The sequence below is a fragment of the Bombus pascuorum genome, chromosome 3 (genome assembly GCF_905332965.1).
Source record: "Bombus pascuorum chromosome 3, iyBomPasc1.1, whole genome shotgun sequence".
Classification (NCBI taxonomy): Eukaryota; Metazoa; Arthropoda; class Insecta; order Hymenoptera; family Apidae; genus Bombus; species Bombus pascuorum.
Window position 1 is genome coordinate 16,209,851 of NC_083490.1, and position 144,179 is coordinate 16,354,029.

The following is a 144,179-nucleotide window of genomic DNA, read 5'->3' on the forward strand; positions in this document are numbered from 1 at the left end:
CTCGTGTCCAGTCCTTGTGTTAAACCGTATTGTGAGAAGCTTGCCTGTCGTGGTGTTGACTCTTGGAATTTTCCTTGGTCTTCCGTTGTTTTGTCGTAAGTTTCCATTTCTGTGTTGTGTGTCTCGAGATTGTGGACTGCTGGTGGTCTCGGGTGTTGGCTGGGTGTTTGAAAATTTTTACACTGATTGGAGACATGTCCGATTTGGCTGCATTTGAAGCACTTCAGTTGAGTTCTTTGGGTAAGTGGCGTTCGCTCAGCTTGCTGGAAGTTTCTTGGCATTGGTTTAGGTATTCCTTGGAATCGGGCTTTAGCTCTCCCAATTGGTTGATATATTGTTCTTCCTAATCTTTTGTTGCGTTCGATCTCCCCTATGACTAACTCCGCCTCGAAAGCTGCATCTTGCGCTTCTTGAAGATTCTTTGGCCTTGTAGCTGATGTGCGTATCTCTATTTCGGGTTTTAAATTCAGCACGAAAATTTTGGTCGCTCGTTCGGTTTCAAGATCTATGGCGACTGCTCGGCGCACTGGATCGCGAATTTCATGTTGGAGCGCGTATATCAGTTCGTTGAGGTTGTGTCGAAACCTCTTCACATAATTGTGTACCGATTCGGTTTGTCGCGTACGTTGCAACTTATCACGAGCTCCATTGGAAGTAATACTTACAGATACAAATTTTCTGAGGCTTTCAAATAGGTCCTCGTAGTTCTCGATTTCAGAGTGACGGATACTACGTTCCGCTTCTCCGATGATTCTTTGCGTCAAAATTAGTCGTAGTAATGTGCGTTTTTCTCTACATTCGGCTCGAGCTTCCCTTACCCGTCTAATGAACCCTTCTACTCCTATATCATCTTGTCCATTGAGTATGGGGATAAAGTCTAAGCAGGTTTTTGCATCGTACATGGGGTTGTTACATCTTACTGATTCTTCTTCACTGTCCGTATCGTCCGCTTCGTTAGGTTTTACAGGTGGTTGCTTTCTCTGAATATTGCTGGTGTTAGACTCATCCATCGTAACAAGGGAGCCTAACTCGGTAGTACCGTCACGTCCTAAACTTAATTTAGTGATATGTTTTCCTAATAGTTCTATCTCCGCTGCACGTTTTTTGTTTTCGGTATCGGCTATTCGTTGCGCCTCTTCTATTCGTCGCACAAGAAGTTCGAATCGCTCGAGTGTGGCGCGGGTTGAATTGTCCATAACTTCGGTTGCAGAGGCAGTATTAACGGTTTCGATTTTATCTTTTCTCGGCGCGGACATGATTCTATTTAAGTTTACTGAGTCCGAACTATTGTTGCTATTTGAGCTCGAAACGCTCGAAACGCTTGAGAAACTTGATTTTCTCGTACGGTAGTGTACAAATGAATCCAGATTTTCGGCTTACCGTAGTAGCTATGGCCGTTGAGGAGTCTCTGGGATGTTTTCCTCTCTGGTTGGTTCCAGATTCCGAATCTTATTCGTAGGTTTGCTCTGCGCTGACCGTAGTCCTCTCGTCTAGTTTCACCGTAGTGGAACGTTGAAAGTTGCTGCAGGGCGTCGTAGTAGCAAAGATTCGCAGTGGTCCGCTGATCCTTCAATCTTCAATGATGCGCGTACGCCGAAATCGTAATTTCGTTTTCACTGAAGCGAATGGATCCTGGCAGGATCGCCAAATTGTCACGTAAAATAAAGGAGAAGTAATTAAAAAAAGGAACTTTTATTTATTTGCGATACACTTCCGAGCTCTGGGCGTGATTATTCAAGACTGACTTAGATAATTTTAGGATGAGTATTTAAATTCTTTTGTTCATGGGAGTGGGAAAAGGCTTCGGTCATATATTTCTGAGAACGTATAGAGTGGGAGTGGGAAAAGGCTTCGGTCATATATTTCTGAGAACGTATAGAGTGACCGGATGTCATCCGTTGCTTACTTATGCTAAGGCGCTTGGAATTTCGTTATCTTATCGCTTTGTTTAGTCGAATTTTGTCTGTGGTATTTCGTACGTGACATATACTATTACGTTATAACGTATAAAGTTAGATACTAATAAGTACTAACGTATAACGTTATATACTATCACGTTAAAACGTAAAAGGTTATATAGTATTACCTTATAACGCATAACGTTATGTAGTATTACCTTATAACGTATAAAATTAGATACTAATAGGTACTAACGTATAACGCTGTATACTATTACGTAATAACGTATAACGATATATACTATTTCGTACTAATGTATAACGTTATATACTATTACGTGATAACGTAAAACGTTATATACCATCACGTACGAACGTATAACGTTATGTACTATTACGTACTAACGTATAACGTTATATACTATTACGTACGAACGTATAACTTTATATACTATTACTTACTAATATATAACGTTATATACTATTACGTACTAATGTATAACGTTATATACTATTACGTGATAACGTAAAACGTTATGTAGAAGTACTTTATAACACATAACGTTATATAGTATTACCTCATGACGTATAACGTTATATACTATTACGTTATATCGAATAACGTTATGAAGTATTACCTTACAACGTATACAGTTATATACTATTACGTTATAACGTATAAAGTTATATACTAATAGGTACTAACGTATAAAGTTATATACTATTACGTACTAACGTATAACGTTATATTATAATACGTACTAACGTATAACGTTATATGCTATTACGTTATAACGTCTAAAGTTATATACTATTACGTACTGTCGTGTAACATTATATACTAATACGTTCTAATGTATAACGTTATGTACTATTACGTACTAACGTATGACGTTATATACTGTTACGTAATAACGTATAACGTTATATACTATTACGTACTGTCGTATAACGTTATATACCATTGCGTACTAACGTATAACGTTATATACCATTACGTACGAACGTATAACGCTATATACTATTACGTACTAACGTATAACGTTGTATGCTATTACGTACTAACGTATAACGATATATACTATTACGTTATAACGCATAACGTTATGTAGTATTACCATTCGACGTGTGACGTTATATACTATTACGTTATAACGTAAAACGTTATGTAGTATTACCTTAAAACGCATAACGTTATGTAGTATTACCTTCTGACGTATAACGTTATATACTATAACGTTATAACGTATAAAGTAATATACTAATAGGTACTAACGTATAACGTTATATACTATTACGTACTAATGTATAACGTTATATATTATTAATTTATAACGTAAAACTTTATGTAGTAGTACTTTATAACGTATAACGTTATATAGTTCTACCTTATGACGTATAACGTTATGTAGTATTACCTTATGAAGTATAACGTTATATACTATTACGTTATATCGAATAACGTTATGTAGTATTACCTTCTGACGTATAACGTTATATACTATTACGTTATAACGCATAACGTTATGTAGTATTACCATTCGACGTATGACGTTATATACTATTACGTTATAACGTAAAACGTTATGTAGTATTACCTTAGAACGTACACCGTTATTTAATATTACGTCATAACGTATAAAGTTAGATACTATTACGTTATATCGTATAACGTTATGTAGTATTACCTTATAACGTATACAGTTATATACTATTACGTTATAACGTAAAACGTTATGTAGTATTACCTTATAACGTACACCGTTATATACTATTACGTTATAACGTATAAAGTTGGATAGTAATAGGTTCTAACGTATAACACTGTATACTATTGCGTAATAACGTATAACGTTATATATTATTACGTACTAACGTATAATGCTATATACTATTACGTTATAACGTAAAAGGCTATGTAGTATTACCTTATAACGCATAACGTTATGTAGTATTACCTTCTGACGTATAACGTTATATACTATTACGTTATAACGTAAAACGTTATGTAGTATTACCGCATAACGTATAACGTTATATACTATTACGGAATAACGTATAAAGTTATATTCTAGTAGGTACTAACGTGTAACGTTATGTAGTATTACCTTCTGACGTATAACGTTATATAGTACTTCGTTATAACGTAAAACGTTATGTAGTATTACCGTATAACGTATAACGCTATATACTATTACGTACTAACGTATAACGTTATATACTATTACTTACGAACGTATAACGTTATATACTATTACGTACTAATGTATAACGTTATATACTATTACGTTATAACGTAAAACGTTATGTAGTAGTACTTTATAACGTATAACGTTATATAGTTTTACCTTATGACGTATACAGTTATATACTATTACGTTATAACGTATAAGTTATATACTAATATGTACTAACGTATAACGTTATATACGAATACGTACTAACGTATAACGTTATATGCTATTACGTACTAATGTATAACGTTATATACTACTACGTACGAACGTATAACTTTATATACTATTACGTACTAATATATAACGTTATATACTATTACGTACTAATGTATAACGTTATATACTATTACTTACGAACGTATAACGTTATATACTATTACGTACTAACTTATAACGTTATATACTATTACGTTATAACGTAAAAGGCTATGTAGTATTACCTTATAACGCATAACGTTATGTAGTATTACCTTCGGACGTATAACGTTATATACTATTACGTACTAACATATAACGTTATATACTATTACTTACGAATGTATAACGTTATATACTATTACGTACTAATGTATAACGTTATATACTATTACGTACGAACGTATAACGTTATAAAGTATTACGTACTAATGTATAACGTTATATACTATTACGTTATAACGTAAAACGTTATATAGTAGTACTTTATAACGTATAACGTTATATAGTTTTACCTTATGACATATACAGTTATATACTATTACGTTATAACGTATAAGTTATATACTAATATGTACTAACGTATAACGTTATATACGAATACGTACTAACGTATAACGTTATATGCTATTACGTACTAATGTATAACGTTATATACTACTACGTACGAACGTATAACTTTATATACTATTACGTACTAATATATAACGTTATATACTATTACGTACTAATGTATAACGTTATATACTATTACTTACGAACGTATAACGTTATATACTATTACGTACTAACTTATAACGTTATATACTATTACGTTATAACGTAAAAGGCTATGTAGTATTACCTTATAACGCATAACGTTATGTAGTATTACCTTCGGACGTATAACGTTATATACTATTACGTACTAACATATAACGTTATATACTATTACTTACGAACGTATAACGTTATATACTATTACGTACTAACATATAACGTTATATACTATTACTTACGAACGTATAACGCTATATACTATTACGTACTAATGTATAACGTTATATACTATTACGTACGAACGTATAACGTTATAAACTATTACGTACTAATGTATAACGTTATATACTATTACGTTATAACGTAAAACGTTATGTAGTAGTACTTTATAACGTATAACGTTATATAGTTTTACCTTATGACGTATACAGTTATATACTATTACGTTATAACGTATAAGTTATATACTAATATGTACTAACGTATAACGTTATATACGAATACGTACTAACGTATAACGTTATATGCTATTACGTACTAATGTATAACGTTATATACTACTACGTACGAACGTATAACTTTATATACTATTACGAACTAATATATAACGTTATATACTACTACGTACTAACGTATAACGTTATATTATAATACGTACTAACGTATAACGTTATATGCTATTACGTTATAACGTCTAAAGTTATATACTATTACGTACTGTCGTGTAACATTATATACTAATACGTTCTAATGTATAACGTTATGTACTATTACGTACTAACGTATGACGTTATATACTGTTACGTAATAACGTATAACGTTATATACTATTACGTACTGTCGTATAACGTTATATACCATTGCGTACTAACGTATAACGTTATATACCATTACGTACGAACGTATAACGCTATATACTATTACGTACTAACGTATAACGTTGTATGCTATTACGTACTAACGTATAACGATATATACTATTACGTTATAACGCATAACGTTATGTAGTATTACCATTCGACGTGTGACGTTATATACTATTACGTTATAACGTAAAACGTTATGTAGTATTACCTTAAAACGCATAACGTTATGTAGTATTACCTTCTGACGTATAACGTTATATACTATAACGTTATAACGTATAAAGTAATATACTAATAGGTACTAACGTATAACGTTATATACTATTACGTACTAATGTATAACGTTATATATTATTAATTTATAACGTAAAACTTTATGTAGTAGTACTTTATAACGTATAACGTTATATAGTTCTACCTTATGACGTATAACGTTATGTAGTATTACCTTATGAAGTATAACGTTATATACTATTACGTTATATCGAATAACGTTATGTAGTATTACCTTCTGACGTATAACGTTATATACTATTACGTTATAACGCATAACGTTATGTAGTATTACCATTCGACGTATGACGTTATATACTATTACGTTATAACGTAAAACGTTATGTAGTATTACCTTAGAACGTACACCGTTATTTAATATTACGTCATAACGTATAAAGTTAGATACTATTACGTTATATCATATAACGTTATGTAGTATTACCTTATAACGTATACAGTTATATACTATTACGTTATAACGTAAAACGTTATGTAGTATTACCTTATAACGTACACCGTTATATACTATTACGTTATAACGTATAAAGTTGGATAGTAATAGGTTCTAACGTATAACACTGTATACTATTGCGTAATAACGTATAACGTTATATATTATTACGTACTAACGTATAATGCTATATACTATTACGTTATAACGTAAAAGGCTATGTAGTATTACCTTATAACGCATAACGTTATGTAGTATTACCTTCTGACGTATAACGTTATATACTATTACGTTATAACGTAAAACGTTATGTAGTATTACCGCATAACGTATAACGTTATATACTATTACGGAATAACGTATAAAGTTATATTCTAGTAGGTACTAACGTGTAACGTTATGTAGTATTACCTTCTGACGTATAACGTTATATAGTACTTCGTTATAACGTAAAACGTTATGTAGTATTACCGTATAACGTATAACGCTATATACTATTACGTACTAACGTATAACGTTATATACTATTACTTACGAACGTATAACGTTATATACTATTACGTACTAATGTATAACGTTATATACTATTACGTTATAACGTAAAACGTTATGTAGTAGTACTTTATAACGTATAACGTTATATAGTTTTACCTTATGACGTATACAGTTATATACTATTACGTTATAACGTATAAGTTATATACTAATATGTACTAACGTATAACGTTATATACGAATACGTACTAACGTATAACGTTATATGCTATTACGTACTAATGTATAACGTTATATACTACTACGTACGAACGTATAACTTTATATACTATTACGTACTAATATATAACGTTATATACTATTACGTACTAATGTATAACGTTATATACTATTACTTACGCACGTATAACGTTATATACTATTACGTACTAACTTATAACGTTATATACTATTACGTTATAACGTAAAAGGCTATGTAGTATTACCTTATAACGCATAACGTTATGTAGTATTACCTTCGGACGTATAACGTTATATACTATTACGTACTAACATATAACGTTATATACTATTACTTACGAATGTATAACGTTATATACTATTACGTACTAATGTATAACGTTATATACTATTACGTACGAACGTATAACGTTATAAAGTATTACGTACTAATGTATAACGTTATATACTATTACGTTATAACGTAAAACGTTATATAGTAGTACTTTATAACGTATAACGTTATATAGTTTTACCTTATGACATATACAGTTATATACTATTACGTTATAACGTATAAGTTATATACTAATATGTACTAACGTATAACGTTATATACGAATACGTACTAACGTATAACGTTATATGCTATTACGTACTAATGTATAACGTTATATACTACTACGTACGAACGTATAACTTTATATACTATTACGTACTAATATATAACGTTATATACTATTACGTACTAATGTATAACGTTATATACTATTACTTACGAACGTATAACGTTATATACTATTACGTACTAACTTATAACGTTATATACTATTACGTTATAACGTAAAAGGCTATGTAGTATTACCTTATAACGCATAACGTTATGTAGTATTACCTTCGGACGTATAACGTTATATACTATTACGTACTAACATATAACGTTATATACTATTACTTACGAACGTATAACGTTATATACTATTACGTACTAACATATAACGTTATATACTATTACTTACGAACGTATAACGCTATATACTATTACGTACTAATGTATAACGTTATATACTATTACGTACGAACGTATAACGTTATAAACTATTACGTACTAATGTATAACGTTATATACTATTACGTTATAACGTAAAACGTTATGTAGTAGTACTTTATAACGTATAACGTTATATAGTTTTACCTTATGACGTATACAGTTATATACTATTACGTTATAACGTATAAGTTATATACTAATATGTACTAACGTATAACGTTATATACGAATACGTACTAACGTATAACGTTATATGCTATTACGTACTAATGTATAACGTTATATACTACTACGTACGAACGTATAACTTTATATACTATTACGAACTAATATATAACGTTATATACTACTACGTACTAATGTATAACGTTATATACTATTACTTACGAACGTATAACGTTATATACTATTACGTTATAACGTCTAAAGTTATATACTATTACGTACTGTCGTGTAACATTATATACTAATACGTTCTAATGTATAACGTTATGTACTATTACGTACTAACGTATGACGTTATATACTGTTACGTAATAACGTATAACGTTATATACTATTACGTACTGTCGTATAACGTTATATACCATTGCGTACTAACGTATAACGTTATATACCATTACGTACGAACGTATAACGCTATATACTATTACGTACTAACGTATAACGTTATATACTATTACGTACGAACGTATAACTTTATATACTATTACGTACTAATATATAACGTTATATACCATTGCGTACTAACGTATAACGTTATATACCATTACGTACGAACGTATAACGCTATATACTATTACGTACTAACGTATAACGTTGTATGCTATTACGTACTAACGTATAACGTTATATACTATTACGTTATAACGCATAACGTTATGTAGTATTACCATTCGACGTATGACGTTATATACTATTACGTTATAACGTAAAACGTTATGTAGTATTACCTTAAAACGCATAACGTTATGTAGTATTACCTTCTGACGTATAACGTTATATACTATTACGTTATAACGTATAAAGTAATATACTAATAGGTACTAACGTATAACGTTATATACTAATACGTACTAACGTATAACCTTATATGCTATTACGTACTAACATATAACGTTATATACTATTACTTACGAACGTATAACGTTATATACTATTACGTTATAACGTATAAAGTAATATACTAATAGGTACTAACGTATAACGTTATATACTAATACGTACTAACGTATAACGTTATATGCTATTACGTACTAACATATAACGTTATATACTATTACTTACGAACGTATAACGTTATATACTATTACGTACTAATGTACAGTAGCGGACAAAAGTTTAAGACGATGATTTGTAAACCGGATTACAAACATCTTATACGCATATTGTTCTTCTATTCGGTTTGTCTCTTTGGAATAACGTAGCTGTATGTTTGACCTTCGTAACCTCAGACAGTCAGTTGTTAAATACAAACAATGTAGGAGTTACAACAGTTAGTTACCGCCTAGCACTTGGAAACAGTGGACATTAGTTTAAGACGATCTGTGTAAAACGTGAGTACGAGTACAGTTTTTGAACATTTTGATTCTGGAATGTCAAAATCATTGTTTAGTGTACCTTTTATTGCTTAAAATTCATTTAGGTAGGAACAGACTATGGGTAAATCAAAGAATTTACTTGAAAACGAAAGGGAACAAATCGTAAGGCTGCGAAAGCAAAGTAAAACCTTCACCGAAATAGCAAATATAGTGAACAGGTCAGAAACAGCTTGTAAACAAGCTTGGTATAAATTTTTAAAGACAGGCATGTATTGCGATCAACCGAAAAACGGAAGACCACGGAAAACAACACCGAAAATGGATCGCCGGATTCATCGATTGAGCGAAAAGGATCGTTTTCGTAGTGCAAATAATATTGCTGCGGAGATAAACTATGAAAACGATACACAAATTAGTGCTAGAACTGTTAGGAGAAGATTAGAAGACTTTAACTTAAGAGGACGAAAACCCCAAAAGAAACCACTGCTGAGTTCTAGGAATCGAAAAAGACGACTTGCATTTGCTAAAGCTCATAAGCATTGGACAAGTGAAGATTGGCAAAAGGTATTGTTTTCTGACGAATCGAAATTCAATCGCGTCTGTTCTGACGGGATACGGTACGTTAGACGTCGAATTGGCGAAAGTTTGAAAACACAGTGCGTTTTAAAAACTCTTAAACATGGTGGTGGCAACGTTATGGTGTGGGCGTGTTTTTCTCGAAGCGGCCCTGGTCCGATATGTCGTATCAATGGAATTATGGACCGTTTTCAATACAAGGACATACTCAAGAACACAATGTTACCTTTTGCACGCAACAATATGAGTGATGATTTTATTTTTCAAAATGATAATGATCCGAAGCACACGGCTCGGGTTGTGAAACAGTTTTTTCAAGAAGAAAATATCACCGTGCTGCCGTGGCCGTCGCAATCACCAGACATTAACCCAATCGAGAATTTGTGAAGCATCATAGAAAAGACAGTACAAGGTTATAAACCGAAAAATTTAAATGAACTTTACTCTACGATTGAAACAGCCTGGAATAATATTACGGTAGATTAATATAAAAAATTAATAGATTCTATGCCAAGAAGATGTACCGAAGGGATAAGAAATAACGGATATTGAACAAAATATTGAATTTAAACAAAAATTGTGTATATTTTTTAACCAAAAATTAATATTTTTTGTATAGTCTTAAACTTTTGACCGACGAAATATTATACAGATTTCGTTCCTTTTTTATAACTTAGCTATTGAGCAAAATATCAAAATGAAATTTTTTTTCTAAGTGTACAAACAAATGTACAATTAGTTAATACCAAAAGTAGAACACCGTATTTATATTTTTTATGGAAAGTAAATCAATTATTTATTTCTTCCATTTCGTCTTAAACTTTTGTCCGCTACTGTATAACGTTATATACTATTACGTACGAACATATAACGTTATATACTATTACGTACTAATGTATAACGTTATATACTATTACGTTATAACGTATAACGTTATGTAGTAGTACTTTATAACGTATAACGTTATATAATTTTACCTTATGACGTATTATGTTAAGTAGTATTACCATTCGACGTATAACGTTATATACTATTACGTTATAACGTAAAACGTTATGTAGTATTACCTTAGAACGTACACCGTTATTTAATATTACGTTATAACGTATAAAGTTAGATACTATTACGTTATATCATATAACGTTATGTAGTATTACCTTATAACGTATACAGTTATATACTATTACGTTATAACGTAAAACGTTATGTAGTATTACCTTATAACGTACACCGTTATATACTATTACGTTATAACGTATAAAGTTAGATGCTATTGCGTTATATCGTATAACGTTATGTAGTATTACCTTATAACGTACACCGTTATATACTATTACGTTATAACGTATAAAGTTGGATAGTAATAGGTTCTAACGTATAACACTGTATACTATTGCGTAATAACGTATAACGTTATATATTATTACGTACTAACGTATAATGCTATATACTATTACGTTATAACGTAAAAGGCTATGTAGTATTACCTTATAACGCATAACGTTATGTAGTATTACCTTCTGACGTATAACGTTATATACTATTACGTTATAACGTAAAACGTTATGTAGTATTACCGCATAACGTATAACGTTATATACTATTACGGTATAACGTATAAAGTTATATACTAGTAGGTACTAACGTGTAACGTTATGTAGTATTACCTTCTGACGTATAACGTTATATAGTATTTCGTTATAACGTAAAACGTTATGTAGTATTACCGTATAACGTATAACGCTATATACTATTACGTACTAACGTATAACGTTATATACTATTACTTACGAACGTATAACGTTATATACTATTACGTACTAATGTATAACGTTATATACTATTACGTACGAACGTATAACGTTATGTAGTAGTACTTTATAACGTATAACGTTATATAGTTTTACCTGCTGACGTATAACGTTATATACTATTACGTTATATCGAATAACGTTATGTAGTATTACCGTATAACGTATAACGCTATATACTATTACGTACTAACGTATAACGTTATATACTATTACTTACGAACGTATAACGTTATATACTATTACGTACTAATGTATAACGTTATATACTATTACGTACGAACGTATAACGTTATAAAGTATTACGTACTAATGTATAACGTTATATACTATTACGTTATAACGTAAAACGTTATGTAGTAGTACTTTATAACGTATAACGTTATATAGTTTTACCTTATGACGTATACAGTTATATACTATTACGTTATAACGTATAAGTTATATACTAGTAGGTACTAACGTGTAACGTTATGTAGTATTACCTTCTGACGTATAACGTTATATAGTATTTCGTTATAACGTAAAACGTTATGTAGTATTACCGTATAACGTATAACGCTATATACTATTACGTACTAACGTATAACGTTATATACTATTACTTACGAACGTATAACGTTATATACTATTACGTACTAATGTATAACGTTATATACTATTACGTTATAACGTAAAACGTTATGTAGTAGTACTTTATAACGTATAACGTTATATAGTTTTACCTTATGACGTATACAGTTATATACTATTACGTTATAACGTATAAGTTATATACTAATATGTACTAACGTATAACGTTATATACGAATACGTACTAACGTATAACGTTATATGCTATTACGTACTAATGTATAACGTTATATACTACTACGTACGAACGTATAACTTTATATACTATTACGTACTAATATATAACGTTATATACTATTACGTACTAATGTATAACGTTATATACTATTACTTACGCACGTATAACGTTATATACTATTACGTACTAACTTATAACGTTATATACTATTACGTTATAACGTAAAAGGCTATGTAGTATTACCTTATAACGCATAACGTTATGTAGTATTACCTTCGGACGTATAACGTTATATACTATTACGTACTAACATATAACGTTATATACTATTACTTACGAACGTATAACGTTATATACTATTACGTACTAAGATATATCGTTATATACTATTACTTACGAATGTATAACGTTATATACTATTACGTACTAATGTATAACGTTATATACTATTACGTACGAACGTATAACGTTATAAAGTATTACGTACTAATGTATAACGTTATATACTATTACGTTATAACGTAAAACGTTATATAGTAGTACTTTATAACGTATAACGTTATATAGTTTTACCTTATGACGTATACAGTTATATACTATTACGTTATAACGTATAAGTTATATACTAATATGTACTAACGTATAACGTTATATACGAATACGTACTAACGTATAACGTTATATGCTATTACGTACTAATGTATAACGTTATATACTACTACGTACGAACGTATAACTTTATATACTATTACGTACTAATATATAACGTTATATACTATTACGTACTAATGTATAACGTTATATACTATTACTTACGCACGTATAACGTTATATACTATTACGTACTAACTTATAACGTTATATACTATTACGTTATAACGTAAAAGGCTATGTAGTATTACCTTATAACGCATAACGTTATGTAGTATTACCTTCGGACGTATAACGTTATATACTATTACGTACTAACATATAACGTTATATACTATTACTTACGAACGTATAACGTTATATACTATTACGTACTAACATATAACGTTATATACTATTACTTACGAATGTATAACGCTATATACTATTACGTACTAATGTATAACGTTATATACTATTATGTACGAACGTATAACGTTATAAACTATTACGTACTAATGTATAACGTTATATACTATTACGTTATAACGTAAAACGTTATGTAGTAGTACTTTATAACGTATAACGTTATATAGTTTTACCTTATGACGTATACAGTTATATACTATTACGTTATAACGTATAAGTTATATACTTATATGTACTAACGTATAACGTTATATACTATTACGTACTAACATATAACGTTATATACTATTACTTACGAACGTATAACGTTGTATACTATTACGTACTAACGTATAACGTTGTATGCTATTACGTACTAACGTATAACGTTATATACTGTGACGTACTAACGTATAACTTTATATACGAATACGTACTAACGTATAACGTTATATGCTATTACGTGCTAATGTATATCGTTATATACTACTACGTACGAACGTATAACGTTATATACTATCACGTTATAACGTAAAACGCTATGTAGTATTACCTTATAACGCACAACGTTATGTAGTATTACCTTTCGAGGTATAACGTTATATACTATTACGTTATAACGTAAAACGTTATGTAGTATTACCTTATATCGTACACCGTTATATACTATTACGTTATAACGTATACAGTTAGATACTATTACGTTATATCGTATAACGTTATGTAGTATTACCTTATAACGTATACAGTTATGTACTATCACGTTATAACGTAATAGGTACTAACGTATAACGCTGTATACTATTACGTAATAACGTATAACGTTATATACTATTACGTACTAACTTATAACGTTATATACTATTACGTTATAACGTAAAAGGCTATGTAGTATTACCTTATAACGCATAACGTTATGTAGTATTACCTTCGGACGTATAACGTTATATACTATTACGTACGAACGTATAACGTTATAAACTATTACGTACTAATGTATAACGTTATATACTATTACGTTATAACGTAAAACGTTATGTAGTAGTACTTTATAACGTATAAGGTTATATAGTTTTACCTTATGACGTATACAGTTATATACTATTACGTTATAACGTATAAGTTATATACTTATATGTACTTACGTATAACGTTATATACTATTACGTACTAACTTATAACGTTATATAATATTACGTTATAACGTAAAAGGCTATGTAGTATTACCTTATAACGCATAACGTTATGTAGTATTACCTTCGGACGTATAACTTTATATACTATTACGTACAAACATATAACGTTATATACTATTACTTACGAACGTATAACGTTATATACTATTACGTACTAACATATAACGTTATATACTATTACTTACGAATGTATAACGTTATATACTATTACGTACTAATGTATAACGTTATATACTATTACTTACGAATGTATAACGTTATATACTATTACGTACTAATGTATAACGTTATATACTATTACGTACGAACGTATAACGTTATAAACTATTACGTACTAATGTATAACGTTATATACTATTACGTTATAACGTAAAACGTTATGTAGTAGTACTTTATAACGTATAACGTTATATAGTTTTACCTTATGACGTATTATGTTAAGTAGTTTTACCTTTTGACGTATAACGTTATATACTATTACGTTATAACGTATAAGTTATATACTATTACGTACTAACGTAAAACGTTATATACTAATACGTTATAACGTAAAAGGCTATGTAGTATTACCTTATAACGCATAACGTTATGTAGTATTACCTTCGGACGTATAAAGTTATATACTATTACGTACTAATGTATAACTTTATATACTATTACGTACGAACGTATAACGTTATATACTATTACGTTATAACGTAAACCGTTATGTAGTATTACCGTATAACGTATAACGCTATATACTATTTCGTACTAACGTATAACGTTGTGTGCTATGACGTACTAACGTATAACGATATATACTATTACGTACTAACGTATAACGTTATATACTACTACGTACGAACGTTTAACTTTATATACTATTACGTATTAATATATACCGTTATATACTATTACGTTATAACGTATAACGTTATGTAGTATTACCTTATAACGTATACAGTTATATACTATTACGTTGTAACGTATAAGTTATATACTAATAGGTACTAACGTATAACGATGTATACTATTACGTAATAACGTATAACGTTATATACTATTACGTACTAACGTATAACGCTATGTAGTGTTACCTTATAACGCATAACGTTATGTAGTATTACCTTCTGACGTATAACTTTGTATACTATTACGTTATATCGAATAACGTTATGTAGTATTACCTTATAACGTATATAGTTATATACTATTACGTTATAACGTATAAAGTTATATACTAATAGGTACTAACGTGTAACGTTCTGTAGTATTACCTTCTGACGTATAACGTTATATACTATTACGTAATGTCGTGTAACGTTATATACTATTACGTACTGTCGTGTAACGTTATATACTATTACGTACTAATGTTTAACGTTATATTATAGTACGTAGTAACATATAACGTTACATACTATTACGTACTAATTTATAACGTTATATACTATTACGTTATATCGTATAACGTTATGTAGTATCACGTTATGACGTATAACGTTATCTATATTACCTTCTGACTTATAACGTTATATACTATTACGTTATAAAGTATAACGTTATATACTATTACGTACTGTAGTGTAACGTTATATACTATTACGTACTAACGTATAACGTTATATACTAGTACGTAGTAACATATAACGTTATATACTATTACGCACGATCTTATAACGTTATATACTATTACGTCCTAATATATAACGTTATATACTATTACGTTATAACGTGAAACGTTATGTAGTATTACCGTATATCGTATAACGTTATATACTATTACGTTATAACGTATAACGTTATATACTATTACGTTATAACGTATAACGTTATGTAGTATAACCTTATAACGTATACCGTTATATACTACTACGTTATAACGTATTAAGTTATATACTACGAGCTACTAACGTATAACGTTATGTAGTAGTACTTTATAACGTATAACATTATATACTATTACGTTAATACGTATAACGTTATGTAGTATTCCCTTATAACGTATACCTTTATATACTACTACGTTATAACGTATTAAGTTATATACTACGAGCTACTAACGTATAACGTTATGTAGTATCACCTTATGACGTATAACGTTATGTATATTACCTTATAACGTACACCGTTATATACTATTACGTTATAACGTATAAAGTTAGATACTAATAGGTACTAACGTATAACGTTATATACTATTACGTAATAACGTATAACGTTATGTAGTATTACCGTATAACGTATAACGCTATATACTATTACGTAATAACGTATAACGTTGTATGCTATTACGTACTAACGTATAACGTTATATACTATTACGTCCTAACGTATAACGTTATATACTATTACGTACTAACGTATAACGTTATATACCATTACTTACTAACTTATAACGTTACATACTATTACGTAATAACGTATAACGTTATATACTATTACGTACTAACGTAAAACGTTATATACTATTACGTTATAACGTAAAACGCTATGTAGTGTTACCCTATAACGCATAACGATATGTAGTATTACCTTCTGACGTATAACGTTATATACTATTACGTACTGTCGTGTAACGTTATATACTATTACGTACTAATGTATAACGTTATATACCATTACGTACGAACGTATAACGTTATGTACTATTACGTACTAACGTATAACGTTATGTAGTATTACCTCAAAACGTATAACGTTATGTAGTATCCACTTCTGACGTATAACGTTATAAACTATTACGTTATAACGTAAAACGTTATGTAGTATTACCTTAAATCGTATAACGTTATGTAGTATCACCTTATGACGTATAACGTTATGTAGTATTACCTTCTAACGTATAACGTTATATACTATTACATACTGTCGTGTAAGGTTATATACTGTTAAGTAATAACGTATAACATTATATAGCATTACCTTATGACGTATAACATTATGTAGTATTACCTTCTGACGTATAACGTTATATACTACTACGTACTGTCGTGTAACGTTATATACAGTAGCGGACAAAAGTTTAAGACGATGATTTGTAAACCGGATTACAAACATCTTATACGCATATTGTTCTTCTATTCGGTTTGTCTCTTTGGAATAACGTAGCTGTATGTTTGACCTTCGTAACCTCAGACAGTCAGTTGTTAAATACAAACAATGTAGGAGTTACAACAGTTAGTTACCGCCTAGCACTTGGAAACAGTGGACATTAGTTTAAGACGATCTGTGTAAAACGTGAGTACGAGTACAGTTTTTGAACATTTTGATTCTGGAATGTCAAAATCATTGTTTAGTGTACCTTTTATTGCTTAAAATTCATTTAGGTAGGAACAGACTATGGGTAAATCAAAGAATTTACTTGAAAACGAAAGGGAACAAATCGTAAGGCTGCGAAAGCAAAGTAAAACCTTCACCGAAATAGCAAATATAGTGAACAGGTCAGAAACAGCTTGTAAACAAGCTTGGTATAAATTTTTAAAGACAGGCATGTATTGCGATCAACCGAAAAACGGAAGACCACGGAAAACAACACCGAAAATGGATCGCCGGATTCATCGATTGAGCGAAAAGGATCGTTTTCGTAGTGCAAATAATATTGCTGCGGAGATAAACTATGAAAACGATACACAAATTAGTGCTAGAACTGTTAGGAGAAGATTAGAAGACTTTAACTTAAGAGGACGAAAACCCCAAAAGAAACCACTGCTGAGTTCTAGGAATCGAAAAAGACGACTTGCATTTGCTAAAGCTCATAAGCATTGGACAAGTGAAGATTGGCAAAAGGTATTGTTTTCTGACGAATCGAAATTCAATCGCGTCTGTTCTGACGGGATACGGTACGTTAGACGTCGAATTGGCGAAAGTTTGAAAACACAGTGCGTTTTAAAAACTCTTAAACATGGTGGTGGCAACGTTATGGTGTGGGCGTGTTTTTCTCGAAGCGGCCCTGGTCCGATATGTCGTATCAATGGAATTATGGACCGTTTTCAATACAAGGACATACTCAAGAACACAATGTTACCTTTTGCACGCAACAATATGAGTGATGATTTTATTTTTCAAAATGATAATGATCCGAAGCACACGGCTCGGGTTGTGAAACAGTTTTTTCAAGAAGAAAATATCACCGTGCTGCCGTGGCCGTCGCAATCACCAGACATTAACCCAATCGAGAATTTGTGAAGCATCATAAAAAAGACAGTACAAGGTTATAAACCGAAAAATTTAAATGAACTTTACTCTACGATTGAAACAGCCTGGAATAATATTACGGTAGATTAATATAAAAAATTAATAGATTCTATGCCAAGAAGATGTACCGAAGGGATAAGAAATAACGGATATTGAACAAAATATTGAATTTAAACAAAAATTGTGTATATTTTTTAACCAAAAATTAATATTTTTTGTATAGTCTTAAACTTTTGACCGACGAAATATTATACAGATTTCGTTCCTTTTTTATAACTTAGCTATTGAGCAAAATATCAAAATGAAATTTTTTTTCTAAGTGTACAAACAAATGTACAATTAGTTAATACCAAAAGTAGAACACCGTATTTATATTTTTTATGGAAAGTAAATCAATTATTTATTTCTTCCATTTCGTCTTAAACTTTTGTCCGCTACTGTACTATTACGTACTGTCGGGTAACGTGATATACTATTACGTACTAATGTATAACGTTATATACTAGTACGTAGTAACATATAACGTTATATACTATTACGCACGAACGTATAACGTTATTTACTATTACGTACTAATGTATAACGTTATATACCATTACGTACGAACATATAACGTTATAGACTATTACGTCCTAATATATACCGCAATATACTATTACGTTACAACGTAGAACGTTATGTAGTATTACTTTATAACGCATAACGTTATGTAGTATTACCTTCTGACGTATGACGTTATATACTAATACGTTCTAATGTATAACGTTATGTACTATTACGTACTAACGTGTAACGTTATACACTGTTACGTAATAACGTATAACGTTATATACCATTACGTACTAATGTATAACGTTATATACTATTACGTTATAACGTAATACGTTATGTAGTATCACGTTATGACGTATAACGTTATCTATATTACCCTCTGACTTATAACGTTATATACTATTACGTTATAAAGTATAACGTTATATACTATTACGTACTGTCGTGTAACGTTATATACTATTACGTACTAATGTATAACGTTATATGCTAGTACGTAGTAACATATAACGTTATATACTATTACGCACGAACGTATAACGTTATATACTATTACGTCCTAATATATAACGTTATATACTATTACGCTATAACGTGAAACGTTATGTAGTATTACCGTATAACGTATAACGTTATATACTATTACGTTATAACGTAAAACGTTATGTAGTATTACCGTATAACGTATAACGCTATATACTATTACGTAATAACGTATAACGTTGCATGCTATTACGTACTAACGTATAACGTTATATACTATTACGTCCTAACGTATAACGTTATATACTATTACGTACTAACGTATAACGTTATATACCATTACTTACAAACTTATAACGTTACATACTATTACGTAATAACGTATAACGTTATATACTATTACGTACTAACTTATAACGTTATATACTATTACGTTATAACGTAAAAGGCTATGTAGTATTACCTTATAACGCATAACGTTATGTAGTATTACCTTCGGACGTATAACGTTATATACTATTACGTACTAACATATAACGTTATATACTATTACTTACGAACGTATAACGTTATATACTATTACGTACTAACATATAACGTTATATACTATTACTTACGAATGTATAACGTTATATACTATTACGTACTAATGTATAACGTTATATACTATTACGTACGAACGTAAAACGTTATAAACTATTACGTACTAATGTATAACGTTATATACTATTACGTTATAACGTAAAACGTTATGTAGTAGTACTTTATAACGTATAACGTTATATAGTTTTACCTTATGACGTATACAGTTATATACTATTACGTTATAACGTATAAGTTATATACTAATATGTACTAACGTATAACGTTATATACTATTACGTACTAACTTATAACGTTATATACTATTACGTTATAACGTAAAAGGCTATGTAGTATTACCTTATAACGCATAACGTTATGTAGTATTACCTTCGGACGTATATCGTTATATACTATTACGTACTATAATATAACGTTATATACTATTACGTACTAACATATAACGTTATATACTATTACTTACGAACGTATAACGTTATATACTATTACGGACTAATGTATAACTGTATATACTATTACGTGCGAACGTATAACGTTATATACTATTACGTACAAATGTATAACGTTATATACTATTACGTTATAACGTGAAACGTTATGTAGTAGTACTTTATAACGTATAACGTTATATAGTTTTACCTTATGACGTATTATGTTAAGTAGTATTACCTTTTGACGTATAACGTTATATACTATTACGTTATAACGTATAAGTTATATACTATTACGTACTAACGTATAACGTTATATACTATTACGTTATAACGTAAAAGGCTATGTAGTATTACCTTATAACGCATAACGTTATGTAGTATTACCTTCGGACGTATAAAGTTATATACTATTACGTACTAATGTATAACTTTATATACTATTACGTACGAACGTATAACGTTATATACTATTACGTTATAACGTATAACGTTATATAGTTTTACCTTATGACGTATACAGTTATATACTATTACGTTATAACGTATAAGTTATATACTAATAGGTACTAACGTATAACGCTGTATACTATTACGTAATAACGTATAACGTTATATACTATTACGTACTAACGTATAACGCTATGTAGTGTTACCTTATAACGCATAACGTTATGTAGTATTACCTTCTGACGTATAACGTTATATACTATTACGTAATGTCGTGTAACGTTATATACTATTACGTACTGTCGTGTAACGTTATATACTATTACGTACTAATGTATAACGTTATATTATAGTACGTAGTAACATATAACGTTATATACTATTACGTACTAATGTATAACGTTATATACACCCTTGGACAAAAAGATAGCACATGTGTGCTATCATTAATTTCTCATAGATAGAGTCCGAATTTCCCAAGTTTGACGAATGGCATATAAACAGTACCTTGTAGTAATAAGGTATATGAGCTTGAAACTGTATCTTCGCTATTCCTCTTGTATTTATCAACAATGATTGTGAAATCCGGTCGGCGAAATGATAGCACACCAAGCATTTTGTTTCCATTCCTTAGTATTTCTGTGTATTCTGAGTGGTGTAGACGTAGTGAAAAGTAGAAGAATTTCATTAGAAACCTTACAAATTTCGATTCAAACAATGGGACGTGGAAAACAGCTAAATAGTGAAGAGATTCAAACAGTTTTGAAATTAAAGAAAGAAAACTTTACTATTTCTAAAATTGCAAAAGTTCTCAGTAGAAGTCGGAAAGTCATTTATAATTTACTGAAAGATGTAAATAATTATGGAACAAAAAAAAGCAGTGGGAGACCTTCCGCGATTAGTACTCGTGAAAAACGTGCAATTTTACGTGCCGCGTCAAATTCGCTTCTCACGTCACGTGAAATTGCAGAAAAAGTTGGCGTAAAAACTAATCCTCGGAATGTCAGACGTGTACTACAACAATCCGCGCACATAAAGCGGATGAAATTAAAACGAAGACCAGCTCTAAAGCAGATTCACAAGGAGCATCGATTATATTTTGCAAAAGAACATATACGGTGGAACAAGAAGTGGAGGAAAGTTATATTTACAGATAAAAAAAGATTTAATTTAGATGGCCCAGATGGATTCAATTTTTACTATCATGATGTAAGAAAAAAAAAATTGTCACAAATACGGCGTCAAATGGGTGGAGGTAGCATTATGCTTTGGGCAGGTATTGGGTATAACGGAAAGACTGATTTAATATCAATTCGCAGCAAGATGAATGCTATAACCTATCGTAATTTGATACAAAATCAAATTGCAAAGTACGCAACACATATTGCGAGACAAGATTTTATTTTTCAGCAAGATAATGCTGCAGTTCACACCGCTAAGGTTGTGAAAGAATATTTTTCAACAGAAAATATTGCAGTTTTGGACTGGCCTGCATGCTCCCCCGATTTAAACATAATCGAAAACTGTTGGAGTAAATTAAGCAATGCCGTTTATAGAGAAAATAGGCAATTTGAAAGTATTAATCAGTTAAAAAAGTGCCTTGAAGAGGAATGGAGAAATATATCGCTGGATTATATTAGAAAACTATATCGTTCTTTGCCGAAACGAATGCTGGAGGTGGTGGAGAATAAGGGAGGATCCACACATTATTAAATTTTAAAAGGTTTTTTATTTTTGTACAATTTAGTAGATAATAAACACTACAACTTTTGAAAGTGTGCTATCATTTCGCCGACCGGATTTCACAATCATTGTTGATAAATACAAGAGGAATAGCGAAGATACAGTTTCAAGCTCATATACCTTATTACTACAAGGTACTGTTTATATGCCATTCGTCAAACTTGGGAAATTCGGACTCTATCTATGAGAAATTAATGATAGCACACATGTGCTATCTTTTTGTCCAAGGGTGTACTATTACGTTATAACGTAAAACGTTATGTAGTATCACGTTATGACGTATAACGTTATCTATATTACCTTCTGACTTATAACGTTATATACTATTACGTTATAAAGTATAACGTTATATACTATTACGTACTGTAGTGTAACGTTATATACTATTACGTACTAATGTACAACGTTATATACTAGTACGTAGTAACATATAACGTTATTTACTATTACGCACGATCTTATAACGTTATATACTATTACGTCCTAATATATAACGTTATATACTATTACGTTATAACGTGAAACGTTATGTAGTATTACCGTATAACGTATAACGTTATATACTATTACGTTATAACGTAAAACGTTATGTAGTATTACCGTATAACGTATAACGCTATATACTATTACGTAATAACGTGTAACGTTGTATGCTATTACGTACTAACGTATAACGTTATATACTATTACGTCCTAACGTATAACGTTATATACTATTACGTACTAACGTATAACGTTATATACCATTACTTACAAACTTATAACGTTACATACTATTACGTAATAACGTATAACGTTATATACTATTACGTACTAACGTAAAACGTTATATACTATTACGTTATAACGTAAAACGCTATGTAGTGCTACCCTATAACGCATAACGATATGTAGTATTACCTTCTGACGTATAACGTTATATACTATTACGTACTAATGTATAACGTTATATACTAGTACGTAGTAACATATATCGTTATATACTATTACGCACGATCTTATAACGTTATATACTATTACGTCCTAATATATAACGTTATATACTATTACGTTATAACGTGAAACGTTATGTAGTAGTACTTTATAACGTATAACGTTATATACCATTACGTACGAACATATAACGTTATAGACTATTACGTCCTAATATATACCGTAATATACTATTACGTTATAACGTAGAACGTTATGTAGTATTACTTTATAACGCATAACGTTATGTAGTATTACCTTCTGACGTATGACGTTATATACTAATACGTTCTAATGTATAACGTTATGTACTATTCCGTACTAACGTATAACGTTATACACTGTTACATAATAACGTATAACGTTATATACCATTACGTACTAATGTATAACGTTATATACTATTACGTTATAACGTAATACGTTATGTAGTATCACGTTATGACGTATAACGTTATTTATATTACCGTGTGACTTATAACGTTATATACTATTACGTTATAAAGTATAACGTTATATACTATTACGTACTGTCGTTTAACGTTATATACTATTACGTACTAACGTAAAACGTTATATACTATTACGTTATAACGTAAACCGCTATGTAGTGTTACCCTATAACGCATAACGATATGTAGTATTACCTTCTGACGTATAACGTTATATACTATTACGTACTAATGTATAACGTTATATACCATTACGTACGAACGTATAACGTTATGTACTATTACGTACTAACGTATAACGTTATGTAGTATTACCTCAAAACGTATAACGTTATGTAGTATCCCCTTCTGACGTATAACGTTATATACTATTACGTTATAACGTAAAACGTTATGTAGTATTACCTTAAATCGTATAACGTTATGTAGTATCACCTTATGACGTATAACGTTATGTAGTATTACCTTCTAACGTATAACGTTATATACTATTACATGCTGTCGTGTAAGGTTATATACTGTTAAGTAATAATGTATAACATTAGATAGCATTACCTTATGACGTATAACATTATGTAGTATTACCTTCTGACGTATAACGTTATATACTATTACGTTATAACGTATAACGTTATGTAGAATTACCTTATAACGTACACCGCTATATACTATTACGTTATAACGTAAAAAGTTAGATACCAATAGGTACTAACTTATAACGTTATATACCATTACTTACGAACGTATAACGTTATATACTATTACGTACTAATGTATATCGTTATATACTATTACGTACGAACATATATCGTTATATACCATTTCGTACTAATATATGACGTTATATACTATTACGTTATAACGTAAAACGTTACGTAGTATTACCTTATAACGCATAACGTCATGTAGTATTACCTTCTGACGTATAACGTTATATACTATTACATTATAACGTAAAACGTTATATACTATTACGTTATAACGTAAAACGTTATGTAGTATTACTTTATAACGCATAACGTTATGTAGTATCACGTTATGACGTAAAACGTTATGTAGTATTACCTTATAACGCATAACGTTATGTAGTATTACCTTCTGACGTATAACGTTATATACTATTACGTTATAACGTAAAACGTTACGTAGTATTACCTTATAACGCATAACGTCATGTAGTATTACCTTCTGACGTATAACGTTATATACTATTACGTTATAACGTATAACGTTATATACTATTACGTAGTGTCGTATAACGTTATATACTGTTAAGGAATAACGTATAAAGTTAGATAATAATAGGTACTAACGTATAACGTTATATACTATCACGTTATAACGTAAAACGTTATGTAGTATTACCTTATAACGCATAACGTTATGTAGTATTACCTTCTGACGTATAACGTTATATACTATTACGTTATAACGTAAAACGTTACGTAGTATTACCTTATAACGCATAACGTCATGTAGTATTACCTTCTGACGTATAACGTTATATACTATTACGTTATAACGTATAACGTTATATACTATTACGTAGTGTCGTATAACGTTATATACTGTTAAGGAATAACGTATAAAGTTAGATAATAATAGGTACTAACGTATAACGTTATATACTATCACGTTATAACGTAAAACGTTATGTAGTATTACCTTATAACGCATAACGTTATGTAGTATTACCTTCCGACGTATAACGTTATATACTATTACGTTATAACGTAAAACGTTATGTAGTATTACCTTATAACGCATAACGTTATGTAGTATTACCTTCTGACGTATAACGTTATATACTATTACGTTACAACGTATAACGTTATGTAGAATTACCTTATAACGTACACCGTTATAAACTATTACGTTATAACGTATAAAGTTAGATACTAATGGGTACTAACGTATAACGCTGTATACTATTGCGTTGTAACGTAAAACGTTATGTAGTATTACCGTATAACGTATAACGTCATATACTATTACGTTATAACGTATAACGTTATATACTATTACGTACTAACTTATAACATTATACACTATTACGTACTAATGTATAACGTTATATACTATTACCATATACCGTAAAACGTTATGTAGTAGTACTTTATAACGTATAACGTTATATAGTTTTACTTTATGACGTATTATGTTAAGTAGTATTACCTTTCGACGTATAACGTTATATACTATTACGTTATAACGTATAAAGTTAGATACTAATAAGTACTAACGTATAACGTTATATACTATCACGTTAAAACGTAAAAGGTTATATAGTATTACCTTATAACGCATAACGTTATGCAGTATTACCTTCCGACGTATAACGTTATATACTATTACGTTATATCGAATAACGTTATGAAGTATTACCTTACAACGTATACAGTTATATACTATTACGTTATAACGTATAAAGTTATATACTAATAGGTACTAACGTATAAAGTTATATACTATTACGTACTAACGTGTAACGTTATATTATAATACGTACTAACGTATAACGTTATATGCTATTACGTTATAACGTCTAAAGTTATATACTATTACGTACTGTCGTGTAACGTTAAATACTAATACGTTCTAATGTATAACGTTATGCACTATTACGTACTAACGTATGACGTTATATACTGTTGCGTAATAACGTATAACGTTATATACTATTACGTACTTTCGTATAACGTTATATAACATTACGTACTAACGTATAACGTTATATACCATTACGTACGAACGTATAACGTTATGTACTATTACGTACTAACGTATAACGTTATATACTATTACGTTATAACGTAAAACGTTATGTAGTATTACAATCTGACGTATAACGTTATATACTATTACGTTATAACGTATAACGTTATGTAGTATTACCGTATAACGTACACCGTTATATACTATTACCTTATAACGTATAAAGTTAGATACTAATAGGTACTAACGTATAACGCTGTATACTATTACGTAATAACGTATAACGATATATACTATTACGTGATAACGTGAAACGTTATGTAGAAGTACTTTATAACGCATAACGTTATATAGTATTACCTCATGACGTATAACGTTATATACTATTCCGTTATATCGAATAACGTTATGAAGTATTACCTTACAACGTATACAGTTATATACTATTACGTTATAACGTATAAAGTTATATACTAATAGGTACTAACGTATAAAGTTATATACTATTACGTACTAACGTATAACGTTATATTATAATACGTACTAACGTATAACGTTATATGCTATTACGTTATAACGTCTAAAGTGATATACTATTACGTACTGTCGTATAACGTTACATACCATTGCGTACGAACATATAACGTTATAGACTATTACGTCCTAATATATACCGTAATATACTATACGTTATAACGTAAAACGTTATGTAGTATTACTTTATAACGCATAACGTTATATAGTATTACCTCATGACGTATAACGTTATATACTATTCCGTTATATCGAATAACGTTATGAAGTATTACCTTACAACGTATACAGTTATATACTATTACGTTATAACGTATAAAGTTATATACTAATAGGTACTAACGTATAAAGTTATATACTATTACGTACTAACGTATAACGTTATATTATAATACGTACTAACGTATAACGTTATATGCTATTACGTTATAACGTCTAAAGTTATATACTATTACGTACTGTCGTGTAACGTTATATACTATTACGTACTAATGTATAACGTTATATACTAGTACGTAGTAACATATAACGTTATATACTATTACGCACGAACGTATAACGTTATTGACTATTACGTACTAATGTATAACGTTATATACCATTACGTACGAACATATAACGTTATAGACTATTACGTCCTAATATATACCGTAATATACTATACGTTATAACGTAAAACGTTATGTAGTATTACTTTATATCGCATAACGTTATGTAGTATCACGTTATGACGTATAACGTTATATACTATTACGTTATAACGTATAACGTTATGTAGTATTACCGTATAACGTACACCGTTATATACTATTACCTTATAACGTATAAAGTTAGATACTAATAGGTACTAACGTATAACGCTGTATACTATTACGTACTGTCGTGTAACGTTATATACTATTACGTACTAATGTATAACGTTATATACCATTACGTACGAACATATAACGTTATAGACTATTACGTCCTAATATATACCGTAATATACTATACGTTATAAGGTAAAACGTTATGTAGTATTACTTTATAACGCATAACGTTATGCAGTATCACGTTATGACGTATAACGTTATATACTATTACGTCATAACGTATAACGTTATATACTATTACGTACTGTCGTATAACGTTATATACTGTTAAGGAATAACGTATAACGATATATAATCTTACGTACTAACTTATAACGTTATATACTATTACGTACTAATGTATATCGTTATATACTATTACGTACGAACATATAACGTTATATACCATTACGTACTAATTATATGACGTTATATACTATTACGTTATAACGTAAAATGTTATGTAGTATTACCTTATAACGCATAACGTTATGTAGTATTACCTTCTGACGTATAACGTTATATACTATTACGTTGTAATGTATAACGTTATGTAGTATTACCTTCTAACGTACACCGTTATATACTATTACGTTATAACGTATAAAGTTAGATAATAATAGGTACTAACGTATAACGTTATATACTATCACGTTATAAAGTAAAACGTTATGTAGTATTACCTTATAACGCATAACGTTATGTAGTATTACCTTCTGACGTATAACGTTATATACTATTACGTTATAACGTATAACTTTATGTAGAATTACCTTATAACGTACACCGTTATATACTATTACGTTATAACGTAAAACGTTATGTAGTATTACCTTATAACGCATAACGTTATGTAGTATTACCTTCTGACGTATAACGTTATATACTATTACGTTATAACGTATAACTTTATGTAGAATTACCTTATAACGTACACCGTTATATACTATTACGTTATAACGTAAAAAGTTAGATACCAATAGGTACTAACGTATAACGTTATATACTATCACGTTATAACGTAAAACGTTATGTAGTATTACCTTATAACGCATAACGTTATGTAGTATTACCTTCTGACGTATAACGTTATATACTATTACGTTATAACGTATAACGTTATGTAGAATTACCTTATAACGTACACCGTTATAAACTATTACGTTATAACGTATAAAGTTAGATACTAATGGGTACTAACGTATAACGCTGTATACTATTGCGTTGTAACGTAAAACGTTATGTAGTATTACCGTATAACGTATAACGTCATATACTGTTACGTTATAACGTATAACGTTATATACTATCACGTTAAAACGTAAAAGGTTATATAGTATTACCTTATAACGCATATCGTTATGTAGTATTACCTTCCGACGTATAACGTTATATACTATTACGTTATAACGTAAAACGTTATGTAGTATTACCTTATAACGCATAACGTTATGTAGTATTACCTTTCGACGTATAACGTTATATGCTATTACGTTATAACGTATAACGTTATGTAGTATTACCTTATAACGTACACCGTTATATACTATTACCTTATAAGGTTTAAAATTAGATACTAATAGGTACTAACGTATAACGCTGTATACTATTACGTAATAACGTATAACGATATATACTATTTCGTACTAACGTATAACGTTATATACTATTACGTTATAACGTAAAACGTTGTGTAGTATTACCTTATAACGCATAACGTTATGTAGTATTACCTTCTGACGTATAACGTTATATACTATTACGTTATAACGTATAACGTTATGTAGTATTACCTTATAACGTACACCGTTATATACTATTACCTTATAACGTATAAAGTTATATACTAATAGGTACTAACGTATAACGCTGTATACTATTACGTAATAACGTATAACGATATATACTGTTACGTACTAACGTATAACGTTATATACTATTACGTTATAACGTAAAACGTTGTGTAGTATTACCTTATAACGTATACCGTTATATACTACTACGTTATAACGTATAAAGTTATATACTACTAGGTACTAACGTATAACGATATGTAGTAGTAGTTTATAACGTATAACGTTATATACTATTACGTACTAATGTATAACGTTATATGCTAGTACGTAGTAACATATAACGTTATATACTATTACGCACGAACGTATAACGTTATATACTATTACGTCCTAATATATAACGTTATATACTATTACGCTATAACGTGAAACGTTATGTAGTATTACCGTATAACGTATAACGTTATATACTATTACGTTATAACGTATAACGTTATATACTATTACGTTATAACGTGAAACGTTATGTAGTATTACCGTATAACGTATAACGCTATATACTATTACGTACTAACGTATAACGTTGTATGCTATTACGTACTAACGTATAACGTTATATACTATTACGTACTAACGTATAACGTTATATACTATTACGTACTAACGTATAACGTTATATACCATTACTTACTAACTTAAAACGTTACATACTATTACGTAATAACGTATAACGTTATATACTATTACGTACTAACGTAAAACGTTATATACTATTACGTTATAACGTAAAACGCTATGTAGTGTTACCTTATAACGCATAACGATATGTAGTATTACCTTCTGACGTATAACGTTATATACTATTACGTACTGTCGTGTAACGTTATATACTATTACGTACTAATGTATAACGTTATATACCATTACGTATGAACGTATAACGTTATGTACTATTACGTACTAACGTATAACGTTATATACCATTACTTACTAACTTATAACGTTACATACTATTACGTAATAACGTATAACGTTATATACTATTACGTACTGTCGTGTAACGTTATATACTATTACGTACTGTCGTGTAACGTTATATACTATTACGTACTAATGTATAACGTTATATACTAGTACGTAGTAACATATAACGTTATATACTATTACGCACGAACGTATAACGTTATTTACTATTACGTACTAATGTATAACGTTATATACCATTACGTACGAACATATAACGTTATAGACTATTACGTCCTAATATATACCGTAATATACTATTACGTTATAACGTAAAACGTTATGTAGTATTACCGTATAACGTATAACGCTATATACTATTACGTACTAACGTATAACGTTGAATGCTATTACGTACTAACGTATAACGTTATATACTATTACGTACTAACGTATAACGTTATATACTGTTACGTAATAACGTATAACGTTATATACCATTGCGTACTAACTTATAACGTTACATACTATTACGTAATAACGTATAACGTTATATACTATTACGTACTAACGTAAAACGTTATATACTATTACGTTATAACGCATAACGATATGTAGTATTACCTTCTGACGTATAACGTTATATACTATTACGTACTGTCGTGTAACGTTATATACTATTACGTACTGATGTATAACGTTATATACCATTACGTACGAACGTATAACGTTATGTACTATTACGTACTAACGTATAACGTTATGTAGTACTACCTCAAAACGTATAACGTTATGTAGTATCCTCTTCTGACGTATAACGTTATATACTATTACGTTATAACGTAAAACGTTGAATGCTATTACGTACTAACGTATAACGTTATATACTATTACGTACTAACGTATAACGCTATATACTATTACGTACTAACGTATAACGTTGAATGCTATTACGTACTAACGTATAACGTTATATACTATTACGTACTAACGTATAACGTTATATACTATTACGTAATAACGTATAACGTTATATACCATTGCGTACTAACTTATAAGGCTATATACTATTACGTACTAACGTATAACGTTGAATGCTATTACGTACTAACGTATAACGTTATATACTATTACGTACTAACGTATAACGTTATGTACTATTACGTACTAACGTATAACGTTATGTAGTATTACCTCAAAACGTATAACGTTATGTAGTATTACCTTCTAACGTATAACGTTATATACTATTACATACTGTCGTGTAAGGTTATATACTGTTAAGTAAGAACGTATAACATTAGATAGCATTACCTTATGCCGTATAACATTATGTAGTATTACCTTTTGACGTATAACGTTATATACTTGTCGGGTTGACGTTAGGGGCGTATAATGAATCTTCACCTGTGTTGTTCATGGTTGTCGCACAGATATTTATTACACAAGTATGGCTGATACAAGATTGACAAACGGACGCGGTAGCTGGACGCTAATGACAATGGCCCTAAGTTCGATATAACGAATCCACGATCAACGGGATGACGAATTTACTTTGCTTCAAAGTCTAAGTCGTACTCAACTTACTACTCGTGATACTAGGAACGCTTGATGGACTCTTAGCTAATCAGATTGCCAGAAAAGAATGACTTTCCGTCGCGACGACGCTGCAGAGGGAAACTATGATGGGGTGTGCCTAAGGGCACGAGATCATCGGATTCGTCAAAGAAAGCCTCCACTCGGAGGGTGAGGGAAATAGGCGCTGCTGTTAATTGGTCAATTTCTATGTTGGCGGTTAGAAAAGGATGCTAGCCGCCCTAGAGAGAGAGTTCCTAGCAGGCAACGTCGTACGTGACCAAATCAGGCTTTCCCGTAACTTCCCGCAATAGGTGACAGATTTACAGGCTGATGGAACAAATACTGTTTGTCAATCTGAAGGACTTTAGTTAACTAAGTCCTAAGATTTGTAACGGTTCCTCAGGTTATCTGAACATAAACTGTAAACGATGCATCGGCATCTGGCGATCATCTGGCCCGAAGAATGGGGTCTGTCTTCGCGAGCTGCGGGGCTGTTGGAATGTCTTATTGTCAAGTGTCTGTACTGCCAATTCTTTAAAGGAAAGCTATGTTACTTTATATCTCTGTTAAGTGGAACGTTCATCCCGTGACCGTGGCTACGCTCGGCGACCGGTTGTCGCCTCGAGCCTAAACTCATTGTCTCAAGTTTCGAATGACTGTGTATGGATTATTTCGTAGATGCTATAGTATTGAGGCTTTTCCAAATAATTCCAACGGGGGGGCCCAGTGTCCTTTCATCTCCGACATATATATATATTGTTGACGTACATAAATTCTACATTTGGGGAAGAACGAATTCAAGTATTATCCTGTGCTGTCGGGTTAATATAGATGACGGGGCAGTAAAAAAATAAAGAAGGCTACAGTCTTGGAAAAAATAAACAAGGCCGTTCAGAGCCAGTTCAAGCACCTAAACAGCATGGTCGTAGACAGCAACCTGTTTCTGGACATGAAGCTTCAGGTCATAAATGGAATCCTGAAGAGGAAGTAATAATGTGTGTGGAAGTCGTGAAATGAGTAAGGAATCCAAATTCCAATACGCCTACGTTGGAAGAAATGCAGGACTGGTTACACCAGGGACCTGAAAAGTTGATCATAGATGATGAAATTGATTTCCGTTGTGAAGATAGAGTGCAAAATATTATCAATGCAAAAACAGTACTCGGTCATTTGAATAACGTTGAAGTGCGTCGAGTAAGGACACGTTGTAATTCTTATGAATACAATTCGTGGTGCATTATTCTTAAGTCGTGCTGCTGTTAAAATGGCGAATATATATAGGGCATGTAACTTTATGTTTATTAAACCAGAAGGTTTGGGGGAGAATGAGCTGCTATAGTTCGCAGATGTTTGTGCTGGACCAGGTGGTTTTAGTGAATATGTTCTATGGCGAAAGAAATGACGTGCTAAAGGATTTGGTCTTATTTTAAAGAATGAAAATGATTTCAAATTAGCAGATTTTAATGCGGGTCCTTGTGAAACATTTCATCCATAATATGGACTAAAAGAAAATGGTGATGTTTTTGACCCAGATAATCAAGAGGCATTTACGAATCTTATAAAGCAGCATACCCATGGCAAAGGAGTACATTTTATGATGTCTGATGGGGGATTTTCTGTAGAAGGACAAGATAATGTACAAGAAATTCTTTCAAAACAACTGTATCTTTGTCAATGTGTAATAGCATTGATGATTGTAAGAGGGTGGTCATTTTGTGACAAAATGCACAAACACCCTTTAGTGCTGGTTTAGTTTATTTAATGTATCGCTGCTTTGAAGAAGTTTGTATTTTTAAACCAAACTCCTCTGGACCAGCAAGTTCAGAACGTTACTTAATTTGTTAGACGAAACGAAGTGGGACACAAGATGTTGTGGAATATCTGAAGCATGTTAATCGTCTGCTTTTAAAAGGTGGTGGAAATGACAACGTTTTACAATTAGTATCATATAATGAATTAAAAAGCGAGAAACAATTTGTTCAATATCTACGTGCTTCTAACAAAGATTTGAGCAGAAAACAGATAACAGGCTGCATTTTGCGAGGATGATACTCTTGTTGAGACAAAACAAGCTGATATGCGCAAACAATGTCAGGAGTATTGGAAACTTCCTGATGAAACTAGAACAACCCCAAGACACATGAAACCAAAAGATAAATAGAATACTCTTTTGAAAGACACTACATTCCTTACTATTAGTCAAGCACAATTGATGGAATTTAACATTCAAAATGCATTATTGTTCACCAAATGACTGGTTTTGTATTCCATGTGGTACAAAGCCAAGGCCCCATGATGACAAGAATAACGCTACATTTTATATGGGCATGGGAAAGAATAACGTATATAGATATATAAAGGATTCTTGGGTTCGAGACGATGACATTGGCATAGAATTACCACCAAATACACATGTATACGCAGAAGTTGTATATGGTATGACTAAGGAGTTTATACATCAGCAAAAAGTACCTGCATTGCATATTATAGATGCATCCTACTTAGGAGGAGGAGGTGACAATAGTACAAAATATTCGAGGAGCAGGTAAGCAAGCGAATCTTATTGAATTCACTAATAAACGTATAGATTTCCAGAAATGAAATGTCTTTTGAAGGGGTACTTTTATGTAATACTAACGTGTGACTTTTTTTTAAAGGAACGAGGATACGAAGTTGTTCTGCGAAGCTTTGTGAAAACCAGAAGGAAACAATTGTACTCGAATGCGTGCCAAAGAATTATTTCCAGTTGGTTCATATATATGTTAGAACTTGCGAGCAACACAGCGTAAAATGAAAAATAATTGCGATGCCTTAGTATAAGAAATTCCAGAAAAGGCTCTAGATGTTAATGGTTATAACAAGGACAAATTATATTTCATACCACATAGTGTAATATTTCTAAGAAGCACGGTAAATCCTTGGAATCGGTATGCCAGTAAACCTCATTCAATTACGTATGTATTTAATTGCAAAATAAACGGGAAGATGTTCCACCTTCATAGTCCATGTTCAGCAGAAGCAAGTTTCATTGCATCTTTTAAAAGTCGCCTTATTTTTCGTTGGCCAAATGATCCCTCACTTACTATAAACAGATCTGCAAAATTTATTGAAGACAATTGTCCTGTGCACAATGCACGCTTAAAATATTAAAACTACAGAATGTACATATATTGATACGTGACTTGAGCCGCATAGAAGTCAAACAGATTAATTCCGTTCGGTTTACTGTTGTTTCAAATATGAAATACTTATGATATATTTTAGTATTTAGTATTATGTTTCTATATAAGTACAGGTAATATCGGAAGATGGAATTAATATGTTTGTCTTCCGAGTGGCACAATTGCAATACTATTTGGTATAAAATATACATTTGCAAATGATATGCGGTATTGTACGAATATTGAAATTAATGATGACATTAAACTATACTATATGATTGTATAATTTATATTATGATTACATGCTAAATATTTCGTCGATAGAATTTGTCTTTAGTTAGTATGATTAGATTCCTATTTGTGGCAGTTGCTCCCATAATGGAATCAGTTTCAGTACTTAAGGCTACAATCCATTACCTCCTAAAGTCAATATTTGATTCGGGGCTTCTTTAATGAAATATATATCCCTTGTGCTGAAGTACGGGTACTTGTGAACTATTCAAAATATACAATGAATCGAAGTACTGTGGGAAAGTAATTTATAGTTCTAGTGGGTTTGGTAACGTTATGACATATTTCAATAACGTTCACGCCATCACAAAATCGAGTATGACGCTCCGTCAGTCTATAAGCATGCGTGGAGATGCAGGACGACGAGGATAGCCTCCCGCGACGTAGCGCCGGACACGGACGGTATCTCCGGACGGGTATGAGCGGAGACGATGCGGATAATTGCCCCCAGGCTACCACACCTATTTCACGGTGTCAGTGGGAGGGAGCCTCTCCTCGGATAAAGCGCATGGTGAGGCTGGCACTGCTTCTGAAGGGCGGCACGACCGACGATCTCGTCGTCCTCGTATCAACCGACGCTCTTATGGAATGAAGTGGGCAAGCTCTTTGAAAGAAACTTTGCCGCCCGTCCTGAGACCCACTTGTCAGAGCGAGTGCACCGTTAACACGAAAGACGGTACGGCTTTCTCACGAAGGCGGCCAAGACCCTTTCTAGACCACAGATAGAGTGTAACGCGGTACACGACTGAGCGTCAATGTGAGTTACATTGTCGATATTACTGAAGAAAACTGCCGCGGCTGAAACAAATTGCCGTCTCAATGGCACCATTTTATTTCAAGCTTTGCGCTACAGTTCTGAATCATTTTCGTAGGACAAGGCAGTTTCATGTTCTCGTAAAATCAAACTGTCGAATTAAGGTACATACTATCAATTACAGTCTAATACATTTTAGCGGTTCAACATCGATAGGACGATTTCGCATCGAAATTTTCGGAGGACCACGTAACCTTCCAACGATGACCGTCGTACGAGCAGTGGATAAGCCTACTTCGTGTCGTAGGTTCCTCGCACCTCGTACTCTACTCCTTGATTGTTGTTCGGCAGCTTTAGCGGCTGTTGTTCCAAGAAACTCCATCCTGAACCCCTTTCTCGTACGCCGGATGTGACTTCTTGCTGTCCGCCGAAGACACTTGTCGGATCTGCATATGTTCAACCATTTGCGCGAGACTAGCGCGGCGCTCTGCAGGGAGGAGGGATCCAATTTTCGAAGTATCAGGTGCGAAACCTCCAGTGGTAGTTCGGAAATGATATCTACCTTGCTTGGCACGAACAGACCAACGGCGCGTAATAGAGATCTAAATATTTCCATGTTGCTTCCACTGTTGCGCGGGAACGACTGACCGACTGGCTGAGAGTTGTAGCTTATATTTGTGCTTCTCGTCACGGTGGACTGCGAGTTCCGGTTTCGGGTGAGAGCGCTGATCTGTCAGAATCGAGGGCGTTTACATGTAATTTCATATATATATATACACTTCCTGTGCCAAGGTGTCCCACGATAATTCATTGGCCGAGCTATATCACGACACTTCATGTATCGTGAAATTCAACGGCAAATATGCTGGCGTTTCCGAGGACCACAACGATACAAACTACAAGGCAGACAACGCACCTTCAACGCGACGGCCCTTCGGCCGTACCATCGAATTCGCCCCGATGACGACGCCATCATCTATGCAGCCAACACTCCTATGGCAGCAAGCTTCTCCGATCCAAGTGCCATGCCGCTTATCCTACTATCGAGTCAATCTGATCCAACAAAACGCAGACTACCAGCAAACGCCCACGAGTTGGACGACAGCTCCCATTTTTACCTGTACAGACTTTTTGATCGGTATCCTTTCAACGGGGGGAGTATGTTACGTTGCGCGAGAGGGTCCGTGCGACGTCCCTTTCGGTGTGGCCGCCAAGGCCTATCGCTAGTTACACTCACCTGCAAGAAACTCAAGGAACCACCATAAACCGAAGCTTTTGCAGCTTAACTTCTATTCACACAAGTATTATTGGTTTTATGGATGGTCCTTTGAACGGTCCTTGGGTTTATTGCACACTCTTGCTAATTACGGATAAAGCAGATGTGCCACGCGAAACAGCTGGGTTTTCCCAAGAACAGGGATACCCATGGGCCATATATGCAGGAGACTTTCTCCTCGTCTTTTGTTTATTAACATTCGGCTATAACCAATGGGCATCGCCGATCGTTACCCTCACTTTTCTACCGAAAAGTGTGAACAACGAATCCTCGTCCTTAGTTCAGAAAGGGTACACGCACATCGAGCTTACTCCTAAATAGTACGAGATGGGCCACGCACTTCTCTGCAACAACTCGGAGAGTCCAGTCAAGGCTATTACACTCCTCGGACAGTTATATATACTTGCTCTAACATACCTCGGACTGTTCCTGCGCTCATCGGCCAGTCACGTCTACTAATCTATCACGGCATCGGCATTCAACGCGCTAACGCTATCAACCCTCGTGTGAAACATTGTGCTGTCCGACGACCCCCAAGATTCTATGAATACGATCTACGTGTTGTTAACTGGTGTAAATACACGTATATGAAATAACTGTAGACTACAGGTATTCAAACACAACCACCCCTATTATCCTAAAAAAAATAAGGGGATCGCCCTGCTCGCGGTGTCGATTCGTATAATGGTAACGGGAATTTACGACTCCCGTTGACGCGCCTCAACGCGATCGCGTCACCCCGCGACTGGACGAAGAAACAGCAAGTATATTCCAAAAATGTATATCTGAAGCATATTATATAAATCTGAAATTAAAAAATGTATTACTGATTAATTTTTTATTTTTTAATCGGAAAAATATATTGTTAAACGATTCTTACTTTACTTCCGTTGTATATATTCAAATTCAAAATCTTCAATTGTTGTAACGCATAGATGATTGTAATTAAGTTATTAATTTCAAATCTGTTTCGTAGTCATTCCTTTGTTCATATCCAATAGTGCATGGAATTGCATACAAACAAGACGAAATAGAGAAGGTTACAACATACCATAGTTGTTTTACATCGTGTTTTAATATTCATACAAATGAACTTGTAATCAGGTTCTTTTTATAAGATTTATTATGTTTAAAAAAAAAAATGAAGCGTAATGTAAAGGACTCATATTCATATATAGTTTCAATAAACCAATTTCGTTGGCACTGAGATTACTTTGAAATATAACAGTTCTAAATAGTCTAATTGTCATACATGCATAAATTTTCTGAATATACAAAATTGTTGAACGTTCAATTGAAAATAATACATACTAAATTATTTTCGCGTTTATCTATCCATGAAAAACGTTGATCGAAATGTTGATGAAGGTAAAATAGTAATTCATTTTTTCCCTCCATTTGGAAAATGCTTCTCTGGATTGTTTGATATTATTTTCTAAAATATATTTATAATTTCTATAATTCAAAAAACACTTACTAGTCGTTTTTTCACATTCACGTGTAATTTGTCCTTCAATCTGAATACCCACACTTTCTAATAAAATATATATTGTGTTTATATTTACTACTATTACTCTATATATTTGGAATATTTTCGCATCAATAGAATGCATGGAAGTGCGAACTTTATGTGCGTAATGAATCCGGAAAATAATTATATTAAATTTGCAATTTTGAATCTGAAAAAGATATGACTTCAATGATTATATTTTGATTTTTACCTGCCGAAAAACTGATGGAACAAAAACTTGTTACATCTATCATGTACTTATGTAATTGAAACATAAGACAAAACTTTTATAAATATAGAATTTGTCATGAAAATTTATATTGTGTTATGGTTATCATTATGTTACAAGTACTTTGAGTTATTGAAATTGCATAACCATTTCCTCTCATTGAATGCAAAACATACAGCACAAACACTTTTTCCATTATCAGAAAATGGCATACAAATGTCTCATCCGTCGTATTAAAGTGATAAGAGATAGACACAGCACCAGATCTGTAGCTCATAATACAACAAGTTGCACCAGTTTCTCAATTTTCCCCAATTATATTCAATGTTTACAATAATTTTCCTTCATATAAAATTGTTACCTTTATCCAAAACACACCACCTTTCTCCCTCTCTTTCAAAATATGACCCTTATCATCTTAATCAATGTCTCCCGAAAACGGATTTAGTAGAAAGTATACGGCGACATCTATAACGATCCAATGAGGAACTACCAGAGCATGTGTATTTTAAGCGGACCATTAACCGTTGATTAAACGCCTTTCTGTCCAAGCCTGGCTGAAACATAATTACTCACACCCCCAAGAACCCACCTCTAAATCATTCTAATCAACGTACCACGTAAACACGAATCCAACGCGTTCCAGGAATAGAATCAACAATCAGTATGTGAAAGATTTTTCACGGTATCCATCCATCCGCAATTTGTATAAATAGTATTTCAGCCTCTCGGGTCACTTGAACTGTAACATACACCAGTCTTTTACTTTCATTACTCCTCTGCATACCATTTGTGAGGAAAAATACATTTTATTTGTTAATCCAATAACATGTAAAGTTCTTCATTTGTTCTAAGATCAATCTATGAATTAGTGAAGAGAATATTGCAATCTGTAAAAATAAGTATCTAGTAATATTACTTCCGAACCAACATATTTATTGCAATACTTGTCAAATGTCAAAGTAATTTCCTATCCATATGAAACATATTTCATATATGTGTATGTATATTACTTTGATTAGTTGTTCTACTTGTAATAATTCGTCATTCTGGATCATCTAGATTCAACAAAGACGCATTCAATTTACTCCATACCTCATAAAGCTCCTATTATAATAATTACATGGGAAGATAGAGAGCTGTGACAGTATCCAGCTCTCAACTTTGAACAAGGCATATTGACAAGCCAGAGTAACTCACATACAACTTGGTGGTACAAGCGTTGAAAAAACTTTTCTGGACCTGAGAAAACACATGTGCACAGGTAACGAACAAAAGAGATTAGAGCTCACCAAATAAAACTTGCTATAATTTGCTGTAGCTTGTCACAATAAGCCTATGTGTATAGCGCGTCAGACGATTTTGGAATTAGTTGATGCTTTGATGTTCAAGCTACGTAAACACGGAGTGATGAGACGTTTATGTACAAAGTGATTATGGCGCGACTCATCGTCAGTCAGAAAACTTCATGCACGATTTGCTAAAAACAAACAATTTTCCCCTTTGTTTATCCCCTACGAATCGTCTGTCGTCACTCCTTATCTCATACACAGACAAGGACTGAAAAGGACTAATATGGCGAATTAGATGATTGCAGGAAAATTGTAGACATGTTCCAAATTTTATCAATTCCTTTTTATCTATTCAAAAGTCTACAAAACTGTTAATTAACATTAAGGAAATACATATATAGAAAATCTCAACGTTCAGAATAATGGAGAGAATATTCGAAACGGTACTATTAAATCTATAAGTTACCATGCAATACAAATTTCCTTTAAACGCTAAGACATACAAAATACGTAATGTTTTGTGTAAATTGCCATACTTTTGAAAATAAAAAATATCGAATCAAACATTCTTCAAATATATTTCGAACGCTCATTAATACTACAAAATTATATTACTACAAAATTATATTACTACAAAATTATATTACTACAAAATTATATTACTACAAAATTATACTTCTAAAAAATTATATTACTACAAAATTACATTACTACAAAATTATATTACCACAAAAAATTGTAAAGGTCCCGAATGCATCGGTCACGATACAGTTTACAAACCAAACCAACAAAAGGTGCAGAGACTAGAGAACATGGGGTCCCCAATCGTGTGGTACTTCTTTTTTTTTTTTTTTTTTAAATAGTTTATTTAGCCAATATTTGATTTTTTTGTACATTTTTGAGATTCACAATAAACAATGAATTGAGTATAGTGTGTTTAGGCAAAAGTACCGATACGCGTCGGTACGACGTAGCCATGGTCTAATATGTGTCGTGGATTTTCGGTTTTTGCGTTTATTTTTTGTTTTTTTGGGTTTAAGTCGCATTGGTGCGTGATTTTTGTGTATTCTTGTGTGTGTTGTATTTTGTCCTGAAACTTGACCGCAAAACAGGACTCCTCGGTGTATTACTTTTATGCGTTGTGGGATTTTGGGGGGGGGGGATGAGAGGGAAGGGGAGGGGGGTGTTAAATTATATTATTTACAATGATTATAGTATTTACATATTTACAGTACTTACATCTAGGTTATACGGTGGTAGAAATGGTTTTTTTTTTTTTGTCGAATTGGTAGTTTTCACTTATATTTTCTTATGGGTTTGGAATCCACCAATATTTTTTTGTGTTTCTTCTGTGTTTGTCTTTAGTGTCTTTTTGGGGGAGGGCCATGTTGTACCTCCACCTGGTGTCTGCAGTCAGTCCGTTTAGGTTTTCCTCGTAGAGTATTGTTTTTATCCCTATTTTTCTTTTTATGTGGAAAATTATCGGGATATTGTTTTGGTCTTGGAGGTAATTTTTTTCGTCTAGATATAGGAACGCTTCTGGGGGGATGTAGCCTGTTGTCATTGTGTTTTTGTAATATAGTACGTTTGGGTATAAGCCGCTGAAGATTAGGCTGTTTTCTTTTATTTTTGACGCTTGTGCGAAATGATTTCTTGCTAGTTTTAGTATGTGAAAATTATAATAGTAAGTACACTAACCTGTATATGGCTCGTGTTTGTTGTAGAAGAGGATAGCACAGGTTCACACAACACACAAAATATTTGAAACTGTCGAGCAAAATAAGATCCTCTCCGCTTGCAGACGACTCGACAAATGCCTACGTTGCGCGTCTAATGGTGGCTTTGTATACCCTCAAGCTTGTCGTTACGTACTGGTCTTATGCGCGAACGATAGAAAATAATTCCATATAGAATCTTACATTATTATAATTCTTGAAAAATACTACAATCCAATTAATTTTTAAAAATATTTGCGACAATTTTAATGCAAAATCTTATATACTTTGTACATCATATTAAAATTCCTCATTTACAGGAAATAATCAATAGCGTATGAAGATGTTCTGCGGTTAATTTCTAACCAATCACGTGCGCCATTTTGCAGGCGTCATTTCCGGTGTAGATATCTTCCAACCTAACCTCAAATTTCTTCACATGTTATTTAGAACGTATATTAATGTTGAAGTACTAGAAATATTATTGTTAAATATTATAGCCAATATTACAGTTAAATGATTAACGGTAATAAAGTACCATTTTTTCACAATAAAGAAAGCATTTTTTTTAACGATTCCAAGATATTTGGATCGATATTTTACTACACGATCAATTCAGTTAACCCGATCCTGACATTTTTATTAAAGTATTAACTTTACTAGCAAAAAAAGGTAAAAAAAACTATTTTAAACGTAAGATCTAAAATTCTGATATGCGATAAAATATAATATTTTTAATGCGAATAAACTTTTTTATAATATTTTTAATTTCTTGTTTTTGTTTATAAATTCAAATCTATAAGTAGTAACTGGAATTTTTTGTTTGAAACCTATTCATCTTGAATTAATAACAAATCTTTGCTGCAACCACTATTAATGGCTTTAACTTTATCAGTGTTTAACAAATTTTTTATCTGTAACGATAATAGAAAACTGTATCTACATTCTATTAAATTTTTACACTTTACGTCATGAGAAGTTCACGCAACTTTCTTTCAAATTAAGTATATAGTAAAATTAATCCCCTTTCTTCTGTGTATATAGTCTGCATAATTTTATCCGCAAATTTCGAATAATTTCAAGTAAATAAAAGTTGTATGTAAAAATACGCATAAAGACGATTTTGTGCGTATATTCGAATAGTTCCTTATAATATATTAATGATACATATATTGTAGGATAACCATAGTTCGGTGAAACGAAAATTGTATTTTTCACGTTTATAAACATAAAATGCACTATCTATCGATAATTAAGTGTCATTTTCAAATTAATTAGGAATCATTAGCATCAGCAATATATGGGTGCAAAACTTAAAGTTAGTTTACAGTGCCATTTCTCTTAATTAAATCTTCGATATAAATATCAAATATCATCATATCTGATTCAAATTGTTGTACATATGAAACACTAGGAATTACAGATTCTATTATATTATGTACGTTTTATCGATAATAACTTCTTAATACAGTTCTGGTAATTGTTAACATTTATTTTAAAAGATTAAAAGATTAGAGGAATAAAAGATTATATCGTGTGTCATAGTAAGCGAAAGTAAGAACTGATTAGGGAAACACTTACCCTGCACTGCTTCTTGTGTTAATCTTTCTCCAGAAGTACTAGGTTTCGAAAGCAAGTGCCCTAGTTAACAAACAAGATTATGCAACATATGCCCCTACGCTTTAAAAATAGAATAAAATAATAAAAATCTTACCAACATCAGTTGTTTGATGTTTGAGATCCAAGCTGTCTGAAGTAGACTGATTGCTCGAATAAAATGTCAGGTTGCTGATCATGATCAGGAGTATTAGATGATGTATCTTCTATACCAATCTTATTTAGCGAACTGTCTTCCAACCTTTGTTCTTCGTAGCTACAGCTACTTCCATCTTGTATTAAATATTCAGGCATACCTAAGTTTAAATTTGGCATTAGTGGTATTATTTCCAGAATTACGTCGATTTTACGAGCGGTTAATGATTATGCTCTAGAACATTTACGAGTAAGCGCTGTCAAACCGAGAGTCACACTTTGGGTCGATGCATTCTTATCAGTGGATCATCATATGAACGAGGTAAACAAAGTATATAATCATAAGAAATGATTAAAATGAGTTAAGGAAATAAAAAACTCGTAACGATTCATCAATATCCGTAGGATGACTTATTAAGAAATGAAACAGATGGACCTTTCGTACAAACTTTAATTATGAATTTAGAATTTTTACTTCAAAGTTTTAAGGGAAGTTTAACAGCATCTAATTATGATGCTTTAATTGGTCTTCTTATTGCTGAAGTAACAGCTCGTTTAGAAAAAGTTGTATTAAAGTCTACTATTAACAGAGTATGTATATTTTATGAATTTATTATAATTTTAATATTTATTTCATCATAATCAATAATTTTTTAGGCGGAAGATCTTATACTTGATAAAGAAGTAAGGTCATTGGCAAGTTACTCAGCCGCTGTTACCTCATGGTCTGTACGTGATAAATTTGCACGATTAACGCAAATAGCTACCATATTAAGCGTTGAAGAAGTGGAAGAACTAGTAAATTATTGTGGTGCAAATGCGATTGCATGGAGATTAACACCTGCTGAAGTTCGACGTATTGCTTCTATGAGGATAGATTTTCGTCCCGAGGATATAAAGAGATTGACACCGTAATTTTTGTTGAATTATATTGGTATAATAAATAATAAGAAACAGTCAATTATTTTTTATATTTTTATTTCTGCTTAATGCATAAATTATACAAAGTTAAAATACTACTTTGGCTTAATAATCAACAGCATTATTAGTATAACTTAATTATTATTAATACATATAATACTCACGCTGGCGAGAGAGAAGACGGAAATAATGCTCATCACTGGGATGCGGGTGCCGAGAGTGATCGGAATCAAATTAGGTACCTTGGACATCGAAACGGTCGAGCGGATGAAATACCTCGGTGTCTCGATCGACACACACAGGAGTTTCGACAAGCACATAGAAACGGTTTGTAGTAGCGCCGACAAGATGGTCAGAGCACTCAGGGGCATCCTGCCGAAAATCAACGGGCCGCTCTGCTTGGCTCGTAGGCTCTACTACAACGCATGGGAGTCTATCGTAACCTGTGGTGCAGCGGTGTGAGCGGGCCCAGCCGAAATAAGGAGGATGTTGAAAAGGGCGCAAAGAACTGCCCTGTGCATTATAACTACGTCATACCGTACTGTCTCTCACGCAGCGCTTTGCGTCTTGACCGGTAATCTACCGATCTACATCAAGGTGAAGCAACTAAAAGAAGCATATGATAGAACCAGGATCCACAAGACCAGGATCTGCGTAGGAGACGGCAGCGCACTGAAGGACGAGCTGGAGATGATCCGGAAGGAGATAAAGGACGAATGGCAAAAGGAATGGGAAGCGTATAGGAGGGATAACAGCACCAAGAAATTAATACCGAACGCGCTCCTTTTTGCCAAGGAGAAAAAAGAAATAGATCATCATACGATGCAGCTGCTAACCTGGCATGGAATCTTCAGTGTCTACAGGAGAAGAATCGGGAAAGACACTGACAGCCAATGTTTAGATTGCGGAGATTACAACGACGACGCGGAGCACGTCCTCATCACGTGCCCTAAGTGGACTGACAGAAGAACCGAGCTGGAAAGCGGTCTTGGCGAGAAGATAGACGTGGACAACTTTATGGCCACGGTGACCGCCAAGGACTAGAACTGGAACAAGTTCAGCCTGTTCTGTAAGACCGTCATGTGCCAACTACGGGGAGCAGTGGAAGAGGAGCTGCAAGACAGCCACGTGCCGCAGAAGGACGACAACATAGCATGCTGAACTGGCTAAGGAAGGATTAGAGTAGGAGCAGCACGGAAAAGGAAATAACACGGGCCAATACAAGAAGAGCCCTGATGAATGCCGAATGGTTTTGCCGGGGTTGTCCGACCAAGAAGCAGCGAGGAGGGAGGAGGGGTTTTTAGTCGGTATGGCAACGTCAACCGCCCGAGTCCCACATAACCCGGCGACGCAGCTCGTCGGGTATGCGTAACAGCATTTTCCCCTCCTCACGCAAAAAGGATCGTTTTACCTTCTGTTTGGTTCAACTCCTTCCACCGCATTGGATACAGTGAGTTACGACTAACAGTTGCAGGCATCTGTTGCCATCCTGCTTCATGGCGTTGCTGGTTAACCGGTTCTGTATTATTATGGAGTTGTCCTTTTGATATCGCTGTATTGTGAGGGAGCGCGTCCGATGGTTCCGCCTAACCCGCGGTTCTACGCCTGAGCTCGGTGTCTGAGGGAAGTTGTGTTCTGTGTAGGACATCATTAGATTAAGATTCGTTCTGATGTGTGTCCTCAGGCTGAGATAGTGCAGGAAATGCGATGATGCAGCCTGCCTGGTGAGGTCATCGGAGGTAGGCCAGATGAACCAGTTTGTTTTTTCTGAAGGTTCATCGTATTGTGATGGTATGGACATTGGAGGCTGTCCTGGTTGTGATGGAGCCAAGGTCGACGCCAGATTGAACGTGGAATTCAGGAAATTGCCCGATGTCGCGATGGCAGCAATAATGTGGAGATCATTCCGATTCGGATCACTCGCATGTGTAGTCTCTCTCGGTCGTGGCGGAGGAGGAGTCTTCAGGTTATTTTCCGCAGATTGAGTTTCCGATATGATATTTGATTCAGTTGTTACAGGTGACGCGATGCAGGATAGGTTATTAACCGTCGAAGTGTTGATCGAGGAGAACCTGTTCCTGGATATAATCGAACATCGCGGATTCCGGAGAGTTTGCCGTTTGTTTCGACTTCAGATTGACCTCGGTACCATTGACGGAGTTTGTCGCGTTGCTCTCTACATTATGAATTACCGTGTTAGGGCATGGGACATCCTGTAACGAATTCGTAGAGATCAATTGCTGCGACGAATTATCGCCTGGTGAGATCTTCTCTTTCTCGCGATCCAGATGATCGTGAGTGCTTGCCCGATTCAATGCGTTTGGTAGCGTTGAATCAGAGTGTTGTGATGCGAGTGATGCGGACGTGGTTGTCGTCAGGTCGCTTCTAGGTGACGATTTGCGAGTTTCATGCGTTGAGCTCCGTATATCATGCAACGGGATCATCGCTAGATTTGATATGATATTCTCAGTCGGTGGTGTATGGCAATAGTTGTCCTAGACGGGGTGCGGTTCGTTCTGATCTAGAGGGTCGTGAGGGTTTGTCGTCAATTCGCGTGTAGGCAAGGAACAGCGAACGTTAGAGGTTGTCTGATTCAAGGCGATCGGTAGCGTTGAATCGGGTCGTTCAGCTAATGATATCTCGAGCTTGGTTGTCGTCAAGTCGCGTTTAGGCGATAAGCTGCGGGCATTAGAGGTTGTCTGATTCAAGGCGATTGGTAGCGTTGAATCAGATTGATCGGATAATGATGTCGCGAACTTGGTTTTCGACGATGTTGCCGGTGTATCGTCCGCGAGCGTGCGTATTCGTGCTGCCAGACCGTAATATATGTCGGAAATTTCGGAAACGCGCGCGTCTTCCCTCTCGCCTAAATGTTCTAGTTCCTTTTGCAATAGTCGGCGCTGTTTCCACTTGTCTTCGATCCATGCCTGGTGGCGCCGTAAAATGGACTTGTTCTTTTGACAGCATCGTTAGTATTCGTCGAGTCGTTTGGATGTGCAAGCAAATCGAGTAATTTGGAAACCTCGTCTCCGATGCAAGGTGATAATTCTGTCTTCCTTTTCTATTTGTATAGCGGTTTGTAAAGATAATGCAATGAACGAGCTTACCTTGTAGCTGTGAGTTAAACTGTTGCTAGTCACTGTGCAGCGGAATATGATGATGTTTGCGAAGAAGGCGTTTTTCCCGAAGATCACTCACATAGAAGATCAAGTTGTAGTGAAACTGAAATTGTTCCGACTACAGATTGTCGCTTGTCCCTGTGCAGCGGAATGTCGGTGACGTACATTTCGTGAGGAAGGTGATCCTTCGCGAAAGTGGCGCGTTTTGTCGTGAGATCGAAGTTGTTGAATATCGTTTTGTTGACGATTGTCCACTTGCGACGGGAGGCTGCGTGGTTGCGTTCTTCGTCCATCGAATTATGCCTCTTCCAGGTGACGGCCCTTGACGTTACTGACTTCCCTGGAGTGGTAACGCTTCCTCTGCTGATTATGTTGGATCCACGTGGCGCTGTATGATAGTGGGTGTCACTGGTATGCATTTTTCACTTACCACTGTATCCGGCTCGAAGGACGAAACGTTACGATCGTTCGTGGAGAGACGCGGTCGTGAGGAAAACGCGTCAGCGAGAGGCGCAACTTCTCGCTACGATTCGTCTAATCGACGCCGCGAAGTAGTCGGTCTTCTTGTTTCGATTAAGATAACAGTGGTGGTTCAATGAAGATAACACTGTGTTGACAGGTTAACATATCGTCTATATTCAACAATCAATCATACAATAATATGAGCGTCACAATGTATTTGGCGATACGTACAGTTAATGTGTCACAGAGAAGTTCTACCCGACTTTACGATGTCTCTCGATGAATTCGTTGGATTAATCGACCTTATTCGTCAGAGCTCTCGATGTATGCAGTCAGACGGAATGATTTAAGAGTGGTACCGGTATAGACTGGTTGACTGCTCTGACGACGAACACGAACTCACTTGAAAGTGACGATGCTGTGTCGGAGGAGACCTAAAGAGGGGTGCGTCTAACGCACGGAGTCATCGGATTTGTTGATGACGATTTTTGGCCGAGAAAGTGAGGGTAATAGACATTGTTTCTAGTGGTTACTAAGACTGTCGATGGACTTAGCCGCCGTCGGTGGAGAGTTGACAGTAGGAAGCATCGCACATGTGAAAAACTAACTTTCACGTGTTTTCCAGACAGAAACCATAAACCTTAGAAAACGCTCTCATAGAAGGAATTTTGTTTGAACTGAAAGACTTTAGCTAGAGTTTTCTAAGATTTATGTTCGGTCGTTGAAAATCTTAAGGGTATGCAATAAAGATGTGCGGACATCTGGCTACCATCCCGTCCGCGATGTGAGGCTCGGTTCAGGTAGAGAGTCGGCCCACGTAACAAATCTTATGCAATAATAGAAAAGTAATAAAAAATAAAATCGTGCTTAGATATTATTCCAAACCTTTCGTGAGGATTGAAATCTTCTATGAATAAGCGTTCCTTGTAATAGTTTTATATTTTTGATAACGAATAACACTCTCCGTAACGACACATTTAATTAGAATATTAGAGAAAGAAATAAAATATTTGTACAATATACAACGTGTTCAGATTTGATTAATAATGACAGATATAACTCTGATAGGAAAATTAGAACATACCACGGCAGATCAGAATCGAACAAAGTACTCAAACATTAACAGACATTAACAGATATTGATACTGAAAACGATATTTTCAATTCGATTTATCGTAATGATGTGTGTGTGTGTGTCCTCTTTTATTTTCTGTTATTATCTCATACGATCAAATACGATCAATTATATCAAATATAAAGTGTACAATTTTATATTTGCGATAAATGCATTACACGTTTCTGAGTATTAAATTTCGCTCTTTATTTTGGATCATTCAATATCCATGACTTGACATGTATTCGAAAAAGAATCCGATATAATTATGATTTATTATGATTCAAATAATATAAATTAACAATGAAATTAAACTAAGAAACATTATAATATATAGAAACGGACTATTACATTTTAACTAATGTTATCAAAATCTATTGTATAATTTTTTCATGATTGAATTATTACAAATTCAGTTTTGTCGTTTACATTGAGATACACGTGCGCGTATATATTTTATAATACGTGAAGGAAGAAATAAATCGGACAATGTTTTACTAAATTATTGTTATTAATCCTATTATTCTTTCGTTAAGCTTCTGCTTTCGTCTCTGTTTTCGTTTTTGTGTTTGTTTGTCTTTATCTTTATTGCTTTCTTTATATGTCAAAGATGTACGAATGAAAGTGGAGACCATAAACATTTCCAAACAAATGATAAAATTCTTTTTTAACGAGATTTTACCGAAGAAAAATACGCTTTACCGGCAGCTCAGGTACAGATCCTCTCTGGCGCCGGCTCTGTTTCGGTTTAGACTCTCCAATACCATTCTTTTCGATCATCTCGAACGGTAAGTTTTTCACATCGGTATAAAACGATGGGAACTTACGAAGTAACGAAACTGACGGAACCGAGCAAGGTACCTTAGTATTAAATAGCAAATTACTGCTCGAATAATGAGAAAGATTGTCGGCGACAAAAAGTGGGTAAGTGTCGCAGACAAGATACCGATTAATGGACTACCGGTCGGTAAGCGTCGGCGACAATAAACCGATTAATCGGCTATCGGTCGGTACAGTGTTAACCGTGTTACAAATAGAAGACGGTATACGTACGACAATAATAACCGTAATGCCTCTGTTTAATTAAGGAATTCATCCGTTGCGATACTGATGACAAAAACAGAACTTTACCCTAGTTTTGTCGCGTGCTAAGCTGTATTTTATGATACAATAAAATGATCGATTTTCCTATATCAAATAATTTAATCTGATAAATTGTAATAATTTATCATCTGATACACTCATGCACGAAAACGGATACTCCGACCAAGATCTCGCGGCGACCGGGATTATGAATGAGATGGAAGTGGTCGAAAGGATCGCCTCCCTCTCCAGTAACACGAGGGGCGCACTCGTGAGACGCTTAAGGTAGGCCTCACGGAGGACGAAATCGTCAGGCGCTGATCTCCAGCAGCGTACAGAGGACACCTCCGCTGCCGCCACGACAGTGGACGGTCTCTGCCGCCTCCGCAACCGCGACGGCGGTGTTGGCGATGACGACATGTATGTGGATGTATACGTGGGAACCGAGACTAGCGACAAGGACGTGAGATCGATCAACGGTCAAGAACACGCGGATGCTGCGTATCTTGAGGATAGGGTGCGCTCTCTGGAGAGTGAGATCAGTCGTCTCCAGAAGACGATGGTACGACTGACCGCGGTGGTGCAAGGGGGTGGGGCGAGCGGGAGCGATCGCCACAACGAGGGAGGCAAAAGGAAAGTTCCCAGCGAGGGGGACTATGGGACCCCCACACCTACCTCCGCCTCACTCGCGGCTGGAGTCACGCCGTCTCTGCCGTTCCGTTCGGACGGGGAGCGATGAAACAGCAATAGGAAAGGGACCGATAGAACTCGGAGATCTTCTCGAGGACCTCAACGCTATATTCCTCCGCAATTCAGAGGAATAGTGGCGTGAGATAGCACGTAAGCATGCGATCCCCCCGGCTGCTGACACTGCCACGAAGCGTGTCATCCGGTCTGCGGCCTGCGAGTGGCACCTCGCGCTCAACTGCCGAGTCGTCGAGCGACGAGACAGAAGGCTACATCACTGACGCGAGAAGAGGAATGGCAGGAATAAGACGAAAGGGCAGAAGGCCAGAAGCGCAATTCATTCAGGCGATCCTCGCGCCATCGAGTAACGTGAGATTCGTGGAACGGAAGTCGCCATCGCGGCAAACAGGGATGTCGGCATCCGGAACTGTGGATTGCAACAACAATAATTGTAAGTGACTAAAGGGGAGGACGTTCGCCGAGGTGGCCACCCTGCCTCCAGCCCCCCTAAGCACGGGGAAAGAAACCGCGTAGGGAACGGGAGTAAAGAACAACGACAGGAGCGAAAAGGGGCGAAACGCTTGCGAGCGGGACGCGCGTAAAAGAAATATGCGTGGCCGTTCCCGTCGCCCCCTCCCCCAGGACGCCGGGGTTGCGCTCACCGTGAGGGATGGCTGCGGTTTTACATATAGAAACACAATATCGATGGTCAGGAGGGAGATCAATCTCTCCGACCTTCGCATCGCAAAGATGATACAGAGGAGAGCGGTTAGGGATGCCCTCACATTCGAGATCGCGGGCCAGGACGGTAGCAGCAAAGCGTCGCGACTGGCCCAAAAGATGGCGGATGCACTTCGAGGCTTCCCCGCCAAGGTGACCGTACCGCGGAAGATGCCGGAATTCCATCCGCGCCCTGCACCGGTATGCCAGATCTCGGCGTAGGCGACGAGGGAATGAGTCTTCGGTGGCTTCTTTGTACGACACCTTCCTTGAAGCGCGGAGGACTCTGCAGCAAGCCATCAACGAGGCGAAGAGACGAGCCTGGGATGAGATTCTGGCCACCCTCGACTCCGATCCCTGGGGACGCCCGTATAGAATAGTGCTGAACAAGCTCCGTCCTTGGTTGCCCCCTATGACGGAGAACATGAACACTCAGTTCCTGGAGGAAGTCGTCGGGGCCTTGTTCCCGGGTGCGGAGAACGGGGAGGAGGGCAGGACAAACGAAGAGCGGGAGCTACCGCTGCCGGGGAAGGAACCACGGGACACCGCAGGTGGCTGTAGCCCGGAATCCGCGATCACTGAGGATAAGCTGGCCGGAGCTGTCGGGAAGTTCGGAGAGCGCAAGGCCTCGGGTCCCGACGGGACTCCGGCCCGCGTATGGAAGGAGGTCACCGGAGTCTTGGCCCCAAGGCTGAGAACCCTGTTTGACAGATGCCTGTCACGGGGCGAGTACCCTGACCTATGGAAGGAGGGGCGGATGGTCCCTTTGCCGCTCTCCGGGACTCGCCTTCCGCATTCTGGCCTGTGTGGCTGCTGGATCAGGCTGGCAAGCTGTTGGAGAGGATTGAGGCAGCCCGACTCGAGTCACATCTGTATCGACGTGCTCCCGGGCTGCACGACAGCCAGTTTGGCTTCCCGAGGGGCGGTTTACGGCCGACGTCCGTACGGACGTCACCGCAGACGTCCAACTCAGTAGGAACGCGACTATCTGGCATTTTCTTTAACCTATCATGGCTGTATTTATATGACCGTTTGCCGTCTAGTGTTTTTAAAATGTACCTATCTCCTTCCAAAATTTCCGCTATCACAAATGGACCCCTAAATTTCGGATCTAGTTTCGTTTGATTCCTTTCCTCGTGTTTCTTTAATACAAAGTCACCGAGATTGAATTTAACTACTTTGGCTTTCGTTTTATCGAATCTTTCCTTATCATACTTAGCGCTATCTTCCATATTTAGTGTGGCGTGTTGTCTTACGTTGGAGATATCTATTTCCTTTTCTTCGGTATTTTCAGATAGTAGTAACCCGTAGGATCTCGCTGTTTTACCAATTAATAGTTCTAGCGGACTCGATTTAGTCACACGATGAGTGGTGCAATTTAAAGCTAACTGTATTTCGCCGATCGCGTCTTGCCATGATCGCCCGGTCGTTTCTACCGTTGTAAACATATTCTTTAATGTACCCATAGTACGCTCTACCTGTCCATTCGCTCTACTAGCACCGGTTGCTATTAGGTGGAGTTTAATTTGTTTATTCTGACAAAAGTCTTGAAATTCTTTGCCGGTAAAACATCGCTATTATCCGCTATTATCCGATAGGGACTGCCGAATAGAAATATGGTGTACTTAAGTGCCTTAACGGTGCTAACGGAGTCTATTTTACGAGTGTGGTGTAAGTATACAAATTTGGTAGAGGCATCGATCAGGGCAATGACGTATTCTTTCGAGTCGTTCTTGCCGCTCAGCTTTCCCGTTATGTCTACGTGAATGGTATGCCAAGGTATGCTGGTCTTAGGTATGGGATGTAATTCAACTTGCACTTTGCCTGAATTCGCCTTAGAAATCTGACAAGCATGACAGTTCTCTACGAATTTGCGAACGTATTTCGCCATCCCTTCGAACCAGTAATACTCGTACAGTTTCTCGAGCGTTTTATCCCAACCTAAGTGCATAATTGACTGGTGTACGTGGTTAATGACGGACCACCTAAGCCCTCTTGATACGATGGGCAGGCAGAGGGTCTTGCCTATCCTTTGTATTTTACGGTAAAGGGTACCGGATCGTAACTCATACGTACTCGCAATGTCTTCCGCGAGCTCGTCGTTTCGCAGTTTGTTGACGATTTCAGAAATTTGGGGGTGGCGACGTTGTTCCGCTAGTAGCCAATTTTCCGAGATTTCGGCCAGATTAATTTTCTTTTCTTCGATCTTGTTGGTGGGGGCGCGGTCGGTGTCTACAGGATTACGCGAGAAGAAATCTACGTGGGCCATTCGTTTGCCTTCTCGGTACATAATGTCGAAAGTGAAAGTTTGCAAGTAAGCCCACCACCTATGAACCCTGTCACTTAGACTTACTTTATTACGGGCTGCTTTTAACGAATTACAATCAGTGACAACGAGAAATTCCCGTCCGTGCAGATAGTGGCGAAAGTGTTTAACGGCGTTTACAACTGCCAGGGTCTCTAGTTCATATGAATGATACCTGGATTCCGCGGGGCTCGTTCTCTTACTGTAGTATTCTATTACTCGGTTTCTGCCGTCGATTTTGTGCATTAAAATAGCGCCGTATCCGTCCGAACTAGCGTCAGTATGTAATTCTATCGGGTAATTCGGGTCAAATATCATTAACACCGGCTCGTTAGTCAGGGCGGAAATTATTTTTTTGCCTTATGGTTTCGTGTCTATCTGTCCAAGTTAGGTTTTTAATACCGGAGGTAAGTGCGTAGAACGGTTTCATTACCTGTGAAAATTTAGGGACGAATTTTCGGAAATAGGAGGCTAAACCTATGAACTGCCTAAGTTGAGCGACGGTCGTTGGTGCCGGTAAAGAACTCAAGGCTCGTATTTTACCCGGATTTGGGCGAACTTCTCCGTTATGAACTACGTACCCGAGATAAAGTACAGACGTCTTAAGAAAGGAACACTTCGAAAAATTGAAGGAGAACCCGGCGTTTACGAGGGTACCTAGTACGATGCGTAGTCTTTCTAGAGCCTCGTCTACCGATTCAGCGACAATTAGGACGTCATCCAGGTTGACAACGACGTACGAGTGGGCGAGGCCGCCCAAGGCATCGAGAATAGCACTCTGGAAAATGGACGGTGCGTTTTTCAATCCAAACGGCATCGTTGTATCCTCGTATTGCCCGTCGGGGGTGACAAACGCTGTATATTCTGTCGAATTGGGATGAATGGGGATTTGATGGAACCCGCTGGCCATGTCGAGGCTAATGAAGTACTTCGCCTTTTGCAATCTCGCGATTTGATCCGCGATAAGAGGTAGAGGATATCGGTCCGCGACCGTATTTTTATTTAGCTCTCGAAAATCTACGCACAACCTATCCGAGCCGTCCTTCTTCTTTACGAGTAACATAGGGCTCGCGAACGGTGAGTTACTAGGCCTTATGATTTCTGCCTTAATTAATTCGCTTATTCGTTCGCGTACTATGCTTCGCTCTGCCTCGCTAAGCCTGTAGGGGCTTCTTTGTACGGTGATATTAGGATCAATCAAACGTATCTCTAACTGTCTCGTATTTACACGTGTACGCGGCAAACCCGTAATAAACGAACTCTTAAATTCTTCGAGGATGGAGATCAATCGGTCTTTATCTTTACCGAGCACCTCGGTGTCGACTCCATTAATGTTGAAGTGATCGTCACTTCTGAGAAAACTCTACATCTGGTCTTCGGTTTCTCAACCGCCTAAGGTCTTCGAAAGCGCATAGACAAAAGAATGCGTCGAGGAAAGACCATAAGCGGTACACGTCCGACGTTGGTTTCGGCAGTTGTTTCAGTCTCAGGGTAACGTTGCTAGCGAGAGGATTTGGATCGACTTACATAGTACCACATATTTTGTAATTTACTATTCACAATATATATACTTTCAATACCTTGCAGTTTGCCCTCGCATTTCTTTAATTCCATCCACTGAATAACCTTATCAGGTTATGGGCCCAGGACTGTAAATTGTAAGGTAGCAACGCGAAGTGAATAAAGTGTTAAAGTGTTGTGCTTAGTAAAGTAAGTGATAGTGCTAAAATGGAATCAGCAAGTGCGAAGATCGAGATGTTACGTGGCGAAGAAAATTGGCTCCAGTGGAGTTTTATTATGCGTACACTTTTGGAGGAAGATGACGACCTGATCAACGTGTGTGAAGGGAATCTGTGTCATCCAGGTAACAGTACAGAAAAGGGAATCGCCCGTGAAAGATATTTGAAGGCATATCGGTTAGCGAGGAAATTAATTGTGACCTCGGTAGGAAGAAAACCGTTGGATCTCCTTTTATGTTGCACAACAGCACATGACATGTGGAAAAAATTAAACGCAGTATATGATATGAAGTCGAATGAGAATCTAAATATGGTCCAGAAGCAGTTCTTCAATTTTAAATGGGAGGAATCTGAAGATGTGTCCCACAACTTGTCGAAGTTGGAACTAATAGCGGCGAAGATGAAAGCCCTTGGAAGTGAAATTGCCAAGAAAATGCTGATAACACGCATTTTATCGGCGTTACCGAGTAAATGTGATCACTTTCACAGTGCGTGGGATTCAATGGAAGAAGAAAAGATGACCCTAGACAGGCTTAGTACCAGACTGATGACAGAAGAAATCAGATGGAAGAAAGACGACCAGGAAACGTCGGTGGCGCTCGTAACAAAAAGTAATAATTGTAAAAGGGAACAGCAGAAGCGATCAAATAAAATTGAATACGAGAAACAAGGACGAAGCTGTTTCAACTGTGGAAAAGTTGGACATCTAAAAAGAGATTGTTTTAGATGCTATATATGTAAAAGGAAAGGCCACATCAGCAAAAATTGCTTCAAAAATAATAAAGGAAACAACAGTAGAGACAACCAGGAACCCAGAAATCAAAATCGTGATGACAACGGAATTAGCCTATTAGGAAGCACCTCAACGATACATGCGGCAAACCACGATGTTTGGATAATCGACTCAGGAGCTACGGATCACATGACAGGACGAAAAGAATGGTTCAGCGTTTTCGAAAAATTCGATAACACGGTGAAGATAGAGATCGGCGATGGTACATTCATGGAAGCATGCGGCAGAGGAAAAATCAAAGTAGAGACTTTTGTGGATGACAAATGGGTAGCATGTACAATGAACGATGTATTATATGTACCAGGTATGAAAAGAAATCTGTTTTCCATTAGATCTGTCGCAAGGAGGGGTATAGACTTTTGTATTTTAAAGGATGGGGAAAAATGTATATTTCTACAAAACAAGAAGGTAATAGCAAGAGGTTCGGTTATCGGAAATTTATATAAGGTCGATATGCGAGTTATCGTACCGTCAGTTTGCAATCTTAGCAATAGAGCGGAATCAAACGCGGATACGTTGCAATTATGGCACGAACGGCTATGTCATCAAAACATCAGACACGTTAAGGATTTCTTAAAGAATTTAAATATAAAAGTTGTAGAGGATAGTAGCTTTTTCTGTGAAGGTTGCGCATACGGGAAACATCAAAAATTATTTATACGGATGTATGTGGACCTATGGAAGTCGAGTCATTAGGAAAGAAACTGTATTTTTTGATATTTAAAGACGATTTTTCGAAATTCACGAAGATTTACTTCTTACGACATAAGTCAGAAGTAATCGAAAAGCTGAAAACTTTTTGTTTAGAAGTCGAAAACCAATTCAATAGTAAGATCAAAGAAATTCATAGTGATGGAGGGACAGAATTCAAAAATAAAGAAGTTAAAAAAAATTTTTAAGAAGTCGGGGAATTAGGCACACGGTTAACGTCCCATACACTCCTGAACAGAATGGCGTTGCAGAAAGAGAAAATAGAACAATAGTAGAGGCAGGCCGGTCAATGCTACATTCGAAACCAAACCTACCGTTGTTTTTATGGGCCGAAGCCATGAACACAGCAGTGCATGTCATAAATAAGACAGGGCCAACAGGACAAGACAATAAAACACCATATGAACTATGGTACGGCAAATCCCCAGATGTAGAAAAGTTTAGAGTTTTCGGTACTGAATGCTTTGCACACATACCTGCGGAAAAGAGAAGTAAACTTGACAAAAAGGCTAACAAAGGATATTTGGTAGGCTATTTAGATGACGGACGAGGGTATCGAATATACGTGCCGACCGTAAGAAATGTAATATTAAGCCGTGACGTAATATTTAAGCCCGAACTAGAAACTGCAAAATTCGTTAGTATAAATTTACCGAAAATTGTCGAGCGCGAAGATGTGTGTACGCAGAGCGATAGAGCATGTGCGTATGAAAGCGCAGTGAGTGAACATGAAAAACAACCTCATGTAACCAACGAGAATGTGAGACAATTGAGAGATAGAGACAAAATAAAACGATCCGATTTTTATGGTAGTCCAGTAACGTACGTAGCGGAAAAATTACCGGTGGATTTTAACGAAGCGATGAGATCCGAAAAGAAAGAATTATGGAAAGCGGCTATGCATGATGAAATGAAATCGCACCATGAAAATAAGACGTGGATCCTTGTAGCAAAACCAAAAGATCAAAAGATACTTAGCAATAGGTGGGTTTTAACGATAAAGCAAAATCCGGACAATTCGGAACGATATAAAGCGCGACTTGTGATTAAAGGGTGTTCACAGAAAGAAGGCATAGACTATAAGGAAACCTATAGTCCCGTTGCTCGGTTTGACACAATTAGATTAATGCTTAGTATGGCTGCCAAAAATAATTTACACCTTGGACAGTTTGACATTAAAACCGCATTTTTATATGGAAGTCTGAAAGAAGACATTTATATGAAACAACCTAAAGGTTTTGATGATGGTACAAATCGCGTTTGTAAATTGCTAAAAAGCCTATATGGCTTAAAGCAGTCTCCAAGATGTTGGACGGAACGTTTCACAAATTTTATCTCAGATTTAAAATTTTATCAGAGTAACGCAGATCCTTGCTTTTATATTTATAGAGAAGATGACAAATTAATGTTGATGACCATATACGTAGACGATGGACTGGTAGCAGCCTCAGACGAATCTCTAATCGATAAATTTTTTAACAATTTAAATAAAGAATTCAAAATTACGAGTTCGAAAGAAGTAAAGAGTTTTCTTGGACTTGAAATTAATAGACTAGAAGATGGTTCAATATTTATTCATCAGAGTAGGTATATCGAAAGCATATTAGAGAAATTTAATATGAATGAGGCAAACAGTGTTTCTACACCTATCGAGACTAATTGGAATGAAAGTAACATAGGCAATAATGATTGTAACGCACCATACAGAGAAGCTGTAGGAAACTTAATGTTTCTACAAATCGTAAGTAGGCCAGACATTAGCTTTGCAATAAATATAGCGTCGAGACATTTAGAAAATCCAAATAAGCATCAGTGGAAATTAGTCAAACGAATTTTACGCTACATAAAAGGGACCGCGGATATGGGACTCTTATATACAAAAGCAGGTGGTCTCGAAACCTTCAGCGATGCTGACTATGCAGGCGACAAAGACACAAGAAAGTCGACATCAGGCGTTGTATGTAAGTATGCGAATGCGGCCATTACATGGCAATGTAAGCGACAACAATGTATAGCTTTATCTACGACAGAAGCTGAGTATGTCAGTGTAGCCTCAGGAGCGAAAGAAATTATGTGGCTGAAGAAAATATTTCTTGAATGTAAAATAGATATCCTCAAGTATACGCTATATGTAGACAATACTAGTGCCGCGAAATTAATTAAGAATCCGGAATTCCATCAAAGAAGTAAGCATATTGATGTAAGATATCATTTCTTGCGAGATTTATACAATAGAGGCGAAATTGATGTAACGTACGTAACAAGCGTAGAACAACTGGCAGATATATATGTACAAAGGCGTTGCCAAAACCAAGATTTGATTAATTGAGACAGAAATTAGGTTTGAAAAATAAAAGAGATATTAAGAGGTAATTTTTGTAAAGATGTAGAGTTTTTAGGGAGGGTATCGAAGTGGTTATTAAAAAAAAAAAAAAAAAAAAAAAAGGAAAAACTCTACATGATCTGTTAAGTCTTCTTGTAGTATTTTTAGTAATAAATTAATTTGAATAATAAAGAGAAAGATATTGACGAAATTAAGCTTCGAATATTTACAAAGAGATAATTGTATAGACGGATGTAGAGTTTTAGGGAGGTTGTTGAAGTGATCGTCACTTCTGAGAAAACTCTACATCTGGTCTTCGGTTTCTCAACCGCCTAAGGTCTTCGAAAGCGCATAGACAAAAGAATGCGTCGAGGAAAGACCATAAGCGGTACACGTGCGACGTTGGTTTCGGCAGTTGTTTCAGTCTCAGGGTAACGTTGCTAGTGTCACGTAAAATTATGCAAAAGGACAACAAAAAAGAATAAAAAAAAAGAAACTTTATTTTTCTTCTAACACTTGGTTTTACAATCTACTTCCGAGCTCTAAGCGTGACCTTTTAAGACTGAAGCTCTTATGATTTTTTACTTTCGATCGGATCCGATCGCTTTCTTTTGTTATCCCTCAACATCCCCACCGTCCACGCATTTGCCAGGCGTCCGCGGCCGTTGCCACGCGCTCTTTCTTCTAGAGCCTTCGGTGGAAGGACCGTTGGGATGTTGATGGTTCATTAGGCACTTCAGCGATATACATTGTCGCCGAGTGCCGCCACATCTTTATCTCCGATTTTAAAGTGAGCCGGTCATGACATACCCCCCTGGTTAGATTGATCTTGGTCCTCTAAGATCTTAGTAGAATGGAATTATTTAAATGTAGATCGAAGGATATGTTTACCCCCCCCTTTTTTTAGGGATCATTATGAATTGGTTTTCTGCATGTAATGGTACAAAAGTTATTTCGTTAATCTTAAATATAGCAATTTTACAATATTTGTTAGTGTTCGGGAAGCTAACAATTTCAGAGGCGTAATCATGTTGTAGTTTTCGATCGTGAATTGGTTGGGTTTGTTTACAAAGCGTAATTCCCATCCCGTGAATTCAAGGCATCTAATTAAGGGTATTATTACTAGTGCTAGGGTCAGCATTATCCTGAAAAAAGTACGCTTTCAGTCGGTTACCATGTATCTTTTTCTTAGCATTGTCGATAGAAATAATGTAATAAGGAGTTTTCACATCGTTAATCCTGTAAGGTCCTAACCATTCAATGTGCCACTTATCTCTTTTATGGTCGTTGTGAATTAAAACAAAGTCTCCTTTTCTAAACACGGTCTGAGTTTTAACAATCTTTCTTTCTTGGTCTCGCTTGTATCGTTGCTTATTCTGAATAAGCGTTTTGTGAGCTGTTTCCCAATATTTATTCAGTTGTTTTTGCCAAAGTGATTACATATCATCATAGGTAAGTGTGGGGAATTTGGATATTGCGGAAGGTAAGTTAGCTTTTCGCCCAAAGGTCAATTCAAAGGGAGAGAATCCTGTTCCTTCATGTTTCGCGGTGTTGTACCCTAAACAAATGAAATTAAGTACTTCGTCCCATTCTTTGTCATTGTCGTGTAATGCAGTACGAATTAAATCTTTAACTGAGGCATGCGTTCTTTCGAGAGATCCGTTACTCTGTGGGTGAAATGAAGTTGTTTTGATGTGTTTGATTTTAAAAGCTTCTTCAAATTTCGTCATTAAATCGCTAACAAAATTTTGTCCCTGGTCTGTTAGGATCGTTTTTGGTGCCGAAAATATGTAAATATAGTGTTCAATGAGCGCATTAATTATGGATTCAGTTCGTTGCGTTTTAAGGGGAACTAGTATCAGATATTTCGTAAGTTCATCGTGAATTGAAAGTATGTATTGGTTTCCGCGTTTGGTTTTCGTCATCGGTCCTATGATGTCCATAGCGATTTTGTCGTTAGGGTTAAGTGGCGTGTCTGAGATTTGTGGGGATTCTTTGGGCCTGATACGTGTTAGTTTCTCCTTTTGACATGTGTCGCATGTTTTCACAAAGTTTTCTACTCTTTCTAAAAGTCCGGAAATTTTGAATTTATCCTTGATCCGTTGATACGTTTTTTGTATTCCTAAATGTCCTACGGTGTCGTTATGGTTTTCCTTTATTGCTTGTAGTATTTCGTTTTCGTCTAGTTTTAAGATGGGATTAGGTGCATAAGTAATTTTCTTGTACGTGTTGTTAAAATATATTAGCATGAGTTTAATCTGCGTTTTCTCTAATTCAGTGAAATCGTTATTTCCTATGCCGATTTTTGTTGTATCTTTAAGAATTTTGTAAAGTCTTCTGATCCAAAGTGTCTCGTCGTATTCTCCTAAGTCGTTTCGAGTTAATTGGTAAAATGTTTGGTCATTCGGTTTAATTTCTAAGAGTTTCGGATTTTCGTTGTTCTCTTTCCATGCGTTGAATGAATTAGTGTGATCAATTACTAGGTCGAGGTTAACTACTTCGTCGCGAGTTACCGCGTGAACTCCGGATAAAGCATCTGCAGCTGTGTTATCTTTACCTTTTGTATATTCGATTTCATAGTCATATTCTTCGAGTTTAAGTCTCCAACGGATCAGTCTGCTAGAAGGGTCTTTGCAATTGTGCAACCACTTAAGAGCTTGGTGGTCGGTTCGAATAATGAAGCGTCGTCCTAACAAGTATTGTCTTAATCTTTTCACGGCCCATACGATGGCTAGAAGTTCTTTTTCTGTCGTGGTATAGTTTCGTTCGGGTGGATTCAGTGTTCTTGAAATGTAACAACAAGGATGACCGTCCTGTGACAGTATTGCTCCTAGTCCTTCGTTACTTGCGTCGGTAGTTAAGGTAAAGGTTTTGTTAAAGTCTGGATAAGCTAATATTGGGAAATTACAGAGTTTGTCTTTTAAAGTATCAAAGCTAGTCTGGTGTTTGTCAGTCCAATGAAATGGTGTGTCCTTTTTTGTTAAGTCTGTAAGGCTTTTCGCGATTTTGGAAAAGTTTCGAATGAATTTGCGGTAATAACCTGCTAAACCTAAGAATGATTTCACGTCCGTGGCATTGCGGGGTAATCGAAAGTTTTTTACAGCGTCTAATTTCTTGGGGTTTGGTTTAACTCCTTCGGATGAAACTACATGGCCTAAGTATTCTAGTTCCGGTTTTACGAATTCACATTTGTCCGGTTGCAATTTAAGTCCTAATTCTCTGAGTCTCTGAAATACTATCGCGAGGTTTTCGTTATGTTCTTGAATCGTTTTTCCGAATATCACTATGTCGTCCAAATAAACAAAGCAGTATTTTCCTACAAGTCCAGTCAAGGCTCTGTCCATTAATCTTTGAAAGGTAGCGGGTGCGTTTTTAAGTCCGAATGGCATTCGATTGAACTGAAAATGCCCTTGCGGTGTCGAAAAAGCGGTATATTTTTTAGATTTCTCGTTCATTGGAATTTGGTGGAATCCTGAGGATAAATCAAGTGCCGAGAAGAATTTTGCGTTTCCTAATTGTGTTAAAATGTCGTCTATATCGGGTAAAGGGTAAGCGTCTTGTTCTGTGAGTTCATTTAGTTTCCTGAAATCGATAACTATCCTCCATTTCTGTTTTCCTGAGGCGTCTAATTTTTTTGGAACTACCCATACCGGAGAGTTATAAGGAGATTCGGATTCTTCTATAATATTTTTCTTCAACATGTCTCCTATTTGTCGCGAAATCTCGTCACAGTGACATTCCGGTGGTCTATACGATCGTGTGTTAATGATTTTGTCTTTAGTTAACGAAATTGTGTGCTGAGTTAAATTAGTACAGGGCAAAAGATCGGTTTCTAAATTAAAGATGTCAATATAATGGAGAATAATCTTTTCGATGGATTCACGGATTGGTTTTTCAATGTGATCTGTTCTCACTAGGCTTTTTAGTTTTGATACGTTGGAAAAGTCATGAGAATTTTGAATATTGCTAGAAATTTCAATGTTTTGCTCACCAGTGTTGATAAAACATACTTTAGTTGGTTTGCCTTCCAGATAGATTGTTTGAACTCTGTTTTCTCCAGGAGTTAAGTGTATTGGTTTCTGAAATAAAATGGTTTTGTCGTTTAGTCGGATTTTGTCATTGGATATTGAATAGTTATACTTCTCTAAACATGGTAGCCCAATGATTCCATCTTCGATAATAGGGAAGTTGTTCGGTACTATGTGAAAAATGTGATTTTGTCCAAAAATTCGTTTCGTTACGTATTCGTTAGTTTCGTATTTGTCTCGTCCCATAGAAAATTTTTGTTTAGGCCCTATTTGTATCGCGTTGACAGTTTTGTTACGTTTCACCAGGTTTATGCCTGCTCCTGTGTCGTCCAGAAATACTCGCTCTTCGGTTCGGGTTGACAAAGGTATTGCGAGTAGTCTTCCCGTGGCGATGTTGACTCGTATGTCTCGTACGGTTCGTCCATCTCCTGGTTCGATGTTGTTCCTTGTATTTCGTCCCTTTCCTGGACTGCCTGAATCCTTGCGGGTGGTCGATCGCGCTGGCTCGGTGGTAGAAAATTTTGACACTTGTTGGCAATATGTCCCAGCTTTCCGCACTTGAAGCACTTCATCTGCATTGGCTGGTTGTTTGCGCGATTACTAGCGGAAGGTAAGCGATTACATGACCAATTAGGTTGTCGTTCTTCTCGCAAGTAGCGTTCTACATCGGCTGCCTTTTTTTCAGCTTCCGGAAGATTCAAGGGTTCACTGCTTAATAATATTCGCCCTATGTCGCGTCTGAGTCCCTTTAGGTACACACGAACAGTCTTCTTCGTGATTTCTTCGGTCATAATTTTACGTGTCAGTGGTTGTGGGTACTCATTGGTTACTGCGTACAGCAAACGGTTGAGTATTCTTCTAAACCGAATATTAAAACTTTGCACTGATTCCTCGCGCCCCTGTCTCAACTCTCGTAATTGTTCTTGGTACTCATCCGAAGTCACTTGTGCTGCTAAGTTATTTCTCAGTGCGTCGTACAGATCACTGTAACACTCAATAGGAATGTTGCGAATACTTTGGGCTGCTTTTCCCACGATTTTTTCCACTTTTATTGCTTTTAGCAACAGATCTTGCTCCATACAGCGATCCTTCATACTTCTCACTTCTTTGATGAAGTCTTCAACTCCTACATCATCATCTCCGTTGAGCGTTGGGATGTAGCGTATTGCATCCTTAGCTCGTAGAGTGGGAGAAGCGGGCGGAAAATAGCCTCTTTCTTCCACCTCGGGTTGTTCGATGTTGAGGTGAACAGGTGGGATGTCTGGAGCTGCTAACCCTGACAGTTTGCGTGCTTCTGCCATATTCCCGGTGCGATTGATTGCTGTCGACGCACTTTCATTGTCTTCGGTGATAATGGAAGCAAAGTCATCGGTCGCAGGGGATCCGAACCCAGTCCGTAGCGCTGCGACGGTTTTCCCGAGATTCTCGATTTCTGCTGTCCTGTGTCTGTTCTCTTCGTCATTTTGCATAGACAAACGTAACATTTCCTCTCGTAAAAGGGCAATATTCTCATTCTGTTTTTGAATACTGTCCCATATTGCTCGCAACATTGGGTCAGTTGACGTTGAAGTTTGAGATTCGGTTGCCTTAGACATTATTGCGCTGATTTCACTTTTATTGTCACTTCGCTTGGTTCGTGATAGTTACTTTGTTGTTGCGGATGACCGTAGTCCCAAATAATTCTATCTTCCGTAGATGATGAATGTCTTTTGGTTTCCGAACAAACACTTTTCACTATCCTGGCAGGATCGCCAAAATGTCACGTAAAATTATGCTAATGATTCATTATTCACTTTGAAATAATAAATTGTTTTTGTTAACTGATCAATTGATCATGATTACGCCCTAGACGTCCTAACACCACTATTTGTCCTCAAACGTTGTTTATTATTTCACAATTCCTTTTGTAGCCCCTATATGTACATGTCATAAGAAGTACACATTCTGCGCCTGTTCGGGCACACGGCTGAACAAACGAATGGCGCGGCGCGCGACCAAACTAATTGCTTACCATGGCTCGCACGATCGGCAAATAGCATGTAGGCCAAGGGGTTAAATATATTTGTTTTAATGACTTACCTTTACATATAGAATAATGTCCTGTCCGATTACTGCAGTACCCCATCTATCGTTGAACAAATTTTTAGATTACAATTATTCACACAAAGCTAATACGCGCACGAATATCTTTTAGGTAATTTTCTCTATCTCTCTAAGACAATTTTCCAGATAGAAAAATTAAAACTATCAGTAAATTCTTATAAGACGCGCACTCTCCTGCGTCCCGAGTACGAATGACGAGTGAACATTATGGAACTATACGGTGACCGCTTATACAGTGACGACGACGGACTAGGATTGCTCAGTGATTGGCTATGCTTCGAGCCTATAGGCGGTACCTGTACGCGATCACTGCGTAAAAGTCATTTCGCGGCATGGTCCCTTCCCCTCGCCATCGTTTGCCAGCCGATCACTCAGCCCCACAGGAACTAAAAGTAGGCTGCCGATCTGTCCCGTTTTGCGATCAAGTTTTCATGACAGAAAAAAATAGAAAAAGCAATATCGTATAAAAGTACCGCTTTTGAGCGGCTTAAATTAAATTGCAAACTGTAATGTTAAAAATGTAAACCCAACACAAAATATGGTATAGCTACGTCGTACCGTCGCGTAAGGGTACTTTTGCCAAAACCACTTTCAATCAGAAATTCATTGTTTATTGTGAATACACATATGCAACTTATATTTTTCTTGGGCAATAAACAATATATATATGCAAATTCTATAGAATTTAGAACAACAACTGACGGTTTGACTTTCCCTGTGTTTTTACTGGGAGTCTGTCGAACGATAGAAACAGAGAATGACGGAGAGGTAGGATAGAGAATAAAACAGGAATTCGAGAAGAGAAGATTGAACAATTAAAAAAAAGCAAGTTAAGAACTAGAAGAAGAAAGAGAAGAGGGAGTAGAAGCGGAGGGTTTTGAGGAGATACGGAAGAAGATTTAGAAAATCGATTCTTGAGTTTTCACAAATCGATCGCCTGATTTCAAAAAATATTACAACGTTACATATATATATGTCGGAGATGAAAGGACACCGCCCCCCCCCGTTGGAATTATTTGGAAAAGCCTCAATACTGTAGCATTTACGAAATAACCCAGACACAGTCATTCGAAACTTGAGACAATGAGTTTAGGCTCGAGGCGACAAACGGTCGCCGAGCGTAGCCACGGTCACGGGATGAACGTTCCACCTAACAGAGATATAAAGTAACATAGCTTTCCTTTAAAGAATTGGCAGTACAGACACTTGACAATAAGACATTCCAACAGCCCCGCAGCTCGCGAAGACAGACCCCATTCTTCGGGCCAGATGATCGCCAGATGCCGATGCATCGTTTACAGTTTATGTTCAGATAACCTGAGGAACCGTTACAAATCTTAGGACTTAGTTAACTAAAGTCCTTCAGATTGACAAACAGTATTTGTTCCATCAGCCTGTAAATCTGTCACCTATTGCGGGAAGTTACGGGAAAGCCTGATTTGGTCACGTACGACGTTGCCTGCTAGGAACTCTCTTTAGGGCGGCTAGCATCCTTTTCTAACCGCCAACATAGAAATTGACCAATTAACAGCAGCGTCTATTTCCCTCACCCTCCGAGTTGAGGCTTTCTTTGACGAATCCGATGATCTCGTGCCCTTAGGCACACCCCATCATAGTTTTCCTCTGCAGCGTCGTCGTGAGGGAAAGTCATTCCTTTTCTGGTAATCTCATTAGCTAAACGCCTAGTGTGCTAGTACTATCGGAATAATCTCCATCTTAACAAAGAGTCAATCAAACGATCCTTGTATCACGAGTAGTAAGTCGAGTCCGACTTAGACTTTGAAGCAAAGTATATTCGTTATCCCGTGGACCGTGGATTCGCTATATCGAACCTAGGGCCATTGTCATTAGCGTCCAGTTACCGCGTCCGCTTGTCAATCTTGTATCAGCCATACTTGTGTAATAAATATCTGTGCGACAACCATGAACAACACTGGTGAAGATTCATTAAACGCCCCAAACTATAACCCGACATATATATACATTAAACTGTTAGACTAAGGAAGCTGTACATACTGTACACACTTGCGTGTTTCATTTACACAACCATATTCCTCTTTTCTCTTATTTCCTCTTTCATTGTCAAACCAGGATGTCGATCATAATAATACAACTATTATAGGTAACAAACATCGTTAACCGAACATTATTCATCGTGGTATAAATTTGCGATTAAATACAGATTTAAATATGTTCATTCGTTCGTTATGCAAATTAATAAAATTAAATAACAAAATGGATTTATCATAAATTTCTTTCATATTCGTATGGTAGGTTCAATACGTTGTTTCGCGTTTCGAAGCGATTAATATGTAAAATGGCGTAATAATTATTGATTATTAGAATTATCCGTTTGTATCGCGTATTTGATCGTGAATTTCCGTAGTTTATAAAATGAAATGTAACAATGTATTAAATCTAGTCGGAAAATAAATCGCAGAGTCAGAAATATCAGCAAGCCAAATGACGAATTACTTCGTTTGCTCTTATGAATAAATTGGAGGTTACGTAGGGCCAATACTGGCATCGTCGTGTTGTCATCCCTTGATACGACCATTATGCTTTGCTTGGAATTTGTTGCGCCATGTTGATTCCATTTTTTCCCAATCATTAGTTGGTTGAGATATTCTTCATCCCATCTGCTCCACCAGTGCTGTATCAGTGGTCGTATTTTTTGTCATGCGGACAAAACTCGCCTCAATTGCTATCAGGTTAGTGGATAATTCTTCGTATTAATTAATTAATTCTTCGTGGTAAGTTCTGGGAAGCCAACGGTACCGGAGACGTCATGATCTGGACCTATTTGTCGGCTTGGTACCAGTAACGATGTATCTTCTGCTTTATCACACTAGACGAGGAGGTTGTTCAACTGTGGAAGACGATGAGAATCGTCTGAAGAAAATTTGAGGGTGTAAACCAAGAGGTTAGCCCTGTTGCCTAGCACTCGTCTAACTTGCGGAAACATGCTTTTGGAATCTTTAATTCTGTAGATCCAAAGAACTCGGGGATCTATCAGGGGACTTCCTGATACGCCTTTTTATGGCTCTATAGCACTTGCTGTGTTCGATAAACGATGGCATAGATTAACATACCGTACCGAAGCGTTGCCTCAGAGATTCGGTGTTTGTCTCGTAGCAAACCTCCAAAGTGGGAATCCAGATATCTCTCAACGTAATTAAAACCCATGTGAGAGCTAAAATGGAGCCTTCTAGGGCCGAAAGAATATTATTATTTATAGTCTGGAGGACGTTCTCTACTTCGTGATTGTTGTCTGAGTGTTCTTATCCACTTGGACAAAGATATCAAATTCTGACAGCTCGGTGCAGAAAAACATCCAGCTTTCCCGCGAGTACCAAATCCAACGACGACTGCGTTTCGACAAATCAAATGCCATCAAAATCAGTGTCACTGAACTGGAGGACCAGATCCACCTGTCACTCATTAAATCAGTGTCACAGATTCTCGTCTCTGTTACTATTTAACGTGCTGCACCAGGGAACGTGTCTCACGTTATAATCGCCTCCGATGATGAAACAATTGTATCGCACGAATATAGTTTTTCGAAAAGTGCGTCTCATTCCGCGGCGAAGACGTTGTAATAAGACACAAGCTTAAGAGTCTACAACGTAAACAGAATAAACAGAATATATGAAATATATTATAATATATATGAAATATATAATATATATAATATATATATATATTATATATATAAATATATGAAATATATTATAATATATATGAAATATATAATATATATAATATATATATTATATATATAAATATATGAAATATATAATATATATAATATATATATATATATATATATATATATATGTCGGGTTGTAGGTAGGGGCGTATAATGAATCTTCACCAGGGTTGTTCATGGTTGTCGCACAGATATTTATTACACAAGTATGGCTGATACAAGATTGACGAGCGGACGCGGTAACTGGACGCTAATGACAATGGCCCTAGGTTCGATATAGCGAATCCACGGTCAACGGGATAACGAATATACTTTGCTTCAAAGTCTAAGTCGGACTCAACTTATTACTCGCGATACTAGGAACGCTTGGTTGACTCTTAGCTAATCAGATTGCCAGAAAAGAATGACTTTCCGTCGCGACGACGCTGCAGAGGAAAACTATGATGGGGTGTGCCTAAGGGCACGAGATCATCGGATTCGTCAAAGAAAGCCTCCACTCGGAGGGTGAGGGAAATAGGCGCTGCTGTTAATTGGTCAATTTCTATGTTGGCGGTTAGAAAAGGATGCTAGCCGCCCTAGAGAGAGAGTTCCTAGCTGGCAACGTCGTACGTGACCAAATCAGGCTTTCCCGTAACTTCCCGCAATAGGTGACAGATTTACAGGCTGATGGAACAAATACTGTTTGTCAATCTGAAGGACTTTAGTTAACTAAGTCCTAAGATTTGTAACGGTTCCTCAGGTTATCTGAACATAAACTGTAAACGATGCATCGGCATCTGGCGATCATCTGGCCCGAAGAATGGGGTCTGTCTTCGCGAGCTGCGGGGCTGTTGGAATGTCTTATTGTCAAGTGTCTGTACTGCCAATTCTTTAAAGGAAAGCTATGTTACTTTATATCTCTGTTAGGTGAAACGTTCATCCCGTGACCGTGGCTACGCTCGGCGACCGGTTGTCGCCTCGAGCCTAAACTCATTGTCTCAAGTTTCGAATGACTGTGTTTCTGTTATTTCGTAAATGCTACAGTATTGAGGCTTTTTCCAAATAATTCCAACGGGGGGGCCCGGTGTCCTTTCATCTCCGACACGGCCATCCTGACTATCACACGTCCTCGGGTGTATCTAGAATATTGGGTTTCCCCAATGTTAGATTCGGTATAACTGTCGTTATTTACAATTTAGTTAAGTGTCAAAATAGGTCAAGGGTCCAGTTTGACAGCAAAATTCTGGTCGGACGTTTGATAAAGAAAGAGTTAAAAGAGAGTGGAAATCCGTGACGTTACGATTGATATTCGAAGTGCTAGTCGCATTTTGTGAATTATCAGTCTGGGCGTAATGACATGATGGACCATTCTCGATCTCGCACCTAGACGGCCCTCAGTTCTCTGGATCATGATACCACACTGAGCGTTTGTTCAAACACTATGTTAGATGTTATCTCCGTAGTGTTAACGATACTTGAATTGAATTCGGTAACGGTGTGTTGATCTCGCACTTACTTTGTTTGGGCCGTATGCCCCCCGTAAGCGTATGTGAGCCACTATGTTCGATCCGACACCTGATTACCGCACTGGACATGTATGAAGACATTGTCCTTTACCATATCGCCACACTGGGCGTTTGTTAGAACACTACGTTAGATGTTATTTCCATAATACTTGAATCGAATTCGGTAACGGTGTGTTGATCTCGCACTTACTTTGTTTGGGCCGTATGCCCCCCGTAAGCGTATGTGAGCCACTATGTTCGATTCGACACCTGATTACCGCACTGGACATGTATGAAGACATTGTCCTTTACCATATCGCCACACTGGGCGTTTGTTAGAACACTACGTTAGATGTTATTTCCATAATACTTGAATCGAATTCGGTAACGGTGTGTTGATCTCGCACTTACTTTGTTTGGACCGTATGCCCCCCGTAAGCGTATGTGAGCCACTATGTTCGATCCGACACCTGATTACCGCACTGGACATGTATGAAGACATTGTCCTTTGCCATATCGCCACACTGGGCATATGCAAACTCTTTCTGCTAAGTGCTGTGGTCAGCATGATCCTCTGGGACCGAGGTACTCGCATCGTCATGGTCACTGTTCTCGTCATCACCGCAGACGTCCAACTCAATAGGAACGCGACTATCTGGCATTTTCTTTAACCTATCATGGCTGTATTTATATGACCGTTTGCCGTCTAGTGTTTTTAAAATGTACCTATCTCCTTCCAAAATTTCCGCTATCACAAATGGACCGCTAAATTTCGGATCTAGTTTCGTTTGGTTCCTTTCCTCGTTTTTCTTTAATACAAAGTCACCGAGATTGAATTTAACTACTTTGGCTTTCGTTTTATCGAATCTTTCCTTATCATACTTAGCGCTATCTTCCATATTTCGTATGGCCTGTTGTCTTACGTTGCAGATATCTATTTCCTTTTCTTCGGTATTTTCAGATAGTAGTAACCCGTAGGGTCTCGCTGTTTTACCAATTAATAATTCTAGCGGACTCGATTTAGTCACACGATGAGTGGTGCAATTTAAAGCTAACTGTATTTCGCCGATCGCGTCTTGCCATGATCGCCCGGTCGTTTCTACTGTTGTAAACATATTCTTCAATGTACCCATAGTACGCTCTACTTGTCCATTCGCTCTACTAGCACCGGTTGCTATTAGGTGGAGTTTAATTTGTCTATCCTTACAAAAATCTTGAAATTCTTTGCCGGTAAAACATCGCCCTTGATCTGCTATTATCCGAGAGGGACTGCCGAATAGAAATATGGCGGACTTAAGTGCCTTAACGGTGCTAAGGGAGTCTATTTTACGAGTGTGGTGTAAGTATACAAATTTGGTAAAGGCATCGATCAGAACAAAGACGTATTCTTTCGAGTCGTTCTTGCCGCTCAGCTTTCCCGTTATGTCTACGTGAATGGTATGCCAAGGTATGCTGGTCTTAGGTATGGGATGTAATTCAACTTGCACTTTGCCTGAATTCGCCTTAGAAATCTGACAAGCATGACAGTTCTCTACGAATTTGCGAACATATTTCGCCATCCCTTCGAACCAGTAATACTCGTACAGTTTCTCGAGCGTTTTATCCCAACCTAAGTGCATAATTGACTGGTGTATGTGGTTAATGACGGACCACCTAAACCCTCTTGGTACGATGGGCAGGCAGAGGGTCTTGCCTCTCCTTTGTATTTTACGGTAAAGGGTACCGGATCGTAACTCATACGTACTCGCAATGTCTTCCGCGAGCTCGTCGTTTCGCAGTTTGTTGACGATTTCAGAAATTTGAGGGTCGCGACGTTGTTCCGCTAGTAGCCAATCTTCCGAGATTTCGGCCAGATTAATTTTCTTTTCTTCGATCTTGTTGGTGGGGGCGCGGTCGGTGTCTACAGGATTACGCGAGAAGAAATCTACGTGGGCCATTCGTTTGCCTTCTCGGTACATAATGTCGAAAGTGAAAGTTTGCAAGTAAGCCCACCACCTATGAACCCTGTCACTTAGACTTACTTTATTACGAGCTGCTTTTAACGAGTTACAATCAGTGACAACTAGAAATTCCCGTCCGTGTAAATAGTGGCGAAACTGTTTAACGGCGTTTACAACTGCCAGGGTCTCTAGTTCATATGAATGATATCTGGATTCCGCGGGGCTCGTTCTCTTACTGTAATATTCTATTGCTCGGTTTCTGCCGTCGATTTTGTGCATTAAAATAGCGCCGTATCCGTCCGAACTAGCGTCAGTATGTAATTCTATCGGGTAATTCGGGTCAAATATCATCAACACCGGCTCGTTGGTCAGGATGGATATTATTTTTTGCCTTATGGTTTCGTGTCTATCTGTCCAAGTTAGGTTTTTAATACCGGAGGTAAGTGCGTACAATGGTTTCATTACCTGTGAAAATTTAGGGACGAATTTTCGGAAATAGGAGGCTAAACCTATGAACTGCCTAAGTTGAGCGACGGTCGTTGGTGCCGGTAGAGAACTCAAGGCTTGTATTTTACCCGGATTTGGGCGAACTTCTCCGTTATGAACTACGTACCCGAGATAAAGTACAGACGTCTTGAGAAAGGAACACTTCGAAAAATTGAAGGAGAACCCGGCGTTTACGAGGGTACCTAGTACGATGCGTAATCTTTCTAGAGCCTGGTCTACCGATTCAGCGATGATTAGGACGTCATCCAGGTAGACAGCAACGTACGAGTGGGCGAGGCCGCCCAAGGCATTGAGAATAGCCCTCTGGAAAACGGACGGTGCGTTTTTCAATCCAAACGGCATCGTCGTATACTCGTATTGCCCGTCGGGGGTGACAAACGCTGTGTATTCTGTCGAATTGGGGTGAATGGGGATTTGATGGAACCCGCTGGCCATGTCGAGGCTAATGAAGTACTTTGCCCTTTGCAATCTCGCGATTTGATCCGCGATAAGAGGTAGAGGATATCGGTCCGCGACCGTATTTTTATTTAGCACTCGAAAATATACGCACAACCTATCCGAGCCGTCCTTCTTCTTTACGAGTAACATAGGGCTCGCGAACGGTGAGTTACTAGGCCTTATGATTTCTGCCTTAATTAATTCGCTTATTCGTTCGCGTACTATGCTTCGCTCTGCCTCGCTAAGCCTGTAGGGGTTTCTTTGTACGGTGATATTAAGATCAATCAAACGTATCTCTAACTGTTCCGTATTTACACGTGTACGCGGGAAACCCGTAATAAACGAACTCTTAAATTCTTCGAGGATGGAGATCAATCGGTCTTTATCTTTACCGAGCACCTCGGTGTCGACTCCATTAATATCGATTTTACTTTCGGCGGTTATATTGTAAACATTGGCAGCTTTTGCCCTGCAAATACTGAGACTATTTTGGGTAATATTTACGTTAAAACCTTGGCTCAAAATTTCGCGGCCTATCATCATGTCGTAATTTAGATAGCCGTCGGCAAGGATGTGAAAAATTATTTCCAACGCAAAACCATTAATACGTACTATGGATGCAATTTGAGACGTGCAATTAATACGGTGATTTCCTATCCCTCGCATTACTACTACGTCGGTCGTTCTGTTGCCGGAAAATTTCGAGGCTACGGACTCTTTGATTAGCGAACATTCGGCTCCAGAATCGAAATAAAACGAGAACGACTCACCCAGATGGCTTAATTTACCAGTTGAAGACTCCACCACGCAGGAGTTGACTCGACGTTCGTTATCAGGGTTGCGATTTGTTTTCTGCAGCAGCGGGCAGTTGGGTGCGATGTGGCCCTCTCCGCGACACTTGAAGCATGACACCTTGGACGATCCAGCCGGTCGGCTTTTCTCCTGTCTCTCGGTTCTCATTCTCGTACGACACTCCGCTATCTTATGCCCGGGAATACCACAGTGACGACACTTGATCCGGGGGTCAGGTAGCTTCTGCCGTTTAACTTCGGGGCCCGTTGATGGATTTCCTGACGAAGGCGCCAGCCTCTTCTTCGCGTAGTGGAAAGCATTCATTTCCGTCAAAAATTGGTCCAGAGTCTTGATGTCGCTTGTAAGCGCTAGTTTCTCGACACGTTCGTCGCGCAGACTCAGGTGATGAAGAACGGTGGTGATACTTCCTTGGGTTCCGCACCCGCCTCTTGCTCTTTCAATTGACTCACGATGGCCAGAAGCTGCTCGGTAATTGTAGACGGTGGTGATCCCACTTCTGATGTCGGGTTGTAGGTAGGGGCGTATAATGAATCTTCACCAGGGTTGTTCATGGTTGTCGCACAGATATTTATTACACAAGTATGGCTGATACAAGATTGACGAGCGGACGCGGTAACTGGACGCTAATGACAATGGCCCTAGGTTCGATATAGCGAATCCACGGTCAACGGGATAACGAATATACTTTGCTTCAAAGTCTAAGTCGGACTCAACTTATTACTCGCGATACTAGGAACGCTTGGTTGACTCTTAGCTAATCAGATTGCCAGAAAAGAATGACTTTCCGTCGCGACGACGCTGCAGAGGGAAACTATGATGGGGTGTGCCTAAGGGCACGAGATCATCGGATTCGTCAAAGAAAGCCTCCACTCGGAGGGTGAGGGAAATAGGCGCTGCTGTTAATTGGTCAATTTCTATGTTGGCGGTTAGAAAAGGATGCTAGCCGCCCTAGAGAGAGAGTTCCTAGCAGGCAACGTCGTACGTGACCAAATCAGGCTTTCCCGTAACTTCCCGCAATAGGTGACAGATTTACAGGCTGATGGAACAAATACTGTTTGTCAATCTGAAGGACTTTAGTTAACTAAGTCCTAAGATTTGTAACGGTTCCTCAGGTTATCTGAACATAAACTGTAAACGATGCATCGGCATCTGGCGATCATCTGGCCCGAAGAATGGGGTCTGTCTTCGCGAGCTGCGGGGCTGTTGGAATGTCTTATTGTCAAGTGTCTGTACTGCCAATTCTTTAAAGGAAAGCTATGTTACTTTATATCTCTGTTAGGTGAAACGTTCATCCCGTGACCGTGGCTACGCTCGGCGACCGGTTGTCGCCTCGAGCCTAAACTCATTGTCTCAAGTTTCGAATGACTGTGTTTCTGTTATTTCGTAAATGCTACAGTATTGAGGCTTTTTCCAAATAATTCCAACGGGGGGGCCCGGTGTCCTTTCATCTCCGACATATATATATATATATATATATATATATATATATATATATATATATATATTGTTGACGGACATAAATTCTACATTTGGGGAAGAACGAATTCAAGTATTATCCTGTGCTGTCGGGTTAATATAGATGACGGGGCAGTAAAAAAATAAAGAAGGCTACAGTCTTGGAAAAAATAAACAAGGCCGTTCAGAGCCAGTTCAAGCACCTAAACAGCATGGTCGTAGACAGCAACCTGTTTCTGGACATGAAGCTTCAGGTCATAAATGGAATCCTGAAGAGGAAGTAATAATGTGTGTGGAAGTCGTGAAATGAGTAAGGAATCCAAATTCCAATACGCCTACGTTGGAAGAAATGCAGGACTGGTTACACCAGGGACCTGAAAAGTTGATCATAGATGATGAAATTGATTTCCGTTGTGAAGATAGAGTGCAAAATATTATCAATGCAAAAACAGTACTCGGTCATTTGGATAACGTTGAAGTGCGTCGAGCAAGGACACGTTGTAATTCTTATGAATACAATTCGTGGTGCATTATTCTTAAGTCGTGCTGCTGTTAAAATGGCGAATATATATAGGGCATGTAACTTTATGTTTATTAAACCAGAAGGTTTGGGGGAGAATGAGCTGCTATAGTTCGCAGATGTTTGTGCTGGACCAGGTGGTTTTAGTGAATATGTTCTATGGCGAAAGAAATGACGTGCTAAAGGATTTGGTCTTATTTTAAAGAATGAAAATGATTTCAAATTAGCAGATTTTAATGCGGGTCCTTGTGAAACATTTCATCCATAATATGGACTAAAAGAAAATGGTGATGTTTTTGACCCAGATAATCAAGAGGCATTTACGAATCTTATAAAGCAGCATACCCATGGCAAAGGAGTACATTTTATGATGTCTGATGGGGGATTTTCTGTAGAAGGACAAGATAATGTACAAGAAATTCTTTCAAAACAACTGTATCTTTGTCAATGTGTAATAGCATTGATGATTGTAAGAGGGTGGTCATTTTGTGACAAAATGCACAAACACCCTTTAGTGCTGGTTTAGTTTATTTAATGTATCGCTGCTTTGAAGAAGTTTGTATTTTTAAACCAAACTCTTCTGGACCAGCAAGTTCAGAACGTTACTTAATATGTTAGACGAAACGAAGTGGGACACAAGATGTTGTGGAATATCTGAAGCATGTTAATCGTCTGCTTTTAAAAGGTGGTGGAAATGACAACGTTTTACAATTAGTATCATATAATGAATTAAAAAGCGAGAAACAATTTGTTCAATATCTACGTGCTTCTAACAAAGATTTGAGCAGAAAACAGATAACAGGCTGCATTTTGCGAGGATGATACTCTTGTTGAGACAAAACAAGCTGATATGCGCAAACAATGTCAGGAGTATTGGAAACTTCCTGATGAAACTAGAACAACCCCAAGACACATGAAACCAAAAGATAAATAGAATACTCTTTTGAAAGACACTACATTCCTTACTATTAGTCAAGCACAATTGATGGAATTTAACATTCAAAATGCATTATTGTTCACCAAATGACTGGTTTTGTATTCCATGTGGTACAAAGCCAAGGCCCCATGATGACAAGAATAACGCTACATTTTATATGGGCATGGGAAAGAATAACGTATATAGATATATAAAGGATTCTTGGGTTCGAGACGATGACATTGGCATAGAATTACCACCAAATACACATGTATACGCAGAAGTTGTATATGGTATGACTAAGGAGTTTATACATCAGCAAAAAGTACCTGCATTGCATATTATAGATGCATCCTACTTAGGAGGAGGAGGTGACAATAGTACAAAATATTCGAGGAGCAGGTAAGCAAGCGAATCTTATTGAATTCACTAATAAACGTATAGATTTCCAGAAATGAAATGTCTTTTGAAGGGGTACTTTTATGTAATACTAACGTGTGACTTTTTTTTAAAGGAACGAGGATACGAAGTTGTTCTGCGAAGCTTTGTGAAAACCAGAAGGAAACAATTGTACTCGAATGCGTGCCAAAGAATTATTTCCAGTTGGTTCATATATATGTTAGAACTTGCGAGCAACACAGCGTAAAATGAAAAATAATTGCGATGCCTTAGTATAAGAAATTCCAGAAAAGGCTCTAGATGTTAATGGTTATAACAAGGACAAATTATATTTCATACCACATAGTGTAATATTTCTAAGAAGCACGGTAAATCCTTGGAATCGGTATGCCAGTAAACCTCATTCAATTACGTATGTATTTAATTGCAAAATAAACGGGAAGATGTTCCACCTTCATAGTCCATGTTCAGCAGAAGCAAGTTTCATTGCATCTTTTAAAAGTCGCCTTATTTTTCGTTGGCCAAATGATCCCTCACTTACTATAAACAGATCTGCAAAATTTATTGAAGACAATTGTCCTGTGCACAATGCACGCTTAAAATATTAAAACTACAGAATGTACATATATTGATACGTGACTTGAGCCGCATAGAAGTCAAACAGATTAATTCCGTTCGGTTTACTGTTGTTTCAAATATGAAATACTTATGATATATTTTAGTATTTAGTATTATGTTTCTATATAAGTACAGGTAATATCGGAAGATGGAATTAATATGTTTGTCTTCCGAGTGGCACAATTGCAATACTATTTGGTATAAAATATACATTTGCAAATGATATGCGGTATTGTACGAATATTGAAATTAATGATGACATTAAACTATACTATATGATTGTATAATTTATATTATGATTACATGCTAAATATTTCGTCGATAGAATTTGTCTTTAGTTAGTATGATTAGATTCCTATTTGTGGCAGTTGCTCCCATAATGGAATCAGTTTCAGTACTTAAGGCTACAATCCATTACCTCCTAAAGTCAATACTTGATTCGGGGCTTCTTTAATGAAATATATATCCCTTGTGCTGAAGTACGGGTACTTGTGAACTATTCAAAATATAGAATGAATCGAAGTACTGTGGGAAAGTAATTTATAGTTCTAGTGGGTTTGGTAACGTTATGACATATTTCAATAACGTTCACGCCATCACAAAATCGAGTATGACGCTCCGTCAGTCTATAAGCATGCGTGGAGATGCAGGACGACGAGGATAGCCTCCCGCGACGTAGCGCCGGACACGGACGGTATCTCCGGACGGGTATGAGCGGAGACGATGCGGATAATTGCCCCCAGGCTACCACACCTATTTCACGGTGTCAGTGGGAGGGAGCCTCTCCTCGGATAAAGCGCATGGTGAGGCTGGCACTGCTTCTGAAGGGCGGCACGACCGACGATCTCGTCGTCCTCGTATCAACCGACGCTCTTATGGAATGAAGTGGGCAAGCTCTTTGAAAGAAACTTTGCCGCCCGTCCTGAGACCCACTTGTCAGAGCGAGTGCACCGTTAACACGAAAGACGGTACGGCTTTCTCACGAAGGCGGCCAAGACGCTTTCTAGACCACAGATAGAGTGTAACGCGGTACACGACTGAGCGTCAATGTGAGTTACATTGTCGATATTACTGAAGAAAACTGCCGCGGCTGAAACAAATTGCCGTCTCAATGGCACCATTTTATTTCAAGCTTTGCGCTACAGTTCTGAATCATTTTCGTAGGACAAGGCAGTTTCATGTTCTCGTAAAATCAAACTGTCGAATTAAGGTACATACTATCAATTACAGTCTAATACATTTTAGCGGTTCAACATCGATAGGACGATTTCGCATCGAAATTTTCGGAGGACAACGTAACCTTCCAACGATGACCGTCGTACGAGCAGTGGATAAGCCTACTTCGTGTCGTAGGTTCCTCGCACCTCGTACTCTACTCCTTGATTGTTGTTCGGCAGCTTTAGCGGCTGTTGTTCCAAGAAACTCCATCCTGAACCCCTTTCTCGTACGCCGGATGTGACTTCTTGCTGTCCGCCGAAGACACTTGTCGGATCTGCATATGTTCAACCATTTGCGCGAGACTAGCGCGGCGCTCTGCAGGGAGGAGGGATCCAATTTTCGAAGTATCAGGTGCGAAACCTCCAGTGGTAGTTCGGAAATGATATCTACCTTGCTTGGCACGAACAGACCAACGGCGCGTAATAGAGATCTAAATATTTCCATGTTGCTTCCACTGTTGCGCGGGAACGACTGACCGACTGGCTGAGAGTTGTAGCTTATATTTGTGCTTCTCGTCACGGTGGACTGCGAGTTCCGGTTTCGGGTGAGAGCGCTGATCTGTCAGAATCGAGGGCGTTTACATGTAATTTCATATATATATATACACTTCCTGTGCCAAGGTGTCCCACGATAATTCATTGGCCGAGCTATATCACGACACTTCATGTATCGTGAAATTCAACGGCAAATATGCTGGCGTTTCCGAGGACCACAACGATCCAAACTACAAGGCAGACAACGCACCTTCAACGCAACGGCCCTTCGGCCGTACCATCGAATTCGCCCCGATGACGACGCCATCATCTATGCAGCCAACACTCCTATGGCGGCAAGCTTCTTCGATCCAAGTGCCACGCCGCTTATCCTACTATCGAGTCAATCAGATCCAACAAAACGCAGACTACCAGCAAACGCACACGAGTTGGACGACAGCTCCCATTTTTACCTGTACAGACTTTTTGATCGGTATCCTTTCAACGGGGGGAGTATGTTACGTCGCGCGAGAGGTTACGTGCGACGTCCCTTTCGGTGTGGCCGCCAAGGCCTATCGCTAGTTACACTCACCTGCAAGAAACTCAAGGAACCACCATAAACCGAAGCTTTTGCAGCTTAACTTCTATTCACACAAGTATTTTTGGTTTTATGGATGGTCCTTTGAACGGTCCTTGGGTTTATTGCACACTCTTGCTAATTACGGATAAAGCAGATGTGCCACGCGAAACAGCTGGGTTTTCCCAAGAACAGGGATACCCATGGGCCATATATGCAGGAGACTTTCTCCTCGTCTTTTGTTTATTAACATTCGGCTATAACCAATGGGCATCGCCGATCGTTACGCTCACTTTTCTACCGAAAAGTGTGAACAACGAATCCGCGTCCTTAGTTCAGAAAGGGTACACGCACATCGAGCTTACTCCTAAATAGTACGAGATGGGCCAGGCACTTCTCTGCAACAACTCGGAGAGTCAAGTCAAGGCTATTACACTCCTCGGACAGTCAAATATACTTGCTCTAACATACCTCGGACTGTTCCTGCGCTCATCGGCCAGTCACGTCTACTAATCTAACACGGTATCGGCATTCAACGCGCTAACGCTATCAACCCGCGTGTGAAACATTGTACTGTCCGATGACCTCCAAGATTCTATGAATACGATCTACGTGTTGTTAACTGGTGTAAATACACGTATATGAAATAACTGTAGACTACAGGTATTCAAACACAACCACCCCTATTATGCTAAAAGAAATAATGGGATCGCCCTGCTCGCGGTGTCGATTCGTATAATGGTAACGGGAATTTACGACTCCCGCTGACGCGCCTCAACGCGATCGCGTCTCCCCGCGACTGGACGAAGAAACAGCAAGAATATTCCAAAAATGTATATCTGAAGCATATTATATAAATCTGAAATTAAAAAATGTATTACTGATTAATTTTTTATTTTTTAATCGGAAAAATATATTGTTAAACGATTCTTACTTTACTTCCGTTGTATATATTCAAATTCAAAATCTTCAATTGTTGTAACGCATAGATGATTGTAATTAAGTTATTAATTTCAAATCTGTTTCGTAGTCATTCCTTTGTTCATATTCAAATAATTTTATTCTTCTTCGTTAGAAAAAACAGAAAGCTATTCATCCAATAGTGCATGGAATTGCATACAACCAAGACGAAATAGCGAAGGTTACAACATACCATAGTTGTTTTACATCGTGTTTCAATATTCATACAAATGAACTTGTAATCAGGTTCTTTTTATAAGATTTAGTATGTTTAAAAAAAAAAAAAAATGAAGCGTAATGTAAAGGACTCATATTCATATATAGTTTCAATAAACCAATTTCGTTGGCACTGAGATTACTTTGAAATATAACAGTTCTAAATAGTCTAATTGTCATACATGCATAAATTTTCTGAATATACAAAATTGTTGAACGTTCAATTGAAAATAATACATACTAAATTATTTTCGCGTTTATCTATCCATGAAAAACGTTGATCGAAATGTTGATGAAGGTAAAATAGTAATTCATTTTTTCCCTCCATTTGGATAATGCTTCTCTGGATTGTTTGATATTATTTTCTAAAATATATTTATAATTTCTATAATTCAAAAAACACTTACTAGTCGTTTTCTCACATTCACGTGTAATTTGTCCTTCAATCCTAATACCCACACTTTCTAATAAAATATATATTGTGTTTATATTTACTACTATTATTCTATATATTTGGAATATTTTCGCATCAATAGAATGCATGGAAGTGCGAATTTTATGTGCGTAATGAATCCGGAAAATAATTATATTAAATTTGCAATTTTGAATCTGAAAAAGATATGACTTCAATGATTATATTTTGATTTTTACCTGCCGAAAAACTGATGGAACAAAAACTTGTTACATCTATCATGTACTTATGTAATTGAAACATAAGACAAAACTTTTATAAATATAGAATTTGTCATGAAAATTTATATTGTGTTATGGTTATCATTATGTTACAAGTACTTTGAGTTATTGAAATTGCATAACCATTTCCTCTCATTGAATGCAAAACATACAGCACAAACACTTTTTCCATTATCAGAAAATGGCATACAAATGTCTCATCCGTCGTATTAAAGTGATAAGAGATAGACACAGCACCAGATCTGTAGCTCATAATACAACAAGTTGCACCAGTTTCTCAATTTTCCCCAATTATATTCAATGTTTACAATAATTTTCCTTCATATAAAATTGTTACCTTTATCCAAAACACACCACCTTTCTCCCTCTCTTTCAAAATATGACCCTTATCATCTTAATCAATGTCTCCCGAAAACGGATTTAGTAGAAAGTATACGGCGACATCTATAACGATCCAATGAGGAACTACCAGAGCATGTGTATTTTAAGCGGACCATTAACCGTTGATTAAACGCCTTTCTGTCCAAGCCTGGCTGAAACATAATTACTCACACCCCCAAGAACCCACCTCTAAATCATTCTAATCAACGTACCACGTAAACACGAATCCAACGCGTTCCAGGAATAGAATCAACAATCAGTATGTGAAAGATTTTTCACGGTATCCATCCATCCGCAATTTGTATAAATAGTATTTCAGCCTCTCGGGTCACTTGAACTGTAACATACACCAGTCTTTTACTTTCATTACTCCTCTGCATACCATTTGTGAGGAAAAATACATTTTATTTGTTAATCCAATAACATGTAAAGTTCTTCATTTGTTCTAAGATCAATCTATGAATTAGTGAAGAGAATATTGCAATCTGTAAAAATAAGTATCTAGTAATATTACTTCCGAACCAACATATTTATTGCAATACTTGTCAAATGTCAAAGTAATTTCCTATCCATATGAAACATATTTCATATATGTGTATGTATATTACTTTGATTAGTTGTTCTACTTGTAATAATTCGTCATTCTGGATCATCTAGATTCAACAAAGACGCATTCAATTTACTCCATACCTCATAAAGCTCCTATTATAATAATTACATGGGAAGATAGAGAGCTGTGACAGTATCCAGCTCTCAACTTTGAACAAGGCATATTGACAAGCCAGAGTAACTCACATACAACTTGGTGGTACAAGCGTTGAAAAAACTTTTCTGGACCTGAGAAAACACATGTGCACAGGTAACGAACAAAAGAGATTAGAGCTCACCAAATAAAACTTGCTATAATTTGCTGTAGCTTGTCACAATAAGCCTATGTGTATAGCGCGTCAGACGATTTTGGAATTAGTTGATGCTTTGATGTTCAAGCTACGTAAACACGGAGTGATGAGACGTTTATGTACAAAGTGATTATGGCGCGACTCATCGTCAGTCAGAAAACTTCATGCACGATTTGCTAAAAACAAACAATTTTCCCCTTTGTTTATCCCCTACGAATCGTCTGTCGTCACTCCTTATCTCATACACAGACAAGGACTGAAAAGGACTAATATGGCGAATTAGATGATTGCAGGAAAATTGTAGACATGTTCCAAATTTTATCAATTCCTTTTTATCTATTCAAAAGTCTACAAAACTGTTAATTAACATTAAGGAAATACATATATAGAAAATCTCAACGTTCAGAATAATGGAGAGAATATTCGAAACGGTACTATTAAATCTATAAGTTACCATGCAATACAAATTTCCTTTAAACGCTAAGACATACAAAATACGTAATGTTTTGTGTAAATTGCCATACTTTTGAAAATAAAAAATATCGAATCAAACATTCTTCAAATATATTTCGAACGCTCATTAATACTACAAAATTATATTACTACAAAATTATATTACTACAAAATTATATTACTACAAAATTATATTACTACAAAATTATACTTCTAAAAAATTATATTACTACAAAATTACATTACTACAAAATTATATTACCACAAAAAATTGTAAAGGTCCCGAATGCATCGGTCACGATACAGTTTACAAACCAAACCAACAAAAGGTGCAGAGACTAGAGAACATGGGGTCCCCAATCGTGTGGTACTTTTTTTTTTTTTTTTTTTTAAATAGTTTATTTAGCCAATATTTGATTTTTTTGTACATTTTTGAGATTCACAATAAACAATGAATTGAGTATAGTGTGTTTAGGCAAAAGTACCGATACGCGTCGGTACGACGTAGCCATGGTCTAATATGTGTCGTGGATTTTCGGTTTTTGCGTTTATTTTTTGTTTTTTTGGGTTTAAGTCGCATTGGTGCGTGATTTTTGTGTATTCTTGTGTGTGTTGTATTTTGTCCTGAAACTTGACCGCAAAACAGGACTCCTCGGTGTATTACTTTTATGCGTTGTGGGATTTTGGGGGGGGGGGATGAGTGGGAAGGGGAGGGGGGTGTTAAATTATATTATTTACAATGATTATAGTATTTACATATTTACAGTACTTACATCTAGGTTATACGGTGGTAGAAATGGTTTTTTTTTTTTTGTCGAATTGGTAGTTTTCACTTATATTTTCTTATGGGTTTGGAATCCACCAATATTTTTTTGTGTTTCTTCTGTGTTTGTCTTTAGTGTCTTTTTGGGGGAGGGCCATGTTGTACCTCCACCTGGTGTCTGCAGTCAGTCCGTTTAGGTTTTCCTCGTAGAGTATTGTTTTTATCCCTATTTTTCTTTTTATGTGGAAAATTATCGGGATATTGTTTTGGTCTTGGAGGTAATTTTTTTCGTCTAGGTATAGGAACGCTTCTGGGGGGATGTAGCCTGTTGTCATTGTGTTTTTGTAATATAGTACGTTTGGGTATAAGCCGCTGAAGATTAGGCTGTTTTCTTTTATTTTTGACGCTTGTGCGAAATGATTTCTTGCTAGTTTTAGTATGTGAAAATTATAATAGTAAGTACACTAACCTGTATATGGCTCGTGTTTGTTGTAGAACAGGATAGCACAGGTTCACACAACACACAAAATATTTGAAACTGTCGAGCAAAATAAGATCCTCTCCGCTTGCAGACGACTCGACAAATGCCTACGTTGCGCGTCTAATGGTGGCTTTGTATACCCTCAAGCTTGTCGTTACGTACTGGTCTTATGCGCGAACGATAGAAAATAATTCCATATAGAATCTTACATTATTATAATTCTTGAAAAATACTACAATCCAATTAATTTTTAAAAATATTTGCGACAATTTTAATGCAAAATCTTATATACTTTGTACATCATATTAAAATTCCTCATTTACAGGAAATAATCAATAGCGTATGAAGATGTTCTGCGGTTAATTTCTAACCAATCACGTGCGCCATTTTGCAGGCGTCATTTCCGGTGTAGATATCTTCCAACCTAACCTCAAATTTCTTCACATGTTATTTAGAACGTATATTAATGTTGAAGTACTAGAAATATTATTGTTAAATATTATAGCCAATATTACAGTTAAATGATTAACGGTAATAAAGTACCATTTTTTCACAATAAAGAAAGCATTTTTTTTAACGATTCCAAGATATTTGGATCGATATTTTACTACACGATCAATTCAGTTAACCCGATCCTGACATTTTTATTAAAGTATTAACTTTACTAGCAAAAAAAGGTAAAAAAAACTATTTTAAACGTAAGATCTAAAATTCTGATATGCGATAAAATATAGTATTTTTAATGCGAATAAACTTTTTTATAATATTTTTAATTTCTTGTTTTTGTTTATAAATTCAAATCTATAAGTAGTAACTGGAATTTTTTGTTTGAAACCTATTCATCTTGAATTAATAACAAATCTTTGCTGCAACCACTATTAATGGCTTTAACTTTATCAGTGTTTAACAAATTTTTTATCTGTAACGATAATAGAAAACTGTATCTACATTCTATTAAATTTTTACACTTTACGTCATGAGAAGTTCACGCAACTTTCTTTCAAATTAAGTATATAGTAAAATTAATCCCCTTTCTTCTGTGTATATAGTCTGCATAATTTTATCCGCAAATTTCGAATAATTTCAAGTAAATAAAAGTTGTATGTAAAAATACGCATAAAGACGATTTTGTGCGTATATTCGAATAGTTCCTTATAATATATTAATGATACATATATTGTAGGATAACCGTAGTTCGGTGAAACGAAAATTGTATTTTTCACGTTTATAAACATAAAATGCACTATCTATCGATAATTAAGTGTCATTTTCAAATTAATTAGGAATCATTAGCATCAGCAATATATGGGTGCAAAACTTAAAGTTAGTTTACAGTGCCATTTCTCTTAATTAAATCTTCGATATAAATATCAAATATCATCATATCTGATTCAAATTGTTGTACATATGAAACACTAGGAATTACAGATTCTATTATATTATGTACGTTTTATCGATAATAACTTCTTAATACAGTTCTGGTAATTGTTAACATTTATTTTAAAAGATTAAAAGATTAGAGGAATAAAAGATTATATCGTGTGTCATAGTAAGCGAAAGTAAGAACTGATTAGGGAAACACTTACCCTGCACTGCTTCTTGTGTTAATCTTTCTCCAGAAGTACTAGGTTTCGAAAGCAAGTGCCCTAGTTAACAAACAAGATTATGCAACATATGCCCCTACGCTTTAAAAATAGAATAAAATAATAAAAATCTTACCAACATCAGTTGTTTGATGTTTGAGATCCAAGCTGTCTGAAGTAGACTGATTGCTCGAATAAAATGTCAGGTTGCTGATCATGATCAGGAGTATTAGATGATGTATCTTCTATACCAATCTTATTTAGCGAACTGTCTTCCAACCTTTGTTCTTCGTAGCTACAGCTACTTCCATCTTGTATTAAATATTCAGGCATACCTAAGTTTAAATTTGGCATTAGTGGTATTATTTCCAGAATTACGTCGATTTTACGAGCGGTTAATGATTATGCTCTAGAACATTTACGAGTAAGCGCTGTCAAACCGAGAGTCACACTTTGGGTCGATGCATTCTTATCAGTGGATCATCATATGAACGAGGTAAACAAAGTATATAATCATAAGAAATGATTAAAATGAGTTAAGGAAATAAAAAACTCGTAACGATTCGTCAATATCCGTAGGATGACTTATTAAGAAATGAAACAGATGGACCTTTCGTACAAACTTTAATTATGAATTTAGAATTTTTACTTCAAAGTTTTAAGGGAAGTTTAACAGCATCTAATTATGATGCTTTAATTGGTCTTCTTATTGCTGAAGTAACAGCTCGTTTAGAAAAAGTTGTATTAAAGTCTACTATTAACAGAGTATGTATATTTTATGAATTTATTATAATTTTAATATTTATTTCATCATAATCAATAATTTTTTAGGCGGAAGATCTTATACTTGATAAAGAAGTAAGGTCATTGGCAAGTTACTCAGCCGCTGTTACCTCATGGTCTGTACGTGATAAATTTGCACGATTAACGCAAATAGCTACCATATTAAGCGTTGAAAAAGTGGAAGAACTAGTAAATTATTGTGGTGCAAATGCGATTGCATGGAGATTAACACCTGCTGAAGTTCGACGTATTGCTTCTATGAGGATAGATTTTCGTCCCGAGGATATAATGAGATTGACACCGTAATTTTTGTTGAATTATATTGGTATAATAAATAATAAGAAACAGTCAATTATTTTTTATATTTTTATTTCTGCTTAATGCATAAATTATACAAAGTTAAAATACTACTTTGGCTTAATAATCAACAGCATTATTAGTATAACTTAATTATTATTAATACATATAATACTCACGCTGGCGAGAGAGAAGACGGAAATAATGCTCATCACTGGGATGCGGGTGCCGAGAGTGATCGGAATCAAATTAGGTACCTCGGACATCGAAACGGTCGAGCGGATAAAATACCTCGGTGTCTCGATCGACACACACAGGAGTTTCGACAAGCACATAGAAACGGTTTGTAGTAGCGCCGACAAGATGGTCAGAGCACTCAGGGGCATCCTGCCGAAAATCAACGGGCCGCTCTGCTTGGCTCGTAGGCTCTACTACAACGCATGGGAGTCTATCGTAACCTGTGGTGCAGCGGTGTGAGCGGGCCCAGCCGAAATAAGGAGGATGTTGAAAAGGGCGCAAGGAACTGCCCTGTGCATTACAACTACGTCATACCGTACTGTCTCTCACGCAGCGCTTTGCGTCTTGACCGGTAATCTACCGATCTACATCAAGGTGAAGCAACTAAAAGAAGCATATGATAGAACCAGGATCCACAAGACCAGGATCTGCGTAGGAGACGGCAGCGCACTGAAGGACGAGCTGGAGATGATCCGGAAGGAGACAAAGGACGAATGGCAAAAGGAATGGGAAGCGTATAGGAGGGATAACAACACCAAGAAATTAATACCGAACGCGCTCCTTTTTGCCAAGGAGAAAAAAGAAATAGATCATCATACGATGCAGCTGCTAACCTGGCATGGAATCTTCAGTGTCTACAGGAGAAGAATCGGGAAAGACACTGACAGCCAATGTTTAGATTGCGGAGATTACAACGACGACGCGGAGCACGTCCTCTTCACGTGCCCTAAGTGGACTGACAGAAGAACCGAGCTGGAAAGCGGTCTTGGCGAGAAGATAGACGTGGACAACTTTATGGCCACGGTGACCGCCAAGGACTAGAACTGGAACAAGTTCAGCCTGTTCTGTAAGACCGTCATGTGCCAACTACGGGGAGCAGTGGAAGAGGAGCTGCAAGACAGCCACGTGCCGCAGAAGGACGACAACATAGCATGCTGAACTGGCTAAGGAAGGATTAGAGTAGGAGTAGCACGGAAAAGGAAATAACACGGGCCAATACAAGGAGAGCCCCGATGAATGCCGAATGGTTTTGCCGGGGTTGTCCGACCAAGAAGCAGCGAGGAGGGAGGAGGGGTTTTTAGTCGGTATGGCAACGTCAACCGCCCGAGTCCCACATAACCCGGCGACGCAGATCGTCGGGTATGCGTAACAGCATTTTCCCCTCCTCACGCAAAAAGGACCGTTTTACCTTCTGTTTGGTTCAACTCCTTCCACCGCATTGGATACAGTGAGTTACGACTAACAGTTGCAGGTATCTGTTGCCATCCTGCTTCATGGCGTTGCTGGTTAACCGGTTCTGTATTATTATGGAGTTGTCCTTTTGATATCGCTGTATTGTGAGGGAGCGCGTCCGATGGTTCCGCCTAACCCGCGGTTCTACGCCTGAGCTCGGTGTCTGAGGGAAGTTGTGTTCTGTGTAGGTCATCATTAGATTAAGATTCGTTCTGATGTGTGTCCTCAGGCTGAGATAGTGCAGGAAATGCGATGATGCAGCCTGCCTGGTGAGGTCATCGGAGGTAGGCCAGATGAACCAGTTTGTTTTTTCTGAAGGTTCATCGTATTGTGATGGTATGGACATTGGAGGCTGTCCTGTTTGTGATGGAGCCAAGGCCGACGCCAGATTGAACGTGGAATTCAGGAAATTGCCCGATGTCGCGATGGCAGCAATAATGTGGAGATCATTCCGATTCGGATCACTCGCATGTGTAGTCTCTCTCGGTCGTGGCGGAGGAGGAGTCTTCAGGTTATTTTCCGCAGATTGAGTTTCCGATATGATATTTGATTCAGTTGTTACAGGTGACGCGATGCAGGATAGGTTATTAACCGTCGAAGTGTTGATCGAGGAGAACCTGTTCCTGGATATAATCGAACATCGCGGATTCCGGAGAGTTTGCCGTTTGTTTCGACTTCAGATTGACCTCGGTACCATTGACGGAGTTTGTCGCGTTGCTCTCTACATTATGAATTACCGTGTTAGGGCATGGGACATCCTGTAACGAATTCGTAGAGATCAATTGCTGCGACGAATTATCGCCTGGTGAGATCTTCTCTTTCTCGCGATCCAGATGATCGTGAGTGCTTGCCCGATTCAATGCGTTTGGTAGCGTTGAATCAGAGTGTTGTGATGCGAGTGATGCGGACGTGGTTGTCGTCAGGTCGCTTCTAGGTGACGATTTGCGAGTTTCATGCGTTGAGCTCCGTATATCATGCAACGGGATCATCGCTAGATTTGATATGATATTCTCAGTCGGTGGTGTATGGCAATAGTTGTCCTGGACGGGGTGCGGTTCGTTCTGATCTAGAGGGTCGTGAGGGTTTGTCGTCAATTCGCGTGTAGGCAAGGAACAGCGAACGTTAGAGGTTGTCTGATTCAAGGCGATCGGTAGCGTTGAATCGGGTCGTTCAGCTAATGATATCTCGAGCTTGGTTGTCGTCAAGTGGCGTTTAGGCGATAAGCTGCGGGCATTAGAGGTTGTCTGATTCAAGGCGATTGGTAGCGTTGAATCAGATTGATCGGATAATGATGTCGCGAACTTGGTTTTCGACGATGTTGCCGGTGTATCGTCCGCGAGCGTGCGTATTCGTGCTGCCAGACCGTAATATATGTCGGAAATTTCGGAAACGCGCGCGTCTTCCCTCTCGCCTAAATGTTCTAGTTCCTTTTGCAATAGTCGGCGCTGTTTCCACTTGTCTTCGATCCATGCCTGGTGGCGCCGTAAAATGGACTTGTTCTTTTGACAGCATCGTTAGTATTCGTCGAGTCGTTTGGATGTGCAAGCAAATCGAGTAATTTGGAAACCTCGTCTCCGATGCAAGGTGATAATTCTGTCTTCCTTTTCTATTTGTATAGCGGTTTGTAAAGATAATGCAATGAACGAGCTTACCTTGTAGCTGTGAGTTAAACTGTTGCTAGTCACTGTGCAGCGGAATATGATGATGTTTGCGAAGAAGGCGTTTTTCCCGAAGATCACTCACATAGAAGATCAAGTTGTAGTGAAACTGAAATTGTTCCGACTACAGATTGTCGCTTGTCCCTGTGCAGCGGAATGTCGGTGACGTACATTTCGTGAGGAAGGTGATCCTTCGCGAAAGTGGCGCGTTTTGTCGTGAGATCGAAGTTGTTGAATATCGTTTTGTTGACGATTGTCCACTTGCGACGGGAGGCTGCGTGGTTGCGTTCTTCGTCCATCGAATTATGCCTCTTCCAGGTGACGGCCCTTGACGTTACTGACTTCCCTGGAGTGGTAACGCTTCCTCTGCTGATTATGTTGGATCCACGTGGCGCTGTATGATAGTGGGTGTCACTGGTATGCACTTTTCACTTACCACTGTATCCTGCTCGAAAGACGAAATGTTACGATCGTTCGCGGAGAGACGCGGACGCGAGGAAAACGCGTCAGCGAGAGGCGCAACTTCTCGCCATGATTCGTCTAATCGACGCCGCGAAGTAATCGTCCTCCTTGTTTCGATTAAGATAACAGTGGTGGTTCAATGAAGATAACACTGTGTTTACAGGTTAACATATCGTCTATATTCAACAATCAATCATACAATAATATGAGCGTCACAATGTATTTGGCGATACGTACAGTTAATGTGTCACAGAGAAGTTCTACCCGACTTTACGATGTCTCTCGATGAATTCGTTGGATTAATCGACCTTATTCGTCAGAGCTCTCGATGTATGCAGTCAGACGGAATGATTTAAGAGTGGTACCGGTATAGACTGGTTGACTGCTCTGACGACGAACACGAACTCACTTGAAAGTGACGATGCTGTGTCGGAGGAGACCTAAAGAGGGGTGCGTCTAACGCACGGAGTCATCGGATTTGTTGATGACGATTTTTGGCCGAGAAAGTGAGGGTAATAGACATTGTTTCTAGTGGTTACTAAGACTGTCGATGGACTTAGCCGCCGTCGGTGGAGAGTTGACAGTAGGAAGCATCGCACATGTGAAAAACTAACTTTCACGTGTTTTCCAGACAGAAACCATAAACCTTAGAAAACGCTCTCATAGAAGGAATTTTGTTTGAACTGAAAGACTTTAGCTAGAGTTTTCTAAGATTTATGTTCGGTCGTTGAAAATCTTAAGGGTATGCAATAAAGATGTGCGGACATCTGGCTACCATCCCGTCCGCGATGTGAGGCTCGGTTCAGGTAGAGAGTCGGCCCACGTAACAAATCTTATGCAATAATAGAAAAGTAATAAAAAATAAAATCGTGCTTAGATATTATTCCAAACCTTTCGTGAGGATTGAAATCTTCTATGAATAAGCGTTCCTTGTAATAGTTTTATATTTTTGATAACGAATAACACTCTCCGTAACGACACATTTAATTAGAATATTAGAGAAAGAAATAAAATATTTGTACAATATACAACGTGTTCAGATTTGATTAATAATGACAGATATAACTCTGATAGGAAAATTAGAACATACCACGGCAGATCAGAATCGAACAAAGTACTCAAACATTAACAGACATTAACAGATATTGATACTGAAAACGATATTTTCAATTCGATTTATCGTAATGATGTGTGTGTGTGTGTCCTCTTTTATTTTCTGTTATTATCTCATACGATCAAATACGATCAATTATATCAAATATAAAGTGTACAATTTTATATTTGCGATAAATGCATTACACGTTTCTGAGTATTAAATTTCGCTCTTTATTTTGGATCATTCAATATCCATGACTTGACATGTATTCGAAAAAGAATCCGATATAATTATGATTTATTATGATTCAAATAATATAAATTAACAATGAAATTAAACTAAGAAACATTATAATATATAGAAACGGACTATTACATTTTAACTAATGTTATCAAAATCTATTGTATAATTTTTTCATGATTGAATTATTACAAATTCAGTTTTGTCGTTTACATTGAGATACACGTGCGCGTATATATTTTATAATACGTGAAGGAAGAAATAAATCGGACAATGTTTTACTAAATTATTGTTATTAATCCTATTATTCTTTCGTTAAGCTTCTGCTTTCGTCTCTGTTTTCGTTTTTGTGTTTGTTTGTCTTTATCTTTATTGCTTTCTTTATATGTCAAAGATGTACGAATGAAAGTGGAGACCATAAACATTTCCAAACAAATGATAAAATTCTTTTTTAACGAGATTTTACCGAAGAAAAATACGCTTTACCGGCAGCTCAGGTACAGATCCTCTCTGGCGCCGGCTCTGTTTCGGTTTAGACTCTCCAATACCATTCTTTTCGATCATCTCGAACGGTAAGTTTTTCACATCGGTATAAAACGATGGGAACTTACGAAGTAACGAAACTGACGGAACCGAGCAAGGTACCTTAGTATTAAATAGCAAATTACTGCTCGAATAATGAGAAAGATTGTCGGCGACAAAAAGTGGGTAAGTGTCGCAGACAAGATACCGATTAATGGACTACCGGTCGGTAAGCGTCGGCGACAATAAACCGATTAATCGGCTATCGGTCGGTACAGTGTTAACCGTGTTACGAATAGAAGACGGTATACGTACGACAATAATAACCGTAATGCCTCTGTTTAATTAAGGAATTCATCCGTTGCGATACTGATGACAAAAACAGAACTTTACCCTAGTTTTGTCGCGTGCTAAGCTGTATTTTATGATACAATAAAATGATCGATTTTCCTATATCAAATAATTTAATCTGATAAATTGTAATAATTTATCATCTGATACACTCATGCACGAAAACGGATACTCCGACCAAGATCTCGCGGCGACCGGGATTATGAATGAGATGGAAGTGGTCGAAAGGATCGCCTCCCTCTCCAGTAACACGAGGGGCGCACTCGTGAGACGCTTAAGGTAGGCCTCACGGAGGACGAAATCGTCAGGCGCTGATCTCCAGCAGCGTACAGAGGACACCTCCGCTGCCGCCACGACAGTGGACGGTCTCTGCCGCCTCCGCAACCGCGACGGCGGTGTTGGCGATGACGACATGTATGTGGATGTATACGTGGGAACCGAGACTAGCGACAAGGACGTGAGATCGATCAACGGTCAAGAACACGCGGATGCTGCGTATCTTGAGGATAGGGTGCGCTCTCTGGAGAGTGAGATCAGTCGTCTCCAGAAGACGATGGTACGACTGACCGCGGTGGTGCAAGGGGGTGGGGCGAGCGGGAGCGATCGCCACAACGAGGGAGGCAAAAGGAAAGTTCCCAGCGAGGGGGACTATGGGACCCCCACACCTACCTCCGCCTCACTCGCGGCTGGAGTCACCCGTCTCTGCCGTTCCGTTCGGACGGGGAGCGATGAAACAGCAATAGGAAAGGGACCGATAGAACTCGGAGATCTTCTCGAGGACCTCAACGCTATATTCCTCCGCAAGTCAGAGGAATAGTGGCGTGAGATAGCACGTAAGCATGCGATCCCCCCGGCTGCTGACAATGCCAAGAAGCGTGTCATCCGGGCTGCGGTCTGCGAGTGGCACCTCGCGTTCAACTGCCGAGTCGTCGATCCACGAGACAGAAGGCTACGTCACCGACGCGAGAAGAGGGAGGGCAGGAATAAGACGAAAGGGCTGAAGGCCAGAGGCGCAATTCCTTCAGGCGATCCTCGCGCCATCGAGTAAGGTGAGATTCGTTGAACGGAAGTCGCCATCGCGGCAAACAGGGATGTCGGCATCCGGGACTGTGGATTGCAACACCAATAATTGTAAGTGACTAAAGGGGAGGACGTTCGCCGAGGTGGCCACCCTGCCTCTAGTCCCCCTAGGCACGGGAAAAGAAACCGCGTGGGGAATGGGAGTAAAAAACAACGACCGGAGCGAAAAGGGGCGAAACACTCGCGAGCGGGACGCGCGTAAAAGATATATGCGTGGCCGTTCCCGTCGCCCCCCCCCCAGGACGCCGGGGTTGCGCTCACCGTGAGGGATGGCTTCGGTTTTAAATATAGAAACACAATATCGATGGTCAGGAGGGAGATCAATCTCTCCGACCTTCGCATCGCAAAGATGATACAGAGGAGAGCGGTTAAGGATAACCTCACATTCGAGATCGCGGGCCACGACAGTAGCAGCAAAGCGTCGCGACAGGCCCAAAAGGTGGCGGATGCTCTTCGAGACTTCCCCGCCAAGGTGACCATACCGCGGAAGATACCGGAATTCCATCCGCGCCCTGCACCGGTATACCAGATCTCGGCGTAGGCGTCGAGGGGATGAGTCTTCGGTGGCTTCTTTGTACGACGCCTACTTTGAAGCGCGGAGGTCTTTGCAGCAAGCCATCAAAGAGGCGAAGAGACAAGCCTGGGATGAGATTCTGGCCACCCTCAACTCCGATCCCTGGGGACGCCCGTATAGAATAGTGCTGAACAAGCTCCGTCCTTGGTTTCCCCCTACGACGGAGAACATGAACACTCAGTTCCTGGAGGAAGTCGTCGGGGCCTTGTTCCCGGGGGCGGAGAACGGGGAATAGGGCAGGACAAACGAAAAGCGGGAGCTACCGCTGCCGGGGAAGGAACCACGGGACACCGCAGGTGGCTGTAGCCCGGAATCCGCGATCACTGAGGATAAGCTGGCCGGAGCTGTCGGGAAGTTCGGAGAGCGCAAGGCCTCGGGTCCCGACGGGACTCCGGCCCGCGTATGGAAGGAGGTCACCGGAGTCTTAGCCCCAAGGCTGAGAACCCTGTTTGACAGATGCCTGTCACGGGGCGAGTACCCTGACCTATGGAAGGAGGGGCGGATGGTCCCTTTGCCGCTCTCCGGGACTCGCCTTCCGCATTCTGGCCTGTGTGGCTGCTGGATCAGGCTGGCAAGCTGTTGGAGAGGATTGAGGCAGCCCGACTCGAGTCACATCTGTATCGACGTGCTCCCGGGCTGCACGACAGCCAGTTTGGCTTCCCGAGGGGCGGTTTACGGCCGATGCCTTAGGCCGTGTCCGCAACTTCGTCGAGGGCGCCGTGCGGCAGGGTTACGTAGCGTTGGCTGTGTCTCTAGATGTGGTCAACGCCATCAACTGCAACCCCTGGTACAGTATAGGCCTCGAGTTCTATCGGGTGCCCGCTTACCTGCAGGTTGTAGTCTGGGCCTTCCTCAGGGTCAGTAGTATCGTCCACACCGAGTGGGGCGGATGGATGATGGGGAGGGTGGTGTGCCGTGGTGTCCCGCTGGGTTCGGTACTGGGCCCGTTGCTGTGGGACATCGCGTACGACACGGTACATCGCGCACCGATGCCCCCGGACTCGGTTCTGACATGCTACGCAGCCGAGACGTTGCCACTGGTATGGCGATCGCCCGTCTGGCGTAAATGGCGGTGTCCTGCGCGGACGCCGCGATCAAAGGCTTGGGGCTGGAGGTAACCCCCGAGAATTCCGGGACGATGTGGCTTTGCCGGAAGGCCCATTACGGGTCGCCTCCTGAAGTAGGCAAGCTCTTCGATAGAGTAATTGTCGCCCGTCCAGAGACTCACATGTCAGAGCGAGTGCACGGTTGGCACGAAAGCCGGTACGTGTTTCTCTCGACGGCGGCTAAGACCCTTCTTAGTCCACCAATCTTCTTATTATCCAATCATAAGCAACATCTATTGCCCTCACTTACCTACGTACCTCCTCCTGTTGCATGGCCTACATACCTTTCGATATACCTCCAATAGCAGCAGACATACGTTGAGTTGAATGGAACCAGTGTTCATATTGTATAAACCGACAGATGTGCGCTGTAGGCTGCGCAAATAGGGAGAATATCGCGGAACGAGGTTTCGCCTTATATCAAATAGCAAGGTAGATACTTCCTTTTAATATTTCCACAAGAATATGCAAAATAAATCCGGTTAAAATTGGTGCGGCACTCGACAGTAACCTTACCTACGCTTTCTGTCCCGTGGTTGTCTACACAAAGATCCTATTCTTCGGACAAGATGATTGCCAGATGTCGATACATCGTCACGGAATATTTTCAGCTAGTGGAAGGACCTGTGCCGCGTTTACGGACGGCTGTTCTTGTTTCCCTGTTTCCAAATGCACGGGGATCGGCATTTTTGCCAGCAATCCCGAAATGTTTGACGGTAATAGCACAGGCCGGAGTTGTACGTTCTCCCTCACGACCTCGATCTACTTCTACCTCTCGATCGCGATCGCCGACGTGGGCGATGATTAACACTCACGGCACTCACCTGAGCCCCCATTTGGTTCATCCAGTCGCTAGATCGAATTCTACCGTAATCGGGTTGGAGTTAGGGGCGTATAATGAATCTTCACCAGTGTTGTTCATGGTTGTCGCACAGATATTTATTACACAAGTATGGCTGATACAAGATTGACAAACGGACGCGGTAGCTGGACGCTAATGACAATGGCCCTAAGTTCGATATAGCGAATCCACGGTCAACGGGATGACGAATATACTTTGCTTCAAAGTCTAAGTCGTACTCAACTTACTACTCGTGATACTAGGAACGCTTGATTGACTCTTAGCTAATCAGATTGCCAGAAAAGAATGACTTTCCGTCGCGACGACGCTGCAGAGGAAAACTATGACGGGGTGTGCCTAAGGGCACGAGATCATCGGATTCGTCAAAGAAAGCCTCCACTCGGAGGGTGAGGGAAATAGGCGCTGCTGTTAATTGGTCAATTTCTATGTTGGCGGTTAGAAAAGGATGCTAGCCGCCCTAGAGAGAGAGTTCCTAGCAGGCGACGTCGTACGTGACCAAATCAGGCTTTCCCATAACTTCCCGCAATAGGTGACAGATTTACGGGCTGATAGAATAAAGACTGTTTGTCAATCTGAAGGACTTTAGTTAACTAAGTCCTAAGATTTGTAACGGTTCCTCAGGCTATCTGAACATAAACTGTAAACGATGCATCGGCATCTGGCGATCATCTGGCCCAAAGAATGGGGTCCGTGTGTGGCGAGCTGCGGGGCTGTTGGAATGTCTTATTGTCAAGTGTCTGTACTGCCAATTCTTTAGGAAAGCTATGTTACTTTATATCCCTGTTGGGTGGAACGTTCATCCCGTGACCGTGGCTACGCTCGGCGACCGGTTGTCGCCTCGAGCCTAAACTCATTGTCTCAAGTTTCGAATGACTGTGTCTGGGTTATTTCGTAAATGCTACAGTATTGAGGCTTTTCCAAATAATTCCAACGGGGGGGACCCGGTGTCCTTTCATCTCCGACATACTATTACGTACTGTCGTGTAACGTTATATACTATTACGTACTGTCGTGTAACGTTATATACTATTACGTACTAATGTATAACGTTATATACTAGTACGTAGTAACATATAACGTTATATACTATTACGCACGAACGTATAACGTTATTTACTATTACGTACTAATGTATAACGTTATATACCATTACGTACGAACATATAACGTTATAGACTATTACGTCCTAATATATACCGTAATATACTATTACGTTATAACGTAAAACGTTATGTAGTATTACTTTATAACGCATAACGTTATGTAGTATTACCTTCTGACGTATGACGTTATATACTAATACGTTCTAATGTATAACGTTATGTACTATTACGTACTAACGTATAACGTTATACACTGTTACGTAATTACGTATAACGTTATATACCATTAAATACTAATGTATAACGTTATATACTATTACGTTATAACGTAAAACGTTATGTAGTATCACGTTATGACGTATAACGTTATCTATATTACCTTCTGACTTAAAACGTTATATACTATTACGTTATAAAGTATAACGTTATATACTATTACGTTATAAAGTATAACGTTATATACTATTACGTTATAAAGTATAACGTTATATACTATTACGTACTGTCGTGTAACGTTATATACTATTAACGTACTAATGTATAACGTTATATGCTAATTACGTAGTAACATATAACGTTATATACTATTACGCACGAACGTATAACGTTATATACTATTACGTTATAACGTAAAACGTTATGTAGTATTACCGTATAACGTATAACGCTATATACTATTACGTACTAACGTATAACGTTGTATGCTATTACGTACTAACGTATAACGTTATATACTATTACGTACTAACGTATAACGTTATATACTATTACGTACTAACGTGTAACGTTATATACCATTACTTACTAACTTATAACGTTACATACTAATATGTAATAACGTATAACGTTATATACTATTACGTACTAACGTAAAACGTTATATACTATTACGTTATAACGTAAAACGCTATGTAGTGTTACCCTATAACGCATAACGATATGTAGTATTACCTTCTGACGTATAACGTTATATACTATTACGTACTGTCGTGTAACGTTATATACTATTACGTACTAATGTATAACGTCATATACCATTACGTACGAACGTATAACGTTATGTACTATTACGTACTAACGTATAACGTTATGTAGTATTACCTCAAAACGTATAACGTTATGTAGTATCCCCTTCTGACGTATAACGTTATATACTATTACGTTATAACGTAAAACGTTATGTAGTATTACCTTAAATCGTATAACGTTATGTAGTATCACCTTATGACGTATAACGTTATATACTATTACGTTATAACGTATAACGTTATGTAGAATTACCTTATAACGTATAACGTCATATACTATTACGTTATAACGTATAACGTTATATACTATTACGTACTAACTTATAACATTATATACTATTACGTACTAATGTATAACGTTATATACCATTACGTACGAACGTATAACGTTATGTACTATTACGTACTAACGTATAACGTTATGTAGTATTACCTCAAAACGTTTAACGTTATGTAGTATCCCCTTCTGACGTATAACGTTATATACTATAACGTTATAACGTAAAACGTTATGTAGTATTACCTTAAAACGTATAACGTTATGTAGTATCACATTATGACGTATAACGTTATGTAGTATTACCTTCTAACGTATAACGTTATATACTATTACGTACTGTCGTGTTACGTTATATACTACTACGTACTGTCCTGTAACGTTATATACTAATACGTTCCAATGTATAACGTTATGTACTATTACGTACTAACGTATAACGCTATACACTGTTACGCAATACCGTATAACGTTATATACTATTACGTACTGATGTATAACGTTATATACTATTACGTACTAATGTATAACGTTATATGCTAGTACGTAGTAACATATAACGTTATATACTATTACGTACTAATGTATAACGTTATATACTAGTACGTAGTAACATATAACGTTATATACTATTACGTAATAACTTATAACGTTACATACTATCACGTAATAACGTATAACGTTATGTACTATTACGTTATAACGTATAACGTTACATACTATCACGTAATAACGTATAACGTTATGTACTATTACGTTATAACGTATAACGTTATATACTATTACGTACTAACTTATAACGTTACATACTATTACGTAATAACGTATAACGTTATATACTATTACGTACTAATGTATAACGTTATATACTATTACGTTATAACGTATAACGTTATATACTATTACGTAATAACTTATAACGTTACATACTATCACGTAATAACGTATAACGTTATGTACTATTACGTTATAACGTATAACGTTATATACTATTACGTACTAACTTATAACGTTACATACTATTACGTAATAACGTATAACGTTATATACTATTACGTACTAATGTATAACGTTATATACTATTACGTGATAACGTAAAACGTTATGTAGAAGTACTTTATAACGCATAACGTTATATAGTATTACCTCATGACGTATAACGTTATATACTATTACGTTATATCGAATAACGTTATGAAGTATTACCTTACAACGTATACAGTTATATACTATTACGTTATAACGTATAAAGTTATATACTAATAGGTACTAACGAATAAAGTTATATACTATTACGTACTAACGTATAACGTTATATTATAATACGTACTAACGTATAACGTTATATGCTATTACGTTATAACGTCTAAAGTTATATACTATTACGTACTGTCGTGTAACGTTATATACTAATACGTTCTAATGTATAACGTTATGTACTATTGCGTACTAACGTATGACGTTATGTACTGTTACGTAATAACGTATAACGTTCTATACTATTACGTACTGTCGTATAACGTTATATACTATTACGTACTAACGTATAACGTTATATACCATTACGTACGAACGTATAACGTTATGTACTATTACGTACTAACGTATAACCTTATATACTATTACGTTATAACGTAAAACGTTGTGTAGTATTACCTTATAACGTATACCGTTATATACTACTACGTTATAACGTATAAAGTTATATACTACTAGGTCCTAACGTATAACGTTATGTAGTAGTAGTTTATAACGTATAACGTTATATACTATTACGTACTAACTTATAACTTTACATACTATTACGTAATAACGTATAACGTTATGTAGTATTACCGTATAACGTATAACGTTATATACTATTACGTACTAACTTATAACTTTACATACTATTACGTAATAACGTATAACGTTATGTAGTATTACCGTATAACGTATAACGTTATATACTATTACGTTATAACGTATAACGTTATATACTATTACGTACTAACTTATAACATTACATACTATTACGTAATAACGTATATCGTTATGTAGTATTACCGTATAACGTATAACGTTATATACTATTACGTACTAACGTATAACGTTATATACTATTACGTTATAACGTAAAACGTTATGTAGTATTACCTTCTGACGTATAACGTTATATAATATTACGTACTGTCGTGTAACGTTATATACTATTACGTACTAATGTATAACGTTATATACCATTACGTACGAACGTATAACGTTATGTACTATTACGTACTAACGTATAACGTTATGTAGTATTACCTCAAAACGTTTAACGTTATGTAGTATCCCCTTCTGACGTATAACGTTATATACTATAACGTTATAACGTAAAACGTTATGTAGTATTACCTTAAAACGTATAACGTTATGTAGTATCACATTATGACGTATAACGTTATGTAGTATTACCTTCTAACGTATAACGTTATATACTATTACGTACTGTCGTGTTACGTTATATACTACTACGTACTGTCCTGTAACGTTATATACTAATACGTTCCAATGTATAACGTTATGTACTATTACGTACTAACGTATAACGCTATACACTGTTACGCAATACCGTATAACGTTATATACTATTACGTGCTGATGTATAACGTTATATACTATTACGTACTAATGTATAACGTTATATGCTAGTACGTAGTAACATATAACGTTATATACTATTACGTACTAATGTATAACGTTATATACTAGTACGCAGTAACATATAACGTTATATACTATTACGTTATAACGTAAAACGTTATGTAGTATTACCGTATAACGTTTAACGTTATATACTATTACGTTATAACGTATAACGTTATATACTATTACGTAATAACTTATAACGTTATGTAGAAGTACTTTATAACGCATAACGTTATATAGCATTACCTCATGACGTATATCGTTATATACTATTATGTTATATCGAATAACGTTATGAAGTATTACCTTACAACGTATACAGTTATATACTATTACGTTATAACGTATAAAGTTATATACTAATAGGTACTAACGTATAAAGTTATATACTATTACGTACTAACGTATAACTTTATATTATAATACGTACCAACGTATAACGTTATATGCTATTACGTTATAACGTCTAAAGTTATATACTATTACGTACTGTCGTGTAACGTTATATACTAATACGATCTAATGTATAACGTTATGTACTATTACGTACTAACATATGACGTTATATACTGTTACGTAATAACGTATAACGTTATATACTATTACGTACTGTCGTATAACGTTATATACCATTACGTACTAACGTTTAACGTTATATACCATTACGTACGAAAGTATAACGTTATGTACTATTACGTACTAACGTCTAACGTTATACACTATTACGTTATAACGTAAAACGTTATGTAGTATTGCCTTCTGAAGTATAACGTTATATACTATTACGTACTGTCGTGTAACGTTATATACTATTACGTACTAATGTATAACGTTATATACCATTACGTACGAACGTATAACGTTATGTACTATTACGTACTAACGTATAACGTTATGTAGTATTACCTTATAACGTATAGCGTTATATACTACTACGTCATAACGTATTAAGTTATATACTACGAGCTACTAACGTATAACGTTATGTAGTACTACTTTATAACGTATAACGTTATATACTATTACGTTATAACGTATAACGTTATGTAGTATTACCTTATAACGTATACCGTTATATACTACTACGTTATAACGTATTAAGTTATATACTACGAGCTACTAACGTATAAAGTTATGTAGTAGTACTTTATATCGTATAACGTTATATACTATTATGTTATAACGTATAACGTTATATACTATTACGTACTAATGTATATCGTTATATACTATTACGTACGAACATATAACGTTATATACCATTACGTACTAATATATGACGTTATATACTATTACGTTATAACGTAAAATGTTATGTAGTATTACCTTATAACGCATAACGTTATATAGTATTACCTTCTGACGTATAACGTTATATACTATTACGTTGTAATGTATAACGTTATGTAGTATTACCTTCTAACGTACACCGTTATATACTATTACGTTATAACGTATAAAGTTAGATACTAATAGATACTAACGTATAACGTTATATACTATCACGTTATAACGTAAAACGTTATGTAGTATTACCTTATAACGCATAACGTTATGTAGTATTACCTTATAACGTATACCGTTATATACTACTACGTTATAACGTATTAAGTTATATACTAATATGTACTAACGTATAAAGTTATATACTATTACGTTCTAACATATAACGTTGTATGCTATTACGTACTAACGTATAACGTTATGTACTATTACGTACTAACGTATAACGTTATGTAGTACTACCTTAAAACGTATAACGTTATGTAGTATCCCCTTCTGACGTATAACGTTATATACTATTACGTTATAACGTATAACGTTATATACTATTACGTTATAACGTATAACGTTATGTAGTATTACCTTATAACGTATACCGTTATATACTACTACGTTATAGCGTATAAACTTATATACTACGAGCTACTAACGTATAACGTTATGTAGTATTACTTTATAACGTATACCGTTATATACTACTATGTTATAACGTATATCGTTATATACTATTACGTGATAACGTATAAAGTTATATACAAATAGGTACTAACGTATAACGTTAAATACTAATACGTACTAACGTATAACGTTGTATGCTATTACGTACTAACGTATAACGTTATATACTATTACGTACTAACGTATAACGTTATATACGAATACGTACTAACGTATAACGTTATATGCTATTACGTGCTAATACTACTACGTACGAACGTATAACGTTATATACTATTACGTACTAATATACAACGTTATATACTATTACGTTATAACGTAAAACGTTATGTAGTAGTACTTTATAACGTATAACGTTATATAGCATTACCTTATGACGTATAATGTTAAGTAGTATTACCTTTCGATGTATGGCGTTATATACTATTACGTTATAACGTAAAACGTTATGTAGTATTACCTTATAACGCATAACGTTATGTAGTATTACCTTATAACGCATAACGTTATGTAGTATTACCTTCTGACGTATAACGTTATATACTATTACGTACTAATGTATAACGTTATATACTATTACGTGATAACGTAAAACGTTATGTAGTACTACCTTATGACGTATAATGTTAGGTAGTATTACCTTTCGATGTATGACGTTATATACTATTACGTTATAACGTAAAATGTTGTGTAGTAGTACTTTATAACGTATAACGTTATATAGTATTACCCCATGACGTATAACGTTATATACTATTTCGTTGTATCGAATAACGTTATGAAGTATTACCTTACAACGTATACAGTTATATACTATTACGTTATAACGTATAAAGTTATATACTACGAGCTACTAACGTATAACGTAATGTAGTATTACTTTATAACGTATAACGTTATATACTATTATGTTATACCGTATAACTTTATATACTATTACGTAATAACTTATAACGTTACATACTATCACGTAATAACGTATAACGTTATGTACTATTACGTTATAACGTATAACGTTGTGTAGCATTTCGTACTAACGTATAACGTTATATAGTATTAAGTTATAAAGTATAACGTTATATAACATTACGTTATAAAGTATAACGTTATATAATATTACGTTATAAATTATAACGTTATATACTATTACGTACTGTCGTATAACGTTATATACTGTTAAGTAACAACGTATAACGTTATATACACTTACGTACTAACTTATAACGGTATATACTATTACTTACGAACGTATAACGTTATATACTATTACGTACTAATATATAACGTTATGTAGTGTTACCGCATATCGTATAACGTTATGTAGTATTACCTTCTGACGTATAACGTTATATACTATTACGTTATATCGAATAACGTTATTCAGTATTACCTTACAACGTATACAGTTATATACTATTACGTTATAACGTATAAAGCTATATACTAATAGGTACTAACGTATAAAGTTATATACTATTACGTACTAACGTATAACGTTGTATGCTATTACGTACTAACGTATAACGTTATATACTATTATGTTATACCGTAAAACGTTATGCAGTATTACCTTATAACGCATAACGTTATGTAGTATTGCCTTCTGAGGTATAACGTTATATACTATTACGTTATATCGAATAACGTTGTGTAGTATTACATTATAAAGTATACAGTTATATACTATTACGTTATAACGTATAAAGTTATATACTAATAGGTACTAACGTATAACGTTAAATACTAATACGTACTAACGTATAACGTTATATGCTATTACGTTATAAAGTATAACGATATGTGGTAGTACCTTATAACGCATAACGTTATGTAGTATTACCTTCTGACGTATAACGTTATATACTATTACGTTATATCGAATAACGTTATTCAGTATTACCTTACAACGTATACAGTTATATACTATTACGTTATAACGTATAAAGTTATATACTAATAGGTACTAACGTATAAAGTTATATACTATTACGTACTAACGTATAACGTTGTATGCTATTACGTACTAACGTATAACGTTATATAGTATTATGTTATAACATAAAACGTTATGCAGTATTACCTTATAACGCATAACGTTATGTAGTATTACCTTCTGACGTATAACGTTATATACTATTACGTTATATCGAATAACGTTATTCAGTATTACCTTACAACGTATACAGTTATATACTATTACGTTATAACGTATAAAGTTATATACTAATAGGTACTAACGTATAAAGTTATATACTATTACGTACTAACGTCTAACGTTGTATGCTATTACGTACTAACATATAACGTTATATACTATTACGTACTAACGTATAACGTTATATACGAATACGTACTAACGTATAACGTTATATGCTATTACGTGCTAATACTACTACGTACGAACGTATAACGTTATACACTATTACGTACTAATATGCAACGTTATATACTATTACGTTATAACGTAAAACGTTATGTAGTAGTACTTTATAACGTATAACGTTATATAGCATTACCTTATGACGTATAATGTTAAGTAGTATTACCTTTCGATGTATGACGTTATATACTATTACGTTATAACGTAAAACGTTATGTGGTAGTACTTTATAACGTATAACGTTATATAGTATTACCTCATGACGTATAACGTTATATACTATTACGTTATATCGAATAACGTTATGAAGTATTACCTTACAACGTATACAGTTATATACTATTACGTTATAACGTATAAAGTTATATACTACGAGCTACTAACGTATAACGTTATGTAGTATTACTTTATAACGTATAACGTTATATACTATTATGTTATACCGTATAACTTTATATACTATTACGTAATAACTTATAACGTTACATACTATCACGTAATAACGTATAGCGTTATGTACTATTACGTTATAACGTATAACGTTGTGTAGTATTTCGTACTAACGTATAACGTTATATAATATTAAGTTATAAAGTATAACGTTATATAACATTACGTTATAAAGTATAACGTTATATAATATTACGTTATATCGAATAACGTTATTCAGTATTACCTTACAACGTATACAGTTATATACTATTACGTTATAACGTATAACGTTGTATGCTATTACGTACTAACGTATAACGTTATATACTATTATGTTATACCGTAAAACGTTATGCAGTATTACCTTATAACGCATAACGTTATGTAGTATTGCCTTCTGAGGTATAACGTTATATACTATTACGTTATATCGAATAACGTTGTGTAGTATTACCTTATAAAGTATACAGTTATATACTATTACGTTATAACGTACAAAGTTATATACTAATAGGTACTAACGTATAACGTTAAATACTAATACGTACTAACGTATAACGTTATATGCTATTACGTTATAAAGTATAACGTTATGTAGTACTACCTTATAACGCATAACGTTATGTAGTATTACCGTCGGACGTATAACGTTATATACTATTACGTTATATCGTATAACGTTATTCAGTATTACCTTACAACGTATACAGTTATATACTATTACGTTATAACGTATAAAGTTATATACTAATAGGTACTAACGTATAAAGTTATATACTATTACGTACTAACGTATAACGTTGTATGCTATTACGTACTAACGTATAACGTTATATACGAATACGTACTAACGTATAACGTTATATGCTATTACGTGCTAATACTACTACGTACGAACGTATAACGTTATATACTATTACGTACTAATATATAACGTTATATACTATTACGTTATAACATCAAACGTTATGTAGTATTACCATATAACGCATAACGTTATTTATTATTACCTTCTGACGTATAATGTTATATACTATTACGTACTAATGTATAACGTTATATACTATTACGTGATAACGTAAACCGTTATGTAGTAGTACTTTATAACGTATAACATTATATAGTATTACCTCATGACGTATAACATTATATACTATTACGTTATATCGAATAACGTTATGAAGTATTACCTTACAATGTATACAGTTATATACTATTACGTTATAACGTATAAAGTTATATACTAATAGGTACTAGCGTATAAAGTTATATACTATTACGTACTAACGTATAACGTTATATTATAATACGTACTAACGTACAACGTTATATGCTATTACGTTATAACGTCTAAAGTTATATACTATTACGAACGAACATATAACGTTATAGACTATTACGTCCTAATATACAGGGTGCGCCGTTAGAATTCGGACAGAATTCAATTTGTAGTTCCCACCATATTAGAATTCAGATGTTTGTGCTGATTGACTCTGAAGTTAGTTAAATATGTCAATAAGTCTTCTATAACCTCAAAATGACAGAACTCGTTAAGCAAAACCCGGAATACGATAGAAGAGCGGCGATTATAGAAAGTCTTCGCGCCGGGAGAACGCCGGTCGAAATTATAAAATTCTTTAGCTACCCAAGATCGACGGTATACGACATTGCTAAGAGATACGCAGCCTCAGAGTGGTTCGAGAAGGGTTCTCCTTCTCCGGCGAGAAAAGTTCAGGTTAGGGAAAAATCAACAAGGACGCACTTCTTCCAAAAAGGCGAAAGAATCACAAAGGAGGTTTATTTGGAGGTCCTGAAGACAGTAATAAAGCCGTGGATGGAAATTACGGCTTCTGGAAGGCCGTATTTATTTCAACAAGATGGCGCACCTGCTCACACAAGTCATCTTGTTCAAAATTGGCTCTCTGACAATGTGGACATGTTTTGGTCGAAAGATTTCTGGCCTCCTAACAGTCCCGACCTAAACCCATTGGACTATTACGTGTGGGGCGTTATCGAGAGACAAACTAATAAATGCAGGCACCCCAACGTCAACTCCCTACGAGCTGCTATCGAGTCAGAATTCGCGACAATTAAACGCGACCAGTTGAAGTCAGCGTGCTCGCGCTTTAGAGCAAGAATAGAGCAGGTCATAGAGGCAGAGGGTGGTTACATAGAATAAAAGTTCTCAGCAAGGACCCTTTAAATGAGATATAACAACATTTTCATGTGTTTTTGTGTATTGACTTAAATAAACAACTTTCTGCACAAAACTTCTTTTGTCCGGATTCTAACGGCGCACCCTGTATAACGTTATATACTATTACGTTATAACGTAAAACGTTATATACTATTACGTTATATCGAATAACGTTATGAAGTATTACCTTACAACGTATACAGTTATATACTATTACGTTATAACGTATAAAGTTATATACTAATAGGTACTAACGTATAAAGTTATATACTATTACGTATTAACGTATAACTTTATATTATAATACGTACCAACGTATAACGTTATATGCTATTACGTTATAACGTCTAAAGTTATATACTATTACGTACTGTCGTGTAACGTTATATACTAATACGATCTAATGTATAACGTTATGTACTATTACGTACTAACATATGACGTTATATACTGTTACGTAATAACGTATAACGTTATATACTATTACGTACTGTCGTATAACGTTATATACCATTACGTACTAACGTTTAACGTTATATACCATTACGTACGAAAGTATAACGTTATGTACTATTACGTACTAACGTCTAACGTTATACACTATTACGTTATAACGTAAAACGTTATGTAGTATTGCCTTCTGACGTATAACGTTATATACTATTACGTACTGTCGTGTAACGTTATATACTATTACGTACTAATGTATAACGTTATATACCATTACGTACGAACGTATAACGTTATGTACTATTACGTACTAACGTATAACGTTATGTAGTATTACCTTATAACGTATAGCGTTATATACTACTACGTCATAACGTATTAAGTTATATACTACGAGCTACTAACGTATAACGTTATGTAGTACTACTTTATAACGTATAACGTTATATACTATTACGTTATAACGTATAACGTTATGTAGTATTACCTTATAACGTATACCGTTATATACTACTACGTTATAACGTATTAAGTTATATACTACGAGCTACTAACGTATAAAGTTATGTAGTAGTACTTTATATCGTATAACGTTATATACTATTATGTTATAACGTATAACGTTATATACTATTACGTACTAATGTATATCGTTATATACTATTACGTACGAACATATAACGTTATATACCATTACGTACTAATATATGACGTTATATACTATTACGTTATAACGTAAAATGTTATGTAGTATTACCTTATAACGCATAACGTTATATAGTATTACCTTCTGACGTATAACGTTATATACTATTACGTTGTAATGTATAACGTTATGTACTATTACGTACTAACGGATAACGTTATACACTGTTACGTAATAACGTATAACGTTATATACTATTACGTACTGTTGTATAACGTTATATACTATTACGTACTAATGTATACCGTTATATACTAGTACGTAGTAACATATAACGTTATATACTATTACGGACGAACGTATAACGTTATATGCTATTACGAACTAATGTATAACGTTATATACTATTACGTACGAACATATAACGTTATATACTATTACGTTCTAATGTATAACGTTGTATACTAGTACGTAGTAACATATAACGTTATATACTATTACGGACGAACGTATAACGTTATATACTATTTCGTACTAATGTATAACGTTATATACTATTACGTTATAACGTGAAACGTTATGTAGTATTACCGTATAACGTATAACGTTATATAATATTACGTTATAACGTATAACGTTATATACTATTACGTTATAACGTATAACGTTATGTAGTCTTACCTTATAAACGTATACCGTTATATAGTACTACGTTATAACGTATTAAGTTATATACTATTACGTTATAAAGTATAACGTTATATACTATTACGTTATAACGTGAAACGTTATGTAGTATTACCGTATAACGTATAACGTTATATAATATTACGTTATAACGTATAACGTTATATACTATTACGTTATAAAGTATAACGTTATATACTATTACGTACGTATTGTCGTGTAAGGTTATATACTAATACGTTCTAATGTATAACGTTATGTACTATTACGTACTGTCGTGTAACGTTATATACTGTGAAGGAATAACGTATAACGATATATAATCTTACGTACTAACTTAGAACGTTATATACTATTACAAACGAACGTATAACGTTATACACTACTACGTACTAATGTATATCGTTATATACTATTACGTACGAACATATAACGTTATATACCATTACGTACTAATATATGACGTTATATACTATTACGTTATAACGTAAAACGTTATGTAGTATTACCTTATAACGCATAACGTTATGTAGTATTACCTTCTGACGTATAAGGTTATATACTATTACATTATAATGTATAACGTTATGTAGTATTACCTTCTAACGTACACCGTTATATACTATTGCGTTATAACGTATAAAGTTAGATACTAGTAGGTACTAACGTATAACGTTATATACTAACACGTTATGACGTAAAACGTTATATACTATTACGTACTGTCGTGTAACGTTATATGCTAATACGTTCTAATGTATAACGTTATGTACTATTACGTACTAACGTATAACGTTATGCACTGTTACGTAATAACGTATAACGTTATAGACTATTACGTACTGATGTATAACGTTATATACTATTACGTACTAATGTATAACGTTATATACTATTACATACGAACATACAACGTTATATACTATTACGTCCTAATATATAACGATATATACTATTACGGTGTAACGTAAAACGTTATGTAGTGTTACCGTATAACGTATAACGTTATATACTATTTCGTTATAACGTATAACGTTATATACTATTACGTTATAACGTATAACGTTATGTAGTATTACCTTATAACGTATACCGTTATATACTACTACGTTATAACGTATAAAGTTATATACTACGAGCTACTACCGTATAACGTTATGTAGTAGTACTTTATAACGTATGACGTTATATACTATTATGTTATAACGTATAACGTTATATAATATTACGTATTAAATTATAACGTTACATACTATCACGTAATAACGTATAACGTTAGGTACTATTACGTTATAACGTATAACGTTATGTAGTATTCCGTACTAACGTATAACGTTATATAGTATTAAGTTATAAAGTACAACGTTATATAACATTACGTTATAAACTATAATGTTATATAATATTACGTTATAAAGTATAACGTTATATACTATTACGTACTGTCGTATAACGTTATATACTGTTAAGTAATAACGTATAACGTTATATACCATTACGTACCAATGTATAACGTTATATACTATTACGTACTAATGTATAAAGTTATATAATATTACGTAGTAACATATAACGTTATATACTATTACGTACTAATGTATAACGTTATATACTACTACGTTATAACGTAAAACGTTATGTGGTATTACCGTATAACGTATAACGTCATATACTATTACGTTATAACGTATAACGTTATTTAGTATTACGTTATAACGTATAACGTTATGTAGTATTACCTTATAAACGTATACCGTTATATAGTACTACGTTATAACGTATTAAGTTATATACTACTAGGTACTAACGTATAACGTTATGTATTAGTAGTTTATAACGTATAAAGTTATATACCATCATGTTATAACGTATAACGTTATATACTATTACGTTATATCGAATAATGTTATGTAGTATTACCTTACAACGTATACCGTTATATAGTACTACGTTATAACGTATAAAGTTATATACTAATAGGTACTAACGTATAAAGTTATATACTATTACGTACTAACGTATAACGTTATATACTATTACGTTATAACGTAACACGTTATGTAGTATTACCTTATAACGCATAACGTTATGTAGTATTACCTTCTGACGTATAACGTTATATACTATTACGTTATATCGAATAACGTTATGTAGTATTACCTTACAACGTATACAGTTATATACTATTACGTTATAACGTATAACGTTATGAAGTATTACCTTATAACGTATACCGTTATATACTACTACGTTATAACGTATAAAGTTATATACTACGAGCTACCAACGTATAACGTTATGCAGTATTACTTTATAACGTATAACGTTATATACTATTATGTTATAACGTATAACGTTATATACTTTTACGTACTAACTTATAACGTTACATACTATTACGTTATAACGTATAACGTTATGTAGTATTACCTTATAAAGTATACCGTTATATACTACTACGTTATAACGTATAAAGTTATATACTACTAGGTACTAACGTATAACGTTATGTAGTAGTAGTTTATAACGTATAACGTTATATACTATCATGTTATAACGTATAACGTTATATACTAATAGGTACTAACGTATAACGCTGTATACTATTACGTAATAACGTATAACGTTATATACTATTACGTTATAACGTATAACGTTATGTAGTATTACCTTATAAAGTATACCGTTATATACTACTACGTTATAACGTATAAAGTTATATACTACTAGGTACTAACGTATAACGTTATGTAGTAGTAGTTTATAACGTATAACGTTATATACTATCATGTTATAACGTATAACGTTATATACTAATAGGTACTAACGTATAACGCTGTATACTATTACGTAATAACGTATAACGTTATATACTATTACGTACTAACGTATAACGTTATGTACTATTACGTACTAACGTATAACGTTATGTAGTATTACCTTAAAACGTATAACGTTATGTAGTATCCCCTTCTGACGTATAACGTTATATACTATTACGTACTAATGTATAAAGTTGTATACTATTACGTAGTAACATATAACGTTATATACTATTACGTGCTAATGTATAACGTTATATACTATTACGTACTAACGTATAACGTTATATACTTTTACGTACTAACTTATAACGTTACATACTATTACGTTATAACGTATAACGTTATGTAGTATTACCTTATAACGTATACCGTTATATACTACTACGTTATAACGTATAAAGTTATATACTACTAGGTACTAACGTATAACGTTATGTAGTAGTAGTTTATAATGTATAACGTTATACTATACTATCATGTTATAACGTATAACGTTATATACTAATAGCTACTAACGTATAACGCTGTATACTATTACGTAATAACGTATAACGTTATATACTATTACGTACTAACGTATAACGTTATACACTGTTACGTAATAACGTATAACGTTATATACTAATACGTTCTAATGTATAACGTTATGTACTATTACGTACTAACGTATAACGTTATACACTGTTACGTAATAACGTATAACGTTATATACTATTACGTACTGATGTATAACGTTATATACTATTACGTTCTAATGTATAACTTTATATACTACTACGTAGTAACATATAACGTTATATACTATTACGGACGAACGTATAACGTTATATACTATTACGTACTAATGTATAACGTTATATACTAATACGTACGAACATATAACGTTATATACTATTACGTCCTAATATATAACGTTATGTAGTATTACCGTATAACGTATAACGTTATATAGCATTACATTATGACGTATATCGTTATATACTATTACGTACTGTCGTGTAACGTTATATACTATTACGTTATAAAGTATAACGTTATATACTATTACGTACGTATTGTCGTGTAAGGTTGTATACTAATACGTTCTAATGTATAACGTTATGTACTATTACGTACTGTCGTGTAACGTTATATACTGTTAAGGAATAACGTATAACGATATATAATCTTACGTACAAACTTAGAACGTTATATACTATTACAAACGAACGTATAACGTTATACACTACTACGTACTAATGTATAACGTTATATACTATTACGTACTAATGTATAACGTTATATACTATTACATACGAACATACAACGTTATATACTATTACGTCCTAATATATAACGATATATACTATTACGTTGTAACGTAAAACGTTATGTAGTATTACCGTATAACGTATAACGTTATATACTATTTCGTTATAACGTATAACGTTATATACTATTACGTTATAACGTATAACGTTATGTAGTTTTACCTTATAACGTATACCGTTATATACTACTACGTTATAACGTATAAAGTTATATACTACGAGCTACTAACGTATAACGTTATGTAGTAGTACTTTATAACGTATGACGTTATATACTATTATGTTATAACGTATAACGTTATATAATATTACGTATTAAATTATAACGTTACATACTATCACGTAATAACGTATAACGTTAGGTACTATTACGTTATAACGTATAACGTTATGTAGTATTCCGTACTAACGTATAACGTTATATAGTATTAAGTTATAAAGTACAACGTTATATAACATTACGTTATAAAGTATAATGTTATATAATATTACGTTATAAAGTATAACGTTATATACTATTACGTACTGTCGTATAACGTTATATACTGTTAAGTAATAACGTATAACGTTATATACCATTACGTACCAATGTATAACGTTATATACTATTACGTACTAATGTATAAAGTTATATAATATTACGTAGTAACATATAACGTTATATACTATTACGGACGAACATATAACGTTATATACTATTACGTACTAATGTATAACGTTATATACTATTACGTACGAACATATAACATTATATACTATTACGTACTAATATATAACGCTATATACTATTACGTTATAACGTAAAACGTTATGTAGTATCACGTTATGACGTATAACGTTATCTATACTTCCTTCTGACTTATAACGTTATATACTATTGCGTTATAAAGTATAACGTTATATACTATTACGTTATAACGTAAAACGTTATGTGGTATTACCGTATAACGTATAACGTCATATACTATTACGTTATAACGTATAACGTTATTTAGTATTACCTTATGACGCATAACGTTATGTAATAATACCTTCTGACGTATAACATTATATACTATTACGTTATAACGTAAAACGATATGTAGTATTACCTTATAACGCATAACGTTATGTAGTATTACCTTCTGACGTATAACGTTATATACTATTACGTTAGATCGTATCACGTTATGTAGTATTACTGTATAACGTATACAGTTATATACTACTACGTTATAACGTAAAACGTTATATGGTATTACCGTATAACGTATAACGTCATATACTATTACGTTATAACGTGAAACGTTATGTAGTATTACCGTATAACGTATAACGTTATATAATATTACGTTATAACGTATAACGTTATATACTATTACGTTATATCGAATAATGTTATGTAGTATTACCTTACAACGTATACAGTTATATACTATTACGTTATAACGTATAAAGTTATATACTAATAGGTACTAACGTATAAAGTTATATACTATTACGTACTAACGTATAACGTTATATACTATTACGTTATAACGTAACACGTTATGTAGTATTACCTTATAACGCATAACGTTATGTAGTATTACCTTCTGACGTATAGCGTTATATACTATTACGTTATATCGAATAACGTTATGAAGTATTACCTTACAACGTATACAGTTATATACTATTACGTTATAACGTATAACGTTATAAAGTATTACCTTATAACGTATACCGTTATATACTACTACGTTATAACGTATAAAGTTATATACTACGAGCTACCAACGTATAACGTTATGTAGTATTACTTTATAACGTATAATGTTATATACTATTATGTTATAAAGTATAACGTTATATACTTTTACGTACTAACTTGTAACGTTACATACTATTACGTTATAACGTATAACGTTATAAAGTATTACCTTATAACGTATACCGTTATATACTACTACGTTATAACGTATAAAGTTATATACTACGAGCTACTAACGTATAACGTTATGTAGTATTACTTTATAACGTATAACGTTATATACTATTATGTTATAACGTATAACTTTATATAATATTACGTAATAACTTATAACGTTACATACTATCACGTAATAACGTATAACGTTATGTACTATTACGTTATAACGTATAACGTTGTGTAGTATTTCGTACTAACGTATAACGTTATATACTATTACGTACTAATGTATACCGTTATATACTAGTACGTACTAACGTATAACGTTATACACTGTTACGTAATAACGTATAACGTTATATACCATTACGTACTAATGTATAACGTTATATACTATTACGTACTAATGTATAAAGTTATATACTATTACGTATTAACATATAACGTTATATACTATTACGTACTAATATATAATGTTATATACTATTACGTTATAAAGTATAACGTTATATACTATTCCGTACTGTCGTGTAACATTATATACTAATACGTTCTAATGGATAACGTTATGTACTATTACGTACTAACGTATAACGTTATACACTGTTACGTAATAACGTATAACGTTATATACTAATACGTACTAATGTATAACGTTATATACTAATACGTACTAATGTATAACGTTATATACTATTACGTACTAATGTATAAAGTTATATACTATTACGTAGTAACACATAACGTTATATACTATTACCGACGAACATATAAGGTTATATCCTATTACGTACTAATGTATAACGTTATATACTATTACGTACTGTCGTGTAACGTTATATACTAATACGTTCTAATGTATAACGTTATGTAGTATTACCTTATAACGTACACCGTTATATACTATTACCTTATAACGTATAAAGTTAGATAATAATAGGTACTAACGTATAACGCTGTATACTATTACGTATTAACGTATAACGTTATATACTATTACGTACTAACGTATAACGTTATACACTATTACGTTATAAGGTAAAACGTTGTGTAGTATTACCGTATAACGTATAACGTTATATACTATTACGTTATAACGTATAACGTTATATACTATTACGTACTAACTTATAACGTTACATACTATTACGTTATAACGTATAACGTTATGTAGTATTACCTTATAACGTATACCGTTATATACTACTACGTTATAACGTATAGAGTTATATACTACTAGGTACTAACGTATAACGTTATGTAGTAGTAGTTTATAACGTATAACGTTATATACCATCATGTTATAACTTATAACGTTATATACTATTACGTTATATCGAATAACGTTATGTAGTATTACCTTACAACGTATACAGTTATATACTATTACGTTATAACGTATAAAGTTATATACTAATAGGTACTAACGTATAAAGTTATATACTATTACGTAGTAACATATAACGTTATATACTATTACGGACGAACATATAACGTTATATACTATTACTTACTAATGTATAACGTTATATACTATTACGTACGAACATATAACGTTATATACTATTACGGACGAACATATAACGTTATATACTATTACGTACTAATGTATAACGTTATGTACTATTACGTACTAACGGATAACGTTATACACTGTTACGTAATAACGTATAACGTTATATACTATTACGTACTGTTGTATAACGTTATATACTATTACGTACTAATGTATACCGTTATATACTAGTACGTAGTAACATATAACGTTATATACTATTACGGACGAACGTATAACGTTATATGCTATTACGAACTAATGTATAACGTTATATACTATTACGTACTAACTTATAACGTTACATACTATTACGTTATAACGTATAACGTTATGTAGTATTACCTTATAACGTATACCGTTATATACTACTACGTTATAACGTATAGAGTTATATACTACTAGGTACTAACGTATAACGTTATGTAGTAGTAGTTTATAACGTATAACGTTATATACCATCATGTTATAACTTATAACGTTATATACTATTACGTTATATCGAATAACGTTATGTAGTATTACCTTACAACGTATACAGTTATATACTATTACGTTATAACGTATAAAGTTATATACTAATAGGTACTAACGTATAAAGTTATATACTATTACGTAGTAACATATAACGTTATATACTATTACGGACGAACATATAACGTTATATACTATTACTTACTAATGTATAACGTTATATACTATTACGTACGAACATATAACGTTATATACTATTACGGACGAACATATAACGTTATATACTATTACGTACTAATGTATAACGTTATGTACTATTACGTACTAACGGATAACGTTATACACTGTTACGTAATAACGTATAACGTTATATACTATTACGTACTGTTGTATAACGTTATATACTATTACTTACTAATGTATAACGTTATATACTATTACGTACGAACATATAACGTTATATACTATTACGGACGAACGTATAACGTTATATACTATTACGTACTAATGTATAACGTTATATACTATTACGTTATAACGTGAAACGTTATGTAGTATTACCGTATAACGTATAACGTTATATAATATTACGTTATAACGTATAACGTTATATACTATTACGTTATAACGTATAACGTTATGTAGTATTACCTTATAAACGTATACCGTTATATAGTACTACGTTATAACGTATTAAGTTATATACTACGAGCTACTAACGTATAACGTTATGTAGTAGTACTTTATAACGTATAACGTTATATACTATTACGTTATAACGTGAAACGTTATGTAGTATTACCGTATAACGTATAACGTTATATAATATTACGTTATAACGTATAACGTTATATACTATTACGTTATAAAGTATAACGTTATATACTATTACGTACGTATTGTCGTGTAAGGTTATATACTAATACGTTCTAATGTATAACGTTATGTACTATTACGTACTGTCGTGTAACGTTATATACTGTTAAGGAATAACGTATAACGATATATAATCTTACGTACTAACTTAGAACGTTATATACTATTACAAACGAACGTATAACGTTATACACTACTACGTACTAATGTATATCGTTATATACTATTACGTACGAACATATAACGTTATATACCATTACGTACTAATATATGACGTTATATACTATTACGTTATAACGTAAAACGTTATGTAGTATTACCTTATAACGCATAACGTTATGTAGTATTACCTTCTGACGTATAACGTTATATACTATTACATTATAATGTATAACGTTATGTAGTATTACCTTCTAACGTACACCGTTATATACTATTACGTTATAACGTATAAAGTTAGATACTAGTAGGTACTAACGTATAACGTTATATACTATCACGTTATGACGTAAAACGTTATATACTATTACGTACTGTCGTGTAACGTTATATGCTAATACGTTCTAATGTATAACGTTATGTACTATTACGTACTAACGTATAACGTTATACACTGTTACGTAATAACGTATAACGTTATATACTATTACGTACTGATGTACAACGTTATATACTATTACGTACTAATGTATAACGTTATATACTATTACATACGAACATACAACGTTATATACTATTACGTCCTAATATATAACGATATATACTATTACGTTGTAACGTAAAACGTTATGTAGTATTACCGTATAACGTATAACGTTATATACTATTTCGTTATAACGTATAACGTTATATACTATTACGTTATAACGTATAACGTTATGTAGTATTACCTTATAACGTATACCGTTATATACTACTACGTTATAACGTATAAAGTTATATACTACGAGCTACTACCGTATAACGTTATGTAGTAGTACTTTATAACGTATGACGTTATATACTATTATGTTATAACGTATAACGTTATATAATATTACGTATTAAATTATAACGTTACATACTATCACGTAATAACGTATAACGTTAGATACTATTACGTTATAACGTATAACGTTATGTAGTATTCCGTACTAACGTATAACGTTATATAGTATTAAGTTATAAAGTACAACGTTATATAACATTACGGTATAAAGTATAATGTTATATAATATTACGTTATAAAGTATAACGTTATATACTATTACGTACTGTCGTATAACGTTATATACTGTTAAGTAATAACGTATAACGTTATATACTAGTACGTAGTAACATATAACGTTATATACTATTACGGACGAACGTATAACGTTATATGCTATTACGAACTAATGTATAACGTTATATACTATTACGTACGAACATATAACGTTATATAATATTACGTTCTAATGTATAACGTTGTATACTAGTACGTAGTAACATATAACGTTATATACTATTACGGACGAACGTATAACGTTATATACTAATACGTACTAATGTATAACGTTATATACTATTACGTTATAACGTGAAACGTTATGTAGTATTACCGTATAACGTATAACGTTATATAATATTACGTTATAACGTATAACGTTATATACTATTACGTTATAACGTATAACGTTATGTAGTATTACCTTATAAACGTATACCGTTATATAGTACTACGTTATAACGTATTAAGTTATATACTACGAACTACTAACGTATAACGTTATGTAGTAGTACTTTATAACGTATAACGTTATATACTATTACGTTATAACGTGAAACGTTATGTAGTATTACCGTATAACGTATAACGTTATATAATATTACGTTATAACGTATAACGTTATATACTATTACGTTATAAAGTATAACGTTATATACTATTACGTACGTATTGTCGTGTAAGGTTATATACTAATACGTTCTAATGTATAACTTTATATACTACTACGTAGTAACATATAACGTTATATACTATTACGGACGAACGTATAACGTTATATACTATTACGTACTAATGTATAACGTTATATACTAATACGTACGAACATATAACGTTATATACTATTACGTCCTAATATATAACGTTATGTAGTATTACCGTATAACGTATAACGTTATATAGCATTACATTATGACGTATATCGTTATATACTATTACGTACTGTCGTGTAACGTTATATACTATTACGTTATAAAGTATAACGTTATATACTATTACGTACGTATTGTCGTGTAAGGTTGTATACTAATACGTTCTAATGTATAACGTTATGTACTATTACGTACTGTCGTGTAACGTTATATACTGTTAAGGAATAACGTATAACGATATATAATCTTACGTACAAACTTAGAACGTTATATACTATTACAAACGAACGTATAACGTTATACACTACTACGTACTAATGTATAACGTTATATACTATTACGTACTAATGTATAACGTTATATACTATTACATACGAACATACAACGTTATATACTATTACGTCCTAATATATAACGATATATACTATTACGTTGTAACGTAAAACGTTATGTAGTATTACCGTATAACGTATAACGTTATATACTATTTCGTTATAACGTATAACGTTATATACTATTACGTTATAACGTATAACGTTATGTAGTTTTACCTTATAACGTATACCGTTATATACTACTACGTTATAACGTATAAAGTTATATACTACGAGCTACTACCGTATAACGTTATGTAGTAGTACTTTATAACGTATGACGTTATATACTATTATGTTATAACGTATAACGTTATATAATATTACGTATTAAATTATAACGTTACATACTATCACGTAATAACGTATAACGTTAGGTACTATTACGTTATAACGTATAACGTTATGTAGTATTCCGTACTAACGTATAACGTTATATAGTATTAAGTTATAAAGTACAACGTTATATAACATTACGTTATAAAGTATAATGTTATATAATATTACGTTATAAAGTATAACGTTATATACTATTACGTACTGTCGTATAACGTTATATACTGTTAAGTAATAACGTATAACGTTATATAGCATTACGTACCAATGTATAACGTTATATACTATTACGTACTAATGTATAAAGTTATATAATATTACGTAGTAACATATAACGTTATATACTATTACGGACGAACATATAACGTTATATACTATTACGTACTAATGTATAACGTTATATACTATTACGTACGAACATATAACATTATATACTATTACGTACTAATATATAACGCTATATACTATTACGTTATAACGTAAAACGTTATGTAGTATCACGTTATGACGTATAACGTTATCTATACTTCCTTCTGACTTATAACGTTATATACTATTGCGTTATAAAGTATAACGTTATATACTATTACGTTATAACGTAAAACGTTATGTGGTATTACCGTATAACGTATAACGTCATATACTATTACGTTATAACGTATAACGTTATTTAGTATTACCTTATGACGCATAACGTTATGTAATAATACCTTCTGACGTATAACATTATATACTATTACGTTATAACGTAAAACGATATGTAGTATTACCTTATAACGCATAACGTTATGTAGTATTACCTTCTGACGTATAACGTTATATACTATTACGTTAGATCGTATCACGTTATGTAGTATTACTGTATAACGTATACAGTTATATACTACTACGTTATAACGTAAAACGTTATATGGTATTACCGTATAACGTATAACGTCATATACTATTACGTTATAACGTGAAACGTTATGTAGTATTACCGTATAACGTATAACGTTATATAATATTACGTTATAACGTATAACGTTATATACTATTACGTTATATCGAATAATGTTATGTAGTATTACCTTACAACGTATACAGTTATATACTATTACGTTATAACGTATAAAGTTATATACTAATAGGTACTAACGTATAAAGTTATATACTATTACGTACTAACGTATAACGTTATATACTATTACGTTATAACGTAACACGTTATGTAGTATTACCTTATAACGCATAACGTTATGTAGTATTACCTTCTGACGTATAGCGTTATATACTATTACGTTATATCGAATATCGTTATGAAGTATTACCTTACAACGTATACAGTTATATACTATTACGTTATAACGTATAACGTTATAAAGTATTACCTTATAACGTATACCGTTATATACTACTACGTTATAACGTATAAAGTTATATACTACGAGCTACCAACGTATAACGTTATGTAGTATTACTTTATAACGTATAATGTTATATACTATTATGTTATAAAGTATAACGTTATATACTTTTACGTACTAACTTGTAACGTTACATACTATTACGTTATAACGTATAACGTTATAAAGTATTACCTTATAACGTATACCGTTATATACTACTACGTTATAACGTATAAAGTTATATACTACGAGCTACCAACGTATAACGTTATGTAGTATTACTTTATAACGTATAATGTTATATACTATTATGTTATAACGTATAACTTTATATAATATTACGTAATAACTTATAACGTTACATACTATCACGTAATAACGTATAACGTTATGTACTATTACGTTATAACGTATAACGTTGTGTAGTATTTCGTACTAACGTATAACGTTATATACTATTACGTACTAATGTATACCGTTATATACTAGTACGTACTAACGTATAACGTTATACACTGTTACGTAATAACGTATAACGTTATATACCATTACGTACTAATGTATAACGTTATATACTATTACGTACTAATGTATAAAGTTATATACTATTACGTATTAACATATAACGTTATATACTATTACGTACTAATATATAATGTTATATACTATTACGTTATAAAGTATAACGTTATATACTATTCCGTACTGTCGTGTAACATTATATACTAATACGTTCTAATGGATAACGTTATGTACTATTACGTACTAACGTATAACGTTATACACTGTTACGTAATAACGTATAACGTTATATACTAATACGTACTAATGTATAACGTTATATACTAATACGTACTAATGTATAACGTTATATACTATTACGTACTAATGTATAAAGTTATATACTATTACGTAGTAACACATAACGTTATATACTATTACCGACGAACATATAAGGTTATATCCTATTACGTACTAATGTATAACGTTATATACTATTACGTACTGTCGTGTAACGTTATATACTAATACGTTCTAATGTATAACGTTATGTAGTATTACCTTATAACGTACACCGTTATATACTATTACCTTATAACGTATAAAGTTAGATAATAATAGGTACTAACGTATAACGCTGTATACTATTACGTATTAACGTATAACGTTATATACTATTACGTACTAACGTATAACGTTATACACTATTACGTTATAAGGTAAAACGTTGTGTAGTATTACCGTATAACGTATAACGTTATATACTATTACGTTATAACGTATAACGTTATATACTATTACGTACTAACTTATAACGTTACATACTATTACGTTATAACGTATAACGTTATGTAGTATTACCTTATAACGTATACCGTTATATACTACTACGTTATAACGTATAGAGTTATATACTACTAGGTACTAACGTATAACGTTATGTAGTAGTAGTTTATAACGTATAACGTTATATACCATCATGTTATAACTTATAACGTTATATACTATTACGTTATATCGAATAACGTTATGTAGTATTACCTTACAACGTATACAGTTATATACTATTACGTTATAACGTATAAAGTTATATACTAATAGGTACTAACGTATAAAGTTATATACTATTACGTAGTAACATATAACGTTATATACTATTACGGACGAACATATAACGTTATATACTATTACTTACTAATGTATAACGTTATATACTATTACGTACGAACATATAACGTTATATACTATTACGGACGAACATATAACGTTATATACTATTACGTACTAATGTATAACGTTATGTACTATTACGTACTAACGGATAACGTTATACACTGTTACGTAATAACGTATAACGTTATATACTATTACGTACTGTTGTATAACGTTATATACTATTACGTACTAATGTATACCGTTATATACTAGTACGTAGTAACATATAACGTTATATACTATTACGGACGAACGTATAACGTTATATGCTATTACGAACTAATGTATAACGTTATATACTATTACGTACTAACTTATAACGTTACATACTATTACGTTATAACGTATAACGTTATGTAGTATTACCTTATAACGTATACCGTTATATACTACTACGTTATAACGTATAGAGTTATATACTACTAGGTACTAACGTATAACGTTATGTAGTAGTAGTTTATAACGTATAACGTTATATACCATCATGTTATAACTTATAACGTTATATACTATTACGTTATATCGAATAACGTTATGTAGTATTACCTTACAACGTATACAGTTATATACTATTACGTTATAACGTATAAAGTTATATACTAATAGGTACTAACGTATAAAGTTATATACTATTACGTAGTAACATATAACGTTATATACTATTACGGACGAACATATAACGTTATATACTATTACTTACTAATGTATAACGTTATATACTATTACGTACGAACATATAACGTTATATACTATTACGGACGAACATATAACGTTATATACTATTACGTACTAATGTATAACGTTATGTACTATTACGTACTAACGGATAACGTTATACACTGTTACGTAATAACGTATAACGTTATATACTATTACGTACTGTTGTATAACGTTATGTACTATTACTTACTAATGTATAACGTTATATACTATTACGTACGAACATATAACGTTATATACTATTACGGACGAACGTATAACGTTATATACTATTACGTACTAATGTATAACGTTATATACTATTACGTTATAACGTGAAACGTTATGTAGTATTACCGTATAACGTATAACGTTATATAATATTACGTTATAACGTATAACGTTATATACTATTACGTTATAACGTATAACGTTATGTAGTATTACCTTATAAACGTATACCGTTATATAGTACTACGTTATAACGTATTAAGTTATATACTACGAGCTACTAACGTATAACGTTATGTAGTAGTACTTTATAACGTATAACGTTATATACTATTACGTTATAACGTGAAACGTTATGTAGTATTACCGTATAACGTATAACGTTATATAATATTACGTTATAACGTATAACGTTATATACTATTACGTTATAAAGTATAACGTTATATACTATTACGTACGTATTGTCGTGTAAGGTTATATACTAATACGTTCTAATGTATAACGTTATGTACTATTACGTACTGTCGTGTAACGTTATATACTGTTAAGGAATAACGTATAACGATATATAATCTTACGTACAAACTTAGAACGTTATATACTATTACAAACGAACGTATAACGTTATACACTACTACGTACTAATGTATATCGTTATATACTATTACGTACGAACATATAACGTTATATACCATTACGTACTAATATATGACGTTATATACTATTACGTTATAACGTAAAACGTTATGTAGTATTACCTTATAACGCATAACGTTATGTAGTATTACCTTCTGACGTATAACGTTATATACTATTACATTATAATGTATAACGTTATGTAGTATTACCTTCTAACGTACACCGTTATATACTATTACGTTATAACGTATAAAGTTAGATACTAGTAGGTACTAACGTATAACGTTATATACTATCACGTTATGACGTAAAACGTTATATACTATTACGTACTGTCGTGTAACGTTATATGCTAATACGTTCTAATGTATAACGTTATGTACTATTACGTACTAACGTATAACGTTATACACTGTTACGTAATAACGTATAACGTTATATACTATTACGTACTGATGTATAACGTTATATACTATTACGTACTAATGTATAACGTTATATACTATTACATACGAACATACAACGTTATATACTATTACGTCCTAATATATAACGATATATACTATTACGTTGTAACGTAAAACGTTATGTAGTATTACCGTATAACGTATAACGTTATATACTATTTCGTTATAACGTATAACGTTATATACTATTACGTTATAACGTATAACGTTATGTAGTATTACCTTATAACGTATACCGTTATATACTACTACGTTATAACGTATAAAGTTATATACTACGAGCTACTACCGTATAACGTTATGTAGTAGTACTTTATAACGTATGACGTTATATACTATTATGTTATAACGTATAACGTTATATAATATTACGTATTAAATTATAACGTTACATACTATCACGTAATAACGTATAACGTTAGATACTATTACGTTATAACGTATAACGTTATGTAGTATTCCGTACTAACGTATAACGTTATATAGTATTAAGTTATAAAGTACAACGTTATATAACATTACGTTATAAAGTATAATGTTATATAATATTACGTTATAAAGTATAACGTTATATACTATTACGTACTGTCGTATAACGTTATATACTGTTAAGTAATAACGTATAACGTTATATACTAGTACGTAGTAACATATAACGTTATATACTATTACGGACGAACGTATAACGTTATATGCTATTACGAACTAATGTATAACGTTATATACTATTACGTACGAACATATAACGTTATATAATATTACGTTCTAATGTATAACGTTGTATACTAGTACGTAGTAACATATAACGTTATATACTATTACGGACGAACGTATAACGTTATATACTAATACGTACTAATGTATAACGTTATATACTATTACGTTATAACGTGAAACGTTATGTAGTATTACCGTATAACGTATAACGTTATATAATATTACGTTATAACGTATAACGTTATATACTATTACGTTATAACGTATAACGTTATGTAGTATTACCTTATAAACGTATACCGTTATATAGTACTACGTTATAACGTATTAAGTTATATACTACGAACTACTAACTTATAACGTTATGTAGTAGTACTTTATAACGTATAACGTTATATACTATTACGTTATAACGTGAAACGTTATGTAGTATTACCGTATAACGTATAACGTTATATAATATTACGTTATAACGTATAACGTTATATACTATTACGTTATAAAGTATAACGTTATATACTATTACGTACGTATTGTCGTGTAAGGTTATATACTAATACGTTCTAATGTATAACGTTATGTACTATTACGTACTGTCGTGTAACGTTATATACTGTTAAGGAATAACGTATAACGATATATAATCTTACGTACAAACTTAGAACGTTATATACTATTACAAACGAACGTATAACGTTATACACTACTACGTACTAATGTATATCGTTATATACTATTACGTACGAACATATAACGTTATATACCATTACGTACTAATATATGACGTTATATACTATTACGTTATAACGTAAAACGTTATGTAGTATTACCTTATAACGCATAACGTTATGTAGTATTACCTTCTGACGTATAACGTTATATACTATTACATTATAATGTATAACGTTATGTAGTATTACCTTCTAACGTACACCGTTATATACTATTACGTTATAACGTATAAAGTTAGATACTAGTAGGTACTAACGTATAACGTTATATACTATCACGTTATGACGTAAAACGTTATATACTATTACGTACTGTCGTGTAACGTTATATGCTAATACGTTCTAATGTATAACGTTATGTACTATTACGTACTAACGTATAACGTTATACACTGTTACGTAATAACGTATAACGTTATATACTATTACGTACTGATGTATAACGTTATATACTATTACGTACTAATGTATAACGTTATATACTATTACATACGAACATACAACGTTATATACTATTACGTCCTAATATATAACGATATATACTATTACGTTGTAACGTAAAACGTTATGTAGTATTACCGTATAACGTATAACGTTATATACTATTTCGTTATAACGTATAACGTTATATACTATTACGTTATAACGTATAACGTTATGTAGTATTACCTTATAACGTATACCGTTATATACTACTACGTTATAACGTATAAAGTTATATACTACGAGCTACTACCGTATAACGTTATGTAGTAGTACTTTATAACGTATGACGTTATATACTATTATGTTATAACGTATAACGTTATATAATATTACGTATTAAATTATAACGTTACATACTATCACGTAATAACGTATAACGTTAGGTACTATTACGTTATAACGTATAACGTTATGTAGTATTCCGTACTAACGTATAACGTTATATAGTATTAAGTTATAAAGTACAACGTTATATAACATTACGTTATAAAGTATAATGTTATATAATATTACGTTATAAAGTATAACGTTATATACTATTACGTACTGTCGTATAACGTTATATACTGTTAAGTAATAACGTATAACGTTATATAGCATTACGTACCAATGTATAACGTTATATACTATTACGTACTAATGTATAAAGTTATATAATATTACGTAGTAACATATAACGTTATATACTATTACGGAAGAACATATAACGTTATATACTATTACGTACTAATGTATAACGTTATATACTATTACGTACGAACATATAACATTATATACTATTACGTACTAATATATAACGCTATATACTATTACGTTATAACGTAAAACGTTATGTAGTATCACGTTATGACGTATAACGTTATCTATACTTCCTTCTGACTTATAACGTTATATACTATTGCGTTATAAAGTATAACGTTATATACTATTACGTTATAACGTAAAACGTTATGTGGTATTACCGTATAACGTATAACGTCATATACTATTACGTTATAACGTATAACGTTATTTAGTATTACCTTATGACGCATAACGTTATGTAATAATACCTTCTGACGTATAACGTTATATACTATTACGTTATAACGTAAAACGATATGTAGTATTACCTTATAACGCATAACGTTATGTAGTATTACCTTCTGACGTATAACGTTATATACTATTACGTTAGATCGTATCACGTTATGTAGTATTACTGTATAACGTATACAGTTATATACTACTACGTTATAACGTAAAACGTTATGTGGTATTACCGTATAACGTATAACGTCATATACTATTACGTTATAACGTGAAACGTTATGTAGTATTACCGTATAACGTATAACGTTATATAATATTACGTTATAACGTATAACGTTATATACTATTACGTTATATCGAATAATGTTATGTAGTATTACCTTACAACGTATACAGTTATATACTATTACGTTATAACTTATAAAGTTATATACTAATAGGTACTAACGTATAAAGTTATATACTATTACGTACTAACGTATAACGTTATATACTATTACGTTATAACGTAACACGTTATGTAGTATTACCTTATAACGCATAACGTTATGTAGTATTACCTTCTGACGTATAGCGTTATATACTATTACGTTATATCGAATAACGTTATGAAGTATTACCTTATACCGCATAACGTTATGTAGTATTACCTTCTGACGTATAACGTTATATACTATTACGTTATATCGAATAACGTTATGTAGTATTACCTTACAACGTATACAGTTATATACTATTACGTTATAACGTATAACGTTATAAAGTATTACCTTATAACGTATACCGTTATATACTACTACGTTATAACGTATAAAGTTATATACTACGAGCTACCAACGTATAACGTTATGTAGTATTACTTTATAACGTATAATGTTATATACTATTATGTTATAAAGTATAACGTTATATACTTTTACGTACTAACTTGTAACGTTACATACTATTACGTTATAACGTATAAAGTTATATACTAATAGGTACTAACGTATAAAGTTATATACTATTACGTAGTAACATATAACGTTATATACTATTACGGACGAACATATAACGTTATATACTATTACGTACGAACATATAACGTTATATACTATTACGTCCTAATATATAACGTTATGTAGTATTACCGTATAACGTATAACGTTATATAGCATTACATTATGACGTATAACGTTATATACTATTACGTACTGTCGTGTAACGTTATATACTAATACGTTCTAATGTATAACGTTATGTACTATTACGTACTAACGTATAACGTTATACACTGTTACGTAATAACGTATAACGTTATATATTATTACGTACTATTGTATAACGTTATATACTATTACGTTCTAATGTATAACGTTGTATACTAGTACGTAGTAACATATAACGTTATATACTATTACGTACGAACGTATAACGTTATATACTATTACGTACTAATGTATAACGTTATATACTATTACGTTATAACGTGAAACGTTATGTAGTATTACCGTATAACGTATAACGTTATATAATATTACGTTATAACGTATAACGTTATATACAATTACGTTATAACGTATAACGTTATGTAGTATTACCTTATAAACGTATACCGTTATATAGTACTACGTTATAACGTATTAAGTTATATACTACGAGCTACTAACGTATAACGTTATGTAGTAGTACTTTATAACGTATAACGTTATATACTATTACGTTATAACGTGAAACGTTATGTAGTATTACCGTATAACGTATAACGTTATATAATATTACGTTATAACGTATAACGTTATATAATATTACGTTATAACGTATAACGTTATATACTATTACGTACGTATTGTCGTGTAAGGTTATATATTAATACGTTCTAATGTATAACGTTATGTACTATTACGTACTGTCGTGTAACGTTATATACTGTTAAGGAATAACGTATAACGATATATAATCTTACGTACAAACTTAGAACGTTATATACTATTACAAACGAACGTATAACGTTATACACTACTACGTACTAATGTATATCGTTATATACTATTACGTACGAACATATAACGTTATATACCATTACGTACTAATATATGACGTTATATACTATTACGTTATAACGTAAAACGTTATGTAGTATTATCTTATAACGCATAACGTTATGTAGTATTACCTTCTGACGTATAACGTTATATACTATTACATTATAATGTATAACGTTATGTAGTATTACCTTCTAACGTACACCGTTATATACTATTACGTTATAACGTATAAAGTTAGATACTAGTAGGTACTAACGTATAACGTTATGTAGTAGTACTTTATAACGTATGACGTTATATACTATTATGTTATAACGTATAACGTTATATAATATTACGTATTAAATTATAACGTTACATACTGTCACGTAATAACGTATAACGTTAGGTACTATTACGTTATAACGTATAACGTTATGTAGTATTCCGTACAAACGTATAACGTTATATAGTATTAAGTTATAAAGTACAACGTTATATAACATTACGTTATAAAGTATAATGTTATATAATATTACGTTATAAAGTATAACGTTATATACTATTACGTACTGTCGTATAACGTTATATACTGTTAAGTAATAACGTATAACGTTATATACCATTACGTACCAATGTATAACGTTACATACTATTACGTACTAATGTATAAAGTTATATAATATTACGTAGTAACATATAACGTTATATACTATTACGGACGAACATATAACGTTATATACTATTACGTACTAATGTATAACGTTATATACTATTACGTACGAACATATAACGTTATATACTATTACGTACTAATATATAACGCTATATACTACTACGTTATAACGTAAAACGTTATGTAGTATCACGTTATGACGTATAACGTTATCTATAATACCTTCTGACGTATAACGTTATATACTATTACGTTATAACGTAAAACGATATGTAGTATTACCTTATAACGCATAACGTTATGTAGTATTACCTTCTGACGTATAACGTTATATACTATTACGTTAGATCGTATCACGTTATGTAGTATTACTGTATAACGTATACAGTTATATACTACTACGTTATAACGTAAAACGTTATGTGGTATTACCGTATAACGTATAACGTCATATACTATTACGTTATAACGTATAACGTTATTTAGTATTACGTTATAACGTATAACGTTATGTAGTATTACCTTATAAACGTATACCGTTATATAGTACTACGTTATAACGTATTAAGTTATATACTACTAGGTACTAACGTATAACGTTATGTAGTAGTAGTTTATAACGTATAAAGTTATATACCATCATGTTATAACGTATAACGTTATATACTATTACGTTATATCGAATAATGTTATGTAGTATTACCTTACAACGTATACAGTTATATACTATTACGTTATAACGTATAAAGTTATATACTAATAGGTACTAACGTATAAAGTTATATACTATTACGTACTAACGTATAACGTTATATACTATTACGTTATAACGTAACACGTTATGTAATATTACCTTATAACGCATAACGTTATGTAGTATTACCTTCTGACGTATAGCGTTATATACTATTACGTTATATCGAATAACGTTATGAAGTATTACCTTATACCGCATAACGTTATGTAGTATTACCTTCTGACGTATAACGTTATATACTATTACGTTATATCGAATAACGTTATGTAGTATTACCTTACAACGTATACAGTTATATACTATTACGTTATAACGTATAACGTTATGAAGTATTACCTTATAAGGTATACCGTTATATACTACTACGTTATAACGTATAAAGTTATATACTACGAGCTACCAACGTATAACGTTATGTAGTATTACTTTATAACGTATAACGTTATATACTATTATGTTATAACGTATAACGTTATATACTTTTACGTACTAACTTGTAACGTTACATAATATTACGTTATAACGTATAACCTTATGTAGTATAACCTTATAACGTATACCTTTATATACTACTACGTTATAACGTATAAAGTTATATACTACTAGGTACTAACGTATAACGTTATGTAGTAGTAGTTTATAATGTATAACGTTATATACTATCATGTTATAACGTATAACGTTATATACTAATAGGTACTAACGTATAACGCTGTATACTATTACGTAATAACGTATAACGTTATATACTATTACGTACTAACGTATAACGTTATATACTATTAGGTGATAACGTAAAACGTTATGTAGTATTACCTTATATCGAATAACATTATGTAGTATTACCTTACAACGTATACAGTTATATACTATTACGTTATAACGTATAAAGTTATATACTAATAGGTACTAACGAATAAAGTTATATACTATTACGTACTAACGTATAACGTTATATACTATTACGTACTAACGTATAACGTTACATACTATTATGTGATAACGTAAAACGTTATGTATTATTACCTTATAACGCATAACGTTATGTAGTATTACCTTATAACGTATACAGTTACAGTAGCGGACAAAAGTTTAAGACGATGATTTGTAAACCGGATTACAAATATCTTATACGCATATTGTTCTTCTATTCGGTTTGTCTCTTTGGAATAACGTAGCTGTATGTTTGACCTTCGTAACCTCAGACAGTCAGTTGTTAAATACAAACAATGTAGGAGTTACAACAGTTAGTTACCGCCTAGCACTTGGAAACAGTGGACATTAGTTTAAGACGATCTGTGTAAAACGTGAGTACGAGTACAGTTTTTGAACATTTTGATTCTGGAATGTCAAAATCATTGTTTAGTGTACCTTTTATTGCTTAAAATTCATTTAGGTAGGAACAGACTATGGGTAAATCAAAGAATTTACTTGAAAACGAAAGGGAACAAATCGTAAGGCTGCGAAAGCAAAGTAAAACCTTCACCGAAATAGCAAATATATTGAACAGGTCAGAAACAGCTTGTAAACAAGCTTGGTATAAATTTTTAAAGACAGGCATGTATTGCGATCAACCGAAAAACGGAAGACCACGGAAAACAACACCGAAAATGGATCGCCGGATTCATCGATTGAGCGAAAAGGATCGTTTTCGTAGTGCAAATAATATTGCTGCGGAGATAAACTATGAAAACGATACACAAATTAGTGCTAGAACTGTTAGGAGAAGATTAGAAGACTTTAACTTAAGAGGACGAAAACCCCAAAAGAAACCACTGCTGAGTTCTAGGAATCGAAAAAGACGACTTGCATTTGCTAAAGCTCATAAGCATTGGACAAGTGAAGATTGGCAAAAGGTATTGTTTTCTGACGAATCGAAATTCAATCGCGTCTGTTCTGACGGGATACGGTACGTTAGACGTCGAATTGGCGAAAGTTTGAAAACACAGTGCGTTTTAAAAACTCTTAAACATGGTGGTGGCAACGTTATGGTGTGGGCGTGTTTTTCTCGAAGCGGCCCTGGTCCGATATGTCGTATCAATGGAATTATGGACCGTTTTCAATACAAGGACATACTCAAGAACACAATGTTACCTTTTGCACGCAACAATATGAGTGATGATTTTATTTTTCAAAATGATAATGATCCGAAGCACACGGCTCGGGTTGTGAAACAGTTTTTTCAAGAAGAAAATATCACCGTGCTGCCGTGGCCGTCGCAATCACCAGACATTAACCCAATCGAGAATTTGTGAAGCATCATAAAAAAGACAGTACAAGGTTATAAACCGAAAAATTTAAATGAACTTTACTCTACGATTGAAACAGCCTGGAATAATATTACGGTAGATTAATATAAAAAATTAATAGATTCTATGCCAAGAAGATGTACCGAAGGGATAAGAAATAACGGATATTGAACAAAATATTGAATTTAAACAAAAATTGTGTATATTTTTTAACCAAAAATTAATATTTTTTGTATAGTCTTAAACTTTTGACCGACGAAATATTATACAGATTTCGTTCCTTTTTTATAACTTAGCTATTGAGCAAAATATCAAAATGAAATTTTTTTTCTAAGTGTACAAACAAATGTACAATTAGTTAATACCAAAAGTAGAACACCGTATTTATATTTTTTATGGAAAGTAAATCAATTATTTATTTCTTCCATTTCGTCTTAAACTTTTGTCCGCTACTGTATATACTATTACGTTATAACGTATAAAGTTATATACTAATAGGTACTAACGTATAAAGTTATATACTATTACGTAGTAACATATAACGTTATATACTATTACGGACGAACATATAACGTTATATACTATTACGTACTAATGTAGAACGTCATATACTATTACGTACGAACATATAACGTTATATACTATTACGGACGAACATATAACGTTATATACTATTACGTACTAATGTATAACGTTATATACTATTACGTACGAACATATAACGTTATATACTATTACGTACTAATATATAACGTTATATACTATTACGTTATAACGTAGAACGTTATGTAGTATCACGTTATGACGTATAACGTTATCTATATTACCTTCTGACTTATAACGTTATATACTATTACGTTATAAAGTATAACGTTATATACTATTACGTACTGTCGTGTAACATTATATACTAATACGTTCTAATGTATAACGTTTGTACTATTACGTACCAACGTATAACGTTATACACTGTTACGTAATAACGTATAACGTTATATACTATTACGTACTGGCGTATAACGTTATATACTATTACGTACTGTCGTGTAAGGTCATATACTGTTAAGTAATAACGTATAACGTTAGATAGCATTACCTTATGACGTATAACGTTATGTAGTATTACCTTCTGACGTATAACGTTATATACTATTACGTACAGTCGTGTAACATTATATACTAATAAGTTCTAATGTATAACGTTATGTACTACTACGTACTAACGTATAACGTTATACACTGTTACGTAATAACGTATAACGTTATATACTATTACGTACTGTTGTATAACGTTATATACTATTACGTACTAATGTATACCGTTATATACTAGTACGTAGTAACATATAACGTTATATACTATTACGGACGAACGTATAACGTTATATGCTATTACGAACTAATGTATAACGTTATATACTATTACGTACGAACATATAACGTTATATACTATTACGTCCTAATATATAACCTTATACACTATTACGTTATAACGTAAAACGTTATGTAGTATTACTTCAAAACGTATAACGTTATGTAGTATCACCTTATGACGTATAACGTTATGTATATTACCTGATGACGTATAACGTTATGTATATTACCTTCTGACATATAACGTTATATACTATTACGTTATATCGTATAACGTTATGTAGTATTACCTTATAACGTATACAGTTATATACCATTACGTTATAATGTATAAGTTATATACTAATTGGTACTAACGTATAACGCTGTATACTATTACGTAATAACGTATAACGTTATATACTAATACGTTCTAATGTATAACGTTATACACTATTACGTACTAACGTATAACGTTACAGACTGTTACGTAATAACGTATAACGTTATATACCATTACGTACTAATGTATAACATTATATACTATTACGTACTAACGTATAACGTTATACACTGTTACGTAATAACGTATAACGTTATATATTAATACGTTCTAATGTACAACGTTATGTACTATTACGTACTAACGTATAACGTTATACACTGTTACGTAATAACGTATAACGTTATATACTATTACGTACTGATGTATAACGCTATATACTATTACGTTCTAATGTATAACGTTGTATAAAAGTACGTAGTAACATATAACGTTATATACTATTACGGACGAACGTATAACGTTATATACTATTACGTGCTAATGTATAACGTTATATACTATTACGTACGAACATATAACGTTATATACTATTACTTACGATCGTATAACGTTATATACCATTACGTACTAATATATAACGTTATGTAGGATTACCGTATAACGTATAACGTTATATAGCATTACATTATGACGTATAACGTTATGTAGTATTACTTCAAAACGTATAACGTTATGTAGTATCACCTTATGACGTATAACGTTATGTATATTATCTTATGACGTATAACTTTATGTATATTACCTTCTGACATATAACGTTATATACTATTACGTTATATCGTATAAAGTTATGTAGTATTACCTTATAACGTATACAGTTATATACTATTACGTTATAACGGATAAGTTATATACTAATAGGTACTAACGTATAACGCTGTATACTATTACGTAATAATGTATAACGTTATATACTAATACGTTCTAATGTTTAACGTTATATACTATTACGTACTAATGTATAAAGTTATATAATATTACGTACGAACATATAACGTTATATACTATTACGTACTAATATATAACGTTATATACAATTACGTTATTACGTAAAACGTTATGTAGTATCACGTTATGACGTATAACGTTACCTATATTACCTTCTGACTTATAACGTTATATACTATTACGTTATAAAGTATAACGTTATATACTATTACGTACTGTCGTGTAACGTTATATACTAATACGTTCTAATGTATAACGTTATGTACTATTACGTAGTAACGTATAACGTTATACACTGTTACGTAATAACGTATAACGTTATATACTAATACGTTCTAATGTATAACGTTATGTACTATTACGTACTAACGTATAACGTTATACACTGTTACGTAATAACGTATAACGTTATATACTATTACGTACTGATGTATAACGTTATATACTATTACGTTCTAATGTATAACGTTATATACTAGTACGTAGTAACATACAACGTAATATACTATTACGGACGAACGTATAACGTTATATACTATTGCGTACTATTTTATAACGTTATATACTATTACGAACGAACATATAACGTTATATACTATTACGTCCTAATATATAACGTTATGTAGTATTACCGTATAGCGTATAACGTTATATAGCATTACATTATGACGTATAACGTTATGTAGTATTACTTCAAAACGTATAACGTTATGTAGTATCACCTTATAACGTATACCGTTATATACTACTACGTTATAACGTATAAAGTTATATACTACTAGGTACTAACGTATAACGTTATGTAGTAGTAGTTTATAACGTATAACGTTATATACTATCATGTTATAACGTATAACGTTATATACTAATAGGTACTAACGTATAACGCTGTATACTATTACGTAATAACGTATAACGTTATATACTATTACGTACTAACGTATAACGTTATATACTATTACGTACTAATATATAATGTTATTAACTATTACGTTATAACGTAAAACGTTATGTAGTATCACGTTATGACGTATAACGTTATGTATTTTACCTTCTGACTTATAACGTTATATACTATTACGTTATAAAGTATAACGTTATATACTATTACGTACTGTCGTGTAACGTTATATACTAATACGTTATAATGTATAACGTTATGTACTTATTACGTACTAACGTATAACGTTATACACTGTTACGTAATAACGTATAACGTTATATACCATTACGTACTAATGTATAACGTTATATACTATTACGTACGAACATATAACGTTATATACTATTACGTACTAATATATAACGTGATATACTATTACGTTATAACGTAAGACGTAATGTAGTATCACGTTATGACGTATAACGTTATCTATATTACCTTCTGACTTATAACGTTATATACTATTACGTTATAAAGTATAACGTTATATACTATTACGTACTGTCGTGTAACATTATATACTAATACGTTCTAATGTATAACGTTATGTACTATTACGTACTAACGTATAACGTTATACACTGTTACGTAATAACGTATAACGTTATATACCATTACGTACTAATGTATAACGTTATATACTATTAAGTACTAATGTATAAAGTTATATACTATTACGTAGTAACATATAACGTTACATACTATTACGGACGAGCATATAATGTGATATACTATTACGTACTAATGTATAACGTTTCTTACTATTACGTACGAACATATAACGTTATATACTATGACGTACTAATATATAACGTTATATACTATTACGTTATAACGTAAAACGTTATGTAGTATCACGTTATGACGTATAACGTTATCTATATTACCTTCTGACTTATAACGTTATATACTATTACGTTATAAAGTGTAACGTTATATATTATTACGTACTGTCGTGTAACGTTATATACTAATACGTTCTACTGTATAACGTTATGTACTATTACGTACTAATGTATACCGTTATATACTAGTACGTAGTAACATATAACGTTATATACTATTACGGACGAACGTATAACGTTATGTGCTATTACGTACTAATGTATAACGTTATATACTATTACGTACGAACATATAACGTTATATACTATTACGTCCTAATATATAACGATATACACTATTACGATATAACGTAAAACGTTATGCAGTATTACCGTATAACGTATAACGTTATATACTATTACGTTATAACGTATAACGTTATATACTATTACGTTATAACGTATAACGTTATGTAGTATTACCTTATAACGTATACCGTTATATACTACTACGTTATAACGTATAAAGTTATATACTACGAGCTACTAACGTATAACGTTATGTAGTAT

At 34.4% G+C, this 144,179-nt stretch overlaps 2 pseudogenes; both read left to right on the forward strand.

Moving 5' to 3' along the window:
* Positions 1-1,760: 1,760 nt before the first annotated feature.
* Positions 1,761-36,416, forward strand: LOC132905085 (cap-specific mRNA (nucleoside-2'-O-)-methyltransferase 1-like; annotated as a pseudogene).
* Positions 36,417-68,017: 31,601 nt separating this feature from the next.
* LOC132905086 (cap-specific mRNA (nucleoside-2'-O-)-methyltransferase 1-like) lies at positions 68,018-80,143 on the forward strand (annotated as a pseudogene).
* The last annotated feature ends 64,036 nt before the right edge of the window (positions 80,144-144,179 follow it).